The following is a 144179-nucleotide window of genomic DNA, read 5'->3' as shown; positions in this document are numbered from 1 at the left end:
CTAAATTCTAAAGAATATTTCAAGTCTGCATGACTCCACAGCAGCCGGCGTGGGTAGTTAAGTCATGTATTGTTGTGTGATTTATGCTGTTTGCCTCGAGTCAACAGGCTGGGAAAACAACAAACTCCGAAGGTAAACAACGTTGATGCACCGGGGCATACTCATCTTGATTAATGAAAGGAAGTCAGATCTCATGCAGATTAGTGCAGTGGAGGACAGCATCCTCCGTGAATATTAATTTCCCTTGAAGAGGTGTTCTCGCCCTCTCCTCAAATACAGCTCAATATATCGTAGGAGGTCACCAAAGAAGGTCACAGACAAAGTTGTCTGGCAGCTAAATTAAAGTGCTTCATTAATGGACTAAAAAGGTAGTGAATCCAATCAGTGTTTAGCTGGTTTTTCTTTCCTTCATCGCCCGTCTCTGTGTCTTAATGGATTCCATTATGCCTGAAGAGACCACACTTTTGGGATTCAAAAGTATTTCGTCTGTCATAAATGACTTCCTTTTCCACAGCCTCTCTTTTTTTAACTAATTCATTTTCATCTTTTTCCTTCAGATATTTTCCAAACACTTAACACTTTCATTTTCATGAAAAGTCGAATAAAAAATATGATTTTTTTTATTTTTTTTTTAAACATTCCAGACCAACATCTCTCTCTGTTTATTTAGAGAATCTGGGGCCTTGATGAGACCTGGCTCTTTGTGAAGAAAACAATGCTGTTATTTTCCATGCTGAACAATGCCAAAAGTGACCTTGACAGAGTCAGATACAGTAACACGCCCTCATGGTGAAGGATCTGAAAAGATAGGGAGACTAATCCAGTCCTTTCACCTGTCAGCGTTCAGGATGGAAAGGAAAGGAAAGGGAAAGGAGGCGGCGGCTGCTGCAGGGTGTCGGTGACAGAGTGAGTGTGTCTGAGAAGATCGGTGAGGGAGATTAACAGCTCAGTCCATCCCTGTCACCGAGTGCCTCTGAACCTTGACACGGCTTAGAGGTATTACGAGGTCAGTGAAGTAAATGACATGGCAGCGGGATGGAGGAGGAGGAGTCTGGGTGTATGCAGATACCTGAAGGTATCGATCGGTGGCGAGAATTATGCAATAATGCCCCAAGATATCACGTCCTTCCCACAACCAAGGACTACTGAGCAAGTGGTTTTACAGGACTGCTGCAGTTTTCAAAATATACTGTAGTCTCGATCGGGTGTTGCAGGTGTGCTGTAATGAAAGGAGCCCTCTTGAAAATCAATATCTCATTCAGGGGCCGCATAAAAACACAAAACATGATTCAAGGCTGGTTGGGGGTTGCTCAAAAATACAGGGTGAGAGTGGAAAGAGGTATCAGTGCCCTTAGCAGCACCTTCTATCTTTGCTGTGTTGCTGCATTCACAGCGCTGGAGTGTATTTGGAGTTAAACTTTGACTGCAGTGGAAGTCGTATTATGTGGGTTTTTGCAGTGCCAGTGTTGCTCAGCTGTCTGGTTAATACTATCATCAAACACTTTTTCTTCCAAAGATGGAACACACACCGTGTCTGGTGCGATTCTCTTTGTCTGTTTTGACAGAATGTCGGAGAAGTAAAAGCTAACAAAACTAACAAGCAGGTTTCTCAACAAACAGCACCATGTGTGCGTACGCGTCGGAATGTGCGTGTTTGCCGTGCATGTGCACATGCTTCAAAGCAGCGACACACACCTGTGCTTGTGAACATGATTCATCCTCCCATAGGGAAAGTGGTGTGTTAGAGGTTTTTCTATGTACCAAAAAAAAAGAGAAGTCAAAGGCGGGGGAAGATGCTGCTCTTTCTGTATCGATAGCAGCTTCAATATTGGCTGCTATTAAGTTAGATTTCCCACAGTTCCTGCTAGCACAATTTTGGATAGATTAAAAAGGTACTCAGAAGGTTCCCAATAAATCAAGTGCAATGCAATGACTCAGGCTTCTGTGTGCCAGCATCTGAATGCAGGATATGAAAAAAATCCTAATGTGGCTGACAGAACTCGGTGCAACTTTCCAACTCCGAAGGTAACTCCCAGTAAAGTTGTTTTTTGTGACACACAGCTGGTATTATCAGTGATGGCTAACAAACAGCTTGCGCACCAGCAACCACGCTCAACAGCAAAATCTTCACCTTCCCCGACAAAGAAACACAATTTCCAACATATCATGGGCTTCACACTCTTCCTAATTGTGTTGGTTCACAGTTCCTTGTTGGATCTGAACCACGTCTCCTCCAACAACAGCATGGGAACAGTGCTGTAATAATGTTATTAAGTTCTGTTATTTGGACGACACGTCCCCGCTCTCTTCCCTTCCAATTTTTCCTCCAAACATACAAAGAAATTGGAGGAGAAAGTAAATAACCTCCACATATGCTAACGGCCACCATTGCTGTTCATCGTATGTACTGCCTGTTGGCCATCATCAGTCAAAAGTCAGGAGGCTGTGAGCTGAATGAAGTGATCAGTAAGTCACAACATTTGACATGCAGATTCTACAACAATCTCACTGTTTTGAAAGAATCAAAAAGAAATCATCCTGTTCAAACACATCCTGTGTTTTTTTCAATGTAAAATGTGCTGAAGCGAGACAGCCCCCACCCGTCCAGCATTTTTCTCACTTTGTGGAGCCTCATTTTCATAGTTTGTCCCCCTACCCACCCCTGCAGAACCAACTAAGGCAGACAGGCACGCGGAAAAATTAAAAAGTGTTTTAGCGACTAGTCAGACATTGCAGGGGTGGAAGGTGTAATGTGATTAAATAACCTGTTTATTAAGCAGAAGAGACGTTGGTCAGGGTGTCCACGGATAACAGGAAAAATGTGTATGCATGCATGTGTGTGTGTGTGTGTGTGTGTGTGAAACAATTATTAATTGTCTCTTTTATTCTATGGAGGATCCAGCTTTTTATTTATGAAAATCTCCTGATATCAGGGAAATCAGGGAGTTATACGCCAGTGCTTAGTGAGGAACTGGTGAACTAATCTGGCAATCCAGAATATGTGTGGGTGTGTGGTTTTGTATGCAAGTGTGTGAGGGACAACAGTTATGCGTGCATGTGAGAGAGAGCGAGAGAGAGGGAATGTGTGCGCGCTTGCTGCTCTCAGGCACACAGCAGGTGACGATAAGGAACCATGACAAATACACACACTCACAACCATTTACAATCTGAATAGTAGTCATATACTGTACATTTCAGCTGCTAGCTGAGCACTTACACTGGCATCCATCACTGACATAACAGGTGGCCTGGAGCTGACCAGGACAGAGTTGTGAATATCAAACCCAAATGTGTCACAAATGAGCATTGGATTATACACTCCTCTCTGTCCAAACTCAGCATTGGAGCGCAGTATTTTTGTGCTGCAAGGCCCAAAACTACAATTCAGTTTGATTGCAATGTGAAAAGACGCCTGGAACGACTCTGGGATGCCTGCAAAATTCAGCGCGCAGCTGCAGAAACACTCTGTCCCACCTCCGCCACCGCCATCTGCAGTGGGCTGGAAGATAACTGATGTTCCCCCCGAGGAGAAAACTTATTTCCTCCTAAAATAGTTGCAATAAATATCGACTTGATTTACTCAAAACGTACACCTGTGGCATTCTAAAGGGCATTTAGTAAGATAGACTAACAGCCCAATGAAGTGTCTATGAATCTCCTCTTTTCCCCCGTGGACAGAGGTGGGTGGAAATTCATGTTAAACTTTATATGGACGTGGCCGCCAAGAGCGGCCATATATCAGAGCTGCCATATGACATTACACTTTCCCATATGTTTGGTGCGGTTTCTACACTCACATCCCGCTGTGTGGTGTACTTTTGACCTCCTCTGCTGTAAAGGGCAGTGTTCACGAGGAGAGCGGAGGCTGTCACATGTACAGTGGATCCATCTGGAGGTGGGCTTTGTGCGTGTGGGCCAATGGTTGTTGAATAGGTCATTATAAATGCCGTAACTTTCAGAGAAGAAAAAAAAAAAAAAAAAGATTTTAAATGTAAAAAGCAACAGAAATTGTGATAATCATCATAATCAACCTATATGATTATTATTTCAAACTTCAGGTGCGTCAAATTAAAGTACACATTAAAGGAAATGGCTGGTAAACTAGACAAACAAAACATGACACATCTATTATCTATATGCTCATCTGCGCAGGGAGGCTGGCGCCAACCCCAACTGAAAACTCTTTGGGGGGGTCACCAGTCAATCACAGGGCCGACATATAGAGACAAACAGCCATTCACACTCGCAGTCACGCCTACGGCAATTTAGATTCACCAATTAACTTAATGTAGTTGTCTTTGGACAAGCCAGACAAAGAGAGGCCTCAGAACCAGGTTTTAAATCCACAGCATTCAATGCAGCTTTTTCTCAAAAAAAAAAAAAAAAAAAATCTCAAGGAAAATCAATCAATCCACAACGGTGCACTTATTTTTTTGGCCCATGACAGTTTTAATTAATTCAGGCTTGTGTTTGTGAGGGACGTGTATTATATAATAAACAATGAGAACATCACGATAACGGCGGAAAATACAACAATAATACGTTTTTACCCACACAGAGAGTTTGGAGCAAACATGGTATTTTCCCAAAAATCTGTCGCTTCTGTAATTGCTCCAATAGTGCACAAAGCAGCTGTCTTAAAAAGGTGTCTAACATGAATCTGAGTTTTTCTACTGTGTAATGCTGTGTGTCTGAGGATGTGGATCTCTCTGTCTATTTGTCTGCTGAATGTTTTGCTCTCTTCTCAGGAGACCCAGCAGACATTTGGTCGGCATATTTTCCATTAAAAAACAGGACCACGGGGGACAATAGCTAAAGATAGGTACCAGGAAACAGCCACAGCAATCCAAAGCATATGTGGTTTGATATTCCATTTGATAAGGTCCTACATCCTGAGCTAAATTATTTCATATGCTAAGAAAAGAGAATTTCATGTTTGTGGTACGTGCAGCAGCAGTAAGCGGCACCACATGATTTCTTTATTACATCCAGTGTACTGTGGGCCAGGTTTAACGTGATGATCATGTTGGAACAAAGATGTAATATCCATTGACATTATGAATACAATTTTATTTCGTATTCAAGTTTCAGGCAGTAAGATACATCATCATGCATAAAAGGAAGAAGAATCTGTTTAGGATTTGATACACATTCAATTAGGTCTACAGGAATTTGTCAGCAATGTTATATTTGACTGATGCACCAACTCAGGTTATATTACAGCTATGTATGGATTATTATTTGAGTTCAGATGACTAATTCATGAAGGTTAGGAGACCGTCGTCATTATGAAGAAGAAGAAAGGGAAAAAAATAAAACATACTCAAGGGTGGGAAATAACTGTTGTCATGGTTACAAAAATCCAGCCTCCAGTGTTGAAAACATTTTGTTATGCAACAGTCACCTTTGTTACGACTGTGATATGAATCTCTCTGCACTTTGCTCAGTGCATTTTTCTCTTCTCTGACTGCATGTCAGCAGCAGAACTCCAACTGTCTGTGATATTATCAGTGCATGGAGATATTTTTTTTTTTTTTATGATTTTGCATTGTTAAAAATTAGGACATCTGCTAGTCTTTCGACAGCTGTGTCCAAATTCAGGAGCCACATCTGCCTCATTACGGTTCAGCCTTCGCGGTCTACGAAGGAGCGCACTGTTGGGAGAGCGTATTTCGAGTGTGGAATCGAATGTGCGGAACAATTAATTAGTGTCATTTGAAGAAACACACTGAAAGTTGTGGACCAAGAGATTGTTGTTTAATCCCAATGAAGCATTGGGAGATTTAACTAATTGACAAAAGTTTTGTATGATGTCTGAGCCATGCATAGTTCCTCCTCGAATAGGAAACTGCAGAGCAAAAAGCATGACTTCATACATATTACAAGCGGCCACGGATTATGTCTTTTGTAGAATGGCACATTACTCAATTTAGACTGTCTGTTCCCAGAATAAAAACTGCATTTTAATTTGCGCAAACGAGGCAAAACTCAGCACTGAAGTTGTTTAGTTTTTTGTTGTTATTTTAAAAGTGGCCCAATGAAAATTACTTTTTGCACTTTGTCTCAATGTCCTTCCAAAGTGCAAAGTGTTGCAGCAAAACTTCCTGATCCGCATAGCAAACTCCAGGTGTAAACAGTGAAATGCCTAATAAGCCATTAAGACTGCGCCCAAGCTTTCTCCGGCTTTGTGTCAGCACAAAATTAGCGGCTTTCAAATAACAGGTTAACGACCTTCGCTTCAATCTGTTAGGAGCTGAATCGCTACTCAACCTTTTTATGCTGAAAATGGCACTGGTGAGCCACAATCGCATTCTTTTCCTGATTCCTGATTATTCGCTTTGTGATTCAACTGTGGGTAATTGAAGTGTGTTCTTTATTCTCTTTATTGTGTTGTTTTTGTGTTTCCTTCCTCTGTTGGCCAGAACTCAATGCACGTATTGAATCCTGTGCACCAGCACATTGTTTGCTGATCAAAAAAGAGCCACAGGTACAATCTGGAGTATTGCTACTTCAGTCCCACACAAGCCATTTTACTTGTGTCTTTCACAAATCGTCCGTCCTGCCATGTGTTGCTCAAAGTGCTGCTTTTCCTGTCTGCACCTCAGCAATTAGAAAGCATGCATCTTTTTGCTTCTGCCTACGTAACCATTTAAAATAATGTCTGATGTTTCAACAATTACAGAGCACGTCTTTGGACATAATGTATAGTTGCCACTGTATAAAATTCTGCGGATTGTCTCGATAGTGTTGTGATTCACAGACATCCCTGCCAAGACCAGGCTAGTCTGTCGAGCTCTATGGCAATTGCCAAGTGTGTAGCAGAGACGTGTGGCTGAGGTTTCACCACCCTGGCTGTCTGAGAAAACACTTCCAGAGACATTGTGAGTGTCTCAGTGTCTATACCTGCCCTATCCTGCTGCCATTCCACAGTAAAATGCTATTTATCATGGCAGGAATGGATTTGACAGCCTCTACCTCCCTCTCAAACAGCATTCACAGGCGCTGCACAGGGTAAATTACGGCCTCAGTTCAGATGGAATCAACCTTATAAGGGAACAACCTTTGGGTGGCAGATTGGTCGATGGGTAGCAAGGCTGTCTAACAACTCAAGGGCTGTTGGCTCAATCTCAGGCACTGACAGCCAACTTTATTCCAGAAGTGGGCTGACAACTGGTGGGCGGATGCTGTTAGACTACACATCCATGGGAATCACCAGGACTGCTGAGAAGCATTTAAGATTTGTGGGCAATCATAAGCCGAGGCGCAGACTGTCAAGAGGCATGACGTCCACACTTAGCAATGACCGAAAATCTACGCATGACTGACCATTAAAAAACATTATTCATATGCTTTTGCAGATCACTTCTTATTTATAAGGACTGTGGCAGCATTGTCATCCAAAATAATAATTAAAAAAAAGGACAATAAAAAAAGACTGGATCATTTATTTCTTTGATTATGGACTGATTTTCATATCCTTGAATCACGCAGAATGTACCACTTTAAATAAAACATGCCAATGAATTGTTTGTCAAAGACACAGAATATGAAAAGGAGCAGCAGGAGTGGCAGTTACTGCGTGAGTCAAACTTTCCTTTTTATTCCTTCAAGAATTAGTCAGATTGGACCTGAAGGTTTCCCAGACCCGCAGTTCAATCAAAGCTGCAGCTAAACTTTCAAAGATGTGTCGAATGGCAAACCCAGAGAGGCTCGGCATACAGCCACAGTGCTTTCAGCCATGGCTTTATTTGTCCTGGAGTACTGCTCTCCTTTTATTCTTTTCCTCATTTCTCATTCCTCCTGCCCTACTGGCACTGGGCTCATCCACCAGACTTATTAGAATGGCTTTGACCTCATTATTCTGCATAGACCTAGCTGCCTTCTCCTTTTTAATATCGGCAAAAGCAACAAAGAATGGTGTGTGTGTGTGTGTGTGTGTGTGTGTGTGTGTGTGTGTGTAGGAGGTGGGTATTGGTCATCAAGATAGGTCCGTTTCCCACAAGCTGTGAGTCAGATAGAAATGGGAAAAAAAGGGAAGACGAGGAGGCGTGCTGGCCGTCAGGGAGGTGTGGGCAGGCCTGGGGAGACAGGAAGATGCAGGTGTTTGGCTGGTTTCTGTGTAGCAGGTGTGTGTGTGTGTGTGTGTGTGTGTGTGTGTACTCTGGTGTCGCCAACAAAATATTGAAATAAGCACTGACACTCCTCAGATTGAGATGAATAATTTTGACAAGGGACTCCAAATGATTCCTGCATTAGAGGCCCCCTCTTCAAAAACACAACACACGCACAAAAAAAAAAAAAAAAAACCCACACCTGCACACCTCCGGCTGTGCGAGCTACATTACACACACAGGAGATAAATAGGTATCGCCATGCTGTCTCTCTCGTTTTTCTCTCATCATGCACACAAAAAGACATTTTTACTGAAACACGCACAAACACTTGCATTTCAGTGCAGGTGTCCTAGAAGATGTAGAAGAAGAAGAAGAAAAAATGAGTTTCTAATGCATCAAAAAGGATCCTCTTGCTAACATTTGGCCACTCCATTGTACTTTTTGTTGCCCTTTTCTGAATGGAGAAGTTAGTATGAATGAATGTAGAAGGGCCCATTTGTCCTGATGGTGAGCTGACAAATGCATCTAGAATGTAAATGAACAAACTTATTAAAGCATCGATGAGCCCAGAATGCACACAAGCTTTTGTAAACACAGGTGGGAAGCTGTGGAAGAATTTAGCTTTAATATTTACATTATTTGCTGGGCTGTAATTTGTTTTCTCCTCTCAGCACCACTTAATGTAATTATTTATAATAATTATGATTCTGATTATCAATATTATAGATGCTAATACCATGCTACGACCGCGGCTTAAGCTATCATAAAAGTATAAAATAAATGACAAATATTTTCATCGCATTTTTTTGAAGGGGTGCTCAATCTGTTGCCTCGAGCTTTATTCACACTATAATATTACAGGTAGATAATGAAAGGCAACAAATTTGCAGCTTTTATCGCTCAATGACAGAAAAAAATGTGCCATTAAATACAGTTAGCAGCCCGAAGGAAATACAATTTAATACTCCTCAATAAAGATAGGAGCTGCTCAGGTCTGTCCCTCTGCAAAGCTAAACGGGAAACACCCTCCGCTGCCAGCAGAGAGCTGCTGACAACATTACAAACAGCCCTCAGACTTCAAACAGGATCGAGTGTCAATAACTCTTGAGGTCAAAATTGAAATCAAAAATTCACCGCCACAATTTGAGAGATTTTGAAATGGGGTGTGAGGGGGGGGGGGATAATACTGGATGAATAATTTATCGGTTTCAAATGAGAGCACACCAACTCAAGGATGAACACGCAGTCCTGCCAGCATTGGCCCTATAAATAGGTACTCTCCCTTTGCTGCAGCAGCTGAGCCTGTTCAAAAATCATAAATTTACGGCCATCCCAGGAGAGCCAGAGACGTGTCGTTGGAACGCAACAGTCGAAATAGACAGCGGTTACCATGTAGGCTCTGCTGTCGTACCCAGCAGTAAACATCTGTGCCATTACGGGTGTGAGCTCCAGAGGACGAGGCCTGGAAAGAATCCGAACAGGCAATTAGACTTCCTCAGGCCAGCTGCTCTCCATCCCTGCAGCGGCAGCAGCGGGGCCTTCTTCTCTTGGAGCTAATTACATAACAAAGACGGTCTTTAATCAGGTCTTGCCTGTCCTCTCCCTCACACCAACCTCCCTCCCCCCACCCAGCAACAGCTTCCTTCTTCTTCCCTCTCCTTGTTTCCTCCTCGCATAGATCTAAGTTTCATACAATCTGTGAGAGAAAAGAACAGGGTGATTAAAAAACAGTGCTGTCTGACTGGTCAGCTGGTGACAGTCGGTCCTTGCTGACTTCATATTCTTCATTATTCATATCCTGACCATGAATTTTAAGAAAAGGAAACATAAAATCAATTGTGTCAGCTGGTTCAGGCTGCTCAGAAATCAGAACATTTCTTTGTTCCTTCCAGTCAAAGGATAGAGCTATTTTCTTGTTTACGCCTTTTCAATTAGTGGACACTTTGACAGAAATATTTTTTCTCCCTTTGTCTCTTTAATGTTGTGATGCAGGTTTTGGTCAAGACAGTTTTTTTAAAATGAGAAAATATATTTATTGTTTTATCACCTGAAGGGCTCCGGGTTTTATAAGAGCTGTTTATCCAGTCTGATTTTTGAAAAGATGATACTTGTCAGACTCGTGTTAAAATTTGAGGTCTCATGAACCTGAGCTGTAAAACAGGATTAAAACGATCCTTTCTCACATGCTGCAGGTTTTAAATGAGATCGGTAATCCTGATAGTGCACAGCAGTACTGTGCCATCATTGTAGTTTTTATAGGTCATGGAATCAAACACGAGAGCAAACAAAAAAAGATATTTGTTTAATTTTAATTATTAGGACAGCCACAGTGGGAGAAAGACGAGGGCTGGTATCAGTTAAGTTTGATTTCTTCCTACAGATTCGGTTTTTGTAAGGTCAGTGGAAAAGAACAATAATAACCATAACAAAATAAAGTTAACCCAAACAATTGTTAGGACTTGAGGAAAAATAAGAACCAATGTGAGCAAAACACAATGGTTGCAAATATATATATGTTTAAAGAGGGAGTTAGCTTTTAAGATACTCAAAGCTTCTCCTTTCTGAATTTTTAGTTTACGCTCACAATAAGAAAAAAAATGTAATAAAATTCAAGTGGGTTTAATAAAGATGTCTGCTATCCACAGTCCATTTCTCATTCTTCCCACTTACTGCCAATGGCTCTTTGTTTGTCCACTCCCACAGACAGATGGGAGAAAATACTGATGCAGAATACATTTGAAGTTGAAGATATTTTTTCTCTTTTCTTCTTTTGTTGACAGAATTTAACAAAGAAACTTGACATGCCAATAAAATGAGCCTTTCATCCATCCACTCATTCAATCACCCACTCTGGAGACGTTTCTTTAGTTCAGGGCTTTGGTGAACTCAAATTTATTACACAGTTCTCATAAAAACTAGAAAGAAGTTTTTCTGAGACTTTATAAAAACTAATTTACATCCTCCCAGGACTCCAGCATCCTTTTGTTTTTTTTTTTTTAAATTACACAACATGTCAATATCAAGCTACCTCTCCACTCATCAGCAATACGTTTACTCAGATACAACACTTCTCTACTTCTTTCATTCACGATTACATATTTCATTTGTTGCTAGTTCCCAGTTACTTTGAGTCACTTTGAATAAAGCGTCTGTCAAATTAAATGTAAATGTAAACGTTTTCACACTTATATTGAAGTTAATACCAGAGACACCTCAGCCAGCTACATCATAATCATCCTCATAAGGCCTCAAAAAAATTATAATAATCTGATAATACTTATTATATAACTATGGAACAGGATTGCAAAGTTAAATTACAGGATAAATATAATCCAACTCATCCAATCTTGTGCTTTAAAACAACCAAAAAAAAAAAAAAAAACTTAAAAAAAATACTTATAATAAAGTTATAGTCAGATTTAAGTAATGAGTCTGAATTTTATTGGTTACAGGAATATAAATATATATATATATATGAGCAGGAACATGAGTGAGATATGTGATGTTTGGTCCAATTAGCCTCACTAACTTCACTCAGTATTGTGTTCTCATTTACTATTAACTTGTCATTATAGGTTTTGATACTGCCACAGGGCATCAACAGACTGAATTAATGGAACAGATTTTATTACTTAATTAAATAATTAGCCACTTTACCTTTCATGTGCAGAGTAACAAGTAATTTGTAAACTTTACATGATTGAAAACTAATCTTCCAGTGAAACACAACACAGTGAATACCCGCTTTGACATGAGAGGAGTCTTTGTTGTGAATATTTCTCTATTTCTTAATATAATTTTTCGCACATGCCAAAGACATTTGCTTTTATAGCACTAACTTGAAGCCTCTTCTGCACCGCATGGTACACATTATTGCTGCAATACACTAACAGCATATACACAACGGTGAGTCCTACAGGAGGCCAACACAACCCAAAGCTCATTCATATTGTGTACATATATTGTTTACAGCGGTGAGCTCCACTAAATGGCATCAGTGAGCTGTCTGAGTCTGAGATTATTGAACAGACTTCACTCTCCTTCGTCACACCAGCAGCTTTTATCCTCCTGTGCCATCGAAGCGCAGCCATTCCAAGTTGGGGATCAAACATCCATCACAGTTAATGTTCTTTAGGAAACTCTGGGCTATCCTAATTATCGCAGACTCAGACTAGCACAATTTACTTGTTTAATCAACTCATGTGCTTTTGTTTAATTAGCTGGATATGTGCAGGGAGAGAGAGAGGGGGAGAGAGAAAGTTTTTGGAGGAGAGAGAGACTGAGAGAGCCAGAGAGAGGATGAGTGAGAGAGGTGGCCATGCACGTACGAACACTCTTTGCCTGAGGACAGAGGGAATTAGAAAGAAAATTACCAAGCCATTGTAGAATTTGCACTCAAAGCACAAAAATTAGAGACATTTCACGAAAACTCCTGCAAAGACCAATTCAAGGTGCAACAAAATCTGCTCAGCAACCAGGAAACTGCACAAGCTCAAAATGGGTGACTTCATGACCTAATTACTGCGTTGCATTGTTATTTCAAAGTGAGTTCTCTTGTTTGTCGGATCCATATAATTTCAACGGTTATTTATAGAACCAATTCAGCTCGCTGGTGATCTTTCCCTTTGACGCTGTCTGCTGGGCTGCCATCTGACTGGGACCCGTCCTTTAACAAACTTGCTGTTTATAATTTCCATAAAATGCGGTTAATGTTGCATTCAGAGGTTAATTGCATCTCAACTTTTTCATACATAATCCACCTTGACTTTCCACTTTTATTTGCTTTGTATGACAAATTAAGATCAGGATGAGGAGAGGTCAGGCTCTGTTTGGGAGTCAGAGACAATTTTCTGTGAAAGATCCAAAATCACATTAAATCCACCCTCATAATTACTCTGTCCTTTCAAAATCCAATATTTCATTCTGTAACCTTTTCTAATAAAACCAGTCTTCATTTAGAACCTTTAAAACAAATGACACTTCCAAAGCTATTGCACAACAACACAGACCTTCCTTGTATATATAATGGGATAAAATATGTTTTTTGATATATTAATTAGTATTCCTAAACAAGCCAATAAGTTTGGGATAACCAAAACAAAACTTATTTATTTATGTGAGTGAAAAATTTGCAAGTCTTAAAAAAAAAAAAAAAAAAGCCCAAAACATTATAATGCAGCCAGACTGTTAAATCCTGTAGCCATAAACTAACTCTAATCCAATTTTCATAAACTTGACAAAACAGCTGAGGTTACAACACAAAAGGCATCATTTTGGTGAAGTGACATTTTTGCGAGAGAAAAATGAAAGAAACTGTGGATCAAAGCCTCAAGTCCAAAAACCTAAAGTCCATCTTTAACTCAAGTGGAAGATTGTGTTTTTCCCTCCCAGACACAAGTGCACACATGATCCAGTCCTCATCCTGCGGTGCAGTTTCCTCAGTCCAGCTGCCTGTATCTAACCTGCTACAGTGTCAAATGAGACCAATTACGTCTCCCAGCAATCAATCGTTCCCAGCAACTGAAGCAACATCAAACCCATTGATTGAGAACAAGGCTCCGGTCGACGTAAGGTGATCAACCTCACACCACTCCTTCTCAGCTACATTGATTTTTTTTTTTTTGGCACTGTACTCCAGGCAGATAAATAGATATTGTTAGATAAAATACAGTAGATAACACCTTTTCTTCAGAGTAACTTCAGATGTTTTTCACTCAAGTTTTATAAAGTTACTGTGGAGAGAGTCAGCTCGGACTCTTGAGCTCTTTCGAGACGTTTAAAAGGAAAAGGATAAATCTTCTATGAAGCTGCTACATGTTGCTCCAGACCCAAATATCTCTCAATTTTCAACACTGTTGCTAACATTAGGATGAGTTGAAAAGAAAGCAGGAAGTAAATGTGGCTAACTTAAACCTGAGATGAGTCAAGTGGAAAAGGGGGGTGAAGAAGGGGGCGTATAAAAAAAAAGCTTCATAAGTTTTAGAAATACATGAGCGGTATTGTTTTATCATTTTCATCAAGCTCGTTCCACCATGTGTTTTTGTTTTGCTCTTGAAATTAATCCACTCTCTGATTGATAAATAGATTATAGATACCCTGAGCATCCCCTCGCTTCAGATTGAGCGAGTCATCAGCTACCATAACAGGTGTTGTAATAGTGAAAGGGTTAAAAATTGAATTACTATGTGCACACAAACACAATAATAAGACGGCAATGCACAGACTATTAAATATTATGCATGTGTTAAAATTTCATATAACCCATAACATTTCATTGCGTTGTGTAGCGGTAGTATGAATAATTTTTCATGCTTCCTGGATGGCAGATGATTGTATTGAATGTGTATTGTTCCCATCACACTTTCCAGCCTCTACTTTAGCAAAGACCTCACTCCATCGCTCCTTCAATTCTTTCACAGGTAATATAATAATGCACTTGGAGCATTGTCAGCCTTGTCATTCACGACAATCGCAGCAACTTTGTGTTACTGGGGTTTTTTGTTTGCTTGGGTTTTTTTTTCCTCCTGCTTTGTTTCTGTACAGACTTAGAAAACAAATCTCTTGTCCTTGTTAGGGCTCAAGGACACACAATGCACTGTGACCAGTATTATCAGACTGTTACTTAGACAAACCTTGAGAGTTCTGGCGACAACTGCCTGGGAAAGTGTTTTGAATATTTTATGAAGTGTTCCTGATGCTGAGAGCCAGACTCTGATTGTGTCACAATCACAGACTGCTGCAGCATTATTCCTTTTTAGTATTGTAAGTATTGTGCATTTGTATTGATATAATTGTTTTACTTGAGATGTCATATTGGAAAAGAACAAGGCAGTTTTATTTTCTATGGAAAATGATGTCACAATTATTCCACAATCAATATGTTTTTATACAAATTATGTCTCATTCAGTGCAAATATTGGAAATAGCCATGGAAACCAATAATTAAATTCAGGGTTAAGTTTGTAAAAAAAGATAAATCAAGTATTACATTTTTGGATTAATGAAAGTATAGAATTTTGTCCTGATTTCTATTAAAATGTAAAAAGTGATGAGCCGTTTGTTGACTGAGTCCTGTGTGAAGGAACAACTTTTAAAGGCCTATATTTAATACTCCATGAGTTGTTTCCTGAAGCTAATTGCCTGATTTTTGGGATGAAACAGCATCGTGGGGCATAACATAAATATCTGAGGGGAATGTGTATCATAGGAACTCTGATACTTTCATTGCCAAGTCTGGCACAACGGGGTGGAAGTACTAATGAAAGACAACTAAATTTTTGAAGGAATTGAAGAATTGCATGTGTGCTGTTGCACAGAAAGTTTATTTCATGATGTTTTTGTCGCATGTATTTTCAGAAAGTTGATACCCTGTAATTCCCCCACCTCTTGCATTTTTATTATCTGTTCCAGCTTTTGAAAAGTAGAGGAGACACATGGGATCAAACTGCTGCAAGCTGATGCCGGTTTACTCCAACAGCACATGTTCCTTCTGAGGCGGTAGACTGAAACACTTGAACATCTCTTTTAGTACACAAGATGCCTGATATCACATTGTACAGATGTGAATAATAAAGTGAGACATCTGTAAGACATATTCTTCCAACCTACATTTGCATGCTGCAAACAGACACTGCTCTGTTAGACCAAAACAAACCTGCAAAACTTCCTGTCCTTTTTTTTTTTTTTTGCTGCGGACCATTATCTGTTTTAAATGCACTTACAATTTAGCCTGGAAGGTCTATAACCGGGCGTCTGGCTAAGTGAATATTCTGAGACTGATCATAGAAACAGCTGTCAAGATTTCCTTTAAAACCTGTTCCTGCTGCCTTCACCAAGGTGGCCTGATATATGCAGGTAATCAGATAAAAAGGTTTGTCTGAAGCTGTTTGATGACCACATTACCACAGATACACCAGGTGATGCAATCAGGAAAAATTCTCTACAATATCAGGAAGGGAAATATTAGACCAACAGTTACAAGATTAGTTGCAAGATTAATGTGTGGCATTAATCCTCTGTCTATTAAACAAAATTAAATTCTGTGTTTGAAATAAGTATAATCCCTCCGATATAGTACAAAGCTCAATTTGCTGACAGATTACACCTTCTTATTTTACAGAGCCACAATGGCAAGAGGGAATAGTGTTGGTATCAAAATTATTGTTTAAAGGATATTTTATGTTGATTATCAGTTATAGTGGAAAGATTTTGTGGATTTGAGCTTCAACTACAAGGCCCTGTCTGACGATCTAAGAATTTATGGGTTTTCAATTGAATTCCAGGTCCTATTGTATTTTTCCTGCTTTGTAATGTTAAAGAACCAAACATTGATTTTGTCACACAGACAATGACTCTCTGCTCACCTTTGACGCAGTAATCAGATGTCTCAGAGAATGCACAATAACAGCATATGTTAACATTCAAGAAGTAAAGCTCTCTGCTGGTTGTATTACAACTTTTGTGTTCTTATGGGAGCAGAAGAAGCAGTGTGATTTTCTAGAGCCACAATTTCCACACAAGTAAGACTTCATGGTGACTGGATGGGCCAAGAAAAAGTCGTGATTTGACACAGAGAGCCACTACTCACTCCAAATTACTTTAATATATCCAGTACAATAGGATATGAATAAAAGGGTGATGGTTTGTAGGTTTTTGAAACTAGCTCCAATTTGTCTCGGTTTAATCAACCTGGATTTAAGTGGCAGATCAGGTTATATGATGTGTGGGTTGAAACTTAATAACTTTCTTAGCAGCAGTATATTCAAATCAAATTTGGTTTATCTATACTTAAAAATGTCGACATTGTTTCTTCTTCTTGAGTACAAATTCATTATTAATATATTTTCTAATAACTAACTAACTAGAATGAGCAATGTTTTTGTTTGCCTGGCATCACTATCCAGAACAGTTAATGAATTGGCTGGCAAGAGGCACTGCATGTTGGAAAATGAGAACCGAATACATCTCCAGCTCTGTGGCTGATCAAATACTGCACAACAGCTAGAGATCTCCAAGACTCAGAGGGGGGTGGGAGGGGGGGGGCACTGTGCCATGCAGTCACTTTTAGCCAGACAGTTAAATGAATTAAATTGAATGAATTTGAATAAGTGTCTCAGGGATAACAGTCACAATATTGAACTCTGAGTGGTCGACAAAACCAACTTCTGTAATTTGAGTGTGGTAAACCTGATTAGAAGCTTTTCAGAGGGGTTGCATCAGTTCAAACACTGCAAACAGACCAATTTGGAAAGAATTCGGTAATTATTCACTGAGGCGAGCCACTACAGGCCAAATGTAGCGGTCAGGGACCATTTTGTTGTTTCTGCTGAATTTTGTCGCCATCACATGTTTAAGTACCAGTTAGGGTAGACTAAAGATTTCCATGATACTCTCTCATCCTTTCTCTGATGGCTCTCTGATGATGAAATTGCTCAAATATAGTCTTGACACATGCAAAACAAGCTTACCCTCTTCTGCAGCCAGAAAATGATGAAAAATTGAGGGCACATTCTTGGCTATGTTGGTGGGTATCATCAATGTGAAAGTGGCTGCTCAGAACAGCGTAATGCTACTTTTTTTTTTGTAGATAAGGAATTAAATATATCAGGGGCCAAAAAGATAAATGCATTTGGGTGATGGGGACAATTCATCTTCACTGCTTCACTGCACTTATTTACCAAATCTTTGCTTTTAGAAAGGGGCTCAAATGTTAGCTTTAACCAGGAAGGACATGTCGGTGTGGCTTCTGTGGCAGCTGTGGTCATCATTCATCTCAGCTGAGTTAAATACTCCAGAGAGACCAATACATCTGAAACAATTCAGGGCTGAGGCTTATGGTGCCTCCCAACACATGCTATTCCTATACAGGGATGGGAGTGAACTCACTCCTTGTGTGTTTCCATTCGCACAACATTTAAAAATTTGTGAGAAGAATGTTGGAGAAAAAAAAAAAGTATATACAAATAGCAGTGAGCAATGTACTTTTGACCAAGCAAAAGATTAACTTGTCACTGTGAAAGAATTTGATACATAGCAAAACTGGTCCTTTAACTCTTTCCATGAACAGGTGTCTAATTTGTCCTGACGTTATGGGAGTTGGATAATTTTACTCAATTAATCTCATGATCAGAAACAGGCGGTGGAAATGGGAACTACTCTATAGAAAAACTTCAAGATGCAAGAGAAAAGGAAAAACCAACCAATGCAGGTTGATTCAGTACATAATTACTGTTCACTCTGTGTTTATACTTTCTTTTACAGTTACTGAAAGAAAGTCCTTGGCCAACTCACAGCGTCAGTCACAATGACAGATGTGTAGAATAAGAACAATCATAAAGAGTAAACAAAAGCCATAATATTATATCTCTAGCTTTCTCTTGAATTTTTGGCATAATAACTGTTTTCAGCTTTAAATGACATCACGAAATTGTTATTGTCTGTTACTGTCTTCAAATTTAAAAGTATTTCTTCATAACCTATAATATTCATGGCTGCACACGCACATAACTGTCTTTTTGAATGGTCTAATCTGCTTCTTCGGAACTGCAGGCTATAGGTGTGGTTTGATCAGGTGTGACTGACTGTGAACTTTCAATACAAGCAAACAAACCCCACCGGAGCTGCCATGTCTTAGCTTAAATATTGGAAAAATCCTGATTAGCCCACATAAAATACATGACTTCACCTTTTCCAGATGAAGTCCTTCGTGCCAAACAACCAGTGAGGAGGATAGAGAGAAAAACACAAACACAGAATCCCTCAGGTGAAATAACTAGACCTGTTCTGACTCCAAGTCCAACAGAAGCAGTATGTTCATCGGGTATTCATTAGGTTTGCCGCCATTGGGGGGAAAAAAAAAAACTATCATTTGTTAATTTTTTTGGAAAAAGAAAGAAGGAAGAAAGTAAGAACCTGACTGATGAGTACATATTCACTGCCTTTGTTGTTTTAGTGTCCTTAAAGGCCTCAGTTGTCATCACAATGAGCGGCTCTGATGAGTAACCTTGATGACGAGTGTGTGTCCAATGACTTGAGAGAGCGACCACATGTGGGGCTGTGTTACCCTTATCAAACATCTATTGATCACTTTGTCTGAACATTTCTCAGCCACAAATGGCAGCTTGCCAGCGCCTCTCCTGCTGACAACACAACTTGAGGCGAGCCACCTCGACATAAATGGATGAAAATCAGTCTTCTTTTCTCCTTTTACAGTTGACCAGACTTCCTGCATTTGTGACGATAAATCCTGCCTGGCTTTTCTGCACCCATTTGTCCAGAGGCCTCCCCGGAGCAACACTGGCAGGCGTCCCGGTCCTGGGGATTTCGATCAACCCCCTGCATCAGACAGATGGCCCTCTTGCTGTAATGGCAAAGTTCTTAGCGAGGCCTTAAGCTTTCATCAACAAGGCCTTGACTGATGAAGACACTCATCATTCCAGGTTAGGAGCCATTAGTCTGAGATCATGCCGTTTATCTTATCCTGTAAAAGCCTGCATATTTTAATATGCTGTCCTGTGTTGGGGTACGCAGATGACGCCTATGCTTCTAGCAATTGAAAATAATCTTGCGAGATCATACGGCCTGAGAGAAATCACCAAATCCAAATCACATAGCTTATTAATACTGTAAACATAAAGCAGAAAATTTTCCCTCCAAAAAAGGGCTCGACTTTAAGAGGCTCTGATCCAGTTTCCAGGCGCAATGACCATCAAAACTTGCCGCTTTAATGGTTAAAAGAAAAGAATGGTTTATTTTATACACACACACTCCTTGGATGTGTATTTTTTTCATCCTTTATCACAACACAGTCTGTTTTAGCTCTATATGGGCTGCACACAGTCCATCCATGCCAAGTATTTAAAATTAATTCCCACTTACAGCAACCACAGGCTTCACACTTCATTACTTCCTGTAAAAAAATAAAAAAAAACTAAAGGGAAAAAAAAAAAAAAAAAAAAATCACATATTGGTCAACATTTGTCATCCAGATCACTTTAAGATGCTGAAACTCGCATTTGTGTTTTTCCTCGCTCAATTGAGTCCACTCTTGTCTAGACAAAACAGATTAAAGTCAAGCTCAACATTAATCTTGTCAAATGTCTGCAGCAGGAGTGAGGCTAACAACGTCATGTCCCAAGCCCACATTACTTGTTGCCTTCCAAGGGACCAGTGGCGGACCATCTAATTTTAATCAAAGCGCAGATTATGGACATCCCAAGCTACAAGCGGCTCGTCTAACCTGCACACAAATGAGAACTGCAGCACAGCTCAGCTCTTTGTTTTAGACATCAAGGTGGATTTGTGGCCAAGAATTACAGCACAGCATAAACCGCTTGCATATAAAATGGACTCAAAGACTCAAATCACAGCACTAACAATGCCATAACATGAACTCTTTCAGGAAACAGAGAATCTGGAAAATCAGTGAGACTTTGGAGTTGTCACTCCTCAACCACAACAAGTTTAAGTGAGGATTACAAAGCAAGTCAAGAGTTGATCATCAGGGGGCTACGGGCTAATTTCAGTCATCGGCTGATGAATATCTCTCAAGATAAAGAAAGAAAACAACATGCCTCTCTTGATCATTTTGAAAGTTTTGGCAGAAGTTGAAAGTCTCACTGAAAACTGCAGACTCCGCTTAATCACTGTGTGGTTTGCTTAGGGTTGCCAATGTTTACAAAGAGGAGTCTGATGAAAAACCTTTGATTGCACGATGAGCATCCACATACTCGCTCTCGATGTTTTGGCGCTTCATATGCTATAATTCTAACTTCATATCATCAAACCAATGTCCAAAAATAAACTCCAAAAATCATGAGAGAGTCCTCTCTAACTAAACTGATTAGCGGTTGACAAACCCAAAAGCTGAAAGCACACTGCACCTTTTGTGATATGAAAATCATACAAAGCTTCAAATGTAACTTGTTTATCTTCCATTTCCTTTTTGGCCCTTTTACGAAAGAAATGCTAGCAAATCAAGTCTCTGTTCAAGAAAAAGGAAGAAAGAAAGAAAAGAGGTTAAATGTTTATATTTATTCTTAGGAGTAAACTCAACCACAGGAATACACCATTTTATTTCCAGGTTCAACATCTAAACATCCATTCCTGTTCAAAGTTAAAAGGGAGGAACAGTAATAGCTAAATCCAGACAAAAGGAAAAACCTTGAATGTGCAGCTGAGCTTCTGTAAAAGCTGCTGCAGCTCTGGGAGTGTACGAAGAAGAGCGTGCAGCACAACAGAGCCGCTGAATCAAGAAAAAATAAACAACTTTGTCTTTATTGGGGATGACCTGTACACAGCATGACACATCCAGTGCCAGGCGATAAAGACAGAGGAAATAGCGCGATTAGTTTAATTGGCCGGACCCCCACCATTTCCTTCAATTGGTTTCTTTTATGTTATTTTAATTGTGTAATTTTCATTTCGGTTTAATTTTAGTGTTTTATTTGTTTTACCTTTCTGTTTTGCTTTGTAAATCTGTTCTTTAAATTAAACTCTAATGGATTTCGTCAGTCCAGCTCACTTGTAGTGCATTTATTTTTTATGTCTTGTTCTCTTTCATCTGTACCCTAAATGGTACATACTCTATGTGCAACAAAAATAATTGGATGCTCAGCTAAAAATCACCACGAACAAAAGCTCTGGGTTAAAACCACCTTATAATGATAATAACTTGCTGGCCAGCTACTGATCAAGTGAGATGCTCGCTGCACAGAAAATGAAAGGAAATTAAGTGTTCCCGTGTAAAGGTTTGGTTTTTTGTTTTTGTTTTTTGCCTTTATTTAAAGTACAGTGGAGAGTGACAGGAAATGGTACAGAGAGTAGGAACAATCCCGTACAATAAACAGTCGAACCTGGGACTCAATCACTGAGAAATTAGACTGAATTAGACTGAATTTTATGGCTCTACCGTCCTGAAACATTTAAAGTTGCTAATGTAACTCAGTACCTCAGCACAAGCAGACGTGGATTTGTGTTTTTGCTCTTTCCTCTCTCTTTTTTTTTCCCCAAATCATTAGTGGAGAAAGAATAAAAGGCAAAAAATGGGAAAGGAAGTTAATAAGAGGAAAAATACCATATCAGCAGGTGGAGCTAGGGCAAGTGTCAGCAATGGCCTATCCAGGCCGAGGACAGCAGCTTCTTTGAAAAAAGATAAACTGAAGCAGAAACTCTCTAAAAGCTGGAGTGTCCCAATGTGAAATCATAAAGGACTATAGATAGATATGATTCAGATGATATCTCTTTATTCTACCTGTGTGTAGCAACGGATACTATTTCAGTAGAATTTAAAGGAGATTTACGTTGGAGGTATAGTACACTATACGAAGAGCTAAACAAATCATGTTTACGACAGTGGGAAAAAAGGTCAAAAGTTAGATTTTGTGACTTTGGCTGCACCTCCAGTACAACTAAAATTGCACTGTGATGCATCAGCTGGATTTAAAAAAAAAAAAGGAACTTAAACTGATAATCACTTCTGCTCAAGTGGGTTTGTACAGAGCCGTCACAATCACGCTAGTCTGTGTATATTTGTGCGTACCTCAGTCCGAGACAGACGTGACATAAACGTTTATCTTTCTATAGTTTACATTTATAAATAATTCATGTGACAAAATAAAGAAAATGTCTTAAATTGGGTGAAATAGCTTGTGAAATTATTTTTAATTTTCAATTTAGACAGTTGCAATTCTCAGTGGAGACACTTAAATAGCAAGTGTGGCAAGATACTCTTTAATGCATGAGTGGTCCTTTTCTCCAAATGGAATATAAAGTGGTCAAATGCCTGAACACACCATTTGCTGTTAGCCAAAGCAGACACTCCTACCAATAGCTGGACATTTACGGGTCACCTCCTGATTAGCTCCCATTGTCACTAATGATCCCTTCGCCTGAAATATCAATGTGAAACTTTGACAGTGTGTGCAACAATTTCCAACATGTTATTGGCGGGGGGATTGTTGAAACGAAAACGGATGACTTTCACGGTTCTCCCTAAATGGTATTGCAAGTCACGTTAGACTTGCGAGGCCCAAACGGTTAGGCGAGTGACTGAAGGAAGGACTGAAGGAGAGAGTTATTTTTAAGCCGTTGGATCGAAGCCGAGATATTTTGAATTGGTGTCTCAGAGGAGATTAGGAATGAACCTGTCAAGGTCCTGTCATTTCACAGAAGTTTTTGTAAGGCTTTTCACTGTATGGTGAGTGATAGGCAACTTTAACATAACTAGAGTCAGACCAGGCTCTATTAGCATGACAAGTACCTTCTGCATGCAAATGCTGTCTGAACAGATTGAGTACGCTCTCACTTCTGGCTCTTTGATGCAGCACATTTAGTGATTTGACAGCTGCAAATTCCTTTCGGCCTATCTTGGGCTATAAGTGTGATGTTCCATCATTAACAGAATTTAGAGCTTTGGAAAAAGTTTTTTCTTTTTGTTTTAAACTCACTGTGTTCAGGCGCATACATCCCGCCATATGTTGGGAGGCCATTTGCTGGGATCGCCTCAGGCCTCGCAGAGAAATGCCGCTCCAGCCAGAATTTTCCTTTGCTGTCAGGAAAAGACGGGTCAGATCTCTTAATGACTGGCCCACTTTGCTGGACAAGGTGTGGAACTGCCCCCACCACTGCGCTCGCCTGTCTTTCAGTGTGCTGTCCATCTGGCTGAACCACTCACAAGACTTTCCATCAGGAATGTGCCCTTTACCTCTGGGAGAAACACAGTGAAACATTGTTCAGTCCTCCTGCTTCACAAACCTCAAATGGAAATAATTTCTCCTCCATACGTGATACAGATATCTTAAGGTATCATTCTGTTAATGTATATCACACTATGACACAAAGAAATGTGGTCTGTGTGGATGAATAACAATGCTTTCTCCAATTTCAAAAACTGCATTAATAATTCAAAAGGAGAATACCACAAGATTTACTCATATTTTAAACTTAAACACAGTCTTGAGATGTCTGGCCTTTACTTGAATATTTCCATTTCATCCTTTTAAAGCTTTTTACTCCACTGTGTACATTTTTCATTGACATGGCATGACCTAGACTTTAAATAGAAAATGTTTTTTGCAATTCTGTTTCTACATTTTCACCAACTACATCATTACAATGCTGTTTATAACTCAATACATATAGCGGAGTAATTCAACGTTGGCTACAGTGGAGCAGTGGTTAGCACTGCCACCTCATAACAACAAGGTTCTTGTTGAACCGCAGGCTTGCTGCCGTTCAGCATTTTAATGGTTGTTTGTTCTTTTTGTCACCATTTGTGCGCCTTGCTGTCATGTATCCCAGTCACCTGGTGTAAACGGTATTGTAATGAATGAATTTGATTACTTCCTCCACTGCTGCTAAAAAATTCATTGGACAAATTAGACTAACAGTAAAATTCAAAACAATAAAAGTCTCTCAAATCTTTGATCCATGGAAAGTAGAAAGTCCAGACACATTGATGCTGCACAAACAGTCATCCCTTTGACAAGGAAAACACAGCTCTGAATTTGAAGTGAATTTTAATCCCCATCATACCTTGTTCCTATTTTCAAGATAGATAGACCAATATTCACACACATGAATGACTCCCAACGTTGAACAAATGAGACAAAAAAACATGATGATTGTGTTGTCCCCCCACCGGACCACCACCACCTCTCTCCCATCAAACTTAATTACATCTTCCATGCCTCCACTTCGGCTCCCAAATGTCTCCGTTCTAAAGTTTCTGGCCGTCAAAATCATAGATCCATTGCTCTTCTCATGTATGATGGACAATGTTTACCATGGCCATGATAAACTATTTCCTCATAAATGATTTTGTCATGGCCTTCTGCTGGCTGTCATGTGGGATTCCGCCTGCAGACTAAAACAACCATAATTCACTGGGTGTATTTACCTCCTCAGAGGACAGAAGCTTGACAGTTGATAAATGGCCACTGCTGACAATCATCAACACATACCGCTCTGTGTTTGCCTTGAGTATAAGTGGCGCCAGGACATTGAAATAAGACTTTGACATATCACACATGTGCAGAGAAGAAGAGAGAACAAAGAACAAGAATGAGACAAAAAGCTGATTAGTCATGCCTCCATTAGCGACTGGTTGAGATCTCTGATATGTATATATCTGATGTATAGTGAGCATGTTTGTTTGTCTGTTTCTACGCGTGTTGACTGTGTAATATTTTCCTGCTGTGCATGGATTGATGCTGTACATGCAAACCCAGCAGGGACGACACACAGCTGTAAAATGGAGTTTTGTCTCTGTTTCCTCTGTGCCATATAGCAGCATATAAGCGCATGACTCTGAAGATAACACCCTTAGCGTGATGAATGCCCATCTCATTCCAGCATATTTTTGTATAATGACCTCTCCATACAGCTTAATGACTTGTAAATAAGTCACCTGCTGCACAGCCTGGGAAAGCTTTTATGTCTCGTGCATGCTTGTTGATAATGCGGATGCAATGGCTCTGTGGGTTAAGTGTAACTGAAAGCTTTTGTCCATCAACACCCATAAAAGACTGAGCACATGCAAAGAAATCCACACTACAGCCTGATTCTGAGCAGAGCGTGAGTATACAGCATGTTCGCAATAGAAAAATTATCAAGTATATTAAAATCCACAACGGCTAAATACACTGCAACTAATAACAATGAAAGCGTTAATAATGGGGAATCTGTTTAATAAGTTGAGTATTGAAGGTAAAGGCACTGAACACTTCTGTATTAAATGGTATGTGCAACATATATTATTTCCATGCAAGTGTGCCCTATAATGGAGTAACTTATTGTCATTATTTGTTTTTAGTATTTAGTCCACATTGAATTGTCTCCACCAGTTTTACATCTACAACTCAGACGCTGGCCAGCTGACACTCACTGAATCAAATCTGGTTGCATGTTACTGATTAAGCAGCGCGAACTGATGAACGGAAACATGTTACTTAGTTCAGTTTATTAGCTGCTGCTTTTTATAGTTATATGTAGTTTTGTTACTAAGTGAGCCATTGAGGTATCCCCTCATCACTTTTTCTGTGTGTGCTGGAAACATCTTTGCTGTGTTGTATTTCTTTTTTGTTTTTGGGGGTGCAGGTTTAGGTTTCAGTGCATTCAGCTCTCAAGTTTTCTGTTCATCCGTGTTTATTGATATACTTCTGTTTGGTACAAAGCGGTTGACCGACTGAGTGTCAATTCACTGTGGCCTAGAGCTTGTAATTTGGCTGTCACCATATTGGTTTTTTGAAACCAATATAAACTATATTTGGTGAAAGTGGAGCTGAGGAAGAGTGAGGACAATCTGACCTGCTCTGTACTCCATCCTGAGTGTGTGGCACAGTCTATCAATCACACAGTAGCCACGCCTCCTAATGCATAGCCTGCTTTATGGTCTATTTTCCTCTAAATTGGACAATAATTTTAAAAGATGGCCGTCCTGTTACATTGAAGAAGCGATGAAACCAACGATTGAGACCATGAACTCATTAGGAAAATGTTTACTGGAATAATAAATCAAGTGAGAAGTAGAGCCATTTCCCCATACACCACAATAGAGTTCTTTCTTAGTACAGCAGAGTTGCCCCCTGATGGTTATCAGATACAATGCAGGTTTAAAATACTTGGGCAGTCTTCACTTTTCAGCCACACTGGAATCAACCTGTGAACCAACAAACTCGCACCGCAATCCCTTGATGACTTTCAACTAAATTGTGAACAACCAATTCTCATTCATACATATCTCATGACACAGCTAGTTCGAGTGCAGTTCTACTTTTAGTTTCTGCTCCAGTAAACATGTTTTGAATGTACCTCCATCCCTCCACCACATGAAACAAGGATAATTCCTTATCATCACGCCTTTCATCCAGGTAAAGTACACCCCCAGAACACAGTATTAATAAGCACCAGGACTTTGATCTTCCTCTAACAAGGAAGTGTGCCGTCTTGAGAGTCTTGAATAAGAAGCAGAAAAACAACACTTTTCATGGATTAAGGTCTACTTCTGTCAAATTTAGCCAGCTCATCACAGCTGCTGCTTCCCTTATTGACGCATGCAAAGCTGCATCTGAAGGCACACTGGTGTGGCCTTTGATGACATTTAACCTTTTGCCACAGAAAAAAAAGGACAATTATAAATCTCATCTATAACACTAAAGATACTGGAGTGCCTTTATGTTCCATCCTCCGTCTTCTTCTATGTGCCACACATTATCTATTTGTCAGAGAAAGAGGAGATTAGTTATGTCAGGCCTTGCTCCTTTGTGGGCTATCTGTGAATTAGACACTGTGAAGGACGTATTTGCCAGCCAGCAGTGAAAGGATCTTTTCGTGCATATATTTCCCACACACATACTTTGCCCGCTAGTTGGGCACATGGGAAGACTACAGCTGTTCCCTACCCTCAACCCTGCCAACAATCATTACCATGGATCTAAAACTGAACACTTGGTTGCATTAGGCTTACGCAAGAAAATGTAGTCCTTGTTTTATTTAAGTTTAACAAATACAGGGACGTCAACGTGGAATCACTTTAACTTCCAAACTAAAGAAGGAAACACAAGTCACCCACAAAATTGAACTTTTCCACCATATGAAACTCGAGCCCTTTAGACTGTTTCTACAGGGTCAAAGTGAACACCATGACATGTGGAGGCACTTCTGCAGAAAGTTAGTGATGCATCTTATATCCAAATAGTTTGAAAAGGGCTCTGAGGATTTAGATCAGCGTGTAGATACAGTGGATTTGATCTGTTCAATTCCACCACTATGAAAATCCCGGCCATTTTCAGAATGTCAATGTTGTGCGTCATAGTGCATAATACTCACATATCCTGCTTCAGGACACTAAGGTCTCTTCAGAATCCTGTGCACACGGTGAAATGGATGATTCCCAGAGATATCCTGGGGATATTGGATTTCCCCGGCAGATGAAACTATTTGTGACCAATATGTCAATTTTTTCCAGTCTGTTTTGCAAAGGGGCGAGGAAGGCAGGTTCTGACATCTCTCAGCCTAAGCAGACACATGTTCTGCTGACCAGCAAAAGCTTCACATCCTGATATGGAGAGATTGCTCTGTGGCAGTTTATTAACATCCTGTCCAGGTGACAGGGTCAGCTAAAATCCTGGCTGACATTTCGAGCAAATTCAGGCATGGCACTGCTGCCTTCCGTCAGATTCACACCTAAACGGCACTACAGTATTTCAGATAATATGCTAATTGTGATTATTATGAATGAGATATAATATAAAAAGACTTACTAATGAACTCAAATGCACTCTACTATCTCAGGTCAGTGTTATATTTGCCAAAATACAATTCAGTTGGGCAAGATATGAGAGATTTCATTAAGGTATTAGCATAGTAATTTAAAAAATACAGACAAAAATAGCCGCCTCCAGATAAATCACCCAAACGATAACGTTTCCAGATCGATCAGTGCTGGCAGCAGTGCTGCGCTCAGCGAGCATATCTACTTTTCACAAGGCGTTTCTGTTCAGACTGATGTATATAGGAGCAGGCAGGCAGATGCAGTCATTCTTGGCTCCTTCATGGCACTCTCTGTTCCTCCTGTCTGACTTGAGAAAAAACAAGGCTTATTGGCTCTGCAAATGAAATCAGTTGCTTGTGACACAAGCATGCCTCCTAGAATTTGTTTATTGTGCCAAGATTCATTAAATTCACTTGAAAATAAAAGGGATACCCGCAGTGTTCCCTGTTTTATCTCATCACTTCAAATGGTTAAATGCTAAAAGGTGACACCTGCTTCTGCAGCCATGACATGTTTGTGTTGAACCATTGTTGGAGTCCAGCTCTATGTCAATGTTCATTTTACACAACTCTTATTTACCCTGAATCTAGACAGATCATCATCACTTAAAATGAGTTCCTGAGCGTGCCACTATTTAGCATAACATAAACATGTTTTATTCAAATGAAGAGCGATAAGAAGACGGGGGGGGGGGCTATATTCCCCTTAGTGCCAGCAGGCAGGCATGTAGACAGATCTAGTCTTGCTGACTAAATTGTGCTTTTTTCCTGAAAATTGGCAAGCTCTGGCTCACTAGAGGCACACTATGGTGTTGTCAATAACAATGACTGCCTGTAGCTTATTTATTTTCTTATCAGCCTTAATGAGTCTGTGTTGACAGTGACATCTGTGCTTAGCAATATCCAAATGCTACCAGTTAAAATCCATGTCCATATTTGTTGCTTTGTGTCATATGGCAGCAGTGTATAATTGGACATTCCTGTTTAAAGACCCATTTGACCATCTAATGAGTCTTTAAAGAAATGTTCTTTTAGAGGTTGGCTGAATTTGAGTGATACCGCCTCAAAATATGCAAATATTTTTACAGGGCGATCAAATCCTTTTGGTTTACGTCTTCTTTGGTCTACTGTCTCACTGTGACATCACAGACTAGTTCGTAACTGCCATTTTGAACCCTAGATTTTGTGATTTTAACATCGGACATTAATTTTTTGAATCCAGCAGAAAGCATATTTGGAGAAGGGACTGTAGTGGTGACCTGTTCTGTACTCACATAGTACTAAAACCCTAATGCGTACGCTGCTTTTTAGTCTATTGTGCTATAAAAGGAACCATCATTAAAAAAAAAAAAAAAATGAAAATGTGTCATCTCACTTGATTTACTTTCAAGTCAATAGAAAGACTGCACATTTAAGGCCAGAACCTCCTGTTCCAAACAAAACCAGTGTTGGTCATTGGGTACTTGTGAGAAATAATCGGGATCTCAATAACTCTGACATCGTCCCAGGAGGCCAAAGACATGTATAATTGGCAACACAATTGCCTTTTGTATGTGAGTGAATAGTCATTTGTCTCTATATGTCAGCCCTGTGATAGACTGGTGACCTGCCCTGGATGTAGTCCATCCTCGCTTCATCATCAGTTGGGATCACTCCAGCCCCCCCGTGACCCTTTAAAGCTAAGCGGTTTGGATAATCGATGGATGCATAGTTGCCATCGGCCGTTCCAAATTAAAACAGTTAGGGTTATTTTTGTAGAGTTATTTCCTGTAAAACTCTGAATGATAAAAGATGATTCACTTCAGTTTTGATCGGTGAGTGAGTGTTGAATAAAAAGACTCTGGCCTTTTGCCCTCTCCCCTCTCACTGAACAGATAGATGCTGCTTTTGGACAGCTGCATGACTGACTGCATCTCCGCTGAGGAGCACATTTTTCCACTTTTCTACTCGGCTCAACTGCCGGGTATGCCAAGAGGCGTTTGCCTGTCTGGAGAAGTGACGCTGGACTTGCGGGCAAATGTGTTTGTGAGTACGTGCGTGTGTGTGTGCATGTGTGTAGTGTATGTGTATCACCCATGTCTACCTCGCTCACTTGCTGAAACATATCCGTCCAGATTTGACAGCACGGGGGCAGACAGCCATGTTGCTGAATTCTGATCATTTAAATGCTCACAGGCGTGTTTGAATAGCAGAGGTGTTAAAAAAGAGAGAAAAACACGTGGTGAAAAAGATAGAGCGCAGCCCTTCACATGCCTCCACATCACATGAGGGACTGCCTGCCACTTTCCTGTAAAAAATAATGCTCACTTGTCAATCTTCCAAGAGCTAGTCGGATAGCAGCCAGCCCCATGGAGACCTATTGAGGTATATGCTTTGTTTCATCTGGGGCACGCCTCAGAGGAGATCAGGACTGTACTTGTTTCTATGAATTGCCTCCAAAATTAAGTGTTGGGAAAAAGAAGAGCACATCTGATAGAAAACTTGAGCCGATGTGCTTCATTCAGTGTGGAAGGAAACATGTTCACTTATTGGCCTTAACAATAAGGAGTCTTGCAGAAACAAGCTGAATATATGATGAATATGATATTAATTTGAAATAAAGATGGGAGCAATGCCAATTCAGTTCCATTGACGGCAGAACCATATTGGAGATTTGATTAAGTAAATCTCAAAGGCTAAAGATAATTAGTATTGACACCCAGTAGCTACTGCTGCACTCTGCACAAAACCCCTGTTTGAACTTCTACTTAATACACAATTGTCCCCGACCCTTTTTAAAAAATATTTGATTTATCACTGCCCTAATTACTTAAGTTTCTGTTTGATGATAAATCGACCAGCACTCGGTTATGTACACACAGGTACTGCATTCCTCCAGAAAAAGCAATTCTCTGTAGTCCTTAGCACAAACTATAAAGGTGTCAAGTGATTTATCTATGCGGCAATGCAAATAAAGAAAACAAACCCAGCAGCTTGAGGACAAGGTCTGCATATCTGTCCACACAAACATTTCCCAGTCATTTTGAAATACTCCTCCAATTACAGCCTCATGATACATGGCACCGGTGCCAGCAGAGAACCTCACTTGTATAACTGTGGGAGACATAACTTTAACACCAGAAAGATTTTTTTTTCCCCTAAACAAAACCAACAGCTAATGACAATGCTCTAGCAGGTCCAGAGCAGTCGACTGTGTCTTCAGCACACAGCAATCACACTGAAAGTGATTCTGTCCTGAACATCCCACGGGTCGTCTTAAATGAGGAGGTTTATTCCAGGGTCTATCTCAAACAGAGAGCGAGAGATTGAATGCTTGGCAAATTATTCACAGAGATTATAAATCATGGCGGTGTCAGTATTTTCAGTGATGAGAAAGAAGATGCTTCCTCGTTGCTTAATATAAATGACATGGAAAACAACAGCTGCAGCAATAAAATCCCTTTGCCATAAAAAAGGAGGATAAATAAATGCACAAAAAGGAAAAGCTAGATCTCGTCATTAAATACGGCTGTGCATACCTCAATGTCATCTCAAAGACTTGACGCCAGTTATGTTGTTGTCATAGCTGCTTGTTTCAGTCTTGCATAGCCAATTGTCTGATTCACTTATCTCAATCATGTCTTCTTTATGTTTATCTTTTTGAACTGCAACTGTTATTGCTTTTTTGTGATATAAAGCTGATGCACTACAGAAAAAGGCTAGACACTTTCAGCATTTTGATATTGGTCAGTCAACAAAATGCACTGCAGCATGTGACAGTTTCATATTTCGCAAACATGCTGGTGTCATAAAGTGATGTGCTGCAATAATGATGGTATTATAATAAAAAGCATATTCCCAGATTTACATCTGCTTGATAGTTTACTAAAACCTGTAGGTGGATTAAAGATATAAAGACTGCCATATTTTTTATAATCTAATTCAAATGGGAATATTTAATCTGTTGAAATTAATTTGTAGGCTAATAAAAGTGCATGAGTCAATTAATCTGAGGTGACTCAACAATTTCACCTGAATGAATGAGCTGTCCAGGAAAAAAACCGAGAGGAAGAAGAGGAAGAATTCTAACAGCTCGACCACTTTGCCACATTCAAACACCAGATTGGAATTTCAAATAAAAATGTAGTGACGCTATTACTCACCTTCTTCTCTGTGTTCAGAGGAGACATAAAATTACAAAACAAGACAAACTTAGAACAACCGCAGTGACATAGGCATTATAAAAGAGGAAGAAAAGGCGGTCAGATAACATAAGGGAACAAAACCACAACCATTTTTCCATTTTTCCATTTTTTTCTACCTGCTTAGGTCTGTTCGGGGGTTTCTCAAACACACATCCATCACGATCCACATTGAGCCAGGATAATACCTTGGACCAGGTGTCAGTTCACAGCGGAGTTAATACCCAAGACCGATAAACACATACAAAGTCACATGTACAGGCAATTTACTACTTTCACCTTTTTTGGGGGGTGGGGATCTCACTTTGAACATGTAGAAATGTGCAAACTCTCACCTAGACTCACACAGAAAGCCTTCAGCCCCTACAATTTTCCAGACCACACTCCTGTATCCCAACAAATATTAATTTCATGTCTTAGTCTGCTGCTACATTATTTCAATAAGTATTTCAACAAGTGCACCAAACCTTGTGAACCAAAGGTCCTGCCATATTCTTTTCGCGAGATTTAAAGATAAAAAAGAGAAAAGCCTAATGTATGACCGATGAGGGATGATACTCTCTAACAGTCACTCCATCCCAAGGCGAGTGTTGTCCTGTTTCTCCCCATTTAGTGCACTTTGTCATTATGCAAGGCAGCAGCTGAGGTGGTTAACTAGACTGAGTCTGGGTGAGAATGTGTGGTGACTCAGGCTAATGAAGGTGAAACACAATGACACTCCATTTTCACATTAGCCTCCCCCTTTTCCCTTCTTGACTCTTCTCTGTGGGTTCTCAGTGACCTGATCCTCCCTGATCATCTGTGCTCTGTAACGGATCCAAACACAGCACCACATACACATGCTTGCACTTTAATTTATATACTAATGAGGCCTGGCTATATTGTTTCTTAACGGTTGTGCAGTCATTTGTTCGTAGTTTCTCTTTGAAAACAGCCTGATAATTTGTGATTAGTTTGTCCAACTGCAAATGTTTGCATACATGTTATCTTTAATTGTGTATACTTCACCTCTACTCGAAGCCCAACCTTAATTTAATGCAAATTTCAGTCTTAAATGGACAGTTTTAATGTTTTTTTTATACTTACCACAGTAATATTCTTATCTGGGTGTTTATATTTTGAAGGTGTGCTCAATGGTGTGATTAGCCCGGATGGCATACTAATTATAAGCTCCACATGGAGCAACAGCAACCTAAAATAGCTGCTCTAAACAGAATGCATGGAATGATAGTACACAGAAAATTTTGCCATCATTCTGGCGTGCATGTCATTTTGATTCTGTACCTTGTGAGGAGAGTTTACACAATGTATCTAGTGAAAAAATACTTGCTCCGAGCCACACTATCAAGGTAGCAACATAGCCATAGGTGTTTGATAAGACAGACAGTGATTCAAAGATATCGTAAAGGATCTGGAGATTTTGGACACAGAGAGATATGGGGTGAATGACCCTGACTGTATTTCTGGGTTTGTTGAGACAGCCAGGTCTAAGGGAGAGTGTGGAGGTTGTCAAGTGATGCTGACAGGAATCACTGCTTTTTTTGTCACTATCAGTATTTAGGGTTGAAGCTAAGCAGGCCTGCAATAAAATTCACAATTTAAACAAAAAAGTAAAAGAAATTGCAAACCCTTCGTAGGAAGTTGTCAGTATATAGAGAGACATTCAAGGAGGGAAGAGAGTGCTGAAGCTGTTGTTTTTCGGGTTTTTTTGTTTTGAGCTAAAATAAAAAAAGTTTCAGCAAATTTCACATTCTCATAAACAAAAAGCCTCAAACCATATGAGTAACCTATATACGAGTGAATCACATCAATGATCAACAGAAACACTGAACCAGAATCCATAGGAAAGTCACTTAGAAGCAAGAAAAGCCTGCAGCCTCTTGGTTCTGGAAAAATATATATATTAGTAGATTCAAGTAAAGCTTCAAAAGTTGAAAGTGTAAATCTTGGATACTCTGCAAACTGTGCATATAGTCTTACACTGTTCGTTGGTCCTCTCAAAGACAGGCCATTTACACACAAAAACAGCCAAATTCAATATTTTTGCTTGGACCACAACATCTGGAATATGACTGATGAGTGTCGGAGTCCCTAACCTCAGCATGTGATTCATCTGTTTACATCAAAAATATCAACCAGACTAAAACAGGCCTTCTCCTGACAGTGGAAGCAGCGTGTCTCTCTCTTACATTCAGGGCGCGTCCTGTCTGTCTTTCCTGAGCTCAAGGTCTCCCTCCTGCTGCTCTCAGTCTGCATGTCCTCTCCCTGTAGGCCAAGGAGGTTGAAGAATATTTATTCATTCATCCATTCATCTTCTACCTCTTATCCGTTTCCGGGTCACAGGAGGTGATGGTGCCGTCAGGTTTAAGAATAGTTTTTCAGAAATGAAATGGGAGAAACACACCTAAAACTCACTTCTTAAAAAAATATTTAAACTTGTTGTGACTCAGGGTATCAAAGTTTTAAGATGCTGTTGGTTCGGGAGAAAGGAGACAGGAAATGTGGAGTTTCTTAAAAACGCGCGGAAGTGCTATTGAGCTAACCGCTAGCTAACTAGCTAACGCGTTCGCTCTCTCTCTCTCTCTCTCTCCCGCCCGTTACACACGCACATCCTTCATCCTGAAATGCCCTTAAAGGAAGCTACGCTTCTTCACAAACTATATTTTGTCAAAAACGTACGGCAGATAGTTCCCTTTAGTTAGCATAGTTAGCCTTGAGCAGGTACAAATGTATTATTGTAGATGACAGACGCGCGAGCTGTCGTCTGCAGTGCGCCTGCGCAAATCGGGCTAAATCTGATCACAAACGTCCGGAAATGAGACATCTACAACAATAAAAGCCCGGTCCATAAGCAGCACCGAGACACCCGAGACATCCTTTTAATTTGAAACACTTACAGGAAATGTTTATTTTGGGTTACATTTTAATAAGAAGGCTAATGTTGTAACATTAACATGGAAAGTAGGACAAAAAATAAGGCTATTGCTAAAATAGTGCTACAAATAATTTAAAAATGAATATCTGCTTCAAATAAAAGTCTGCAGTGTTCTGGAGTTACATTTCCATTTACGTTGATCCCAGACAGAGGCATTTTGTGTCAGAGACAATACAGGAAAGGAATTCACTTGTTTCTAACTTTCCCCATAAGAGAAGAGTAAAATATTTTTGTCTTCAATTTGTGTGTTTTATGATTTTTTGTCAGGATCATATCAGAATTTGACCACAGCCAAACTGCCAAACAGCAACATTTCAAGTCAAGTCAAGGTATCTTTATTGTCCCCAAAGGGTAATTTGTTGTACAGACAGCAGAGCAACACATAATCACAGAACACCATCCACACAATACCAAGCAATTGCACAACCTCATGACAATAAAAATATCATCACAACAGTAATCCAGTCATAGTACAAGGTAGACTAATTTAAAAAGCCAATAATACCAGGCAGAAATTAGGGTTTTAGTCTATTTGTCCTGCATCTTGGCAGAATGTATTTGCAGCCTGATTTGAGGTAGGTAGTTATTACTCAGACTGTACATTTGTTTTCTCCAGTTGGGATGTTATATATTTGTGCCACTGGCCAGAACATTTTTCCAAAAGTATGAAAGTGAAACACAAAATTTAAACACTTCCCCAGAAGGAGAGTGTGAGTGGGCGTATATGTGTTTAGTCCAGGGATAGCCAGATTCACAAGTATGAAAACTTTTGCCTGTTGTCTGAATTAAATGTTAATCATACATTTGTAATTTTGGAAGCAAAAGACAGGACGACAAGCAAATAAAGAAGAGGTTACGCAGCACGCACACTGAAACAGTGAAATAAGCCTGTATTTTCTATTAATCTGCTCTGCAGTTTAATTTTTCTAGAAATGAGTTGTAGAAACCCTCCATCACCTGTTTGCACTGTACAAGATTAATTTCTTAATCCCTGCTAATGCTTTCACTTCCAAACATTTTCAGACGGACAAATGGCCAGCATGCACGCTGTTCTAATATTAATTGACTGCTGTCAACTTTTTCTAAATGATGTAATGGATTCTCCAGATTGACTCCGAGCAGACTCATGAAATTAAGCATGGAGTATATGACCCCAATTAATCGCTATCGACATTACTTCGAGCACTGCAATCCCATGAGGCGGATTTAAAATGATCATTGTCAGTCTGTATGAGACATCAAAGAACTTTGAGAATGACACCGTCTCAGTCCGTGGACTTTATCTTGAGAGATTTGGCTTACTTGTCAGAAAAAGTCATTTTTGTATGCAGGGGAATGTGGTGTTGCTATGAAAGGATAAGTCAGCAGTTTTTTCCCCCACTGGGTTGTGCCTTGATAACACTGAGTTGCTGCTGAGGGTGTTGATTAGATGCAAAGGTGAAAATCTAAGATGCTGGAAAAAACTTACAAACCAATATATATTCATGAGGTTAATTACAGAATGTGCTAAAATTATACCTTTTCATTATCCTGCTCATTGTCAAATAGCAACTAGCACTGAGAGGTGTCAGATTACAAATCAGTGCCGATTACATAGATATTATGAGTCGTTGCTTTTTCGTAGGTCGGTAGGTGTGTGATGTTGTGTTTACAAGAGCAGTAAATAGTTCTGAGGTATGTTATTTTGTTTTTGTTTCTCTGCTTGCTATCTTCACTGAATTGACTTACATTTGGCATTGAAATATCAAATGAGGTGTGATGACAGCTGTTTGGTAATGATCTAAATTAGGAAGAGCATCATTTGATTAATGTCAGGCATTAAATCAATGAAACAAAAACTACTTTGCTAAATAGGATATTTCAAAAATGTGGGATACTGCCACAATGCTCTGTCCAAAACATATATAATACCATATATAATGAATTGGAATTCAAATATCATTTGCATCTAATCTACCAAGACATTTATTTGTAAAGGAAGCAAATGGCAAAGCAATTTGGACACATTTGTTGATTACGTTAAAATTCAGTATACAGTGAATCAAATACGAACAAATCTGTTTTTTGTTGTTTTTTTTTTTCCTTTTTCTTTTAGCTGTTTGATTTCCCTCAGAATCTAAACTAAATTATTAATCATGTTTTCACAGAAAGTGCAAAATCTCAAGTAAATAAAACACACTGACTTACTGATTTCGTATTGTGTTTCACAATTGGTGTTGTTGTGTCACTTTCAACCAACAAGTGGCTTGTAAACCAGCTGAGAAACGTTCCCATGCCATACAATCAGCTCGCTTATTATTCAGAGTAGTCAATCCACTGTTGATTAATGCCTCAGAGCAAATATGTACAGAGGGTCTGCTTAATCTGCGACGCTGCTTCAATCAAGTGGACCTTTGTTTTGTCCAGACACCTCACTCGGTCGCCTGCCTTGCACTTTCACATGGTCATTACTTTGTGAACAAAGCGCAGGGACAGATTCTGCAGAGCAGAAATTTAGTTAGACTTGACTGTTTGTTCCTCCGCCCACTCTCCTCTGCAACATCACCTCTTACCGTCTCCCTCATTCATCTGCCTCTGCCTCCTTTCTTCCTCCAGGAGAATTCAGGGTCTGGGTCAGGGTTTTAACTCGGAGCATTTTATCATACCGCAGCGACAGTGGGCGCCCCTGTCAGCTGCCCCGACCCCAGCGGACCTCTGCCACTATCGACCAAGTGACCCAGTGTACTGTTAAGGAGAAACAACGTTTCCAGCAGCCACAGCGAGGTCCCTGAGGACTGAGAGAGAAGCTGGAAAAGTGACTGACACTGGGTGACAAACACTTTGAACTCAGACAACAGGAAATTAATGCAGCGAACGCTGCTCAAGGCGCCACACATTGCATGTGGCACACTTAAATTGACACGTCTATCCAGATGACACATGTTGATACCTTGGCTGTAGCCCCACTTCCACTTATTATTCCCTGCATCTAGTTGTGTTCCAATGCTACTGGCACACTGGCCACATAAAGACGGACCCTGCAGATACACCAGCCGCCCCCTGAATACAAATGAAAGTGGTTTACTGTGTCCTCCCCAGAACAAATCTCAACATGGCACCAGCAACTCCCAACAAACTTCATGCGTAAGAATGGTCGGCGGTAGTTCTGTGAAATGAACTCGTTTAAAGCGCGATTTGCTCTTTTATGCTATGCCAGTGCTCAGGGAGGCCGGTGACAGCATCTGGATTTTGGCTTCAGCTGCCTCTGGAATTAAGGCGTACGACCTAGTGTGGCCACCCAATAAGGCCACCCTGTGATCCCTCCAAATATCCACAGATGATCTCATTTCACTGATCTGCCAGCCGCAGCTGTAAGCCATAACATCAAAGTAAGTCGTAATGTGGTTCCTACTCAATATCACCTTCAAGCTGAAAAGTCCCCAATGTACTGAAGACAATAACAACCGTTCAACATCTGTCGAGATCCCCCTGGCACTGCTCTAATGCATGTGGGCAGTTCATGTATGGGGAGGAAAAATTGTAGGTCCACACAAGACCTACAGCACGAGGAGCATTTCCACTGCACTGCACTGCACTGTAGGCTTATGCATTGAATTGGGAAGTCGAGCCACAGTCATTAAAAAGCAATCCCAGTTAGGACATCCGCAGTGGCCAGACATGGGCTGTACATAAAGGGTGAAACCAATCAATCAGGCGGCAGTGCGGCCGTAATCCATTAAACTGAATGTTATTGAAATACATTCAAATTAAAAGTCTATTTCCAGGGCGTCTGCTGGAACATATAATAGGCACCATTCATTGCTGTGAGTGTCAATACTACGATCATCACAAATAAGCTCAGAGCAATTTACCCCTCTGTATCAGTGAAATGGCCTGCAAAGACAGAAACATGGCTGACATTAAGCGACCTGATCATTTAAATCTATTTTGATTGTCGGAGATATGAAACCCCGGCTCAGATATCATTAATTGCACATCCTCCCTTTTTCGGTCAACATAATGCTTCTCTGCCTTCCTCTCTGCAACGTGATCCATTGAATTTGAGATGTAATTTGCATGATTGGCAAGGCATCTTATTGTCATTGGGAAGCCAGCAGACATAAAACGTTAAAAGAGGAAGCTTTAAAGGTCAGGCCAGTAATTTCATCAGCAGAGAAATTTATTGTGAGTAGATATCGAGGCTAGGAATGAAACAATGGGGCCGTGCAGCACCATCTTAGCTCTTCAAAAATATTTTGTCACATCCTTTTAGTGCACAATACAGAAATCACACACACATTGATTTCATGTTCAATTCAAAGCTCAGGATCGACTTGGATTGATGCGCCGTCTTTTATGTGTAACATTCATACCTTAAAGGTAGCTTTATTTTTGTTTTTCCACCTTGGTTACCTTTATTCTGAGGTGTACAAAGCAGTGGTGTGTGCTGCTGGCCGTGGGTGAAATAAAACTGTTGCTATGAATCTGAAAAGCACAATTGATTCCTGCGAATGCATTCTCATTTTAATATAATGAAACCCGATTAGATCTCACAACACTTCATTCAGGCTATATTGAAACCGGCCTGCTTCAGTAGACATTGAATTATACAGCGTACTGTATATTCTTCAGTCTTTTCCTCTTTCTCTGACATGTTTATGTTTCATTGCTGCAGATCTGGACTTTAATAAGACAGGCGACCTGAACTCAAACCGCTTCATGAACGAGAAAATGTGTTTGTCAGTTTTAACTCTTGTGCAGTCAGAACCGATGTTTTAACTGAGAATAAGAGAAAACTGTGCCTTTTTGGTTTGACTAAGACAAACTGCGACGCAAATAGGACAATGACAACACATAGGCGGTGGAAGTAAGATGACAAAGATCACAGATAAGAAATGTTCTCGCAGATGTATGCTAGCTCACAGTTGCAGGGACCCTGTGGGACCACTTGGCCAGGATTAGCATGACAAGGTTCCCCTGCAAAGGCCTCTCTGAATCTTAATGAGACACTACAGTCCAACTGAGACATTCATAATATATTTTATATCTTGTTTTCATAGTCTCCTTGCAACTTTGCCACCAGCAAGGAAACGCACAGTCAATATTCAGTTGCAATGCACACCTATAGTCAAGGTTACAACTGTTTTCCCTCAACTTATCAATTTATAAACACAGAACTGGGGCTGCTTTATGGATCACATTTATTTCCCTCTGAGAAGGGCTGCAGTTCCCAGGCAAGATGTTTTGATGAGACGCTGGCAAAGTACAATCAATAGATATTGATGCCTTAATCATTGGAAAAGTAAAATCATGTGCATATTTCTACATACAAATTAGATCAACAATCAGGATTCACAAACAGAAACATGCAAGTTGGAACTTTCCTTCACAATTACATGATATTCTTTGTTACGTGTCTGTTTCTTCCCGGAACTAAAATTAAATCATTGATGGTTTTCTCCTAAAGCATCTGATGCTTTACTTTGTCAGACGTTTTATCTTTGAGGTGGTAAAATCACAGATGACATGTAGAGAATAGATCTGGGGGGCTGATGTGTTTCTCTGCAGCTGTAAATTCAGAAAGCGAACTTCGACGCTGGCTTTATGGACAGTACAGTAGACAGAACATAAAGGCGGTCAGAGACTCTTCTCTGTAAAGCTAAACTAATGCTGAGGTATCCAAAAATGCTGTTCGTTTGCATTGAAGTCTAGGGGAAAATGCCCCAACTTCTCTTTAGTCTTTGTAATGAGTTTATGACTCAGTCTGTAGTTTCAAGTGTTGCTCAGTGAACTACAGCGTTTGTGGTTAAAATGATGGTAGTACTCCTCCTCAGCTCCACCATTTTCCCCACAAATAACCACAAAGTTAACGATCAAAGGTGCTGGAAGTCCGCTGAGAGCACGTGGGGGGTTTCAACAGACCCGGCTTTTTTTAGATCAACTTATACGGAGGGAAATAAACTAAACCCGTCGTTCCAATCTATTCACCGGAACAGCTGGAGCCGTGGCTGTACCTGCACTACTTTAGTCTGTTCACTAAATCATTTGCATTTTGTGTATTTGTGACATGTGACCTTGTGTAAAATGTGCTGCTACTCGAATTACAATTCCCCTCTGGGATCAACAAAGTATTTATCTATCAATCCATCATGTTGTTCCATGTTCCTTCTCACTGAATGAGGCTGTACCTGCGGCCTGATTACAGACGTAGAAATTATTATATTGCATCTCGAGTCTCGACAGATTGTTAGTGAAGTGTGAGTGGGAATTATCTGTGTTGGTCTGTGTAGAGGGAGATCCTGTAGTTATTGCTCGAGGCTTCCCTCCAGTGAGTTTATCAGAGGAATGTTAGATTTACTGATGAGCTGGAGTCTCTCTGTGGCGAAGAGAAGAAAGCAGCGCTGCTGTTTACAATTCAAACCTACCTTCTCTGACAGCCTACTTCAGCGGTCATTAACCTGGAAATCCAAAGTTAAATGACTCATTTTTTTGGTTTGTGATTGGTGCAGGACTGAATTCATACCCTTTCACCCCTGTTGGACAGAAGAGTCACTTGCAGCTCAACTGTCCATCTTAAAGGATGATTTACAAAGTTTAATTTTTGTTTTGTAGGAAATCAAACCCTAAATTAATGTCAGAGAAATGAATGCCATCTGTTTTATGTGAAACAATGACTCAGGATTTCAACATTAAGAAGGCCTTAGTCTTAGAGCAATGCTTGTTCTTACTTTTAAATTTATGAGCAAATATATATTTTTGATGAAATATAGGAACTACATGCCGTACATGGCCATATTATGAGGCACTGCTGCTCCCTGTTTGGCTGTAAGTCCTGTTTCAAGGCTTTGAAGAGTTCAGACAGCAGCTTAAATGTGTAAATGTTTCTCTTTTCAAATTTCATCTTGACCTCTCAAATAAAAGATTTAAATTGTCTTTTCAAAAATCCTCCGGAGGTAGAAAACTAACAGAGATTTATTCATTCTGTATTTATTCTGTCATTTCAGAAGTCTGAATACGTAACATGAACAAGTCCACCAATTTATCTCAATGGCCTTTTCAAGATCCCACCATCCACATATTTGTGTTCGGATATTTCTTATTCTGATTACGAGGCTTTTTTCAGGTCTCACCTTCAAACCCAGTCCAAAGAATTAGCTGGTCCCCCTTGAGGTAAATTGGAACCCAGCATGCCGACAGGGAACGGTTTATTTCATCTTTTTTTCTGAGCCAGTCGCTCTCATCCTTTTTTCATTTGAAATCCTGCATCTGGTAATTTCATAATTATGGGAGGGGATTATAACGAAGGCAGCTGGAGCTGCAGGTTAATTGGATTTTTCACCTCGACGGGACTGGATCTAAGTCGCCCATGGGCCACAAATCTGCATATTTGAAGTTGGGGGACAGGACAAAAGAGGCTGGGGGGAGAAAAGAGTGAGCAGTTAAAGGCTCCCCTTTGAGTTCAAGAGTTTGGGGAAGTTACTTTTGCGCAGCCAGTTACTGTTTGTGGCTTGAGAGGTTTCCTTTTGCTCGTGCAAAAACACTTTCATCCGTGTTGATGGCATCTATAATTGGCACCGTATTTTCCATTCACAGGACTTAGTGCCACAGAAGCGCTACAGCCACGATGGATAACCTCAGAGAAACGTGCCAGGGTTTGAAAAGGAACTTCTTGAACTTAACTTTCAAAGAAGCACGTGAATGTAGACGTGTAAGAACTCTTTTTGAGTTGAGTGGAAAGCTCACAAAACATCGTTTAAAAACGAGGGAATGCTGATTTAAAAGTTTTTGGACATTCTGGTGATCTTTAAAAAAAAGAAGCATATAATTATTGTTTAAGAGGACAGTTGAGGTTCAACAGATGATCAGATGACTCAACATTTATCTGCTCTCTGTGGGACCAAGAAACGCTTTCAAGAAGAGCCTCATTGTTTTCTGTTTCCCAGCGAGGACGAGGAAACATTTGGGAGACATTAAGGGCATTTTAGGATTTGGAGGGAAAAAAAAAAAAAAACACGTAAAATATCTCATCAACTAGAAAAAATCTGTTACAGGCTGTTGCATCACATTCTACAGAAATTCCTCGGACCCTGGAACTTACTCCTGAATTAACAATAACAAATATCCATGTTTGGGCTCACATTTGTCTCACGCTCTGGTTCGTCACTAACTCATCTGTCTTTGGCCGTTTCGCCTCGATTCTGCTGACAGTATTGTCTAGTTCGCTCCTCTCTGGCGTCCGAGCTCTCGGCCCCTCGGCTCCTGGCCTACTTCTGAATCAGTGTTTGACAAAAGGGCGAGTCTCTCCCTGAGCAGAAAGAAGGGGAATTAGAGAGAGGCCACACGCAAAGCTGGAGGCAGCCGAGTCCACATTCCCCGTCACAGATAAATAGCCAATCCGAGATCATATTTCCCTCCCCTCAATAATGAAAATAAACCTGCTTACCTGCCAGGTTTATCTGTGTCTAAGGTCACAGAGTTGGGATAAACAAACAGCAGTTAGAGGGAGAAGCCCGAGGAAAGGGACGGCAATTATTTGTTTGTCAGCTGAGCAGAGTAACTACTGACTCCTGCCACAGAATTGTAAAAACATGCATCAAGCTGATGTATTTTCTATCTCAGCGAAAGTGAAAAAGCCTGTTGGCTCCAAGTGATTTTAGCGTCTCCACAGCAACTTGTTCAAAAAGATTTGTGTTGCTCCTGTGCGTGTGTGTCAGTCAATGTGTTACACATTGTGTAACAATGTGCTAACATTGACTGGCTCATGTTATAGCTTAGAGTCAAGTTTCTTACTATGTATTTAAACTATTTCTCCTATATCATGTTTTTTTCCCCACAAATAAATAATTTAATAAAAGTTCTTCTGCACATTGTTGCCTGAAACTTTTTAGACACTGCAGCATGTTAGAAAATCCAATAAAGAAATTAATAAAAAAAAGTGTTATTCTGCCATTTGAAATGTTAACAATCACCTCAATAATTTGATTCCTAGAAGACATTCAAGGAGTCTGCGCATAAGATAACCCCCCCACCCCCCCCCCCAAAAAAAAGAAAAATGTTTCTTCAGGAACAATTTGCAGCTTCACAGAATTGCTCGAAATGCCATATAATTGTTGAAAGTCAAAACAACAGGCAGCCCACACAGCGTTATGTGTATGTACTCTGACATAAAACGCGTTTCTGGACTGAATCATTTCCTCCAATGATAAACAGTGCAATTTCCAGCTCCCCTGCTGAGAGCTGTCAGTCCGCCTCAACTGGAGTTTAAAATTAAAAAGCTTCATAAATTAGCGTTACCTGAGGCATAAACCGCACAGGAACTGACTGTGGGCTCCAGCAGCAGCAGACATTAATTAGGACAAATATGTGTCATACTTGGACATATTATATGTAATATATTTCTACTGCAACCAAGTGTAACAATGACCCCTCATTAGACCCACAGACATGTTTCCACTCCCACACCGCATTAAAGCCGACGTCTTACAGCATTTCTGCCGTGCCGCTTTTCTTAATGGTGCCAGGACTAGTGCTCATTCAATAATATACTAAGTGGACAATGCTGTGAACCAGTGTCATTTTGATCCTTTATTAGTGTTACAACCACACAGAGGAACATTTACAATGCAGTTTTCCTACCTGAGTTTCTCATCTTTGAATCACATGGAAAGATTTGGCTTCTCTAACACATATGGTGAAATGAGGCTCTCTCTCTAATCTGCAGCGACTGAAGAAAAGCAGAACAAAAAAATAAAAAAAGCAAACAAATCCCCTGGAAAACCAATTCACCAATTTACCTCTCAAGGTGCTCGGGACTTTCTGATAACCTGAGTCAAAAATGTAGTTTGTCAATAGCAAAAAAATCAAACCTGTTTTCTCAAATAGTACCAAAAACAGAAAACATTAAAAAGCAACTGGCATTTGACAAAAAATCTCACATTTATTTTATTTGTTAAACAAGTGTTGAACTTTACATCAGTCTTAAGTGATGAGCCCCTTGGTAACATGTTTACATAAAAAACATGAGCTACAGTACAGCATGTTTACCAGTGCTGGAAAATATTCACACATTTCCCACCTATCTTTTGGAAAGATTTCAATAAATAAAATGTCCAAACCCACGCAGAAGAACTACATTTATGATAGAAACTTTATTGTGAAAAGTTAGTTTTCGATTCAGTTGCGTTTTCCTCGTCACTTAAAAAGATCTATTTCTTTTACAAGTACACAAAAAAACTGTGCAATGCAAACATCACTTTAACTGGGCCTCTGTGTTCCCGCTCTACTAAGGTAATGCCGAATGGAAATATTGCGACAGGCGCCGTCGATGGAACTCATTTAAGCAAAAAACACTGTTCACAAGTGGAAAAGGTGATAATGCATCTTTGTAGTTTGCTCGATTCCTCCTTTCTTTTCTTAAGCTGTTACGTTCAAACATACTACCATGAATGAAGTGTTGGAGCCATAAACACACTGTATAACATATGTGCAACTTCTACACAATATTCTCTCAAACATAAAATTTTGCAATTAAAAGGTTTCTTCATATTTACGGTTTCCCATGAATTTTTATTTTACACTAGCAATACAACAAAATATATATTTGAGCCATTTTTCTTGACAACAGTTCAATGTACAGTTGAGAAAATATAAGGCCAGGGGCTTGATTGCTAGTGGTCATACAATCCAAACTTCAAGGTGATGGAGAAACAACTGCGAGCGACCGGAACCTTAAATTCCTTCTCTGTCAGTCTGATCAGGAACGTTTCACAAACATTGTCCATTTCCTGGTCCAGGGCGGTTGTTTTGTTTATAGGAACTGAAAAAAAAACGTAAACAAACAAACAAACAAACAAACAAAAAAAAAAAAAACAGGCTTCAACGAGGATGTCTGGGAGTGTATGTACAACCTTTAGATGGGAAATTGCTGATTTGATGTAGCCGGTGATTATTTCTTTTATTTTCTTTTAAATTTTTTTGGTCTTTTTTCATTATTATTATTTTTATTTTTGTACCTTAAATTTTTCTCATCCAACAGCAGCAGCACATTTAAATACATAGTTGGCTTGTCTCTTTAAATTGAAATCTGGCTCTGCATTTTATGTACAGTCTCATGGAAACTTCGCACTGCCATCACTGTGCACCGAGTCTGTTGGTCTGCCGGGGAGGACGGGAGAGGTGGCGTGTCTGTTGGGGGGGTGATGGGGGAGGGGGCTCGTGTGTGTATGACGGGGCTTCCAGGCTTGCTTCAAATAAAATGTACTTTTCATTTCCCTTTCCCTGGTGCGTCCTCCAGGAGGTCAAAGGTCAGGAGGAGGTTCGGGGGGACTTAAATACATTTAAAGGCTCGTCACTAACTGCATCTGTCCTTCCCGTACGTCGCCTTCGGGGATGCAGCCCTCTTTAGTAATGGGTATAATGTAACCGTCGCTGGTCCCTCGGCCTATCTGGTAATAGGCCTGGAGCTGCTGCCCCCCCCCCAAGTTAGGCATGCTCTTGTAGTAAACGTCCTCACTGTCGCTCCTCTTGGACGGGGACAGGTCCTCCACCACGTCGGGGCTGCTCTCAGGCTGTGGTGAGTCCCTTATATTAGGCATACTAGTGTACAAGGAGTCTCTGTTTGGGGACTGCAGACTGTCGTCGGGGTCGGTGGGTGTCAGCTGGCTGACAAAGGTATCGACTCCCCCATCCGTTCTCACCTTCTTCTGGGGGGCGTACAGAAGCGAGTGAGTCCGCTGGGGGATGAGCGGCGCCTCCAGCTCCTGCTGATGGTGCAGCTCGAGGCCCACAGTGTCGCCCATGTGCACCAAAGACGAGGCGTCGGCCACGATGGCGTCGTCTTCGCTGCTGCTGCCGCCTAACACCGTCACCTTGGGCGGAGCCCGCTCCACGTGGTGGTGATGGTGGTACTGCGGGGGCTGCTGGTGGTGGGGTGGGTGATGTAAACTGTGGTGCTGCTGCTGTTGCTGTTGGTGGCTTTTGTTACAGGCACGCAGGTTGTTGTGAACTAGCTCGGAGATGATCATTTTCTCGAAGGCAGCATCGTCCAGACTGAGGCCGCAGTCTACGACCTGCACGCTGTCGCCAAAGTCCCCATTGCAGAGCGAGTAGCTGTTATTAAAGTTACCATTTAGCGGTAGAGTATCCATTGCACTCGTATCCCTCACCGCATTGTTCAGTGAGTGCCCTGGAAAGAGAGGAAGACGTGAGGGGATTTTATATTAGTTAACACCAACAACCGTGAAAGAAACAAAACGTTTAATGCTGTTTAGGATGCAGTTTCACGTAGAAACTCCAGTCAGATTAAGCCATGCCAGAAGTCTATTAGTAAGGCACAATCCTTAACATACAGAGTACAGGCATGCACTATTTGCAGTGAGAAACCTTTTTACTTTGTAGCATATACAATTTTACTTTCCCTTTTAACAAATTGCTTCAAGGTAAGCAGGACAATATGCTTTTTTTTGTCTGCCACGAAGGCGACAAAGCAATGAAAAAGATCCCAAACAACATTAAGAAAACAAACTGAGACAGTAATCACCATCACAACACACCGGGCAAAAGTCGATGTCCACAAGTATGAAGCCACGGACGGGCAAGCTACAACACTTACAGGTTTTCTAGCAACTAATAGGCTGAATGTGCCGAGGGGGAAAGAAAAAGGACAGAGATGGGAAAAGATTACATAGACAGAAAAGGGAAAGTAGTCATGTATCAACATGGGACAGCCATCTTTGTTCTCACTACAAGGGGAGCCCACAAGCAGCACTCCACCATCACCACACACAGCAGGTGAAAAGACTCACTTTGGACAACTCACATCATGTCTGTCTGCTCAGGCTATCTGGTCTAAGAGCAGCTGATGTACAAAAGAAAGTAAAATGATTTATTGGAACATGAAGAGGAATCACTCAAAAGAACAACAAAACATAAAAGAAAAAAGTCTAAACTGCAACTTAGCGAGAGCAAGGGTTCAGCAAATGAAGCAGACGAGCATTAAACCGCTTTTCCTTCTCAAATTAAGGCTCAATATTTTCTCTTTTTTCCCCGTGTTTTTGTGTTTGCCGGTACACGTTCTGTCCGTTCGTTGGCAGCTCGTGTACCCAAAGCTGGCAAAAGGTCAGAGCTCGCCCGCAGCCCAGCACTTGGCATCCGTCACAGTGACAGTTCCCAGTGAGACCCCGGTCACTAGCAGAACAGCTCAAGAATAACACAGCCGCTGCAGAGGTCGGACACGGTCATGTTAGGAATTTCTCAAAGCATGGAGGTCACGGAAAACAGAGGCGAAAAGAATAAATATTAGCTATCGCTTGATTGAGAGAGCAGATAAAGGAAAAATGTGCCCCGCTCTGGAAACATATGTAAAGATGAAGATGAAGACTAATGGGATGTTTTACGGGAACATTTGTCCTTGTCAAAAAAAAAAAAAAAAAAAAAGAAGAGGAAGAAAGGGAGTGATTGTGATTATAGCCAAGATCTTCCAGAGCTTATTGGGAATTAGACGACAAAGTTATTAAATAAAGAGAATAAAAGAAAATTAAACAGCTGCTGCCACGAGGAGGCAATTTGGTTTCCAGACAGGTGCTGGCGGGGGGGTGGGGGGGGTCCGACTGGACACTGAGACTGCCGAACGCCACAGAAGGACAGAGAATTTGGGAGAGAATCAAAGAAAAGGAGAAATAAAGAAAAAAGAAATGATAATGAAAACTTTCTGATTAAAAAAAAAAAAAAAGCAAAACAAGGCAGAAAAAAGCCATTTTTGGTTTGTAAAAATCACAAATTAAGAAATGAAGCAGAAGAAAGAGAGAGAGAAGCAGAGAAATGGGCATTTGTGATAAAGCTGTCGAATTTCTTTTCCGATTAGACACAGGGAAAAATTTGGGGACATGTTGGATGGATTTGTGAACCACTTGCTCACTGAGTGTGTGTTAATGGCCTAAAAAAGTAAACCAGTGATTGTGCCGGGGGTGTTTTTGGTTGTTTTTTTAAATAAGCATGCTGAAAAAAATTTACATTTGATAGGCAAAGTTAAGTTTTACTCCCATACTTGTCTCTCTGTAGGTCACTAGAGGGAAGCACAGGGGAGAAGCACAAAACATGACAAGAGATGCCATTTCAGTTTCAAGATAAACAGCATACATCATCACAGCACAGTCGACATACACTGAAATGACACGCACAAAAACATCAGATGGACGGCCTGACGCAGGAGCTGCGTTAAAAAGAAAAACTCCTGCTGACAGTAACAAATCAGCTGATAAATTTAGGGTCATAAATCTTCATCATGCAGTTTATACTTGGGCTTCAGGTCCACACCACTGTTTACATTATCTCACGGCAGAATGTGCAGTATCTCTTTCCCGTCTTAATCATTATGTCTCTGAAATGTGAGAAGGCAGAAGGCTGGATAGAAACGGACCACAAAAATCTGAGTCCTGCGTGAAAACGTTTGTGCGTTTTCACACACAGATAAAACTGAGTGTCTATGCAGAGTGTGTGCGCAAACACACACACACAATAAGTACTGTATTTGGGAGACAATGATTCAGAGGGAAAGGCGATATTGCAGAACATCCTGCTTTTCATTTGGGCTGCCATATGCTCAACTTCAGAGACAAAGAGAGGGAGAGAGATAGGAGAAGACAGAGAGAGAGAGCCTGAATGTACGATGAAAGTATTATGAAAGCACACCTGGCGAGTTAAACACTGGAGCCGTGGGGGTGTTACATACGACTGTCTCAGCCAGTAAGGTGTTATAAGGGTTGTTAGTGCCTTGTGGTCGAAGAAGAGGATTTGTTAGTAGATAATTCCCAGTCATTCCTGGAGTGGCAAGACAGAAGAGCAGATAAGTTTGGAGTTCTATGAGTCGGCCAACAGAGACAGAAAGTTTCATGAAGAAAAGAAATGAAAGACATTTGTTATTGTTATTTGTCTTTTGGGCAAAAATCTGAAACAAAGGGAGTTTATTTTAGTCCACATCTGCAAATGGAAGAAATATTCGGAGGACTTTCTTCCATCTAATGACTTCACTCGGGCCACGATGGCCTTTATGCTATCTTGTTATCTTTTCTTTTCTGGAGAAATATTTACTTTTACCATTTTCACCAAATATCATTTTGAAAAAATAGCCTCCTGTGACTGCTTGAACTTGGTCCAATTATAAAATCTCCCCTATGACACGAGCCCAATCCTTCCAAGTTTCGACATCAGAGACTTTATTTAGACTCATATTTGGCTTCTTTCTTCCAAAACCTTATCTTCCTCTCAGCTCCTCTTTCCCAGTTCGTGGTGTGTTTTAAGGATTTCAGCTGCCATTTATCACCTGTGTTAAATGCCATCTGTCACATTGGGAAGTCTCCAGGGATGATTTTAATGACAGGGAAGAGCTTCCAGGAGATAGAGCCCTCCTTTAGTGCACATACTCTCCAGGGTAACGAGGCTATTACACCCCGGAGTGATCAATATCCAACCTTTACATTAACATCTGCAGGAAATGGCACTGTGGAGGGAACAAAAGTCATACTTCTGTATTGTTACTGATGAAAAAGTCAAAATGTATTTAAAAGCCCTGGGTGTTTTCTCTCTCTCTCTCTCTTTTTTTTACATCATGGAAAGCGACAGCGAAAAAGAGAGAGAAGAAGAGGAAGAAGAAGCGGCAGCGACAGGAGCCAGACGAAGGGAGCAGGGGGAGTGGACTTAAACTGCCTCGGTGTAAACTCTCTTCTCCCTTGCATGCTTGCAAAGCCATTTGAGAGGCAGCAGAAAGCCTAACAACACACCAAGCACTCCAGGTCAGCCAGAGTTGAACATCATCTTCTCATCATCATATTTGTGCTCAAACTAAATAATGAATGACAGCGCCCCCCCCCCCCCCCCCCCCCCTTCAGAAACCCTCTGGTAAAGTACCAGAGGTCACCTCGTATTCCAGGCAACAAATGGCCTCTCTGTGTGCTAAGATTTCCCCGAAATAAGACTTTATTTCTGCCTGTTTTTTATTTTTGTCGGTCTTTCCCCTGAGCCTGAGCATGAACTCTGGACAGCCGGCACTTAAATAAGAAAACCTTCTTCAAGCCTTGCCCCACTTTGAGACTGACGTTGCTGGTCAGAATGACAGCGCACAGGGTGTTTGAGGATGGATTTTTGTAATCCTTTGCTGGCAGGAGCAGGGAGAGCACACTGAAGGACTAAAGAAGCTTTTTTTTTTTTTTTTTTTTACTGCACTGCTGTCTTTTCAATCTGAAGGCATTTATTCTGATTATCTGCGAGGGATCCTGTGTGTTTGTGTAAGATCTTGAACTTGAAGGAGATATTTTTAGCTGGATGATGAAATGTGTGCATAGATGTGCATGTGGAGAGAAATGAGGTGTGAACTGACCTTGGTTAAGGGTGGAGGTGCTGTTGATGTCACCTGAGATAAAGGAGGACTCAGATTGCTTTCTTACGGTGTCATTCCACATTCTCCTGATACGACTCTGTCAGGTCAACAAGGGACAGTCATTAGGACTTTAAACAAGCCCGCTCACCTTTAGATCAACTTCCATTTATTTCCCGTGTTCATTCCACAACTATGCCGCTCCTCTCGGGCCTGCTCATCAGCAGCGAGGCGAGGGTTAGCTATTATTCCAACCTTCTCTATGTGTATCTGTGAAAACTCACTTTATTCAAGTCATGTTTTGACCAACTCAAGGCTGCAGGTTCCATAATGGCGGGGCGTGTCTCTATAAGCACAGTGTGCACAGAGGCACTGGCTAATAAGGCCTATTAACCTTTAACAACAAAAGGGACAAAGCAAACATGTTTCTTTGCAATTTCGGCTTTCCCTGCAGGAAAATGTGCTTGCAATGCTTTTAAAACAGTGCAGTGCTTTTTTTGTTTTTTGTTTTCCCATGCACATGACGTTAGTGAGAAAAAAAGATAAAAAGCAAGTGCTAAAGGGGCAGAGCAGAAGAAAAGTACTCATGCAGTACAGCAGACGCTGCTTGTAAAATGTGGAATAATGTTTGTGTCTCTTGATCTATAGCTCTGAAGGTAAAATGCAGGATGTGCATTTTTTTTTCTCTCAACAAGCTCATGATGAAAGTAAATTGTCATGAATGCTTGTTTGAACCGCTACAACACAAAGGAGCTGTATGATGAGTGTGTGTGCAGGGAAACACTGTGTTGTGCGACTCTGGGAAGTCTGCTCGTCTACCTGTGTACCAGAGGAGTAGCGAGCGCTGGTCCGTGTGGTGGAGGTCTTGGCAGAGCCGTGGGAGCTTTCAGTCGGCAGCCCTCCGCAGCAGTACGTGTGGCGGAAGCACTTGCTGTACTCTTTGCGGACCTGCGTGAGCAAATAGCCGAGTGTTTGCATACAATGTTGACTTTGCATATGACTTAACCGAGATCTTGAAGCAAGCTGTGTTTGTTCTTTATATCTGCATGCGGTGCTCTGTGATTTTCTGCCTGCCGGAGTGAAGGTTCAGCCTCTCCTACTCAAAGTCTAAAACGCCTTTAACCTTGAAAGAAAAATCACTTGTCTTTGAGCACTGCGGATAACCAGAGGATCTTACCTTCTTTTGAAGAAGGCAGTGGAAGATGAAGATAAACATCCCTTGAAAGGTGTTGAAGATGGTGAAGAGGTACGCCATGACGATTGAGGCTTCGTTGATGAAGAAGAGACCAAAGGACCACGTCAGACCAAGCAGGAACAGCAGGGCGAAGGCACCCATGACCCACGATCTGAGCGACGGAAATAAAAAACAACAAAAACACAAGGAGGGGACAAAACCAGCATGAGAAGGGTTCAAGGGTTCAGAAAAAATGATTGGGATTTAAAAAAAAAAAAGAAACCCCAGTTCCTGCCTTCAAACTGACAAGAAGGAAGCAAAACATCAACCTTTAAATAACTTTAAATGTGTTAAAACGTCACGATGAAAATCAGCTCAAAATCATTTAACGCTTTTACATTCTAAATATTATCCAGTGAGACAGCTGGAGAACCAGGTCACATGTGGAGATTGTCTGCATCGTGTGTGAAGGTCCTGAGGAGCCTTCGGACACCAGCAGTGGTCACAGATCAGAGGCTCAAACACACAACAGCAACAACAACAACATCACTGGATTCCAAGATGAGGGACGTGGTGAGGGTGAACAGTCACACAGACGGTGGAGGGGTGGCTGTGAAGCTGCAGTTTGGGAGAGGATGAACCCGACAAAGAGAATAAGAGAACGAAAAGGGAGGAAGAGAAAGAGAGAGTGAAGTACAAGCTGAGGAGAAGACTTCTGGGCAACGTGTCCTTACTTGATAAACTGTTTATTATCTTCATAGCTAGAGAGCATGATAAGCAGGAAGAGAGAAACACAATTAGATCAGAGTGCAGAACAGCGTGTGTTAGTTAGAGTGAGAAATCGTCAACTTTGATCCGTGGCAGTGAAATCTAGGAGCTAACAAGAAGTGAAAGTTGAATGCTTTTGCTGTAAATGAGTCAATTATAAGATTGTGTAGAAAACACAATGTCTGGGGTTAAATATGCATGTATGCCACTGTTTGCGTGGGTGGTGTGTGCGTGTTGCGTGGGTGAAGTCATCTGAGGTGTGTAGCGAAAGCTTACCCAGGCAAATCTGTATTATAGTAGCCGTCACAAACGCGATAATTACTGGGATGATGGCAGAACAGAGAGAGGAGGAGAACGGTGGGGGAAGAGAAAGGAGAGGGTGTGCGTTAACTTTGCTTCACATGCAACATGCAATGGCAACTCCGGCTAAACGGAGTCTGAGACCAAACTTTGGAATCAAAAATACAGAGACAGAGAGACCACAGAGAAAAGAGCTATTAATACGTATTTCTGCAGTCTAAACAAGCCGAGAGAGAAATCATTTCCACCAACGCGACTGCCACCATGTTCACTAAAGGCGTTCTGTTGCGGTTTCCTTGATAACGGAGTCGTCTGTCGTCAGATAAACCAAAATGTTCTAAATGAGCCCTTTTCTGACTTTTCCTCCTGATTGCAGTTTCACCACAGTGCTGTAATGTTGCACACATTGATTAAGGAAAAATGACAAAATAACAAACATTTGGGTAAAAATAGCGGCGCTGCTGAGTTATGCGAGCTGAAACGAATCGGAGTTTGAACCCCAAATGGAAGGAAGTCCCGCAGTAAACACCAACATACGCTGTTAAACGAAACAATTAGTGCTCCTGGAAAACTTTTCTTCCTGAAGCAAAACAGATCGTAAACGTTGAGCTGGAGGGGGGATGGTGGAGAAGGGCTGCTGGTGGTTGTGTTGGGAATTTTTCTTTTCTGGGACTAGAAAAAAAAAAAGGCGCTTTGACATGTTCCAGCAGCAAACACACATGGTAGCTGTTCCACTGTACCCCACCCAGCCAGAGCCAACCGTGCACAGTTCAGTTGCAGCCTCGGAGTGATGTGTGTCATGCCAGTGCAGTTCTGTGGCCGGTGGCTTGGAGCAAAACAACAAAGGACAAAAAGACGACTGTGACGAGTCATCCTGACAGCTAAGTCATGCCAAGAGTCTGAATCCAGATCTGCATTGCATTTCAAAAGTCTTGAGTCCAAATAATGAAACCCGCTGTTAAATGTTCCATTCGATCTGGATCATTTCAAAATCTGTCTCTGACCCCCACTTCCCTCTCCGAGAAGGGAAAAAGGCATACATTCTAATATTTTCATCATTCACACAGTTCAAGACTGAAACTTGGAGGAAGGGAAGGTTGCACACACACACACACACACACACACACACACACACACATATATATATATATATATATATATATATATATATATATGTAAAAAAAAATCATTACCTGAAGAGTAAAAGAGTTTGAGGTTTCCTGGGTAGTTGCAGAATATTGCTGATAAGGGAGAGAATGTGGGGGCTCAATGTGTGACGCTTTACTTACTTTATATTCTCCAGTCGACTGGAGTCTGGTTTCAGGGTGGTGGAGTGCTTCACCATTTTGTACATTGTGATGACCAGGAAGATGAGATTGAGCTGTCAAAACAGAGTAATGGCAACGTTAATCCATGAAGATGTACGAGTCAAGATATAGCAGACGGAGAGGAGGAGGAGGAGGAGGAGGAGGAGGAAGAGGAGGGGAAGGATGAAGAAGGGGATGGAGGTAGGAGGAGAAAAAAAAAACCTGTTAATTTGTCTATAAAATATATTAAAAGAAGAGAGCCTTCAAATCTCTGCATGTCCACAGACTAATCCAATAAACATCTATCGTTCCAGCCGGGCTCAGACGGACCGACTGGCGCCAAATTTAGTGTCATTCTATATCAATAAGAGCATGGAAATGCATTAAAATCCATCACAGTTAGAAAAAAGCAGCCACACAGCAGCAGTCTGGCAGAAGGGAATGAAAGTAGCAGGAGAAATAAGAGACCCTCTTGTTGTACAAAACAACTGCATATCATTTTATGCACATAGTGAAATATTATAAGGTATAGGCAGCTACAGAGGACTGGAGGGAACCAGCTATATTTTCTTCAAGTCTTGTGTGTGGACAGATGAAAAGAGAGAGAGAGAGAGAGAGGGGGGGGGGGGGGGGGGAGGGTGCTTTCTTTCTTGTTTTAATGTATTAAATCTTAAGGGAGCCAGTGGCACATATCAGGTTGAGACAAGGATACTATGTGCTGTGTTTCAGGCCACATTTACTCGGTACCTTAAAAATCAATACTGTGATTTAGAGACACAAAGGCTGGATGGACCAGCAAGGAGCTGTTCCAAATAATTTACTTCAAAAACATTTATTCTGGGGCAAACTAGTCCCTGACACAGCATGCACACGCACTCGCAGCAGACGACGCAGCCTGTGTTCGCACCGCAAGCCAGGCATGTATAAATAATGTCGGGGAATATCTGAGAAAGAAAAAGTGAAATGTGTGTCTCCAATAGTGCAAATCAAAGAATCAGGTAAATACTGAAATACATGCAAGCCACTGCATCTGTGGAACGAGACGAAGACCGAGGATTACTTACAGAGAAAACACATTTGCCATAACAAAAGCAGGTTTCTCCCCCTTTTTATCCAGGTGAGCCTCAGCAAACGGTGCATTTTGGTGCTATCATAGCGGCGAAAAGGAAAATGGAGACGCATTGCCGGTATGAAGGCTTGAAATGAATGAATGACCTTTGCGAGCTGGACTCCGGCCACGGCCATTCGCTCTTCAACAGAACTTATTCGTGTTCTGCTGCACACTGCTATCAAAAGACTGCCTGTGATCAATACATCACCCCTCCACATGCAATCAGCTCACGGAGCCACTCACAGTGACCCAGGCAGTAAAAGAGCGGGACCCCCCCCCCCCTCAAAAAAAAATCCTGCTTTTATACCGCAGACAGCACTGAAACTACGTTTGTTTTGGAGCTATCAGCCTCCTGCATGACTCAGACAGTGTGGGGGGGCGGGGGGAGACTTTTGAAAAACCCTTTCACACAGCCTGGAGTGGTGACATGGATCCAATGAGACAGAGGAGAGGGACACAGTACTTTAAAGTAACCCAGCAGCACGGCACATGTCGCCCCCCCCCCCCGACATGCTTTCGCAGCCCTTCCCGGGGGATTCCCGTCGCCGGAGCTGAGCTGCCCTGCTTCTATCCTTCACTCTGTCTCTGAATCATCACTGCAAGCCATGCAGAAGCACCTCGCCACACTGGGACGAGGAGAAAGCTTTTTTCCGAAGTGGACTGCGTGTGTACACACTGAACTCCGGATGAACTGCCGAGGATAAAATATTAAAGGTGCAGATGGAGCTGTCCTGATGATAACAACTGCTCGCGACATGTCATGATCCAAGAGGCCTTGTGTTGAAGCCATCTCAAGCATACTAATGGCTCCCCACACCACTCATTACTTCCATGTCTGCCTTTCATGGAGCTAATACCCCCTGTGCCCAGAGACGGGGCAGGGATCTAAATGCCTTCCGCCAGCTTTTGTTGTTCAGGCAGTATTTAGGACCTGTTTAGAGTAAAAAGAGAGAGAGGACGGAGAAGAAACAAAAAGGAAGAGAAAAAGCATGACCACCTCGGGTCAAAACTAGAGCTGCTTGGCACAAACAGAGCTGGAGCGCCTGGAATCCAGACGTGAGCCAAAGCTGCAGCGTTTTCTCTCCCTTTTTTCTCGCTCGCGTGCCTTTTTCTCCTTCTCTCCCTCTCTCTCATTGACAAGGACAAAGCCAATTTGTGGAGAAACCAGGGTCACGGATCGTGTAGACAAACCTTGCTCCTGCATGCTCCCCTGAGATGCTCCTTTCCACAGTACTTTGTCTTGTTTGAGTCAATTGTTGCACGGAAGCAGAGGAGCAGTGCACCAAGTCCTGAGCCGGTGCTGCAAACCCTCATTCCTGTCACACATTCGCTCTGCTACAATACATTAGCTCCTCACAGGGTCATGATTCTATCTCCGCGGTCATCGCCACCGGGATCCTGATCATCATTTCCACTGCAGATGCATTTTTCATGCAAATCGTTACGAAAGCAACACACGATCGGAAAACAATGAGGGTCTAATTTAGAGAGAGGAAACATATTCCTGTGTGCCTGACAAAGCATTTGCTGAGACAGCGAGATGTGTGTTTGTTCTGATACAATGTCGGCCTTTCCTTAATTATAAGTGTACACATTCAATGCAGTTGTGGAGAGAAAAAGAGAGAGAGAGAGAGAGAGCAAGAAGAAGAAGTGAAAACAAAACAAAAGACATTCACTCAGACATTTCAGTTGAACACAGAAACACATCAGGCGTTGTGTTCCTTCCTCCTTCATTTTTAAATGCTGCATCGAGCTGCTGTGTCCTTCTTTGAGGAAACTGAAAGGCAGTCCAGCGAGCGGATTTGTCTTTTTTATTTATTTTGTTACCACACAGACAAAGAGCCGTATTATATCTTTACTTTGAAAGCTCCTAGCAGACGGCCGATGGTGTTCGGAGACTTGCTGGAATTTGACATCCGTGGCCCCCCCCCGGCTCTCCAGTATATTTTCAGTGTCAGTTTGATGTTTAACAGAGGTCACTGCGTCTGTAGATACAGTACCAGCCTTTATGCTGGAGAGTGACCACGGCGGCGGACAAACACCGCCCGTCCTCCGTCCACAGCGGGCTCACAGAGCGTCTTCTCTGGGTCTACATGGTAGAACCAGCAGTTCCTTTCTTTCTTTTTCTTTTTTTTGTGCTAAGGCTCCCTGAGGTCTCGTTCTTCTGAGCCTCTCTGATGGAGCAGGAGATAATAATGTCATGACCAGTAAATAATTGCATCCCTCAACAGAACATATGTCAATATGATATGCTGTATGTCCTTCACCACCGGCGGTCCTTGACCAAACAGAAAGGTGCCTTTGCTTTTCTTCTCCTCCATGACACCGTCATCTGCTGTTTACTACAGGCAGACATATCTTGCAGCTGCACTCAAAAGCTGTGAAATTAATCTTTTCAGGCCTTCTGATTTTTGATATTTGCATTTTTTGTTCCTGCTTTAATATAAATAGAGTAAATTTGAAGGCCAGTTGGCAACGTCTGCAGTGTGAGACTTGATGGAAGTTGTGTAAATGCATTCAAAAAGAGTCAATGTGATCCTTGTCAGCTGGTGAGAAGCATCTGAGAGAGAACTGAAAGATGCCTCTAAATCTGTCTGTGCTGCAAAATTAACCTGTCACCACTGAGGAGACTCAAAAATCCTCCTCCTCCTCCTCCACCCAGTTCAACCATCTCACTGCTTTTATCTCCGCCATCCCTTCCACCCTCTCAGTCCGTTCTTCGCTCCGTCAGTCTCAGCATTCAAAGAAAAAAGTAAATAAGTAAAAATGCTTACCATGATGATAAAGGTGACGGGTCCTATAAAACTCCATATGAAATGATTATCCACGCTTAGCCAGCACCTGTGGCAGGAGACACACTTCAGATTGGGGCAGCACACACTTTGAAAATAATTTTAGCTGCGGCCGAAATGAACGAAAGAAATTATTATAATTATTATTTTATTTTTGTGCAACTTGGGCTCATGACATGGAGTTAATATTTAACCTGGAGCGGTTTAAAATGCTCCGTTCACGTAATGAACATTAATACAGTTCTATAAAACAGGGAAGACCCCAAGTAGCCCCCTTTGATAGCTGGTTCTTAGCTGATATATGGCCATTAATCTGTGTAAAAGGCTTTTTCTGCACAGTGCTCTTCTCTTTAAGGGCGCATTTACAAACAAGAGGTCACTGGAGGGTCTTTGAGCAGAAAGGCATTAATGTAGCAGCAGCAGCCCCCCCCCGCCCCCCCGCCCCGCTGAAACCACACTGTTCAGTCTGTCAGCCACTTTCAAATGACATAAAAAATTGAGCAGCTGCCCATCCCCGACAAAAAAGATCTCAAATGTTTTGGTGTTTGTCTCCGGGGATGAACACGAGGTGCTGGCAGGAATGATGAGTGGATTACTTTCCAAAAGCTAGCACATACAGACGCAGGAGGTAAGCTCACACAGAGCAGCATCCAGCCAGTCTGCTCTGCCCTTCCAAGCCCCCCCCCCCAAAAAAAAGGCTGTACATACGCTTTCTCTGTGCCGTAGCTCCCATAGTCGATGGCTGCTGAGACGCCGACCACGATGGCGGGGAAGAGGTAGCCGGACACGTAGTAGTACTTTTTCCGCGAGTACTCGCTCTCGAAGACTTCCACGAGCATGAGATACAGCTGGACCCCCTCCAGACACATCCAGGAGAAGGAGGCCAGGAAGAAGAAATGAAGGATCCCTGCGATGATGGCGCATCCGATCTGAGGTCAAACAGAAAACAGCAGTAAAAAATATGATCACTGTTTCAACAATTAACCAGAACATTTCCTCAGAAAGTCTGTCCCACAGTGACGTATGAACAAAGTGAGCAACACGGACTTAAAGTGTGTGTGTGTGTGTGTGAATATCTGTATTGTACACACACACAGACACACACACCTGTCACCTGTAGTCCTAAGAGTCCAGAACAAGCTGATCTTTGACTAAACGGTAACTGATCAGCGGTTTTCGGTGTTTCTAGAGACAGCTGGGAAATTCTACCGGAGCGACTTGGAGACATGTTGGTGGACACGTCCTTCAGAAGCTCTCAGTTCAAATTCTGTTTGACTCACTGTTAAAGTGGACACATCGTCTGAAACAGGACAAGAACCTCTATGCTTTGGTAAAACTGGTGAGTCTAGCTGACACTACGTGCCCCTGAGGACGATTTATAAATATTTCTTCAGATAATTTTCTGCTCAGCTCTCCCCTCACCAACTCTGAACATTTCCTGCAATACACACTCATTATAAACTGAGAATCTGTCAGACTGAGCACGATCCTCCAACGTTTGCTGCCCAAAAAGGATAAAAGATATGAAATGGCTGAAACTGTGCTGAATACAAAAAACTTTTGTCAACGTTTTAAAGTTTGAACGGAGTCTGCAGCTGAAAGTATGGGAAGTGGCACAAAAGGCTGGACTACACACAAAAACACAAAAGTAATAGACACCCATTCACTTTGGCTGCTGTTTTGCTGCCAAAAGATGCATATCAGTGGAGGAAATACAGAGCACACTGCACATTTTGATATTTAATTTGTTGGCTTTTTCTCAAAACCCTCGGACAACTTTGACGAAAGAGGAATAATAATAAAGAAAAAGAAATGTGACCAATAACATTAGTGACTCTGTGCAGAGGGCTGAATAATAAAAAACAAAACTTCAATTAACTTGAGCTACAAAATGATTATATGGGCAGAGTGTCCTTTGATGGTTATATCATATTTCTTTTATTAAAACTTCCTGAAAAGATGCTGCTGCCTCACCCATTCACTCAACCAGACACATACGAGTGGAGCTGATGAATTAAAATTCATTCACCACACACACAGATTTAACATGGCACAAATTTAAATGCCATTTGTATGTTAAGGTTTGATTTGGGTAGATTTAGTTATACAGCTCAGAGATGGAGGCTCCTGGTTGAACACAGAAATATCTTTTAGTGCTTCTAGAAGAAATGTAAAAAATGTGAATGTGGAAAACAGACATGGCCCCTTCATAATCTATCAATGGTGTTGTCTTGTCTTACACTTGTGTTGTGTCGGGGACAAGCAGTTAGAAACAAAGTCTCATCAATTTCACTCCGGAAAGATCTTCTGCTTTGTTTGTTTGGGAGGTGAATCAAAACCAGATCAATGAGGTGCAATCGTTCCAGCTTACCCTTGGTTCCGTCATATCGATACCAATTAGGAATATTAACTCGGCAATGAAGAGATTAATGCACAAGTTCTTGTGGATGGTGTTGCGGTCGCTCTGCAGGCCCCGGAAGAAGCAGAAGGTGAAGATGCTGATGCTGAGGCAGACGAGGGACACCACGATGCCGACGCGAGTGATGACAGTGAGAAGGAGCTCGTGGACTCTGCCGTTTACCTGGAAGGGGGGAGGGTGGTAAAGGGCAGTCAGCTGAACTCCAAAAGGGGGGTTACATCTATCATCACTTTCACACCAAAGCCAGTTAACAAGTTAGAAAACAGATGTGACATACAGAGATTTCACGGTGCGCCATGAGGATGGCAAAGTTGGTGAGATGGCTGCAGGAACAGGTGGTGTGTGTTTTATTGGATTCCAGGAGTCTGCAGCCTTGGGTGGACCAGTAGCCCATCATACTCCTCTCAGAGTAATTCCAGAAGGAGCAATTGGAGTTGAAGTAGTGCTCCATCTGCAGATAACAAGAGATATGGTTAAGTGTCCAAATAATTGACTGCCTGAAATTGAAGTACATGTAGAACACAGAGGCCATTTACCCCCTACTCATACAAAGTATTTTTCCACACTGATATGGATGAGGATTTTTCACTTCAAAGCTCTTATGAAGCAATTCATATGTTGTATCTCATTTGGCACATGCTTGCCAAGTCAACCGAAGCGGGGTCGGGTATATGAGGCCTTAATAACAGAGAAGCATAATTGTTTGACAGCATGTCTTTGGAATTGCACAATTTCTCTGATAAAGAATGGAGTCACGCTTGGCCCTCCGGGAACTCTAGTGACAACTTTAAAAGACGAAAGATAATTGGTGCTCCAGTAATTTCATCCTAGATTGTACAGCTAATCTAGGAGTTAATTCCCCCCACTATAAAAGAAAATGGGTATCATTTATATCCCAATGTTGATTAAAGAATTAGTTTTCATTAAGAATTCACTTAGGTTCTAAAGACTCCTTTAATTTGATGCTCAGTGACTTAAATAAACTGCAGACTGACCTAGCTAGACATTTACAATTGAAATTGCAGATCTTTGTCGACTCTGAATCTCTCCTGGATTTTTTTTTATTTTAATTTGACCACTCCATTCATTCTAACTGGGAGACTCACATCGATGTGCTCCAGGGTGAAAATCACCGGGTCATTAATGAACACGCGGCTGGACTCCTTGTTGAGCGAGGCGGCGATGATGTCAGAGTTGACGGCCACCGAAACGTTGCGTCCGTAAGCACCGTTGGCCATCTGGATGGTGGCATTGTCCGTACTGAGAAACTGGCCCAGATTTTTGTAGAGGACAAAGACCAGCTTGGCGACTCCTGTTGAATGGTACGTGTCAGAGGATGAGCGGATAAACAAAATCTACACAAAAAAGGACTGAAAACATTTGAGCTCTCCAGAAATACAAACACATCTGCATGAAAGAGCTTTTAAATATGGCCTTCCAGTTCACAGGCCTTTTGAGATAAACTACTTCCTGTGATCCTCCTTCTCGAATACAGACAGGAGTCAAACACTTCATCATCATCATCATCATCTCAGAGAGAGCAGAGTTTCTTTGAGTTTCTCTTTTATGTCTTTTGATGCATTTGGGAGCGCTTACCGTTCCGACTGTTGAGCTTGACAGTGTTGGCCGAGAGCTGGATTGAAATCCCCCCCTTGCTGGATTGTGGGAATTTGAAATCTTGAACCTGGCCATCCGTGCTGAGCACATACACATCCAGAACTGGCAGGTACAGCGGGGGGGGGGTTGTTAGAGAAAAAAGATGAAGGAAAAACAGAATGAGATCAGTCATTATATGACTCTGATTCAAGGGCGTAAAACGGTGAACAAAATGGTGGATCTGTGCAGCGGCGCCAAAGCTTTTTCTTCTTCACACGCTGAGACCAAAGGACATAAACAACTCAAACAGCGAGTCGCACAACAAACAAGTCAATCACAAAGTGATGATTTTACACCAGCGAGTCTCTTCACTAATAAGAGTAGAGAAAACAACTGAGAAAAAAAGCTTCCTTATTTGGTCTAACAGCTGAAGAAAATGAGGGAAAGAAGAGGAGACTGTGGATAAACAACATAGTTTCTTTTTCTGACTCCACAGCAGGCTAATGTTCACATTAATGTATAGAGTTACAAGGTCTAGACGCATACATTTATAAACTAAGCACACGCAATCAGAGAATCCAGTCTATTTAATTGTCTGATATTCATCACTTTGTCAGTAAGCGACTCGTTAAACCTAATATGCGTTGTTTTTCTCTTCCCTCGAGGTTTAAACGCTTATTATGAAAACAAAGTCCTTTTTTTATATGGCAGTCTTGTTTTCCTATCACACTAGAGTCACTCTCTCGATGGATTAAACCTAATCAAATTAAGTGAACTCGTATCAGACGAGTACTGCTGTCATTTGCTTGCCACAGACTTGGCTTTTCTTACTTATGTTGTCTGCAGGAACTTTGACGAAGGCGGGCTCCATCAGGTTGTCTGCGAGGACGAAGGCCCCTTCCTCCAAAGTGTCCAGTAACATGGTGGCTGCGTGCGTTTGCTCCGTGCTGTTCATGTCCTGCCACGACTTCAAGGCCTCCGGTCGCAGGAGGTTGTCCACCGTGTCCACGATGGCCTGAGTCCGGGGAAGAAACACACAAACACAAAACAAAGAAACAAAGATGCTTTAAGTGAGTTGGTAAAAAAAAAAAAAAAAAAAAAAAAAAAAAAGGTTCTCATTTGTTTTTGCAAGCATGAGCAGTGACATGCAGACACTGACATGAGAGGGACACAGCACCACATCTGTCCGGATCCAGACAAACGCAGTGGGGGAAAAACACAAGATGCTGAAAGAACATTTATATTTTCATTACGTGTGAGAAAAGAGCGATGAAAGACAGATATTTCCTGGATAAGAAAAGAAACTGAACTGACTCTCGGGTCAGGGTGCATTGAGCCTGTGAGGCTGGGCCCTAACAGGATATTAACAGATGGCCCGATGAGAGCCAAAGTACCAAAAGCTATCGGAGTTCTCTAATTGCACAGTTCAACATCCGGCGTGGGGAAATGTTCTTTTCTTTGACTTCTGACCTCCAGCCAACTTGGAGTAAAGTGCTACTACTTTACTGCACGGCAAGTCTCTGCAAAAAGCACCTACAAAATAAAAGCATGAGCTTTCACACTTTCTGCCGTGACGCCGACTTTTCTTCAGGAAATGATCAAATCAATGGATCTAATCAGTTAATCAATGGCGGTGATGGCTGGAGGATGGAGGGTGCAGGTGGAGGGAGGGGAGCGCGGCAGCTAATGCGATATTGCGTCAAGTATGGCAGATATCAGATACTGCTGACTCAGTGATCTGCGTCCCAGATCCTCTGGAGCAGCCATTACTCAAATGACTGCTGTCATTCACATGCACGGAGTCTCTGCGACTTTAAAGCTCCCGGTTGTGACGCTCTGAGCCAAAACGGTGATGGGACATTTTTTAGGGAAGGTGGTTTGACTACATGCATGTCCATTTTTTTCACCCTGCCCTTCCCCGCTTTTCTTTTTATGAGCGCAGGGCGGTTGACTGGCTAATTAGCTCGATCCATTTTAATACCCTCCCGAAGGAGAGATGTGGATTGAGGGGGGTGACTTTGGTGGCAGGTGGAGGACACAGAGCTCCCTAATGGTGGAGAGACATACGACCAAAATACCGTGATATGTGAACCTAACCTGTTAGCATTCCATGAAAGGAGATGGTGGGAGGGAAGATTTGACCCATCTAACCCTATTAACCAGGGAGAGCTAAAGATTTGCACCTTTAATTTATATAACAAACGACTACTTTGACCTAAAACCTGCAAACTGTGTTTTTTTGCATTACATGTGAGGAGAGCTCAGGTGACGACCACTGAAATTCAAGGTTTGACTACATCAGCGAGCCTCGCACTAGATTGAAATATTTAACTAGTGTTTTATATGGAAAGGATCCCTCGTAAAAGAAAAAAATACAACAAAGCAACAAATCATTCAGCAAATGAAGAATGAGAGGAATGTAAGAACAGGATGGTTGAGTTGTGATGTTAAGCATCCAGACGTGCAATCTTCAGTAAACACAAAAGGAAAAAAGAGAATGAAAAACAAAATGAACCATTTCTGTCCTAGAGAGGAAAAAAAAAACTAACAAGGGACATAAACACATCCAAGAAGCCACCTCAGTAATTGGAGATGATTTCAGTTTGACTTAAAAAGCACTTTGGGTACAATTGATCTGCGTAAAAGGCAATTACTCAAAAAAGCAGGAAGCACATGAAGGAGGGAGGACATGACAGTACAGGGGGCGACATGCTGCTGAACTTTGCTGGGGCAAATACAGAAGCACAGGAACGGAGGAGGGGCAGAAGCATCACGCCAGTACCTTCATGTATGCCCTGCATGTCCTTTCTCGCTTTTGAAGCTTTTTTCGTTAGAAAAAGAAAAAGAACAGGTAGAAAACAGAGCGATAATTTGCACAAGTTCATGAGCTGGAGTAAAGGATTTACAGAAACAAGGTCCTGGCAGAGTGACAGATACACAAACAAACTATTCAGGCTGCCCCCACCGCTTAGTGCAGCGTCTGCTGCGCCGCCGCCGCTGACCTGATTACCTCAAGGCTGCAGAATAAAAGTGCTTTGGATCACATTCATGACTGGATTTTCTTCTAAAACCCTCCTGACACCTCACAGAAGGGCTTCGCTTGGCAGGGCCAAATTATGGCTATTACAACAAATGTACAAATAACACTGTGACTACAGATGTTTACACCTCCACAGAGTCTAAAATCATGTCACTTTTTTTTTAAATGGTTCGTTTTTGTTGTCTTTGTCTTACAGCTTTCCTGACTTTGAAAAGAAATGGAGAAAGGCACAAACTCTGGCCAAACAAAACAATATTGACCACAAGCCGCTGAATAAAACTGCGTTCTACATTTAAACGTATTAACTTGTCAGTTAAGCTCCTAAGCCATGTAAACTACGGAGCGTTTCAGCCTGAGGGAACTGGTGAGAATGAGTCCGTCTTTACCATTTGACTTCTCGTTCACATGTTTGTTGTTTGTTCTCCTGAGGATGCGATTACCTTGTTGAAGCTCCGCCCCGCTGAATCCTTCTCGCTGGGTCTGAGCTCCTGCAGCTGAGCATCCAGGATGTCCACCAGCTGCTCCATCAGGCGCACCGAGGAGCTGACGTCCCCGGCGAAGATGGGGCCTTTGGTGTGCTTGGCCAGCTCGTTGGCCAAGTTAGCGGCATTTTCACCGCTGCGGATCTGCGGGGGGGGGAGGGTGAGTAATGTTCACAGGAATGCAAGAAGACAACACTTGGATGGTTCTTTAGAGCGCTGCTTCTGACATCAAATCACATGTGAATGAGTCCTTGAAATGCCAGTTATGAGAAAGTGTTTTCTTCAGGCCGGACACGTTGCCATGGTAGCAGCTTCTTTTTATTATTATTAGTTTTTTTCTGTGTGGTGGATTTTTAAAAGAGCAGGTAGAGGGCTGTTGGCTCTTCACACATGATGCACAGGATAGAGCAAATATTTACATTCTGTGGGACAAATGCACTACATCAGTTAGCGCCTCACACAGTTTAATATGTGAGCTTCCTTCATTTCCAAGTCTGTACTTTGTGCAGCATTTAACTGTGCAGCTCTTTCCACTCATGCACCTGCAGTTTTACTACTAGATGCTACCCCTTGCATTTTTTACAGACTTCTTTTATAGCTGACAAATACTGCTTTCAAGCTAATCTGACCCACATTTACGACCAACAGCGATTAAGTTACTGCAGCGCTGAAGTTCTTTACAAGGACGCCTTTCCTCAACTCTTGCCTATCCCCGTCTTTGTTTTTGAGAAGCTTTAGAAGACAAACAGTGAGGCAGGACTCATACAAACCTTCTGGGCTACTTGGTTGACCCAGTGGGAGGTACAGTTGCTGAGATCTGGGCCCTTCGGGTGCCAGGCCCCAGTGGAAAGGACACATAAATAGGAGGCTGTGCCTGACAGGGAAAACAAGAACAGAGTAGTCAGGTTTAATCAAGTCAAATCAAATTTATTTCCCCATGAAGTCCTTTACAGGGGGCAACAAAGGACGAGGGGAGGGACAAAAAGCACACAGTGCAGACAACATATTAACAAGCATGAAAATATAACATTTTACGCAAGTAGCCACCGATTCTGCTTCTGTGTGTGGAGTAATACCAGCCCTGGCAGATATTTGTTGTTGCTCTTAACAACAAAAATAAACACACTGTAAACACCAGGAGTCATCCGTTTTGCCTCTGAAAATCTTTCCAACAGCTCATTGAGTCTGTTTTTGGTACAAAGTGGGCCCATTTTTCTTTTCCCTTTTCACCCCATGTTCCTAATTAGCCCTTATTTCACACACAAATCAAATGAGGGATGCTCATCTCCACGCCGGCTCCAGGAGGAACAGCTGAGCCTGCTCCCCTCTGCAACACAGCCGTCACAGATTCACTTAATCACATTTAAACCTGGAATGACACAGTTCAAATCTGACGGTCGGCCCTGATTCCCAGCTCACCCACTGAAACCGGTGCTCGTCGCAGATAATGGGGGAAAAAAAAAGAAAAAAGATCAACGTATGAGCGATTATCAGACAGCTCGAACAAAACTCGGCTGATTTTCTCTTGGGGTGCTTGAGGTCATATTGAAAACAGAGAGCTGACTGCCTGGAGGTGAGAGGGAGCCCTGTTTACCTCTCGTTCCCTTGGGGCAAGGCCGCTCCACGAGCATTCCCCTCTGGGTCTGAGGCCACATGATGTCTCTCTTCTCGGTGGCCTCGCAGAAGCGCTCGGGTAAAGGGAAGGACTCCAGGGGCGGAGGGGAAGTCGTCTGCGGGACTGCAGGGGGCAGCTTGGGCGCTCCCCTGCTGCCCTCCTTCAGCCCTGTTGTGGTGGTTGTGTTGGCCACGCCCCTGTGCACTGTGGTTGTTGTGTCGGTGGTTGTGGTTCTCGGAGGCTGGGGGGGTGTGGTGACATCTGACAGCGGTGGCGCTGCGGGGAGAGAGAGAGGGTAGAGCGACATTAGATTTAGATTGTTATTATGTAATGGTGAGCAGCCCGATGGGAAAAAAACATTGTGCTAACTGGAGTTTGATAAATGAAGAATCTCACTGGGACGCGTAATTATCTGTTTTTATGAAACGTGATGCAGTGCTGGGGATAAAAACAGAGGGGCTAATGGCAGTTTGACCTGCGGTGGCAACATCAGGTCAGTTCATTACTGTGGCACCCCTCATCAGCGTAGAGTGGATTATATCATGTATTATGGTGGAAAAAAGAGAAGAAGCAGATAGACAAACCTTGACCCCCCCCGGCAGGGCAGATGCCCAAATGTGCCACAAAACCTTGGTGCTGTGTCCCGTAAGTAACATTCCTAATTTTTTTCCTCAACATGTTCAACACTGTAATGCTTATACATCCAAGTATCCTGTTGTGTAAATTGCTGCTAAGTGCTTTGTGCAACAAGCGAATTTGCCTTCCCGTTGACTATGGCTTATCCAAGGCACTCAGTCTGCAGCGAACAAGACAATAATTACAGTAACATCCTCCTGCCTGGCAATCATTCTTGCCTGGGAGATTTCGTGGCATGGCTGATTAAATTTCACTAAAGCAACACAGAACCTGCACGTGAAGCCATGGAGCCTGAACCTTCATTTTACAGTTGTTTCTCCTTACGACTCATACCCTGATAAAGTAGGTGTGCAGTAACTCATGCGATGCCCCGGGCAAAAACAATATGTTTCAGTCCCAAGAAAGGAGAAAATAGTGCACTCCTTACATTTAACATGAGCCACTAAGGAAAAACTATGGAGACATTTTTCATGTGATACACCAGAGAAGTATGAGTAGTACTATAATTACAGATCATAAAAGTCCAACATGAGGGAGTTTCATAGATGAAATGCTGATAAACACAATTTGATATAATTCTACAACATACTCCAACTGCAAAAGGGAGAGTATAACAAACAAATAGAAAAATGTTGGTTGAACCTAAGAGGGAAAGCTCTTTCAATCAAAGGCACTCTGATTGGGAAGCAATGTGCATGGTGAATCTAATCACATTTGAGTACTCTGATTTCCTCCATTAGTCTGCCTGTAGAGCATGCAGAGAATGTGAAGAGGTGCCGTTCCAGTGCTCGAGCGGCAGCGGCGGCGTCAGTGGCACGAGCGCTGGCGAAAACATTGAAGAGAGAGCAAGAGTCTAAGAGAGGAGGGAGGACGAGGGGAATGCAGAGCCAGAGGGGGTGGGGGTGGGGGTGGGGGGGCTAAGGAGGCACATAAAGAGAAATGATGACAGGAAAATTTAGAAACAATGGCCGAGTTGGAGAAGGAGAGGACAGCTTCTGTCTTCCAGCGGATTGGAGGAGAGGCAGCCAAAGACCAACACCTCCACACCCCCCCCCCCCAACCCTCCCACTGCGATGGGGGCTATAGAAGTACATACACAGAAAACACAAAGGTGTAACACAGCTGACTGGCTGTTTTGACACTGAGCTGAAGGTACATTTGCCCCCCCCCCATGGCTGCACAGTGGTGGAGAGACAACCTGTGCTTAGTGTCCTCCCAGCACCAGCATTTAGCTCTATTCTGCACCAATACCTGTTTTTTGTAGTTGTTGATTTTGTTTGTTTTGTTCTTTGAAGACTCACAGAGGCTAAATGCAAGTCAACTGAACAGACAAAAACAAAAAGGCCCTTGTAAATTTCTGGTTAAGTTTCTACATCTGATGCTGCGTCTCTGTCTGAAAGAAATGAATGTGAGTCGACGCACCGCGGTACGAAAATTATTATCATTGTTTCTCTTTAAACATCTGGGTCAGGCTTGTTTGGCAAACCTCCAGAAGATCCCCAAGAAACCGTGGGGGCCCTTTATGGGTTTCTCATTTCCAAAGTATGAAAGATGATAACGATAAGATCCCAGTCTCTACGGGTGGGGAGTTTAGAATCCAGACAGAAATAAAATGAAAATGAATCGCTGTTCGGCAGTGTGATTTAAGATAAAGGGCTCACAGCTACAACCAATAAATCAAAGAGGCATCTGCTGTAATCCAAGCACATTCCTTTAGCATGTCAACTAACAACTGTATCTTGTCTACGTCCCTAACTCCAGCGGACTGCTTGTCATGGCTTGCTGGGCTGTTTAGCTCCACACTCGGGTAACAAGATAAACGATTAAATCTATTTCTTCTCTTCAATTTCTTTTTTGGCAGCTACCTGCTATCAAAAACAAAACTGAGGAAGTAATTAGTGTTATACTTGTTTAATAGGAGAGGAGAACTAATGGGTTAGGCTCTCCTGAAAGTGGAGCGGGGCTGCCCTGTAGCAAACTGGACAGCTTTGAAAGGGGAGTGAGGTGGATGTGCTGAGCCTGACGTCTGTGACGGCTCTGCTAAAAGTCACTCTGCCCGGTGAAGGCGGCCTCGTCCAAATCCTGCTGTACATTAAAACAGCTTCATTAACAAGAAACATTAGGACATAAGTAGAAGGGCTATATAAATAATCCTGTTGGGGAGGGGGGGCATTTCATGTTTGTGATGCAAACTAATCCTCTTTCCTGTGTGGAAAAAAAGAGGCTATGCTTCCCAGAGAGATTCGTGCATCAACAATGCCACCTCTCTGACCGCCGCTGTTCCTGTGTACATAGCGTGTCAGACCATAATCCTGCTAGCAACACAATAATCTTATTACCTTTATGACATAGCCTGGTTTAATTTAATCCAATGAAAGCTGGGAGGAATTAAGACACAGGTATTAAAATGGACACTCCTTGCAGCCAGTGGCTTCCTCACACAGATGTGCAGGTGGATAAGTTCATAAGTACGGGGCAGTGGGGGAGGCGGGGGGGGGACTGATCTGCTGCTGCAGCCTCTTCTATACCTTTTACTATTCAGGACACGGACTGAATGCTTCAGTGTCCTACTGTGGAGATGCACCGAATACTTTCCCTGCACAATAGTCCTTTGATTATGACCAAAGAAGTAAATCCCACATTTGGGTTATATAGCGAAACCAGGACAGGCTCCTTGATTATCATGTCTCTGCTGCACTCAGCCCAAGGGGAACCTTCAATTAGCTGTCACAGAGTGTGAGCGCGTAGCGTGATATTCTCCAAAGTACCGCCAATAGTCAGGACAGACTCACTCATAACCTGTTTGCGTGATGCCGCCCACACGTTGTCGCACTTGAATGTATCTCTGTGGGTCTGTTATTACTGCAGGGTATGTAGGTTATTGGTCTGAGATTGATGACAGACGATGAGAACGGAATCCAGGAGATGAGCGCTGTGTTTCCTGTGTTGGTGGAGCATATGCGTAAACACAAGCACCCAGACAAACACACACACACACACGCTAACATGCCCAGATGAGACTTCATCGGAACTCAGCAGTCATGCCGAGGTGAAAAATGAGAAGCGACAGTGTGTGTGTCTTTTGTATTATGCTTAATGGCTTCACTTTCAGTAGGCACTGCATGGTTGTTCATCAGGTTAATGTTTCATACGCATTATCAGGAGCTGTTTATCTTGCATGGGGGGCAAACAAAAAAAAAAATAAAAATAAAGGTAAGGCAACACACATTTAGCATTTGTTTCAGCTAATTTGCCACATGAAAAGTTAAAAGAGGTATTATATCTCACTTGTACCCTCCTCTGTCATGGAATAATCTCACGGTGATGTGAAACGAGGCGATTTGGAGATTTATCTCTGAGTTCCCAATTTGGTGGGAGACTTATTTTGTTCTAAGGTTGGAAAAAAAAAAGAAAAAATCCCGTCTTTTGTTCCCTGAAATGTGGCTCCTGGGTGGTAATCACCTCCTACTGGAAAAGGAATAGAAAAAGTTAACAAGTCAATGCAAGCTCAAATAATTCAAGTAAGCCTGTTAGGATTGTGCAGTTAGAGGGTGGACAGGACGATCTGCTGGAGGAAAAAGAGTCAATCACCCATCAGCTCTTCTTCAACTCTTCCGGCACAGATCATGGCTTCATTGAAATAAAGTGTTGAACAGTGAAAAAACAACATGCAAGTTATTTCGTCTGCTAATGCCGCCGTTTCAAACACACTTTGCTCAGTCCTCGCCGACACAGCCTCGTTCTTTAGTTCACATGGAGCTGTTCTGTAGTTCGAAATAGTGTGATGATTTATAATACGTTTGTGATGCATTTTGGTATCTACCAATAATAACAATAATACACAAAGGAAATTGGATTACACGTCTTTCACTCTGGGCTGCATTCGTAGCTGCGGAGAGAAACATGGCGTATGATTGCTTGTGTATCAGCAGTAAATATGAAGAAAGCTGAGAGAAAATTTGTATAATTTCCCATGAGTCATGTCCTTCTGAGGGTGGGTACAGTGTACGTCCATGTCTTAGGGAACAAAAGCTAATAGCTGGATTATGTTATTTACTGCTGTCTCCAATATTCCTCCTTCCCACAATATAAACACATTGATTCATATGGGCACAGGCAGGCAGGCAGACTGCACTCCCACACATATACACACAAGCAAAAACACGCTTACAAACACATGTACACATTCATATACACCCTCACACACAAAATGACACCAAAGTATAGAGAACAGACATAGCAGCTGCCAGACTAAAGCCTCCTTTTTTTCTCCTCCTTGCAGCTCTCTGGGTACTGTACGTGCCTCACATTTCAAGCATTAACTCTAAGTGTGCCGAGCCGCTGATATTTAAAGCCGTGTGCTGCGAGGGAGGGCGGTGGGGCAGGAAGGGAGGGTGCTGGTGTCTATTTCACCGACGCGCAGACACGCACATCTGCGAGGGTCGCGAGAAGAGCTGCACAACACGAAAAAGTCACGCAAATCCGCACATGCATAGATTAGAGAAGCACACATAGGCACAATAATCAGGCCTGTGTGAAACAAATCTCCTCAAAGGCGGGTGTCAGGGAATGATGAGGGACCATTGTGATGTCTGGGTAATAATTCTTTTAATATGCCTTGTTTCACAGTCAGACTGTAATCAAACAAGAGACCAGATCCCCTCGGCTATGGGGCTCAGGGAAACCATAATCACAACCCCCCCCCCCTCTCTTTTGTGTCAAACAACTCTTTGTGACATTCTGAATCATAACCCCAAGTTTGCTGTTGCCCACATGCTTGTACGCTGTCAGCAGATCATTTGGCCACGCTGTGCACAGTAGCTCGACATCGGCGGGTGAGACGCTCTCGGAGCAGAGCTAACTGGCAGCTTGGGACGAAGGGAAAACATTATCCTGTGGCACGATTCTGGATGAGACGCTGCCGCGGTCTCACCCGACCGGGAACAACTGGCCCTCATGTGTCACGAAGTCCAGCTCTGGAGGTGCAGCAGAGATCATGATCGGGTTTCGGAGGAAACAGGTGACCCCCCAGCAGTGTGCTGAATAGCTGTTAGTGCCAGCAGACTAGAGATGGTTGGGTATTATCCCACAATGTAAAATCACAGATATTGTGAACAAGACTGTAAATCCCCGTCCTGGGACACCCCCACCCGCCGAAACCACCACACTCACACCTCACCCCTTTTATCGTCCCAGTTAAATTCATCCCCATATCGTAACCACGAATGAGACAAGTGGGTCATGGTGTCGACAGAATAATGTCACACTGTGTCATAAAACGGTGGTTACACAAGCTTCATGGGAGGAATAAAGAACGTTGGTTGGCATATAGGGAGATACTGCGGTCCAGCAGTAAAGAACAGGGGTCCGCCGTGGTGCCGCAGCATCTCAGGTACTCTCCCGAGTTGACACAGAACGCCGCTTAAGAGGTTACTAGTAGGTTTTGAGTGCAATAAAAAAAAAGGGAATCAAATTGCTGTTGAATTGGCCTTTTCCCGCGATGACACCAGCTCATTTCAGAGCGTTTTTCCCATCCTGAGCTGCTGGCCGGCAGACAGCCGAGTACAGTGAGGTGTTTGTTTTTTGGTCCGGTCCTGTTTACGCCGTCTGTCGACAACAGGAGTTTAGATCAACAGGGAACAACGTGAAGAACTGTAATTGAGGTGGTTTAAATCAGAGGCGACTGCTGCTTAAAGGAACCAACATGTGTTCAACTACAATCAAGACAAAATGCCACATTTTCAGTGTGTACGGTGTAAACTGCTTTAAAGCTGCTCCTGCAGTGAACAAATATAACCTCTGGCTGCCATTTGCACGTCGGCCCTTCTTTGTTGCTGTAGTTTCCCAAAGGCACAGCTAAAGCTGCGCCGCTGTCACCAGGCATGATTTGAACTGACCGACCTGAGCTCCGGACGAATCATCGGGAGTGAAGCCAAATACAAGTGGACATGTGTGGACATGCACAGAAACGCAAATATCCAGATGAGGGCCGACCGTGGAAGTCAAGGACTAAAGGTAGTTTTACTTTCTGCACCCACGAGTGTATACAAGGCTCCAAGGCCACCAGCTGCACATGTTGTACCCCCCCCCACCCCGAGCTGGCGAGAAAGGGGTATAACAACAACTATGTGTCCGCAGCTGTCTGTGTGTGCATCTGCAAGGGAGTATAATTAAGGCCTAAGAAAAACAATGACGGTCTACAGGCAGGGGTGTGCGTCTGTGGGGGGGGGGGCTGATATTGACCAATGGAAGACAGAAACAAAAAGACTGACTGCAACAGAGAGACAATAAAGGACAGACTCAATAAGATGGAAGAGCAACAACGAGAATATGACAGAAGGAGAGAAAAACATCTAGAAAAAAAGGGTGATTTTCCACACCAATGCCCGCTCCTTTCACACCAACTGTGTCCACTTGGGAAGCTGACAGGGGCTTTGGGGGGTGTGAGGGAGGGGGGCAGCTGTGGTCAAGTCAAACAAGCGAATTGGCTGTTTTTAATACATCCCCATCGCTGCGCCTGTGTCACTGCTGAGCACGAGAAGTCTCTGCCATTTTACTGGACCGCCTGAGACGGTGGTGAAAAGTTGGCTTTGAAAGTGTCCATCACTGCCTGACTGACTCACACCGTCCCCGTTTGTGTCTCTGTTTTCTCTCTTAATATTCCCATGCACAAGTTGACCCCCATGTCGGCACTGCAGAAGACAGGGATGAATCATGGTGATGCTTATTTGAGAGCCGTACATTCATCAGTCTGTAAAGGGGGGTCGGGGGGGGGGGGCTCACTGGGCTGACTGCTAATGCACATGATTCACAGGCGTCGGTAACAGCTGAGCATTTTTTGCTCTGTAAAGCACTTTCCACGCTCCACTATGGGGCATTGTTTTGACCACATGCAGAGTTTTGTAAGCTAATTGGCAAGTCGCGTCTGTGAGCTGCACCTTATAATTTCAAACAAATTGGGTCATTCACCGATCCCCACTCGCAGATGTATAATTTGAGAGCACGGCAAAGATTGAAACTATATGCAAATGTATTGACATTTGAACAATTAAAGAGGAGGGCTTGATTTGTGTGGGTGTAAAGTGCAGCCTGGGAGCTTTTATATGGAAGAGATTCAGAATGTAATTCTGTGACGAGGGATAAATGAAAGGATTTCTGAGGCTCACCTGCGTCCCATCAGGGCGGAGAATAACGTGTGTTTGTGCCTCCTTCTTGTAAAAAATTGCTTTTGATATGCTTACTTAGTGGTTTGAGGCCACATTTGAGAGCTTGGCATGAATAAACGGTCCATAGAAATGGGTGCATAATGAGTTTTCTCTGGGAATACCTCATTTAAATCAATTTATCATCTGAGTTACAACACGTGATAAAGGAATATGTTTATTAGCTCCTATAGCGGCGGCGCTGTGGTCAAATGAGTTGGATTATTGTGATGTTGATCAAAGCCAAAACAGAGACTTACTGACCCATTTAATGTCCACTTCCAGTGGAGCTGCTTGTTGGATGTGACTTCTCCCCCATAATCCTACAAGAGATGATCTCGCCTCGACATGAGCAACGTTATTGGACTTGACAAGAGCCCAACTGTCTGCCACTTGGGGGTCTCAACTTCACTCTGATGTGGTCGCACGCACACAACGCAAAAAGAGAGGGAAGCAGGAAGTGCCGCGCAGTAACGTGGATGTATACAGACTGTTTGTCAGAAGAGAAGTCTGCAGATCCTTTTTTTTCTCTTGAAGAAAAAAGTCACAATTATCACAGCTCCAGTGTCTACATTAATAACACGCTGTGCTCTCTGCTGTATTCACAATGCTTTACATGACGATCTGCAAAGCTTTCACATGATGTGCTTCGAATCATTTGAACAAAGCTGAAATATTCTTTTCTATTTCAATTGTACTTTTTCTTTTCTTTTCTTTTTTTCCCCTTTAAAGCAGAGCGCTGCTTCAAATGTGTACCTTCGACTTTTAACACCACAAAAGCGTTCTGATAGCTTGTTTCAGTGTTTAGTGAAGCAGACGTGAAGAAATCACAGAGAGGGCGTCCTGTGACAGCCAGAAAAAAGTGCCATCATTTATGTGCCAACATCAGCCATGTGGGAGGACAAGTTTATTGACATCTTGATGATCATCCTGGACCATTCTCCCCTGCACTCATCGACTGCAACTCAACATACATTAGTCAGTCGCAGGGCCAGCCTCGTGTCTCATTTGTCAAGAAAGGATACCAGAGTCCATCTTGACATTCAAATAAAAGCATGTGAATACGGCAGCCAACACAGTGTGGCAGGTAGGGAATGTTTCTAAACATACTCTCCAGGAAGGGAAATGGGTTCCTTCGGTGCCTGGGAGGTCTGACTGTGGGAATAACGCAGACTTGGCCTGGAATAATAGCTGGAATGCGGCCTTATCCCTTTAAAGCCTCTGATTTCGCCATCGGTAATCAGTGTCTGTTCACCAAACGGCTAAATCAATCAGCCTGCCTATACGAGGCTTATTCCAAGAATCAATAACGGCCAAGCTGAAAATAAAAGCTGTTGCTTGACTGCTTAATAATCAGTTAACTGCATATAAACACATAATGGCATGTAATGACATGCTCAAATTTATTATTATTATTAGATAGCAGGAAGCTTGAAATTAAGAACATTTTTAGAGGCACTGGTTAAAGTCGGCTCATTGGAAAATCTCTGGACGAGTGCGTGAAATTATTTTTTTTAGACGTGAATAAAATACAGAAATATAAGTGTCATATCTGCGACCGTTCTCAATTCGCTTTTGAAATGCAAATATGTAATTTAAAAAAAATTTTCGAACTTCAAATGCGCTGTTCACAGTGGGGGAAAATGAAAAAAGAAATTAAGAAAACATTTTTTTTTATCTCGTGATTGTCTCGCTGTTTTACTCTCAGCATGTTCATTTCAGTTTTTTTTTTTTTTTTTTCTCAAACCAAAACAGAAAAGCTTGCCGCCGTTTGGCCGCGCTGATGCCGTTTCCCCCCCGCTGAACCCAATTTGGCCGCCGTCGCTCGTGTCCTATCAATGCTAAAGTGCACCAGCAAACACATTAATAAATATTGAGCTCTTGGATAAGCTGCGGAAAAGTTGCATGACCTCCACTGCTCATCACTGACTGTGTTGAACATTACGTGGACTTAGAACTCTGGGTGTGGGGGGGATTAGCATAATTACTGTTATTATAGTCTCAGTGTAAGGACTATCGCAGGCCTAGGCTAGCATCCCCTCAGCTCTTGACAGCTAAATTAAAAACATACACTGCTGGCATGACCCTGGATGATTGATCTTTCTCCCTTGTGTCTACCATCTCTCCTTCTTTCTGAGACAGAACCTCGAATCCTCATATCCTGCCTGCAGAGTGTGAAGCGCTCTCTTCTAATGGCCGATGGAGATCTGGAGTTTCGGCATCACTGAGGGGAATGATCTAACCTTGCCCTGGGCAAGACTTTGCACCTGTCCAGGCATGCATGTTTGTAGAGGTGAGAGTGTATTTCTCTCTCACTCTCTTCCTGCCTAACACTCTCTTATAAAAAAAAAAAAAAGCTATCAGAGGTCCTTCGAGTCTTTGCACCGGGGACTCAGCGAAACACCCAGAAACCTCCCCAAATCCCAGAGATACTGATCCCTTATGATATAGTAACTGGCTTCGAGGTGTTGTTTACCACAGAGCCCTGCTCACTTCACCCCCCCCCCCCCACCCCAGAAAGCCTTTCTAGACTCCAAAGCTTCCGTAACATATCTAGCACATATTAAATTCTAAATTAAAAATCAGTGGGGTGTGACACTTGATACATAGGGGAAAATGCATTTGACAGCAACTGAAGTCACAATTTCAGCAACGCAATTTAACATTATTGTTTGCAGGAGAAATATTCTGGGGGGGGGGGGGCTGGGCTCTTACCATGTGCTGGATCAGGTGGGCCAAACTCCAGATTGTACCTTAGGATGTAAAAATTATTCCACACATAGAGCTGGTTATCTCGCGGATTGTAATCCACAGCTGCGATGTACTGGTACTGGTTGGGAAAGTGGATGTCAACGTATTCCCCACGGTTCTGTTTGGTATTGTAAATGTAATCGATCAGGCTCTTGCTGACCTCGCTCTCATTGTCTTCATAGGTGGAGCGGACCACGTACAGTACTCCACAGACCATGAAGGCATTGGAGGCTGAGCGCTTATCGTAGGCGGTGTCCCAGGTCGCCTCGAAACGCAGCGTGTAGGGGTTCAACTGGCTGATCACCATCATGCCGTTGTTCTGCTCCGTGGCGTAGATCACCCACAGCCCGTTCTCGTCTACCGCCAGGTCGATGTCCGTTTTGCCGCCCCACTTGTATGGCGACGTGTCGTGGTAGTTGGCGTTATTGATGATGGCCTCGCCGCTTTTGATTCGAGTTCGCAGGTCGAACTTCACGATGTTGCGCGTACGCTCCTTGTTGAAAAACACGGCCCCGTCGTACACCACGAACCCGGTCCCGTCCACCCGGTGGGGCAGCTTGTAGGTGATGGTTTGCCGGGCGTGCTGGAAGTCATCCAGGGAGGAATACTCAATGAGCGTGTCTGTCCTGTAAGGAGTCCACGGCATGAAGTAGATTTTGTCGCCGGCCTGCAGCGGGTCTTTGCACCAGGCGCCGGCTTGTTGCTCCGCTTCAAATACAAAGGAAGGCTCACCGACAGCTTTCAGAGTCCCAGGACAAAGAAAAACTAGTAATGGGAGAAGAGTAGAATAAAAAAACAGGCACAGGTTAACATGTGAAAAACAAAGCCACACAAAACTGTGCGTTACATCGACAAAGTCTCTAATGCCCTCATTTTGTTTTACAGGTTTTCCACGAGGAGTGGCCCAAACACAACTACCAGCTATGGCCAATATTCACAAGCAGCATAAGGATTTTGGTTTTGTGCATAGAAAGAAAGAAAAAAAGAAATAGGAAAGTTATTAAGCATAATGTTTGTATAGATAAAGTAGTCTGAAACAAAAAGAAGCTTGGCCTCAGACATTTACTGTTGGGAGTAGAACACAAATGAGGGGGAAAAGAACAGAAACAAAACTGAACAAAACAATCAGTCCTGTAAACAACAACTAAGGTCACATGGCAGCGGACGGGAGAAGTGATGACAGAGCAGGAGTCGGAGTGTTCGTACTTAAGATGTGTGTCTTGGTTACACCACCTTTTCTACGGTTATGCACCTGAGAGGCTCGTCATTACGGAGTGGTGCAAATGTCACAACCACAAAAAAAAGAAAAAGAAAAAGTAAAAAAGTAAAAAACAAACAACAAAACAAAAAACAAAGAAATAAACCAAAATAAAAAAAGTTTCATTATGGGTTCTCTTGAGGTGTGTTGGCTGTTGCTCTGAGGCATAAGGAGGCATAAGAATTAAGAGAGAGAAGAGCAGCAAGTGGTCAGGTGAGAATGTGGAGACAAGTGTTGGACGGGGGACGGAGGGGGGACGTAGGGGGGGCAGTAGAAAGCAATAGTTTAAAAAAGGGGGCCAAGAAACACCGTTACCATGGCATGCTATGGAAAAGGGTTTGGAAGCCAGGCAATATGAGATTCTGCTGAGTAGAAAAAGCACCCGGGGAGGATGAGAAGAGGAAGCCCCCTATGGACTGCAGCCAATACACCCCCCCCCCCATTTACATCTTTTGGCTGCTTGTGTGTGCTGTCTTTTCTTTTATGGCCAGTCTTACTTCTCTTCTTGTCGTTAACGTTACAGCTGGGGGGTTCTACAGATAACGTCTGCGATGGGTTTTGTGGGGGCCACCATGGGAAAATAGGTAGTTTACAACCAGATGCCACAAAACAAGGAGCTAGGGTTTGGATCGTGTCTGTTATTTACCTTTTTGCTCCACTTCTATTTTAAGCGTTGGAAGAGAGAATGAAAGGGGTGCAAGGGGAAAAAAAGAGATTAATATGAATTAACTGTCATCGCTACGGTTACATATGCAGAAACAGGTTATGAGACATGGACAAAGACAGGGACACCTGTTCAGAGAGAGCAGGGAAGTTTAGAGAAAGCCGTCACACAGCCGTCACCGTCCCGTCCTTAAAAGAAAAAGGGTCAGTTAAAACACTGAGATCGGGCTAATCACATTCGTTAGTGTGGCCCGTTTTATACTACGGCTTCGGAGCACGGTGGCAGATGGATCATTTCATATGACAGACTGCACAACTTCAGTCAGGTTCAGTGTCTGACATCCACAAAGAAAACGTTTGATACTCAGACAAGTCAAGAGACTTGATTTATTAATTTTGTAAATGGGGTTGTGGATAAATAAACCCGTTTTCTCAGACTCTGTGGATGTTACAGCAGCAAACTGTGATTTACTGCATAACGTCAGTTAAACATAATTTCACTCTACGTGACTTTGGTCTGTTTGAAATGCCAAACCAAGATTTATGATCTAAATCTACCCACCACCACGAACCGGGCCAAAATCTAGGAAAAACACAGCTGTTATTTTATAAATATATATGTATAAATAAAGTTAAAAAAAGAGTCACAGCTGATCCATCTTTGGTGCATTTTTATCCTTTAAAACAAGTAAAATGAGGAAAAATGTCATTCCTTAATGTACCAACGTCACACCTGACTACCAGTAACAAATGTTAGTATCATACTAATCTCACTCATATGCAGAAAAAAACAAACTATCCGTGGCCTTATCAAAGAAACAGCAATCAGTGTAAGTCAGTGGAGCAAAATATTCAAATATAGACTGTGAGCTCTCACTGTTCAAACATGCACTTAATATTAGGCAACACTTTGTTATTTTCCAATTCCTCATTCATATCTGTCGAAAACGACTTCATGATCATTGTCCATTCATCAGTCAGGTCAGTGTTGGCTTCATGGAAAACAAAATCACACAACACTTAAAGAGTAAACAAAGTTCAAAAAGAACCACGCACATTAGCATTGCATGAAAAGAACCATCTTATTATTAACCACCACAATAAGACTGAACATTCAAAAAGATCTCTCAGGTGAGCGTGAAGTCTTGGTCAGGCCGCTCTGCTCGCTGTTTATTTACTTCCCCGTCGGCATCGCAGGAAGATTAACGCAGTCATTCAATAACAATTGTTCTCACTGTGTGTTCATTGAGGCCCCAGAAAAGTATGATTGCAACAAATGTTGTGTATTGATTTTAAATGTTATAAAACTTCTTGGGCATAGAAAGAACATTTCTTCTCATCTGAGGTGTGTTCTTCTGACGATACAAAATCTGTACTGATGTTAATCTCACAGGTGCCGACAGTAGACGTCCTCCCAATGTGGAGGCTCTTACTTTGAAATACTAAATGTATATATTTCAGACCACTTTGCTCCATTTGGATACTTTGATCAATCATACACTCCAATCAATGGCAGCTCATATCAGAATTGACTCTGCTGACCAAGGCTTCAGGAGCAAGAGGAGATTCAGAGGGATCCGTAAATAAACGCACAGCATTCTGCAGAAGGAATTCAAATCTCTCCCAGCTAACTATGAAGTCAAACATGGACAGGAAGCAAACACGTTAGTCCAGTTCTCAGACGCTGCCTCGGCCGCATTAAATAAAGGAGCCAGGAAGAGGACAAAGAGAGAGAGGGGGGGGGGGGGGATCTGGAAAAGGAGAGGAAAACACCTGATGGTGTTTGTGGAAATTTAAAATTGGAAACAGCAAACAGTGTGGTCAGAAATCGATCAGAGGATGAAGACAGTGAGTCAGAAAGCCGAGGAAGTTTCCTGCAGATTGCACAGGGAAGAGAGTCAGTCACTTTGAATACAACAACATTAAAACCACCAAACATGACACACATCCCGACCCACACTAACCCCGGAGACTGCTCTAGACTTCCCAGGGAATTCCTGCTTCCTACAAACTACGAACTATTAACAGCCAAATAATGACTATTAATTACCATTGCTAATAATCAGGTGCTCCATCTAGATAAGGATGGATGTCAGGAGATTCAGCCGGCGTTCAATTAAAGCTTCATGTGAAACTACACTGAATCAAAATAAGGGATAAAAAAAAAAAAAAAAAAGACTGAAGGGGGCTTGAAGCTCATGCTGTTGCAGCTTAACTTCAGTTTTCATAATCTGGCCACCACTGTCACACGGAACTGAGGGTTTATTTGCATGAGCATGTGATGAAAATAATGAGCACTGAAGACTATTTATGCCCACTGGAACAACTCTACAGTTTTATAATAAAAAAAATAAAAGAAAAGCGGTAGGATAGGGATGGATTTTTTTCCCCTCACCATTTCAATATAGCTCACACAGAACAGGCCTAATGAAGAAATGTCCTGGCTTTTATGCTGCCCAATCGGAGCTATTACTGGAGCCAATTCAGCGGGTGACTCAGTGCCAGGTGAAGGCGAAATTTACTTCTTTGGCTGGTACATGAAGATAATGTCGCTAATGAGGGCAGTTCATGACAAGGACCAAATTATGAAGCCAAAAGGATGGGAATGGAGGAAATGTAGGCAACTTGTTGCAGAGACCACTTGCACAGAAAATCCAAAATTGCATGTGAGACTACGCAAAAAGGTGCAGACCAGACAATAGAATGAATAAATGAAAACACCACATCATATTCAGTTGGTGCCCCCCCCCAAAAAAAACAAAACAACCAACAACAACAACAACAACTGTGCGTCATATTACGCTGTTTGCTGTACAGGCTTTAAGGGGCAGCAGTCAGCAGTCAAAATGAGGGCGCTGTCTGCGGTCTGGTCGTTGATCAGCTTAATGGAGATTTAATACGTTTTCTTGTAAAACAACTTCTCAAGTCTTGTATCCCAGCAAATCCGGGCGAGCTGAAGCTCCTGATTCGCTGCGATGTTTTTTTTTTAATCACTAATCGTGGTGTTTGGCATATGAGCTATTCCATCAGCAAACTAGGGAAGTGTGGTCAGGCTTTGGTCTTTGAGATGGCATCTAAAAAACGGAAAAGTTTGCTCCGGTGTGGGAAAGCTCAGTAAATCTTCTGCTATGATGGCCTGTTTTTTTTCCTGCATGAGCCTCTATAAAATGATCTGGGGTGTGATAATTCTTATTTTGGGGGAAGAGGAGACAAAAGGATCGGTAGGAGGAAAGCAACAAAACACAGAACTTGCCAATAAATCACAATCTATGACAGTTTACAACAGCACTTGAGTGGGAATGTCTGGACTGGGCTTGTGTGGACTGGACTAGACCAGGAGAACACTAAGCACTTACCGGGGCAGCTGCGATAGGATACATTCTGTGTTCCTGGTCCTATTCTGGTGGGGCATGGACCTTGAGAAGCAAAAAGACGGGGCTACAGACACGTATGTTTGAAACGGCTTAGAGTGAAGTGAGGATCTGTTGGGAATATCTTTTTTTTTTTTTTTTTTGGTGAGGCAGACTCGGCCGGAGCTGGGAGTCTTTGTGCATAAGTTTATTTTTCAGCACGCTCTCTTTGATGGAGGCAGAAGACAATCACAACAGTGTGCGGACATGAGTGCACCTTGAGGCTAATCCTACTATTAAGGTTTGAGGTAACACAGCAAGACATAGGATCAATACTTCACTTAACCATAAGGCAGGTAAAAAGAAAAACAAAGGAAGAAGCAAAAGCCAAAAAAAAAAAAACAAAAACAAAAACAAAAAAACAAACAAACCAAACAACAAAAACAACCCACCAACAACAAGCAGTGAGGTGTTTAAGGGAGAAGCTGAAGAATTTGAATTTGCTCAATAAGGTGGCTGAAATACTCATTGCTTATTCCATTTTTAATTACAGGTCCTCAAAGCCTTGGATAGGTTAACCTTTAAGGTGTAATGAGTTTCACCATCTAATGATGTTCACTAACTCATTCGGATTCAGCGCTGAGGCTGCGAGCTGGGACGGGTGCGATGGCCGGTAATGAGCAACACAGAAGTGATGTGTTAAATATGAAAACGTGCTGTTGAACAAAAGCACATTGTTCATATTTCCCTCTGAATTCAAAGCGGAGAAAAATCTTACGGCAGCATCAATGTCAGCGTGCAAAAAACTTATTTGAGACTACGAGAGCTGCAGAATACTATCATCCCATCGCTCCCACTCCAATTATTTCAATTCTACCTGATTAGTGATTCTGGCAATTCATCTAAATCTTTGCCATTAATCAGTTTGTAAAGGTTACACCGGGGAATTTCCTCCACAAATTGCAAATGAACATGGCAGCTTAAAGGACAAAGGGGAATTTTAATGCAAAGGCCAATCTAAAGATTGTTTGGGAGCTCAATGGCAATGAATATTTTAGCATCCACGGAGGAGACAAAATGTTAACACTATCTCTTTCGATGAAATATTACCTTGTTGACTTACGCGTGGAGCCGTTCTGTTCTGTTACATAATGAAACATCTGTTAACATGTTTCAGCACCTGTTGGATGGGTGTGTACTAAGCCATCAAGGTGATCTGCTTTTATCGCTTGATAGACTTCTCCGTGCAAGACTTGAGTAATGAAACACCCGCTTGTCATCAACGGAGAGTCAGCACAACTGAGTCTACCCTCCCTGCACTCTGCTCGCACACAGCCGGGCTCGTGGATCCTCTGGAAAAACGGTCAGCACGTCAATAATAAAGGCGGCACAGAAAAGGACCACAGGCTGAAAACTTCACAGGTGTGTGTTACAGATGGAGGAAAATGGTGCTGGAAGGTGTTGCAGATGAGATCAGCAGACTGTCTGAACAAGGCAGAGGGAGGGAATAAGACCGGATGTGACATGTCAGGAAGAGAGAGAGTGAGGGGGCGGAGACAAAGAGAGAGGGACTGGGGATGTGAAAGTGGGGAGGGAAAGCTCAATTCATGACAGAAGGGTCATACTTACTGTAGGGCACACACTCATACTGGACCTCCAGGTATTTGTAGGTTCCTGGGCAGGGGTCGGGGAAGACGTCAGAGCCCGTGATCACGATGCACTGAGTCCGATTGTTGCACCTGTCGGGAGCGACGACAGAAACACGTTAACCTCTTGTCGTCGGACACACCGTCGCCGTTGGTTTTCGGGGATAAAGCAAATCACAGAAAGCATCAAACGTGTCAAAAACGTTGAACAGAGAGCGCAGACTCCTTTTTCGGTATCTCAAATCCACCAACGAGGAAGTTCATAGCACAATTAATGGTGCTGTTATCACACAGAAAGGCAATTTGGCTGTCGAACAATCAAGCAACTATTGATTTCAACTGTGCACTGGGTCTTCTGGGCTGTGCGTGCAGTGCAAAAGAGGCCCTTTGTGCGCTGTACAGTTCTAAATGTGTTTTGAAGGATTCAGATAATCTGTGTGAATGATGGAAAAATCCAAACAGCCCCCTTCGCTGTAATGCAATAACAATAACCGGCCGATTTGGGCTTCTGAATGAATCTTTCACTTACAGAAAGTTTTTCTTCGATTTGACTGAGCTTCAATTTGGTCCCCAATTTTTGGGATCAAATCGATTCAGCCCCCCCCCCTGCCTATCTGTGTGTGTTAGTATGTGTTAGTGTGTGTTTTTAACATAACTTCTTTCTTGCGGTTAGAGCTGAATTAATTGTAGATTACATGTGCAGGAATCAATGCAAAAAAATGAGATAAGGGTTTATCCACCCCGTTGGACAATTGCACGAGGACCTCATGTGATTTTACCCCCCCACCGCCACACACACCTCACCTGACCCCATTGGTGGCTGTTGGGGGCATTTGCATGGGATAAACAAAGCCTGTGTGTTTTATTCAAAAGTCCCGACTTATTGATCTCAGCTCCTTCTCTGAATGGGTCTACATGCTGAGTAGCTGGATGAGCCTCTCGAATTTGCACCCAAAATGCCACCAAAGGTCTCATTAATGATTACCACCTCCGACACCATGATTTTAGACCCAGAAGGGCAGAAAAATACCGAAACGCTCATCAGAGCTGAGGTTAATTATTTAGTCTGTATGTATTTATTTTGCCTTTTCACCAGGCCCCTGGCTGCTGTGTCAAAAGTTAATTCTGGTCTCTGCCTAACATCTGGAGAGCAGACATCCTAAGTGGGGGGGGGTCGCAGGTAACCAACCGTTGGTCCTGCTGCAGTCGTGATGGCATCAGAACCCACAGCAAGCCGTATTTGCTACCGAGGGAACTTAAAATTCTATTGGCAATGTGCGGAGCCGGATCAATAACGGTTCTGCTGATTTAGCGGGGACCTCAGATGATATTTGTTTCTTCTTATCGCAGACCTGTGTGCCCATTTGCAGCAGATCATTGGAAAATGTATTACTGGTTGCATTGTGTTGTGCTTTGGGTTTTTGCCTTTGCTTTGGGCTGCTGAGGTAATCACTGCTTTGAGCCCAAATGTTATTAATATAATATTAGGTGGCGCGGTGGAACAGTGGGGAGTTGGTTTCTCTTGAGGTGCATAACACTGAACAGACACAACGGACTGGAACTCGGTGCTGTGAAGATTTCAGACTGAAAACAGCCGCAATTTAGCTGCATAGCAGCTCAGCGTGCACAAAAAATACACCCGGCAACTTAATCAAACGGCTCCTGTGCTCAAATTAAAAACTCACTGATGGCAGCAAACGGAATTAGCCATTTGGTTTAACATTAACATTCAGTACAGTGAGAGACCTCTGAGAGAGCGCCAAGCAGTAAATCTGCCCAATGAGACGAAGGTCGAGGAGTTCAGGTAAAGAAGAGCGCGGCAAGTGATTTAGGCATGTTAGGGTGTTAAAGGCTCTCGGCGCAGATGAGTTTTCGAAGACGCCCCCGCTCTGAGGGTAGTTAGCAGCTCGGGGAGGCACAAACATTACGCAGTCTGGACTGAGGAGGTCTAAAGAAAACCAGACGCACCTCCACATTCTGGACCATCTGTAAGGTTCCACTGTGCATGAAACCCGTACAGATGGTCCAGAACGAAACAACAATGCTTCCATTATACCTTCCTCTGTCTGCTGCTCTGTTTTTATCAGCTTTCCCCTCCTAAACACATTCCACTGAGCAGTTTTTGTTTGGACAATATATAGATGTAGCGACATGATGTTTAAAAAAAGCTAATATATTTAAGTTTATTTAAATTCCTTTGTAATGCAACACTCAAACTGTGTATTAAATCACATGATAACTTAATAAAGCACATTTATGTCTCTGCATGTGCATCTGCGTTTAGTGAACGTCTCAAGGGGCGTTTCTCTTTATTAATGACTTTCACGTGCGGCAACAGATGAAAATATTAGCATATTGTGTTTGTTTTTATGGAAATGAATTACTATTTTGGAATTAAACCACACGTCTCAAGCGGCACCCACAATGCTCTGCTGTTCTTTTTTGTTTGTGCAATATTTCATGACGCCGCAGTACCTCCCATATATTATATGGTCACTTTGATGATTCTGTCCCGTTTGCTCATGCATAAGCATATGATGCAGGAGTAATATAAATTATAGTGCTTTATCTAACAGATTCCAATGAGACTGGGAAATGAATGTATGGTTTATATCCAGGCGCATGAAACAGAATGATATCAAAAATAAAATTCATGACACTAATGAGACACAGACCTGCCACTGTTTCTCAGGCAAATCTATTAAACAACAGGACATAAGCACAGGGGAAAAAATATCTCATATTTCTTTGGGAACAATGTTGACATAAGTGTTGATAGTTCTTCCTGATATATTGCTCTAATTTTAGAGCTGTGGAGCCGGAGCGCCCTGATCTATGAGATTGTGCGACTCTGATTCCGTCTCATCTGCGAAACCTCGGGCGTCTCCGGAGACCAATTGAAAAGGCCCTAATGACTTCTTCTATGCGTAGACCCAACTCTCGGATTGCGGGAGAGCATGTAATTGAAATTCTTCCCATAAAAAGTTCAGATTTTTGGGCCTGTCAGGGCACAGGTCTCAAAGTGCACACTAATTAAATACATGTAAAATATGATATCTCTGACTATCTTTTGATAGTCTGAGGCTATATAGTAATATAGCCATAATCATGTACATAATGAATATTAAGTCAAAGGAAGCTTTTCTCCACTTTTCTCCAGAGTGAAACATTATATTTCTATAAATACCTAGACTGCTCAACAGGATTTTACTGCAGCAAAAGTGGAAATATTATTAATTTATTTTATCTCGCAATGCAAGAGAAAGAATAATGAGCTTGTAGGAAAAGTCAAAACTGGGCTGGGATGTAATCTTATTGTCTGCTGGTGTTTCAGTCTAAGCTCGTGTCAAAGAAAATATACAATTAAATCTGTGTAGAAGATGCACAGTTCATGTCTTTAAGAATTTGGCTCCACTGTACACAAGTTATTAAATAAAATAGTCCAATCCTGAATAAGATGCACGATGATGAGCAGCACTGGAGGTGTAGATAATACTATATCATTTCGCTAATTTCACTTCTGATTTTTGTTTTATTACCTATCTGATGTTTACAACCATATTTATTGACAATCAGAATGCCAGCTATAATCTGTAATTTTACTTTTTTTTTTCTTTTTTTTTTGATAAAACAAAGGAAAACAGGCGGAGAAGCCCCTTTCTGCATTGATTGCCTTCATTTCCCCCACCGGCCTTTTAATCACACTGAAGTATTCCAAATGTAATCCCATCACATCTCTGACCTTTTTGGGAGCGGCAGACATTAGTACAATTAGAGTGTCATAGAAAATGCTGCTTGGATTTGATGTAAATCTCCTTTAAAAAGCACTCAGCTTCCCTTCGTCAGCAGTTGACACTCTGTGCTGACAAAGGGACACGATGCCAACACGGTGTAAATGATAGCCTTCCTGATACCGTGCATCCACGTACAATTTAACCTTATCCACCGCCATCATGAAGCATGCCGGCGGAATAATTGGGCATGAGGATAATGTACTAAATGAATAATAAATTGCTAATAAAATTCTCTAAAATCATCATCATTTCTCCGAAGAGATAAAATGTCATTTTAGCCGGTAGATCCCTTTAAACATGTATAACACACACAGAGACCTTTATTTGTATGTGCAACCCTCCTTTTAATATAATTCACAAATATAAATATCCAAAGTGAAGTAACTTGTTATCAATGCAGAGTTTACCTCAGGAGAACATAATTAACTGTGAAATAACATCTTGGTTCTTTAAAAACATTTTTAAAACTTGTATAGACAAATATTGGACTGTCTTTCAAATCAATATTAGTTTTACTTAAAAAAAAAAAAAAAAAAAAAATCCAGTTATCAATTGGTCAAGAAGAGAGCCAGTCTCCTGAGTGAAGGATCGCTCGAGCAAACTGCCAGTTCACGTGTAACGTACTGAATTGCTTCACTTTGATTGTATACATCAATATTCAACGGGAAAGTTGCTGATGCGATGTGACCAGTTAAACTAAGGATAAGAAGCCAAATCCCGGATCGCTTTGCCCCCACAGTCTCATTTTCTATCCTCTGCACCACAGAGTCAAGGAAGCCGAAGCAGCCGCTTTGAATTCATGATATAAAAAATAACAGCAGCAGCAGAAAAAAACAACAAACAGCTAAACCAAAATAACAATCGCTGTGTAACTGGAGGAGAAAGGCGACATGAGTGAGGAGAGCACATTACAGAAAAAGGCTCAATCTACTTCGTGGTGCTCCCAGTTTGAATTTCAATCAAATTAGCATCTCTTAAACTCAAAGTGACCCGTCTAGCTCCATTTCATCTGAAATGCTGATGAGGTTCATGGCACAATTATCAAGGCAGACATCTCTCTCAAGAGGCAGGCCTGTTGATAGCAGACAGGCCATTGAAAAATTAAATCATTTCCAGGGCCACAGAATGGCAGTAAAGGAAACAATCTGTTGCAAACAGGACACGCACATACACACACACACAAAAACACACCAGCGCACACTCCATATACATGTTAAAGGTATAATCGCTCTCAATATCAGTATATTTAGAGCATTTTCTAAGGGGGTGGCCCAATAATGTTTCAGGAAATAGGTCATTACAAATTAACCATTAGCATCCTGCTTTCAGCGTGAGTCTGACCCAATATCCGGGTGGGACATCCCAGAAACGTATAATTACTGTCACATGCTTGTGTTTATCTTATATTTACTGGAGCAGCAAGCGGTGCTAAACTGGGGGGGTCCCAGTCTCTTAGAGAGCTGCGGAGGAGCACTGTCCGTCTCACATCCGTCCATCAGCTATTGATTTTTTTTTTTTTTAAGCAGCACACACGTACCGTCCTGCCACTGAGGTCAATGGAAATGCTATTGTGACATTCGGCAGGTTGAAATGCGACCTTTATGAAAGAGGGGAAGGTAACGGGCACAGAGAAGAAGATACTCAGGACTGGCTTTAAAAACATCCACGATAATGTCCTGGAGCTTCAGCGTCAGACTCAATTAAAGGTGAATACCGTGACAGGTCAATGTACGAGATTCTTACGCACATTATCGAGAAGATTAATACTGCCGAACGGAGGCTAAGTCATTTTCTATTTCATGGCGCTCAGACTGACTGGCTGTCAATAACGTCTACATTTGACTGATGCAGCCAATTAAATAGCTGTAAGACCAAAGTCGTTTCTCCGGTTGATGCTAAAAACACGCAAACACAAAAAAACATGTGATGCGGATCACTACAAACCACTATTGGTTTTCTATTTGCAACGTTGTCTAAAGCAAACAGAGATGTTTAAGGAAAAGCTTCCAGAGCAGAAATGATGAATTTACTGCTGAGCCTGTTATTCAAGAAACAGAACTTTTCAGTCTCTGTAACAATTTCCACATATTTTGAAAACACGAAAAGTCATTTACTTTATTTGATTTCATAAGTTTTAATGCATTGATATTGACTATCCAGCATTTTAATGGTTTGTGTGTGAAGCTGAATCTGGATCTCTATGAAATCTTAATCTGCTGTGCTTTAAATAAATACTAAGACTGTGTTTACAAAGGGGGAGAAAAAGGCAGCGTGCTGTCAGGCAGCAACAATGGAGCTCCTGTAAGAGCCCTGCAAGCAGTCCTGTCACTGATATAAATAGTGTAAAGCGGCATCATTCAGCCTCCACAACTTCCTCCCTTTTATTGACAACAACTCATGGCGTGGATTACATTCTAATATCTCTGGGTCATTTCAAAGTTGCAATTCAGCCGTCACCTCGCCAATTAACTTTAAAAAATTTGTAAAAAATAACAATTAAAAATTAAATCCATCACAAGCTGCCGAGACATAAAATTTGACCTTTTTTTTTTTTATGGCCACAGATGACTGGTGATGATCATTTTCTTGACGATTAATTAATGATTAATGATGAAAATCAGCTCAGTCCACTTCAGTGCTGTCTGTTAATCCCCCCACGGATGAATTTTATGTCCTCTGTTAGAGAGCCGTCTGCATTGATCACTCCTGTTAATGATACACTCTTTGGATCACCCATGAGCCACAAGCATGGTGGGACCCGTCCATGATATGTTACAGCAATCAATGACTTTGCCATTGAATACTTACAATGGAGCTTGTTAGTCATAGAAAAATCAATGGATGGAAGCCACTTATTCATATTGCATATCTCAATATGTTCGTTTTTGTGAGGCTTATTAGTCAAGATGTGTCACTGTCATATTTACTCCTCCTCAAACTGCTCCGATAAGGACTGCTGGTCACGTCTAAATCAATAACAGCTAAGCGCTACATGATTTGTGCATGTGCAACTGGATTTATTACAAAATAACATTAACTTTTTCCAAACACATTTAAATGTGGTAGATATTTCCATGGTGCTTAGAACGAGTTGTGGCTGCAATCATTATCATTATCGTCATTTCAGGAAATGTAATTATTAAAAAGTGCAATTCCTACAAAGAAGAGCATGAAAAATCATCCGGCTGAATATTACTACCAATGAATTAATTATTTCAAACTGTGCTGCCATGCAGTTTCACATCTGCTGGGGAGGTGTCCACGTGAAAAATTCCTGAGCAGATTATCACCCACTTGAGTCGACTAATTGCTTGCAGCTGAATGTTCTAATTGAGCCACAACAGTCCTAAGGCTATTTTCATAAAATCATTGTGCTCATGAATATAATATGCCAGCCAGATATAAAAACAACTTGGAGTGCCAACAGGATCTATCAAACTCAGTGAAGCTTCAATCCAATTCTCCACACTTCAGGACCAAATCAATTTTGGATGTTTAAAAAGTGAACACAGTCTTCCACACAAGTGCTAATGACATTTTTCCCACATGCTTAAATTAGTGGGCCGGGGTAATTATAGCAACAAATATTTTTGGCACTTCAGTCCGTTATTGATGAAGACTGTACAGTAGGAAATAGTATTTTTTTTTCCATACAGCGTGTGTGTGTGTGTGTGTGTGTGTGTGTGTGGGGGTGTGTCCCACATATGGAAACTTTCAGCTGGTTCTCCTCAGCAGGAGCCGCAGACCAAAGTTTTGACTTGTTGAGAAGTGATGGACTTGGATCCTGCAGCGATGAAACAAACACTGTAATCCTAATAGTCCAAGAAAATAAAAAAAATCTAAAAAAATCACCATGTTTCTTGTTTGACAGTAATCATTTTTGGCAGCTGAGCTATTGTTTCATTACATTTGCTTCCTATTTTAGCCCATTCCTGTAAATAAATTGACGAGGGAGTGAGGGAAGAAAATGACTAATTAGTCCCATATGCAATCTTGGGTAGACGTCAAGCTGTCCTTGAATCTATTTTCATGACGGCAGACTGTTTTAAGTTTCTGCTCTGATTATGATATATGATATATTGAAATCAAACTGAACATCTTCAAGTCTGTGGTTCGTTTTCACGTCAGTAACATCACTCTGCTCTCACACATGCTGCTACGTCTCACAGGAACTTCGGCACATTCAAAAAGTTCTCATCTGAATGTATTTGCACTTCATGTAAATATCTGTCCATCATTTTTTTTTCAGGACTTGATTTTCTTTTTGTGGTATCTGGTGTAAATTTTTGTGAGATTCTTTTGGTGTGATTTTACTGAACCACAGCACCAGAGAGAGAGACTCTCACAGGACTTTTCCTTAGAGCGCTCGTATCTCGTGTCTTTGCTCTGAGCACAATAGTTCTACAGTGACATTGAAATGCTAAAAACACGTTTAAAATAACATCTGAGCTGCGGCCTCTGCTGCTGTCGGGATACGCTCATGAGTCCTCTACGGGAGCTGGCAGGGAGCGGTTTGGACGGGACTGTTTGGGATTTGTTGTCGGGCGGCTCCTGCTGGGCCGGTATTTGTGCTTCAGTGGGCTGTTTTTGTATGTGCGAGGCCGAGGGCAGCGTAACACACAGGGTCACGAGCAGCGAGCAGAGGAGCTGCAGCCTTCTGAGACACACAATGTGAGTCAGCTATCTGACTTCATCAAATAGGGCTTGACAATAAACCCCCTGAATACAAGGGCTCTACTGCTTTATTTCATTTTTTTTTTTTTTTATTTCCCAAGGCGACTTTCCAGAGTTGCTGACAGTCTCATACCGTCCAATATCTCTCTCTGTGACACTCATATGTCATTCCATCCTGTGCGCTTCGGCTCAGATGGCATACCTATGTGACAACTGGTCTGTATAAGGTCTCATGTATACGGTGCTGCCAGATGAACCCTGCCGAGGCAAGAGCACGGACATCCGCCGAGTTTGTGTTCCACACTAAATCATCCTTCTTTGCACGTGAGCGATAGCTACACGGACAGTGGTTTTAAAAATGTGGGGCACCTCTGTGGTCAGCGATCAATCAGCAGGCCTTCAGGAGGCGGTGCTGGAGCGTCTCCCTGCTACTGCAAGTGCCTGTCCTTCATCTCAGCGGCAGGATTCAACGAAGGGCAAACACAGAATGGAACGAGGCTGATGTTAAAGAAATGGCTGAAGACGTATTCAGACCATTTAACTGAATAATGAACACAATCAGCTTTACCGCTTCATAAATTTCTTACGTATTAGCAGCAAATTCTACCCTAAATATCTCAAATGAATGTGTGAACTGTGCAGAATCATCCCTGTTAGTGTTACAATTACATTATTGTATTGTTGAAGACTATTTTTAATTCTTGAACATGAACATCATTTTAGTTGGTGAAGCAGGAGTTTGAGTTATTTTCTGTTCTGTTGTTTAACTTTATCTATGGCAGTATTTATTAAAGCAAATACACGTTTGGCATGTAAAATGTAAATATGACAGAAGCAGTAATTATAGCTCTTGAATAGATGTAGTGTTTAACAAATGTACATTGCAAACAGCATTTGTCACAAAATTGCGCTGGAGTTAGAGCAGATAAGTAGAGAACAGGAAACGTGAATGACTAGACAGAAAGTTAACGACACAGCACACAAACACACACACACACACACACACACACACACACACACACACACACACATTTAATTTACTGATCTATTGGTTTTAAAGTAGATGGTCAATGATTGTTTCCAACATCATCACAATAAACACATTTATTGGAAGCAGATTGAGCGGTGAATCATCATAGTGGATTTCTAACATCTAAACTTATTAGACCAAAATTAATGAAACCTCTCCCACACATTTATTTAGTTTTGTTTTGTTCTCTCTGTTGCTTTATTACACACACACACACACACACACACACACACACACACACACACACACACACACACACACACACACACACACACACACACTCTTAATGGATTTCACTAAGAACAAGGGCCTCTGCTCCACTAATAAGGCCAAACAAAGCTAACAGTAATAGACTAACGTTAGCAGCCTTAATCTAGATTGCACATTTGCAGAGCAATGTATTTAACAGGGTAAATTACAACAGGCAGAGAATCGGCTCCTGGAAGCACAATTGGATCTGCAGTTATATAATGTCAGATGAGGAGGCTCAGGGAAAACATACCTTTGTTTTTGTGAGGATGTTGTTGGTGATATTCTGAAATGTGACTTTGGCATCCATCGTGAGTTTATTCGTGCGATCTTTGTCTCTCTGACTTTTTCTTTTTTAAACCTTCTGTTTTCTGTTTATCAGGCCTGCCACACCTCCCAAGTTATGATGGAGTTTCTAATTCTCTTTCGTTCAGGTTCGGCTGTCTCAGTATTGGTGCTAACGTTAATGTCTTGTGGGTTATTGATGCTGACAGCCTATCTTTGCCTTTTTCTTTTTTTTGTACCGCTCCACACTTACGTTTGGTTTTACTATTTTCAATACGGGAGAATCAATCTCCCAGGAGCCATGTTATTCTCCTCACAGAAGGAGTTCAGTCCAAAAGCAAAGCATGCTGGGGATTTTTTTTTTTCTGTAATCTGAGAAAATGAACCTGTGTTGAAACTGAGGCCCGTCAGTTGTTTAACTCTGGAGTGACTTTTGGTGCAGTTTTTACCTTTGTGACATGATCTTGTAGGCATCTGGAAGATAGCAGTTGATGTTCTCCATCTGGAAGGGGTCAGCATCGCAGATCTTGTCGTCTGTTCGGCCATAGTTGGCACTTTCGATCATTATGACATCACTTCCCGGACAACGCAGATCGATAGGGTAGCCCTCGCAAGACAGCTCTCTCCGTACTAAGCCGAATGGCAGGGCGGCTCGGCTGAACCCTGAAGGAGAGGAGGAGGGAGAGAGAAAATGCTCTATCATTGCAAATCGAAGAGAGATGTAATGTCTCAGAATATCAGAGTGCGATGTGCTGGATACACAGATTTTTATTTATTTATTTTTTTTTTAAACCATGATCATTCTTTCATTTCTAATTAAAATGTGACAGCTGGTAAGAATCTGAGTCAGATACATCAGGATACGGACTTCAGATCTCAAATGTGCTGGTGAGCTAATGTTGTTAGTGTGCCATCCACATTTCTGAACAGATCTCGAAAAAAAAAAAAAAAAAAAAAAAAAAAATCAATAACTGTCATTAAAGTGTAGTCTGTCGGGTAAAATGTCTGTGGCATCGTAACCCCTCATGACCGACTGCGTTCAGGAGGATCACGGTGCAACACTAATAACCAAATGTGACAGCAGTGAAAAAAAAAAAAAAAAAACAGAAGTCCCCCATGAATTGATTTTGTCATGCTTTTTCATTTTTAAACATTAGACCCCCTGCATTTTTTTTCTTATCCATTCTGCTGTCCTGTCTTTCATTTCAATATGGGAGCACACTGCCATCCCAGAGTCTATCACACCAGAGACGTGTTTTTTTTTTTTTTTTTTTTTTTTCAATGCTCACTTTTCTTTCCAAAAAGAAAAGAGTACAACAAGCATCTGTACAATATGAGTGCAATTTAATCCACTTTGCAGTGCTGACAATCGAACTGAGGCTATTGGGAGGCTGAAAAAAGAGAAAAGCTGGTGTGTGTCTGTCAGTGACAGTGAGGGGGGAGGAAAAATAGCAAGAAATCAATATTGTGGCTTTGTGCTGTGCAAACACAAACCACTCCAAAAACCGTACTTAAAATACAGCTGATTTACGTATATAAAATATACTAATCCAGATGTGAGATATTTTTGGTTGCAGCTGTTGTGCAGCTTTGGAGGAGGAGCTTAAAAACAGTGCCAGCTTTGACCAAACTCCTGGCAGCACTGAATAATAACTCCAGTCTCCCTGCAGCCCTCGGTGACCCCGTCACCTCATTGAGCCATTAAATAAGTGTTGTTTTTGTTATTGTGTTGTTAGTGTTTCCAAGGTTCTATTTTCCTAATGAGCTACACTTTACAGCCAGAAGAGAGAGAGAGAGAGAGAACGTGTGGCGGTGGGGGGGGGCATTATAACTTCTCACTTTGGCGACTCGAGCACGTCGGACCGATCCATGTGTGCAGTTGTTGAACTTCCTGTTACTTAAAGTCGCCGACTCCAGCTCTGCTAATTCGGTCCTGGAGCAGCTGAGTTAATTTTTACACTATTTGATGCTTCATCAGGGAACCAGCGATATAATTATCTTCGTCTGATTGAAGGCTGTGCTACAGTTGCAGGAGATTAGCATTATGGCTGTTGAAATGGTGCTGTGGTGCTTCACAGAGGAAGGCGAACATCAGTTTGTGTTACCTGATCGTCTGTTTCTGCTCCAATCAGGTGAAACCTCTATAAGGCGCTCAGTAAACAGCTGGAGGTAAAAGGAGTACGAGCTGCCCGGCCTACCTGCTCTCTACAAGATTTATTTGTTTAGGACCATATGTTCATAGGGGAAGCATCCTTTCTCCTCTACTGACTTTCTCATGTGACCAATAGTCATGAAAAAGAAAAGCCTTTCAAATATGATATGTTTCAGCCATATTTCATTTTTTGCAGCTCTTTTGTCTCTGGAGTGGAAGAGAAACGTTTAAGGTGATAAACAATTTATCGGAGATGTTGGCTTGAGAGAAAAAGTCCAAGTGGAAAAAAAACAAAACAAAAATAAATAAAAAATTAAAGCACGGCATGTTAGGAACAGGACTTGACAGCCAATCTTAAATTCCTGTTAGTGCGCTCCAGCATAGGTCCATCAAAAAGGGGGATAGCCGTGTGTAGTAACTCTAAGACCCTATGTAAAACATCACTCAATGCCACATTATAATTTCTATCCACAAACCGTGACTTGGAAAATGGCAGCTGTACAATGGAGACACTTCTGCTCTCACCAGTTGTCTCATCAGATGGAAAAGAGCCTTTTACATCAACCACATGTGGTGCAAATTAGACATTGAGAGCTTTTTAAAAATATATGAATTGAAGAATTGAGGCGGTGGAGTTTCTAAAAGTACATAAGGAAAACAAGATGACCAATCAGTGGCTGCTCTGTCGTCTAACTTTAACACATTGGATTCCTGAAAATGGACTAAGACCAGTTTTTTCTGACGACAGCACTCATGCAGACTTGGTCAGCAGTTACATGTGGCTGGGTGGGATACATCAGCTCACACTGCCCTACTTTGTGGCTGGAAGCGATCTGGTTCTTTGGCCAAGAGCAGGAGTCCTGAGTTTGATCTTCGAATCCGCAGCCAAACCCGCCGATGCTCTGCGTCCCAGGAACGCTGTTAAAACACTTAAATCGTCCTGCAGAGCCTTTACAATCTCAGCTTCTGGTTTTGTGATTTAGAACTGATGCAGACTCTCTGCTTAAGTAGGAAAACAGAGGCCCGAGCAATGAGGAGATAAATGTGTGTTGGAGAATCCCGCTCAACTCCAACCGAAACACACCAGCAACTTTTCAACTGCGCTGGCGACAGGCCCTGCAATAATGGTCCATTTTTGTGTTCAAATGTCTGGAAATCAAACAAAATTGCTCCCCTCTAAACACATTTTATTTGCCAGCTAAGGTTGTGCATCGTGAACCAAAAGCATGGTTGTAAACAACCTTCGAAAGGCCCTCTATTGATTAGGCCCGAGGCTGAACTACTTTCTCGCCCTGGCGTGGGATGGTATTTTTGGTACACTGGCAGATGAGTGACACAGATAAATCAATATGGGGACACCCAGTAGTCTGGCCAACAAACTCAATGAGATGTGCAGTCCTCATTTGAAATGATTATTATTCTGGAGATTGAGTGAATGTGATTGTGATTCACCCCCGAAACAACAAACTTCTCATTATGATCTCCAACTGCAAAACTGTTGTACAGAAAATCCCCTCGGATACGACAAAAAAAAAAAACCCAACACATCTACATGGACTTGTCAAGCTCTTTAAAGTACTTTTATATTGTCTAATGGAGGCTTTACTTCAAACAAAAGCTCTTTCTCCACTTCCATTCAGATAATAGGAAGACACCAAAACACCATCGATCACACTCTGTCACAACAATGCACCGCAATTACAAGACTATAATATCATCACAACGAATACAACATAAACAAAATGCAATGCTTACTGTCTCACACAACTAAATTATTTCATTATTCAAATGAGCCAGAAAGGTAATCATTATTTTGCTCATGGGGTCATTAGCATAATCATTCATGGGATGCATGAAATGAGAATTATTTACTCTCCATATGGTCACAATAACAATGGTTAAGAAAGCCAATATGGAGTGGATGTTAAAACTGTGACTTCCCTTCTCTGCAAATTAACACAATAGTTTTTATACAGCTGATAATTTCACACGCTCCCGTGTCGTGTTTCACCGGCCTTTGTGCCGCTGAGCTTTCCGTGGTCGGGAAGAGGCTGCTGCGCTAACAAAATGGCGCCACACGTGAAGCGTGCCGCCGGTGCATAGGTGCAAAAAAACAGGAGCCGCATGGCTGCTTTTTAAAAAGTTGTGTTTGTTTCCAGGTTGTCACACAGACACTGCTCACACTCAGGCGGGGAAACTCTGCAACATCCTCTTCAACAAGCGATGGAGGCTTCCTCAGAGTATGACATCATGTACACACTGTCATCGTGCATCCAAGACTCTGCAAACAGATTCCTGTTGCTCAGACATATCAGAGGACGTTTTCATTCTCCGCACTTATTAAGACACAGCTGAACAGCGTTACCAGCTGGCCACATAGTGACTGTACACATCCTCATCTGTGTTTACAGGGTTGGACAATAAATCCAATTCTGATTGAACACAAAGTTGTAGCCAAGGCTTTAAAATATGCATGCTGCTGCACAGAAGCTAAAAATCCTAAATCATGAATTCTTCAGAAGCATCTTCAGCTCAGCAGCAGAGAAGATCCGTATGAAGGTGCACTCCACAGAGTGTTTCAGATATCCTCCTCCATTTTAGCTTGAAAACAATGATGTAGTCGCTCCGATCGGGTCTCATCGGCCACGATCAAAAGCGAGGAAAGCTGCTGTTTGGTGAAGTTCTGCATGTTAACGCCACAGTTACCTCTACGCTCCCTACAACAAGCTTCCAGTCTGTGTGAGACGTGTGGCACGGACGCAGATCTCTGATAAAACCCTCATCTTTGTTTTTGGATTTAAGTTCAAACACAGAAACCTGGATGGAGAGACATGATGTCGCCCTGAAGCTGACCTTTGACCTTTTGGATAAAAAAATGTCTTCATCATCACCTTATCCTTTTTTTAATGAATCTTTGAACTACTGAGACACCAAAACATGGCGCCTCTGGCCACAGCTGTCTGTGTGTGGAAAGCTCAATCCTGTGACCATGGCAACATGTTGCAGCAGGGAAATTACAGGCCAGATCCTTATCGTGGCCTTGTTGACACTCGATCTGATCATCCATTCTGGTCATCCACTCCCACCTCCACTACAAAAAAATAAATAAATAAATAAATTAATTCCTCTTCATTAGCTATGTGGCAAGCACTGGACTGAGCAGTGATCAGTGCCATTCTACGGAGGCAAAGCATTCCTCTGAGGCTCCACTCTTTCTTTCCACTGAATTAAATCAGACGGCAAGCCTCCACAACGTTTTACAGCCGACCAGCGTGAATTACAATTTGAGTTTTGTGTTTTACCTACTCGATAAAGTATATGATCACTCAACCTTTTGACTCGTGCTTATAGTACACACTGTTATCACATGTTAGTAATTGAATCTGATTGGTGCACAGGACCTCTATTTTCAAGGGTTATAGCGCTTTATTACACCAATGAGGGAGCTCTATTTAAAGCTTCCCAGGCTGGCATTTACTAGCATGTGTAACCTTTGTGATAACATCAGGCTCATCGTGAATCCGCAGCTGAAGAACTGTTAGAAACTCACCTATGTAAAGGAGAACTATTAGGTGCAGTCTCTCTGGTGCTGTAATGATTTAATTCAGTTTTTTTTCTCTTGCAGATGAGCCAAATCAATTGGAAAGTGACCATCTGCTGGGACGTGACTGTCACTGAAGCAGAGGTAATAAACAAGATGTCTTCCTATTCCACAGAAATGAGGAGTCATTTGGTTCTTTAGCCATGTAGGGACAGTCCACTGTGTATATGATCAGCCAAGGGGGGAGAGCTAGAGGATGGAGGGAACATGTACAATATATGAGCTAACATGTTTAATGAGGGAAACAAACCAGAGTCTCCATCAGCAAAGTAAAATCATTTCATCAGCGCCTCCAGCTAATTGTGCAGCATAACGAACAGAGGAACTATTCTGCTTTCCATCAGAGCTATCCTCATCCACTAACTGGTTTTCATATTAAAATGGCCCTCGAGTTCCACATGCTTCCAGAGTTAGTCCAGGGGAGCAGCAGAGGCTGATCAAAAGGCCCATTCAGCCCCTCGCTCTGCCATCATTGTGGCCGGAGCACAAAAGAGGTCTCCAGATTATTTTGATGTGAAACCAGATAATTTTTCTGTCGAGGGCCCACGAGAAGTGTGACGGAGACGCTCCCGACGCTTGTCATCTACCGTTAGCGCGGCGCTTTGATTTTCTTTCACTGTTAAGACGGAGGGGGGGTGGGGGGGGCAAACAGCTGCTTGTAAATTAGCTAGCATCTCTGCCATTATTCTGCACTCCTGAGCCGACAGGTCGCTTGGTGGGGTGAAAGGAGAGTGTGGCCTCTAGCATTAGCTCAGAGACACAGGAAACACAGCTTGAGTCCTCCAGGTTTTGCTGCCCCACCCTTTCCTTGACACCCCCTGTGCCCCCCCCCTCCACTTTCCTCCCCCCTGTGGTACAAGCAAAAGGAAGTCTGTGAAGGAAAAGAAACCTTTAAGTCAAGACTCTTCCCACAGTGCTGATTCTATAATCCAGAGATATCCTTTACAACAGCATGTATTCTTAAGAAGTCAGGTCCTCACAGGGGAGAAGAAAGAAAATATTGCATATATCCTGCAAACAGCAGGGCATGAGGTAGACTGCTGACTCTGTGTGGCCATTGTAAAAAAGAATTACACCACCGCTTTGACAGATTTTAATGCTCCTCTGAATTTCTTAACATTAACTCTAGACTGTGTTTCCTTTTTTTCCCCCCCTCCCTCCGCTTCATGTGTTGAAAGCTGATGTCATTTTTGGGCATGGCTAACAGCAAACGACAGTCACTTGTGGAAAGGGTTTTTTTCTACTCTGTAATTCAGACCATAACATCTGTAGATTATTAAACTCTTTGACAGCTGATGTCAAAACTATGACTTCTGTGGCCCACAATTCGTAGATGCAACATCTTAGCTCATATTTATATCACAGATCATCAATGAGTCATTCTGTAGGAGGAAAACATAAAAAAGAAAAAGCATTGATTTCTCTGTTCTTATTTCATCCATCCATCAGCGTGATGCAGAGTGCCACCGAGGGGAAAAGGGGGATTTGGATGTTTCCATAGTGGTCTTGCTTGCTTTAAAACTAAAACACATTTGATTCCATTATAAAGAAATTATATCCCGTATCATTTTATGCAGCAGCAGAATACGCGGGTTAATGTTAAAAGTCTTTGAAATGTACTAGCAAGGGAGGGAGACGGAGACAGGAACAGAGAGAGGAGGAAGAAGAAGAAGAAGAAGAAGAAGAAGAAGAAGAAGAAGAAGAAGAAGTGCAGCAGGGGAACGAGCATTCCAGCCTCATTTGTATTCTCCACCATCCAATTCACTCCAGTTCATTTACATCTCTGCTACTTCCATAGCAACAGCAGGGGGGCTATCAGGAGGATCTTTGATATAGGTACATGACTCTGAAAAAGATCTTGTCATTTCTCTCTGAATAGATGCCACGTAAAAAAAAAAAAAAAAAAAAAAAGACTGCTATTTTTCACTCCTTTTCCTTTTGGTGCTAAAGTGGGCTTCTTTAAACAGAAATTCAGCCTGTCACAGACCTTTTTCTTTTTTTTTAACAATTATTCTTCTCATCTCAAACCATCACTTGTAGACACATAAGCCTGCACAGGAAATGCAGAAAAGCGCTCTGATCCCGTGGCTTAGCACTTGATGATTTTACTGTGTTCAGACAAAACACGGACCTTTGGAGCGACTGGCACCCTTGTACGGTTTATGTTTTGGTTTTTTGTTGTCCCCAACCCTTCTGCTAATCCAGAGGAATTTGAATGGATACGAGGTATCCCAGTGTTGACGACAGATGAAATGAAAAAGCAGCGCAGGAAAACACAGTCTTCTCAGATTCCATGTACTCTTGTATGTAAATCAACCTTTAGGCCTAATTAAGCTCTATGGGGCTCATCAAGGTCATAAATCCCCCTTTTTTTCATAATGCATTATTGACTTCACATCATCTGCACATGTCGGCTGACTGCACCAGCACAAGCACACAATGTCATCTCGCTGTCTAATATCGGATAGCCCTGGGGCCAGCCGGTGTGTCTGTGTGTGTCTGTGTGCGTCGTTTGTGTGTCTGAGTCTGATAGAGAGAGTGGGGAGAGTACTTTTTAGGTCACATAGAAAGCAAGGACATCTTCTGGTAATGAAACGGCTGCAATGACCATCAAAGAGTGAATTTTGTCTCGTCGCCTTTAACAGATGGTCACCGGTAGATTTGAGTCTCATTATATATTTAAGATGGCCCAAGACTTTTTTTTTTTGATCATTTCAAAATGTTAATAATCAGGAAGAGTCTGTGCACTTTTTGCAAAATAAAAGAAGTAAAATGTTCCTCTGACCTCCAAGAAAATCCAGAGCGCTATGATTTAAGGAATGGTCATTTTTTTTTTTTTTTTTTAAATGGAGCAAATGTGAAGTGAGCTTTCTTTGATTAGGAGCTGCCGATGCCGGGCAGAGTCACGGTGCCTTTCAGCGACAGCAGGCTCTTGTTACTCGGCCTTATCGGCGACAATATTCCAGATCATATGAACTGATTCGGAGTAAATGTGATAAGGATGCGGGTCATATTTTTTTATTTCATTTATTCATTCTTTTTTATGTACCACTTTTTAGACTGAATTGGCTGCATGTTTGTCATCTCTTCCTCAGATCTGTATCATTTCCACAGTTTCCATTACAAATGATGTAAAAAAAAAAAGAGAAATAGGACTCAGATACGTCATGTAGACCGGACTTGCTTCTCTGCTCCAATGAAGCGTTTGATGCACGGCAATTCAATAAGGAAGCGTTTCCCAACGGGTCACCAGTGGCAGAACACACAAATGAGAAGGGTCCATCTGCTCGGTTTGCATTCCCATAGTGCACTTCTTCTAGCAGACCACAGTGGCCGTTCCTCTTCCCGAGATGCGCCTCTCATGTGCATGCATTTGTGCCACATTATTCAGCCGGCGCTTCAACTGACCCCCACCTGGCATTTAAATTCCCCGACCAGCCGGGCAGTCATGCCCTGATGACACGACTGCTGCTCCAGCTGAATTCTTTATGCGGCTCTTATTCAGACTTTAGCCCAGACCTGCCACCCTCTGGGTTAGGCGGATTGTTATGTGACACAATGCTATTTTACTGTCACGCACCGGTCTCCTTGGCTTCTGTCTCCCATCCGGATTCCCTAAGGTTATGCAAACGTTCTGCGTACTGTCCGAGAACTTGGTGCAAGGGAAACAAAGGTTTTAAATACATTTATTTACTTTGTCACACGGAGGGGCCGGCATCTGTAGATTTTCCGTGTTTGACGGATTCCATATCACTTGGAGAGAAGGCTGGCTGGACTAAAATTGAATTTCACTCATTTCAATTTATCAAGGATTTATTGGCTGCTATTCATTATAATCCAGAGGCTGAATATTATCGAGATGACCTTCCATCTCATATGTATTTTCCCCTCCAGTGAACTGATTGTTATATCATTTAAAAGTGTTTGAATCAAGTCTACAGACAAAGCTTGCTTTCTAACATGCTCCGTCCTCCATCTGCTTGGAGCTGTCACTCTGCCACAGCAGGGGCACTTTGAAGTTCCCATTTAAGGATTTATCAGATGTCTCTCATGCTTATCTGCCTTAATTATTGCTTGTTGACTATTTAAAAATAATTTGGGGACGTGTGTGACGGAAATTATGGTACAAGAGCAACTATTAAGTGCGAGGCAATGGTCCAGCTGAGCTGAGTCAGTGTTTTGAAAAGACACACACTTATACCAGGAGGGGCTGATTAAAAAGGACTTGCTTCATTTGATATTGATTTGTAACGTTTCCTCGGGGGAAATCTGTCTTTGATGACTATTCAACCCATCATTTACTCAGGAGTGGGGCTTAAAAGCAGGAGTCCCAAACCCTTGACATATGGACGAGCGCCAAGGTCAAAAGTTGGGGCACATCAGGTCAAGGTGGAGTGTCCTAGCAGAGCACAAACGGCCTGACAAGTGAACCACTAATTGATGACCTATGAAAACGGGCCAAAGGGCTAAAACAACTTTGTCTTTGGCTGGCCGCATATTTCAGCTGCCTGTCTTTGGCCGAAGGGTTTCAAAGAGAAAAACTTTAAACAAAAGAGGGGAAACACTGGATGTACCAGCTAAACTCTGCAAGTTAACAAGCTTCATAAACACGCACTCAGGCTTCCTTCAAAAGGCCCTGGTTCTAACTCCTCTATATTTATGGGCGTAGTTTCACCAGCCCTCGTTTACAGGAGCCTCTTCAGGATTTATAGCTGCTCTAAATCAGGACTGAAAGCAAGAGGACAAAGAGGCTTCTGCTCAGGGTAAGCAGGAATATCTTACATCTGCGTCTCGAGTGTGCACTGTGACATCGGAGAAATCATAAGCCTTTTGGATACGCCATGTTCTCATAACAAAATCTGTCCTTACACGTTCTGCAGCCAGCCTTCGTTGCATGGCATCCAAACCATAAAGAGGCTTTTCCTGTGCTTCAGTGAGCAGGCCTTTCAACAGCGTACGTACACCTCCAACACCTGGAGCTTGTTGTTGTTTACATTACTGATTTCGGCTGACATGGAACGGCGGGAGCCAATGCTATCAGAAATGGCTGTTGTCATGAGACCACTTCAGTGTTGCTAGCGTGCTCTTGTTGCTCAAATCAGCAGGTGCAGAGGGACCGGACTGCTCACACTGATAAATACATATAATTCACCGAGCATGCACTGAAACATTACCTCTGCAAACACAGAAGATGCATATTGCAGCGCTGCACTTCATGTGACCCACATGCTGCCTGCTAATCACCTTAAAATTCCACTGTATTACAGAAGCAAACAGGAAACAGAGCTACATTTGCCCTTTGACCAGCTGAGCTGGTTCATTTGTTTGGTAAGAGGTGTACATGTGGGTTTCTGTTTGAAATGCCATCCACAGTGGATAATCAAAAACATTCTCCTCATCTGCCCTTCCAGACAGCACTTCATCAGCAGTCCTTGCGTGAGGTCTGGCTGCAGCCCTTGATGTCCACTGCACAGGCACTGGCAACATGAAAATGTTAAAGTGCTAAAGAGCGTGTGCTATCTGTTATCACACGGGCAGCTTTAGGTATTCTCTGAATACGCACACGGACACCTTTTTCAGAATCATATATATTTATACATCAGAACCTTTGAAATCAAATCCTGCAGCCAACCTGAGGTGAGGCTGCTTTTTCACTCTCCTGCCACAACTGAGGAATATGAAACAAAGAAGCAAACAACAAAAACACAACTCTCAAAATGGAGGCATATCCCTGACAAATTGAAGCCTGCTTATACAAAGATACCCGCATACTGCTAGTCACATTTGCCACAGACAGATCAGAGACAGCCAACAAAAGCACAAAACAATAAATGCTCCATGAATAATAGGTCTTTGGTTATAGGCCACTGCTCTGGAGATTGATAACTCGCATTTGTTTTCCCATACTTGGGATTCAGAGAGGAGACTGAATGGGTTATCAGAACATGTTTTGGAGATTGTTTGGGATATACTTGTTAGAGACCCACATGATTCAACCTGGCCAAGAACAAAGTGAGACAAAGCATGACGGTAAAATACGAGTCAGATAGGGACATGGAGGTGGATGACTAATCTCAGGTGCCTGAGATCCCACCGGAGCCGCATCGGACCCGTGTGAATGGCCATTATCCGCAAAGATCAGCGCAGAGAATGATGGGAGAAGGTAGCTTTCGCACAAAGTCTGAGGCTCTGTCACACTGAACCCTTCTCCTAGACGAGCCTGAAACCCAATTAAGGGCCGTGTGAGAGGTTGAGCCACACGTCAAGAAACCCAGCCCTGTTGTTTCTGTGTGAACGTTCCACGAGACTTATGACTTCATTTGACAAACAGCTGCATTGCCACAAAAAAAAAAAAAAAAAAAACACCGAACAACTTTGCTGCGGGGTTGTACAAGAAAAAGATATAGCTTCGTAACCCTTAAAATAAGTGAGATGTTAAGGGATAAATAGCCTCATAAATTACAGCTCACTCCCCGCCACAAATGACACACGAACGAGAGCAACTAGAGTTGAAACAAGCCATCGTGTCACCCGTCTGAACTGCCGCAACAGTGTCACGGCCACGATCTCTGCATGAGTTATGAACGGCGACAGCAAACAACAAAACTAATGATGCTTCCCAAGGTTATCTTAGCATAAATAACCATTAAGAAGAATGCTGATGCAGCAGGCCAAACCCACAGACACCGAGTCTGCCGCTGAAATGGTGTTAAAAAGCTTTCGCAAGGGCAGGCAGTTAATAAGCACGAGTTTCTTATATTTTGTGGGTTAGTGGAACATCTTTTAGCTGCCTCAGTAGCCAGGTGAACGAAGGGCCTGGGTTTGGGTGGGGGCGGGAGTGACAAGATGTCAGCGCTCCGCCATGCTCCTGCATGACAAACACCAACCTGGAGCCGCTGTGACAAAGCCCTAATCCAGAAAATCCCTCCTTCCTTTGCTGAAAATCCTAATGAGGATCTGAAGTGCTCAGCAGGGAGGAGACCCGGGGGCTGTGGTTACACCTTGCCACTGCTTGCTCTCCCAGTCATTGTCTCCTTATCTCCTTATTGGCCAAGCCTGGCTGGCGATGAAAGAGACATGACAGCATGGTGGGCCTTGGTACACAGGCCCCACGTCTGCCTGGCTCCACAGGAAGCCAGACTCTGCAGGCTGCTGCAAACAACCATGATGACATCAAGCAGGAGGGAGAAAGAAAAAAAAAACAAAACAAAACAACAACAGTTGTTTACTGAAGACTGAGACAAAGAAAAAATTCACCTCTTTTAGCCGTAACTGGTTCAGTACAGCTTTCCACTATGAAGCTAATTGGAAGCAGTAAAATACTAATTTGGAAATGAGCATTTCTTGAAATAATTACCAAAGAAATTACTTTTATTTATAGAAAAAACAAACATAAAAAAAATTTGCTATGGGGCGGCCTTTTAAAAGTACATTAAATACCAAATTAAGTGGTTAGGGAACAGGAGTGTGGTGACACAGCGGGATACTATTTTTTTCTCCATGGACACAAGTCTGGCACAAATTAGGACTTCAAACGAATAGCCCCACTGCCCATGGTTCCACAAATGCTTACTTGACAGACAGTATTTTGAGTTTTTCTTTTTCAAGATAAAACGCACAAGCGAGACCAGAGAGAAAGAGGCCCCTGGTGGAGGGAATGAAAAGCAGATTATCAGTACAAACAGACACGCCGTCTCAGACTTATGGTATCTGGATTTGTTTAACCTGATTGAATTTACCTGTTCTGCTCTCCATGGCAACTATCAGCCGGCCATAATGTGGCTCGGGTCGGGTCAGGAGGACGTAAAAAAAAAAAACTGATCGGCCATCTCTGTGGAGTTATATCTGTGTGCGTTCGTGGTTTTCAAGAAGGCCATCCAGAGCAAATAGGCGGCAGCGCAGCGCGGGGAGTTGCTCGATCCTGTTCTTGCAAGTTCTGGCTCACATTAAGCTCTGAGCTTTCACTTGCAGTAATTACATTTCTGAACACCTTGATTGTCTATTTCATTTCATTCACTTTGAGATGAAGGCCTTAAGTCTCCTCTTCTTTTTTTTTTCTTCTTTTCACATGGTACAAAGAGAGGACTTTTTAAGGTGCCCTTCCCCGTTGCCCTTGTGAAATCTCAAGTGCTTGAAGCATTTAAAGCTTTGAGGAGAAACAATGGTGTGGTTTTAGGGTGCACAGAGGGAACTGAAACTCTGCACCAGGCATGTTCACACAAGCTCTGAGACACAGCTTTCATATCATGGCTGACACTTTATGTTCCCTTCACCTCGCAGAAATAACCGGCACAGGTTTCAGTATTTACTAATGAAATCACGTCATATAATCTGGCGAGGACAGCTGTAGAGGAATCGTTGTCACTTATAACTCCTTGAACTACTTTGCTCTGCTTTGTTTCTAATACACTTTTACAGAAAATGATCTCTTACAACCAATACAACATGATTAAGAAGAACCCACTGAATCGATACGGGGATTTAATTTATCTGCTGGTCGTGTTGTTTCCAAACAAGCTGATCACAACATGGAGGGGAGCTTGTGGGGCCGGGGGGAGAATGAGTATCTGATAAACGACGGTCTCTGCCTTTTCTACCCCTTGACACAAAATCCTTGCTTGGCTCTTTAATGTCAGCCTCGCCATAATTCTAACAATCGTGGTGAAAGCGTTTGAAGACAGGGGCGTAGTGGAGCTAGGTGAGAAATGTTTTTCTGTCGCTGATGCAGACAAATCCTTTCAACCCCACCAGACTCGACTAAATTATTTTGGAAGACATATGAGCCAATTTAATTGTGTGTTGGAAAGACGAAATCATCGCTGTTTATACATTTCGCACAAAAAACAAAAACAAAACAAAACCTTATTGCTTTATAAAATTACACCTTCACCTGTTTCCTGCCGAGTTGCTATGGTGACATCCGCAGAGGACACCAGTATGACAAAAAGGAATAAACCTGCTGCTTCAAAGAAGATCACTCCAAATGCCAGAGGGCAAACTTTCGTTGTAAAACCATATCAAAGTGGATCAAAGTAAAGGAACCTGATTAAAGCGATAGGCGGAGATGTTAGTTACTTGATGACCTTTCCTCACTATATTTAGGTCATCTGAATGAAAAACTCAATAGCCACATGTTGCTCTCAGAGCAGCCAGTTCGCTGCTTTGACGCTGATGAAGCTTTTTACAAAGCAGGTTTACTGAATGAAAATTAATTGGTTTGAAATTAACTGCATTAATAGCCAACCTTTGGTGCTTTCATTTAAACCTTAATCAAGAAGCATAAAGGCCTAAAGAAGTACTCCACCAATCTGTCAATCTGGGGTCCTTGGGAGAGAGAGATTTTCTGGAAGAATGATTGAAATCCAAGCAGCAGCCAACTTTTATCCCTTGGTACGGATCGAGCTCCAAAAAAGCACTGAATTCTGCCCTCCCCGCACCCAAATGCAACACGATAAAGTCTTTCATTAGACCCCCACCCCCCTTCACATCCGCTCTATGCCCTCAGTTTGCAATCCAGGCTTTCCATTAAATACAAGTAGTCTATACCAGAGTCCAGATAACCCTGACATGACATCATCAGGATTTATTTTTACAGACTTTGGAAACCTCTCCACTTCAGTAAGTACTTCTGGCAACAAGTAAACTAAATTTGATCCATAAAATTCATGAAGTGTCTCTCAGACGAAACTGAGGCCAAGTTGTAGCATTAGCACATTATGACCCTTTCTGCCCATACGAGTGTTCATATTGATTATAGCACCTAATAAAGTAATAATGAGGCCCTCCTGGGCTTTTATACATATTGGATGAGAGTGCTTTAAATGATGCATGATATTCACATAATCATTGTGTAAAAAAGTATAAATCTACATTAGATCTAAACTATTATAGTTGTAGAAGTTGTGCTGTGACTTTATATAACAATATTGCACTTAAAAGCAAATAGCTATTCTCAAGTAGAACAGGGAAAAAAAATCTTCATAGTACTAGATTCTCTTTTTATTTTCTCTACTGACCATAATAAAATAAAAGAGAGGCTAATTCAATATCACTAGCCCGAAACGCTCAAACCCCCGGGGCTCCTTTGATATATATAAAATTATTATGCCTTATATATACAGCATAATTAAAATAATAAGGCAAATCAGTTTCAGAGAGGAAGTCACCAACCGGGCTGCTGCGGTTGCGGATGCACACAAGCAATTTCTCAAGGTTAAGATGTGGAGAAAATAAGGAAAATGGGAGATGAAAGGCTGGAAAATGGCAGCGAGTTGGCTGAGCAAAGGCAGTCTTAGACATGAGTCGTACTGATGGAGTCAAATGTGTAGGATGGATTAATATATAGAAGGAGGTCAGAGACGAACACAATCCCCCGGAGCTACTGTGTCATTCTTGGCTGCGTGTCTGTGTGTATACCTCTTCCTTCATCCACAACAACAACAACAACAACAACAACAAAAATGGAAGGGGAAAAAAAACTAACTTTAAACTATTTACAGCATTCCACTAACCCATTTAATTCAATTATAAAAATGCATTAAAAAGATATTAGGGGTAGACGCAGTTTAATGAAGCATGTTTACTGGGGGATATTGTTTGTAATGAACTGTTTCTGGGCTGATCTCTGCGGCTGAGATGGGAAATGTGCGGCAGGGTGGGGGGGGGCACGAAGAAAAAAACGGTGAATGACAAATGTGATCAATACACGGCCTTACACCTTGGCTGTGTTGACTCATTTGGACTGGATTCGTCTACCGCACTCACTGCTTCCTCTCTGTTTGCCATTTGTCTCCTTTGTGTCTGCAGCGAGCACCGAAGTCCACTCTGTCCCATCACACCCAAAGCCTGATAGCTGCACCTTGACCGGCCATTAGGACTAATTAGTGCAGCGTTCAGCATCGCTCATTGGCTTCCTCGCTTCGCAAACACGGCCAACTGAGAAAAACAGAGTCAAAACAACATGGCACAGAAACTCTTATCTGTCCTTCCTGCCCTCTGACGGGGTTTACTCATGTACAATAAACTCTTATCTGCACATGTGGTTCCTTCAACAATGTATGACTGCTGACTGCTGAACATAAAAATATGCTTTTAAGAGTTTTTTGCAACTCCATGTGTTTCCTAAATCCGCTGAAGCCTATGGAGAACACGCACTCCTCAAATTTCTTATATAAAGGATGAAATCCAAGCCAGATGACACACGGGAGACACGAACGATATCGCATATCTTGCCAGAGCGACTTGCTACAGTGTAAATTAAGCATCTTGAGGAATCATTACCTTCCAAACTTGAATCAATAAGCCTACGTTATTGAGTTTTTAAAAAATCAATAAAGCAGGTATAGTGAACAGTTGGCTTCGAGCTTAAACTGTTGGCAGCGGCCGACCAAATCTGTAACGGCTCTTCTGATATATTGCAATGAAAAGACGCCAACTTTGTGTTATTCAAAATCCAATCATCAAACAGCCAAAGTACTGTACCACTATTTCTCTGATTAAACATTAATGTGTACAGGATACAGCTTATAAAATATGGTTTGGATGCAAAAATCTAGCAATTATGCGACTGCTGAAACTGATTTAATGCGAGCTAAATACACTATGATTAAAACACGTTGGAGCTTTTTACTTTTCGAGGTGTGAAATCTGTGTGAGCTTGCCACGAGACGGAGCATTTTAGCGAAGAATTTACAAATGGATCCAGCTCTGATGCCACTGGGAACAACTGACGCTTTCAAGCAGAAAATCTCAGGCAAATCACAATTTACCAACTAATGAAACCACTCAAGATTATCCCCCATCTGCCTGTGCCCACTGTCCTCAGAGCTGCATTACTTACACAAGCACTGCCTGCACCCAGAAGAGCAGCTCTGGCTTGACTCACAATTTCCCCGCTCATGCTATACTCTTAAGTAATTCAAGAGTAACATAATACAATTCCTGGCACCAGCTGCCATTGAGTCTCGTTCAGAAAACGCGAAATGTGGTGTTTTTTCGTACAAACAGAGATGACAGTGTCATGTGTACTTACCCTCTGTGGAGTGCACTTGGGCCAGCGTGATGAGAAACCAGCAGAAGGTGTGTAGTTTCCACAGGGAGCATGCCATGGCACCTGGTGTTGGTGGTTTCTCGGTGGGGTTTGTGTTGTGACTTGGAGGTTCTGATTAAAGAAGTCCGGTCTCAGGGATGCTCATCATTGATCCTCTCACCTGTGGAGCAGACAGAGAGAAGCGCTCAATCCAGGGCAGGTGAACTTGTGTTCCATGTGTGAGCTCCATCCCTGAGTGATTTCACATACGAAGCCAATCCGCCACTTTTTTTTTTTTTAAATCCCAAAGCACTTGATGCTGCTGCGTTTACATTCCACTGCAGAAATGTGACAAACCTTAAGCTGTGAAATGCTACAAAGCCATGCAAGCCTCTAAAATAAGCCCAGAAGGTCAATAATCCTGAGAGGGGAAATCCCTTAATGGCAGCTGAATGCTAACCATTTCACTAGCAGGGAGGAGGGGAGGGGGGCGGGGGGAGGAATCAGCAGATAAGGCCGGCCCTGTCCATCTCATTGTGATCCGCAAGCGATACTAACCTTATCAAGGCTGACTCAAATGATATTTTCCACCCCCATGAAATGTACATTCAAATGTTTTATTTTCTGTCCATAAACTTTTAACGGGACACTGATGGATTCAGTGTAATTTCACCGTGAGCCGGGACTTCCCGTTTCCAGAGTTAAAACAGACACGGAGGGCTGAATCCATCCACTCTGTAACCAGAAAAGTCACATTACATGACAGTAACATTAAATGTGAGATGATGGCGAACATCAGCCACTTTCCTCCACCCTGCTGCAGGCATTTTGGTTTGCATGAGTTCGGCTGTTGTTTGACTAATCAATGGAAAAACTATATTTCATAACAGGGTGGATATATACTTTCACTTCTTTGAACAGATGCTCATGTTCTCGTGAGTTATCTTGAGAAAGTCCAGCCACCAACATAGAATATTTCCCAGTGTGTGTGTGTGTCTGTAGGCCAGTCACATTAACATTTGAAATGACCTGCATTGTGTTATTTAAGTGGATTTTTTTCTGCTCCTGACATTTCACTTCTCCTTAAGCTAAAGTTCAAAAGGAACAGAGATCCTATCTGACTGATACTCAGAGCCTCCTTCCATCCCCGGCCAAACAAACAAACAAACAAATAAAGAAACATTACCCAGCAAATGGTCACTTCTCAGCCCTTATCTCCCCCGGCCCCTCCCCACCTTTCTCTCTCTCTCTCTCACATCCACCCCCCTCTCAGCCTCATCCATACCTGTCCCTCTCTGACTAATCTGTTTGCTTGTTTGTTTTTGCTCTCTTCTGCTACAAAAGCAAATGGCCTCCTCCCTGTCATGGATACAGTGGCAGGGCTGCGCAGGGTGAAACCTAATGCCTACCTGCACGCCCAGGCATGTGTCTCACAACTCGCGGCTCCCTTTTGTCTGTGTGTTTACACTGCTGGGCTAAGCTCAGTCCTCTCACTCCCATCGACCATTAGCACATTCGCCATGGGATACGGCATCACTCCGGCAACGAGGCACACAGGACCCCATTAGAACTCCCCCCCCCCTTCTCCTTTTTACGGCACATTCAAAAACAACATTCCTGTTTTGTTTTGTTTTTTTTTCTCATCAGGATTCAAAGACCTGAAGGTTATACATCATACCGACAGATAACAAGAGAGCTCGACTGAAAAGACAGAGGAATTCTGTTGGTCATATACAGTCAAGAGGCGGCTTCATCTGAATCCGTCAGTGGAGGTTAAAGACGGGCCGAGGAGTCTTTGATCTGTTTTGTCTGAGCTCTCAGACAGCTTGATAATTCATCCCCGAGAAAACATGTGGCACACACACATTAGCCAACAAAGTTATAATTAAGCCTGCCATAATCAGCTCATCTGGTATGACATTACACCTCACCTGAGACCTCTAATTTCAGAGCCATTTAAAAGAGGTTAACAGGAGCAGAGCAATGTAGCCGTATTCAGTTTCGATGGACTAATATGCAGCTACCAGACTCCTCCAATGAAAGTTTACCACGGAGACCTAATATTGGATTCCAACAAAACTCTCACCCCCCCCTCCCTTTTTTGTTGTGGATCAGTTCATGTGGCACCAATTAAATTTATCATCCAAGTGGCTGCGTGTTATCAGCCGACACTCGGGATCTAAACAGTCTAATGAGGCCCTAAGCCGATTGTCTCCACAATGAGGTTGTACAGTAAGCATATAGGCTTAAGGATCCTCATCCAAACACAATGTCTTAGCTCTGTTATTGTGTCCACTTAGTGAGATCGACAATACTTAGATCTCAACACGTGCAAATGCGTGTGATCTCATTCGAGTCCCGTTCAGTACATTGTCCAGCACAAAGTATTTCACTGTGAAAACTCAATTAGAAGAAAAGTTTGACTGTAACATTTACATGGATCGTTCCCTAATAACACGGAGTTAAAAAAAGTCAAGACAGATGTGTGACTGGCTGCATTCAAACAGGAAAAAGGAGCAGATTTCTTTTGTGTTAATTGTTTTTAAGTGTCAGATTCCACAGAGCCGATTCACCCACGGGGTCGAGGTGTTAGCTTTGGCATTACATCTGCTTCGCTGTCAATCAATTAAAAATGAGCTTTGTTTTCCAAACCCATCCCCAGACTTTTCATTATTTCAGATATAGTCCCACTTTCCATCTGGTTCCTTCTGTGACCTCGTGAACAGCATCAAAACACAAGACACCAAAGGACAGGTCGTACGTGCCAAATGCATTTTCAAAGACTGATGCTACATCCTGCTTGTCTTTTGACATTGACACGAATGAGATAACCGGGTTACGGCCTTCGCACCGGAGCTGAAATAACCGGTACGCTCCCTTACATTGGTGGAGCGTTATATTAATCATTATTATAATCCTCAGCCTGAGATAACAGTGTTGAATCAACATGATTACTCCTTCTTCCCTGTCATCTGTGCTCGTGTAAAATGGAAGCAGCAGACTTCCTGCGTCAGAATGCAAAGACAAAAAGACAAGATGCTTTTATACAGTTCTTCCTCCGAGGCAGTCGAGACCCCCTGCCAAGAGAAAAATGCAGAATGCTGATCTGAGTACATGTGTATGGGTGTTCTGTAAATCCATGATAACAGTCCTATACTTTAATATATTTTGTATCATGCTGTGAGTGTTTAACATACGGAGACACCAAAGGCTCAGACAGGAGGGAGACTGCCGGAATACCATTCCTCTCATTAAACGCGCTCAGGTCTCCCCTCTCAGCTGGGGGTTTCTTTTCTCCCTCCTGCTTTGTGCAAAAGAGGAAACCGCCGATGATCGTGTCTCGACTGGGTTCTTAAGTAGCCCTCCACTCGGCTGTTGCTCTCAGGACGTGTTTTAGCATCTGCAAGGACGCGTTATTGTGCTGGCATTTTGAGTTCTGTACGGGAAATGCGGGTTGCTGGGGGGGGCAAGATGATGAAGACCATCATAGACGAGACACAAAATCAGGGCAACGTTCTGTGATTGTTAAGCACAGATTTGCTAAAATGTCAACAGGCGTCACACTGTTTTGCCTAAATATTAAGTCATTGCAGGGCAGATGTTTAAGTACTCAGAGAAATGGAGAATCCACAGGGGCCCGAGCCCACAGGCTTTAAACATATGTGTACTTGATATATTCACAATACAGCAGAATGCTTAATAACTGACAACCCAGTGACAATATTGTGAAATGTGGCAGATCTGTTGGGCTTAAAAAAAAAAGGCTGAGTAACTGAGGAAGAATGGAGGTTATTAAAAGAGAAGGGAGGAGGGTTGATTGAAAAGGACAGTTTGAAATTTGAATGCGGCGGGGGTCGGAAAACAAGAGGCAGATGTGAAAGAATGCCGGGCTCCTCAGGACAAAGCTCCTGGTTGTCCCTCTCTAGCCGTTTGAGGGCCACGAGAGAATAGAGGAAGAGTTGGGCCATTCAATTAAACGAGGTCTGAGAGAATGGGGGGAGGTGGGGGGGGGGCGGGGGGACCCAGCATAAAGGACCTGAGAGGGGGTGGAAGGGCTGGGGAGGCTCCGGTTACAATGAAAGACTGACAGCTTGCAAGTCTTGCTTGACCCTTGAATTAGCCCCTGAGCTTTCAACAAACCCCAAGAAAGAGTTGGGATGTTAATTGTCACGGAACATCACAGGGATGCAAAGGAAGGGAAATATGGGACCGGGGATTCACTGAAATGTAAATCAGAACCAACAGACCACCACATGTTGAATGGGGAGGGAGGGGGGGTGCACATTTGGTTTCTGTTGGGTTTTCCCAACAGCATCCTCATACATGAATTCATACATACTATACGACTCCTCTTATCTCCGGTTCTTTTGCCCACTTTGAGGGAAAAACTGAACAACTTGGGGACGTGACGCTCGGTTACAGAGCACTCAGCCTCAGCCGTGGAGGAGATATATTCCCAAAAGAGATGGAGATCCGGCTTTGACGCTGCTCAAAATGTACAATTTGCAAGCGTGAATCAGAAAATCTGCACTCCAGAAAGGGAAGCGCTTGAGCCGGTGATCGGAGTCTGGAGCCGCCCAGCTGAGTCAGATATGGGGCAGCACAGGGCTGCAGGAGCTGAATGACACCCAACCAAACACTGTTTGACTGCTGGAGCTCCAAACACAAGCCCTGACCCCCCCCTGTGAAAAGACAGCTTCTTTTTAGAGAGGGAGGGAGGTTCTTCTGTAAAGCTGTTTTATAAGATTGTGTGAGAAAATTAAATGTAAGAGATCGCAATTTTCTTTTTTATTTATCCCTTGCAGTCACAGGTATTATCCAAACCATGTCATCACGGGAGAGGGCATAAAAAAGAGTTTTTTTGTTTGCTTTTTTTTTTTTTTTAATGCTGCAGATTGTAATGTTTACGTCTAATGAACCGTTAGGCGGCCCACACGTCCACGGAAAGTGCAGCAGCAGGCAAAACCCGGAGCACGTGACCTGGACGCAGCGCTTGTCGTGCTCGTTGCTCTTCTGTTTGTGCCATTCATCATTTTTATGAGCCACTCCATTAATTGATTAGAGCACTCCCCATTGGTCAGGGCGTATGGCTACCAAATAAAGCAATCATGAGCCAAACTCTGGAACACTGCTCCTCATCAAGACATTTATGGACGCATTGTCAAAAAACTAATCCATGATAGGGAAAAAATCGATTTATACGTTTGTCTGGGAATATTCCCTGATGAAAAATGTCAATATATTTGTACATATACATTTTTTTTTTAATCACATGCATCTCATACCTTTCAACTGTCCTTTGGCAGTGAGGGCTATGTTGGTGTCTGCCTGATTATATATTAAATCCTTGGCCTCATAATCACTTTAGCAATGCTACAGAAATCCCATTAACGCTGATAGATACCTACACCTGTCTGTCCACGTGGATTATAACCAGATGATTCACCACGGTGACAAAGTTTTAATGCAAGTTCCATACATTTTGATTTGTAATTTTGATGTTTTACTGGGAAGTGAAGTGGATTATCTCGAATGAAATTTCAAAATGTCATTTCCACTTGCTGATAGCACAAAACTATTCCTTTCAGGTCGGCTGAGATAAGAATGATTCAGCCAGGGCTGTTAAACGTGTCTTTGCCAAATGTTCCTCCGCTTACAAATTAATAGGCTGACATTAATACAGCAAGATAAATAGGAAGGTCAGGAACGGGAGCCCTGCCATTATATGGGTATCTCATAGTGATAGAACCTGCCAATCAAGTCCAATAAGTCCTTGACACGGCACGATTCACCTTGGAATACACAGAGCCTGTGCAATATGGAGCATCCAGCCTTCTGTCCAGAAACCTGGACCACTTAGTACGTCTCCACGAATGAGTCCGGGATTTTTCCTCAGAAACCACATTAAGACGCCATAAAAGAAACATTTGATGTGTGATCCAGGTTTTCGTGGTTAAATGGGACAAAACAAATCTGGGATAGCACATACTGAGCTCTGCAGTCGGCCCATACTTTCTCCCAAAGTCTTTAAATTCAGCACGAGCACGCCGTCAACCCGTTCATTCAAAAAAAAAAAACAAAAAAAAAAAACAAAACAGCGACACACAACTGTGAGGTGGTAAAGTAAATAAAAAACAAATAAAAAAACAAACAAACAAAAAAAAGAGTTTGAATTATGAATGTCAGCCTGCTTAGACCTGAAACAATGGCGAACAAATAAATAACCAGTGGAGGTCAGATTTGCTCACTGGGGTCACATTCTGTGAAAAAGCTGTTACTGAGTTGTGCCGCTTGTGTAACCTATTTATTTTTCTTGTGTTGCCACACGTCAAAAACAGCGTTGCTTGTTTGCAGAAAAGGGATGGAGGCCTTTTTGGGCTGATGCACCTAAGCTGGTTTTAATCTATAAAACAATGTGCTGTACTTACAATGATATGCACCAGTGAGCAGCACTGGTAACCCCCCCACCCCACCATCCCTTTGCCTCTTTAAAAATGAGCCTCTGAATGGTTAAAAACCCCACTCTATGCTTTCTATTAAGATCTTCACCATCAATAATGCACTGTGATCGTGAGGCGTTATTAAACAGGATGATTAATTTTTAAGATAGCGGGCAGCAGCAGAAAACATGAGCAAGGTAACGAGGTAACGGAGAAGATGACTCGTGTGAAGCAAAATGGAGGGGGGAGCGAGCAGGGAAAAAAAAAACAAAACAAAACAAAACCTGAAGAAGAAGCTATTTATCCACGTCTTTCCTCATCTGGGATATTTGAGAAACAAAAGAGAAACTGAGAGATTATCTCAGGGGCCAAAAGAAAAAATTACAGACTGGGTGGGGTGTTTTTACTCTATATTCAATGAAAGATGTGTCATTAAGTAAATCCTGTAGTTTCTTGGAATGTACAATCCTGATATTGAGTCACAGTCTGTTTTGCACAATCCATCTCTCAATAGTCTAAAAAGCCCCAAATCCTTCTTCTCTTTGTTTGCTTTGCTTGTTGAGCTACATCTCCTCCTTTGTGAGTGTCATATTTAACAGTGGCTAAATAATAGCTTTTACCTGGATTAACCTCCTCATTTCAGTTGAGCATCCGTCTACAATGCATTTCTTTCTCTTCGTGCACATTTGTTCGGGAAAGGCACTCCTCTTTAAATTGCCTAGATGTCCTGAAAATGCATGAGCATTTTTAGAAAGCAGTGATTGTGTTTCCAGAGTGGTGGATGTTTAGATTTTTTGAAGGGTGCTAATTCTTTCAGATAAGAGGCATCGTGCATGATGCGTCCGACCTTGGCTCGGTGTCTAATTGAGGCTTTTAACCTTTCTGTGCCTCAGAGGAAGGATGAACACAACCGCAAATAAAGAACGGCACACAATCACACTAAAATAGAAGATAGGAAAAAAAAAAAGAAAAGAAAAAGAAAATGCTCTTACCCTTACAGCAGGAGCTATTCTACAAATGATTTCAGCAGTGGAGTGGAGTTACTGTAGCACATTTCTGTCCCAGTGCTGCTGTATCTATTTTCAATCTAAAGGATGGCATGAGTGCCTTTTGTCAGGTAGGGGAAGCGGCGTATGTCAAGCTAAAACAAGGTATAGCACCATGTCTCTCGTCAGGGAGCTCAAACAAAAGGAGTGGGTGCAGTCTTTCCTAGATGCAATCACTTGTCAGCCCTAAATCTTCACTCAGTACTGGCCTGACAGGTAATGGTGCTTGTTAAACCTGATGAAGGTATATTGGCCTTTTTTTTGTCTCCAAAGGCACATGTCAAGACAGTGTCTAAAAGGCATTTAGCTGCTGCTGAGAAATAAAGCTCGGATACACAACAACATGAATAGATAAGAAGGTGGGGGGGGGAGGGAAACACAAAAGTGTCGAACGCCATATTTATACACAGCAGCACGACCAAAAATAGTAAATGAAGTTGTTTTGAATTTTCAGGCTGCATCATTAGACTCATGTGCAGTTTCAGTGTCACTAATCCTTGGCCTCTCTCCACCTTCAGCTGTGAAAGAGAGAGGACAGTTTGGGGCTGAGCCTTTTCTACGGCGTTCATTAGCATAACTTCAGCACTGTGAGGGGGATTGTGATGCAAACAAGCACAGATTGGCTCATTCCAGCCCCCCTATTTTAATAACTAAGGTGGCTATAGCATCTCCTCCCTGCCGGCTCACTGTACAATGGAGCAGCCTCCCACTTTGGTATTGAGGGGGGAGAGGAGATACTTAAATATGACAAGTTTCAGCCTCAGTTTGGATGAGAGCAAACACTTGGCTCACACTCAGTAGTTTGCACACGACTGGTGAGAGATGACAAAACAGGGACAATTATAAAAATATAATGTTCAGCATATTTTGTTAAAAAGCACTACAGTATGTCACAAAAAAAAAACAAAAAACTAACAAACAACACATTCCCTTTCAAGAATATTCCCCTGTTCCCAGCTGTCCATGATTTCGACTTGACATGATTAAAAAAAAATATGTAAATGAATTGGTGGCTTATGTTATCGTCCCCCGCCACCCACAGTGGGACAGCAGATACAGCAATCGCCGCTGCTGCACCTTGTGTATGTTTAATATGTGTTTGCTCTTCTGTGATAACATAGGGAACGGAGGGGTTGTGTGGTGGTGGGGAGGGGGCAAATAGGGCTTTCTTTTCTCTTCTTCGCCCCCCCTCCTTCTGAATAACTGGACCGGAGTCAGGAAATCTAAAGACACAAGGAGAACGAGAAGGAAGATACAGGAGACTGTCAAACAGACCACGATAGAACATTTACTGGGAAATTATCTCCCCGTTATGAGGCTCTCCTGTTTTGAATACCAAAGGGATTCAAATTCCCCAAAAAGCTCGGAAAAGGTTGACCAATTTCTTGCTCCGCCAAACGATAGCGTGGGTCACACCTTTGAACTGCGGCGCTGCAGGTAGTGCAAAGCGGAGATTTTAATCTCTGTATCTCTGGAAGGGTAATCCACTGAAGGAAATGGTAAATGGATTGCATTCATACAGCACTCAGAGCACTTTGTATGACACTTTACACCAACACACATCCAGTTGGGGCGTTTTGCAGGGTTCGGTGTTTTGCCCACACTTCCAACACGCAGGCTGGAGGAGCACAGAATCGAACGTCCACATTAGTGAACAGCCAGCTCGACCAGCCGCCCCCGAGTGTAAGTGCTGCAGCTCTAAGTTATTCAAAATATTGACTAAGACTCACGATGAATATGGAGTGTGCGTGATAAGGTTACACTTGCTTGGGAGGGAAAGTCTCCTCAGTGAGGCATTTCTTAACACGCTGCACCAATCAGAGGCGTGTAGATGAAAGATAATGTGTTAATTATCCTAAAATATCTGCTCGATAATATCATGGAGGGGAGTTTTACCTCCGCTTGAACCATTTCTGTTAACATAATCAACAACCGGTGTCACTGTGCATAATTAGTTTATGATGGCATAAAGGAGACGCGTGACAGTGACACACGCTCACTAATGTGCAGAAGGGTTTATATAATTTATAAGGGTGTTGTTCGTTTCAGTGCAAAGCACTGAGGGCTGCCGTGGAGATTTGTAACATTTGGCTTTAGTCATTCTTCTCAGTGTCAGGGAAAACACACAAGCTAATGAAGTGTGATACGAATTTATTTAACGTAAACACATTGTGATGCTTTTTAGTTAGCCGGGCTGAACAATCCACAAGTTTTCTCAGTACGAGGGAGCCAGAGATATTTAACCGGCACCCTTCTCCTGTTTCATACGTAATATCTACAGCGTCAATTAGGACTATTGTTTGGGGCTATCTCTGCATGCTCCAGTTGTATTAATCATTTTATGAAAGCTTCATTACACTTTTCTGTCTCGGCGCAAAATGTTTAACTTCTGTTTAAGTTTAAATGCCAAGTGTGCAGCCGAGAGTGTCTTCAGAATATTTTTGGTCTGTCCCTGAGTAATGTCTGCACCCCCGTCGCCTTTCCCCCTCCAAGCGTATGCACAGGAAGCCACCAGCCTTTTTTAGGCGAGAGAGTTAAAGGTTTATTTGTCTTTTTCGGCCCTCGAAATAAGTGAGTAGGTGCTGCACTGTCTCGCCATCTCTGCTTTTGTCCTGTAGCAACAAAAAGTTCCCAGAGTTCATCACAGGCAGAACTTTTAAAGCCACGTTAAATATCTAAACAAAATATCCCACCCCACCTCCACACGGCACGGAGAGATGTTATCAGGCAAAGCACAAGCAAACTTTTCCCTCCTTTAGGCAGGTCTCGGCCTCTTGGAGCCTCAGCTTCCCCCCCGCCCCCCCCCCCGGGCCTGCAGGACCTATTTCTGATGGTAATGGCTGCAGGAGCTACATCCTGTCAGCTCACTCCAGACTCACTAGTAATCAGCTCAGGCTGATGAATGACAGAAACGCCATTGGCTCCACTTTTTTTTTTTTTTTTTTTTTTTGGAAACGAGAAAAATGCACCCTTTTCTACCCCCTCCTCCCAATTTTACTGTCCTCCTTATACAGCGGCCCCCCCCCCCCATTTCCATCAACTACCAGAGAATAGCACTCATCACATTGGTTCAGCTGCTGCCGCTGAAGCTAAAGTGAAGCGTGCGTTGCTTGGCACAGATGCAGTGCTTGAGAATTTGTGCAGCCTGCTCAGACCTTTCTGCCTGGTCATTATTTGACCTCGGTTTTGATTTTAACATCGGCTGATTCACCAGCACAAAAACACCCTGCTCCTGACCTCATTTCTCGTAGATGTAAAAATAAAGGTGAGCCTTTTTATGGAAGATGAAGATTGAAAAATTGGCTTTCCCGTGTCGATGTGGCCTTTCTCATCTTTTCATTTTGACTGATCAGTGTCTGCGTCCAAAGCCGTTTCAGGCTTTATTGATTGTGTATTTGTAGCATTAGTCAGCTGCGTAAAACAATTTGTGAAACCAGAAACAGAACTTCTCTTTTTTTTCCAAATTAAAAACAAATAATAATTATATGTTGGCTCTCCACGTAAATCCAAGAATTTCATCGCCGGTGCAGCTGATGGGTCGCAGTTTAACATGGCTGATTTCACATCTACATTTATTTCAGAAGTGCTTTGACAAACGGGAAGGAAATTTGAAACGCATCTCTCTTTTTTTTGTCTAAATGTTGCGTTCTACAAGAAAAACTGTGTGCCGAAATTCAGTGATTAGAGTGTGTCAGATAGACTGTGGTGGATTAAAATGCTCCTTTATGGACTGAAAACACATCTTGTACTTCTTAAACTGAATAAACCATTTAGAAACCCATTAGCTAACGTTTATCATGAGGCGTTGATACATGGCCCAGCAATAAAATCAAAGGAGCAAAAATTATAACGATAATGCGAACAATAATCATGACTTTGTGGAGGCCGCCTTCCTGATTTCAGGGAATCTTTAACGTGGCCAGTCCGAGTCAGTTTGAGCCCAACTCGGTTCCCTCTTGGGTTCTCACATCCACTGATCACACACCAGGTGTGAAGAGGAAGCTGCAGTTGTCACACTCATCTTAATCACTAAAAGCAGAGCTGAGGACTGAATAGCTGCTTTGGACAAACAGGTCAGTCTAATGGTTAAAGCAGTCAGGGTATGTGTGATTTATGGCAGAATTCACACCAGCAGAGATGCCTCACACCTCATTTAGGCGGAGGCATGATGAATGATTAGGGCAGCCTGCGTGTCTTCTCCCTGTGCAGACACACCGAGGTGTCAATATTAAGCATTCCCAGCTCCACAATAAATATATGAATAATGAATAATACACACACACACACACACACATTCAGCGGCCAAACTTATCTGCAGTATTTAAGATGTTCATTACCTAAAACCAAGCACCCCCCCCCCGCCCGGCCGTGGAGGAGGAGTTGGTTCCAACAGGCAGCAGTGAATGCCAGGCCTGGCACAGCTGTACAAGCAAAGCTGTAAAGAGAAGTCACTGGCCACTGTCGCTCAATCTTCCCCCTGCGTTAATCCCACACTATCTGCATTCACGTCAGACCCACTCCTCAAGTCCCTCCATTGCTGTTCACACTCCTACATTCAGTTGGCAGGAAAGCAGGAAAAGTGGACATGTTGCATCACTTCTCCTGGCTGTAAATCCCCTCAGCATTGTTCCCTGCAATAATCTTTTTCTCAGACGGTGTGATGGCTCTGTTATGATGTCCAATGATCCAATAGTCATTTTCTGCAATCTACTTCCTGCTTCTTGTTTGCTCTTTCAGGTATCCAGTCAACCACATAAGTGGAAGTTTGGTTGTGTTACTTCAATGTGAGATTCTTGCTCTGTGACTTCTAACAAGTAGCGTGGCAAACACTAAGAACATTCACCATTTAAAAGCCTTTAATGCTCCTGAATCTCTTCTTAGCTGCTCCGATCATCTTCTGAATGGCCTAAATACACAAGCAGGGCCTTATGTGTGTGTGTGTCTGTGCACTGTTTATCTGCATTCATCATTAAAATATTATGGAGGCATCATAGTCCACAGTGGTAGTTAGATAATGAGCGTTGGTCAGGTTTAACTAAGCCGGCACACTTAAATCATGCTGTTTAGTAAATGCAGAATTTCCTTCCAAACCGCCTACAAAGCCAAGTCCTATTTTTTTTTACATTTATTTATTAATATCATTTTAATACCTGTTTTTTGTCCTCTTATTTTCTAATGTTTTCCCAAGAAGCTCCTCTCCAGTTGACCCAAGCCAGCGACTACTGCCTCTGGCTTGTCACGGAGAGAAGAGTGATGCGGCTCTATGGGCAGCAGAGAGGGAGGCTCTGTACTGAGACAGCAGCAGGTGCAGCTGTGACAGTTGCCGTGTTGTTGCTAGCCCCACACTGTAGTCAAGATGAGGTTCACAGATGTAGCCACTCAGTGCAATGGTTTATTGGCTGCCTGAAACAATGCATCTCTGTCAAGAACAACTCCTCCTAAGGCCATTTCAGTCTAAGAGTGTTCTGTATGAAACAAGGCGTAGAAAAAACTCATTCTGACACATAAGGTCAATTCTACTCCACGGCTGCACAATCAAAGCCAAAAAACTCCAAAACAAGACAAAACAGATTCCAACCTGAAGCAACCACCGAAATGTGCAGGTCTGAGACGTAAGGTCACGCCAGGATATTTTCCCCTCCAAAGCATAGTAACAATAATATGTAAATAATGCATACATGCTAATGTGTTGATTTTTAATACCATAAAAATCACTTAATTAGCAGAAATTATTTTAACGCAGCATTCAAGTATTTTTATTGTGGCAAAACGGATTTCAGATGAATTATAACCGAGCCCCTCTCTCTCGCTCTCTAACGCATGCTTCTCAAGTCAACCAAGCACGACCCAAGGCTGCACTTTCCCCCAGGTGGATCTGCCAAGACATGCATAACAATCACGCGCCACTTTCAATACATCTCGCCAACAGAAAATGAAAATAAATGGCACCCATTTCAAATTACCTGTGATTTCTTCTTCTTCTTCTTTCTTTCGCTCTCTTTTTTTTTTATTTATTTTTTTTTTTTTTAAAGAAGAGGTTGCAAACCTGATTCCTTTTCTTGAAATTCAGCACCCCCAAACCTCCACACACACACACTCCACAAAAAGTCCAATCCAAAAGGGTTCTGAAGTCTTTCGTTGATTCTCGAGAGTGGAGTGGAGATCTGAGATAATATGACTGTTGTTTTCCTGTAAAGCACCCAGTCTCTGCTTGTTCAATTACTGGAAGGAGCTTCAACGAAGGCGGTTAAATCATTTGCAGAGACATTATCTACGCAGAGAGAGAAAGAAAGAGAAGGAGGGGGGGATGATGGGGGAGGGAGAAATGGACAGAAAGAGAGAGAGAGAGAGAGAGAGAGAGGGAGGGAGGGAGGGAGGGAGAGAGAGAGCAGACAACGGGGCCAAACTTTAGTCTGCAGAGGAAACAGAAAGATTTCTTGTGGACCACACATGGAGGATAAAAGCAGCAGGATTCATGATTCACTGCAGAAAATTAATAGACTAATACATTTCTCTCTGTTTCAATGCCAAAAACCACATAATAAGATAAAATTGTTTTCATTACAGGTGATGATAGATATCTGTGTAAATTGTAAAAAGTGCACAGACAATTTACGAGTGAGCCAACACAGAACTTCATTCCTTTTTACATATGTCGCCTCCAAACAGAACCAGCTCACGAGCGCTCATCTGTCAGCATGAGCAATCATTAAGAGATAATTTGATTGTTTTTTCAACCTCAGCTGTGTTTGATGTCTCTGGCATGCTAGCAATTGAACAGACAATTATTTTGTTGATTAGCTTAGTTTTCAGCAACTTAGCATGCCTGTGATATTCCTCTGAAACTCCCAGACCAGACGCTCAACTCCGTCTGACTTGGCAACTAACAATCCAAGAGCAAAAGCTTCCACAGTCCCCCAACTAAATACTGTACAATAAAATTTATTCATTTATCGAAGACTTCCAAAGCAGCCAAACCAGATCACCAAAATGAGCGTATAGAATAAAACATGAGGCGACGCACATATATATAACAGCTGCTAATTCACCTGTGCGTGTTGTTTTGAAGTGGATTTACCTCAACGCCCCCCCCCCCCCCCCCCCGCTTACCGTTTGTTCTATTTGGTCATAAAAAAAATTTCAATAAATGAATAAATCACCACAAACTGCACTCCAACATAAAAACTAAAGCTAAATCTAGCAAGCAATATATTTTTACTGAATTTAAAACCGCTTCTGTTTGTTCCCCGTTTTTTTCCATTTTAATCCAACATTTTTTTAAATTGATGTAGATTTAGTGAGTTATTCTTACTTCTGGATGGTGCTCTCTCAGATTGGTTTAAAGTTAATATCAAAATTTACTTAATTGCTAAATAGCATGCAACACAATACACAATAGGCCGTTTATGCAAATCAGTTGATAGAAATAGATAGCAAAGATGAGTCCAGAGTACAACACCAAAATAAATAATAATAGTAATACAATAATAAAAATTATTTAACAAAAAAAAAATAAGGGAAAAAGCATATTTTCCATTTGAACAAAATAAAATAACATCCTGATGTTGAGTATTGCTTACCAGTTTTGCACTTCGCTGGGATGATGTCAGTCTGAATGTACTGAAGAACGCCCACAGCCCAACATGAAAATAATTAAAAAAATTATAATAATAATAGCAAAAAAAAAAAAAAAGGGAACAGGAAGTAAAACTTTTCTCACTTGCAATAAGTCACAATTGTCAAGGACAACAGCTGCCTATATGGAGGGGATATATTGCCCCGGCGTGTTTACCCACACCATTCCTAAATAACAGCCCTGTCTTGTTGGAAAAGGGGCTTTTAAGTGTGGATGTGCTTCGCTCTCCTATAATCCAGCCGAGACATTACTTCTTCCCCTGGCAGACGTCCGCAGATCCCCCCTCTCTCCCAGCCAGGCCTTGCTCTCGGCTGCTATGGCAGAGCCGCAATAACTGCTGTTTGCTCAGAGCCTTGCCTCCCAGGTTCTCCTCTGTCACACAGAAATTGAATATTTTCCCAAATAGTGTTGCAGCTGTGCACAGATAAGGACAAGTTCTGTTCACATAGCACAAAGAATGAGGCGGGGTTGGTGTGTGTGTGTGTGTGTGTGTGTGTGTGTGAATGCGAGTGTATTATTACATCTTTAAATTAAAAAACAAAGAAAAAATGTCACAAATTAAATGAGAACAAGTAAAACAAGTATCATGTTTAAAATGTAATTATGAAAACAATTAAGCACTTTTCAATCATTATAAATATGTTGTAATTTTATAATTATCCAAACTACTTCTTTCTTTTTTTGTCTGTGAAACCATAACGTGGAAAAAGGATGAAAAAAATCCTCCCCTGCTGATAAATTCTGATAGTTATTTTTTAGATTTCTTTCATTGGCAGACATTTCCTGCTCAGACTGGGAGTGACCGTAACACTCAGCACCATCAGCACAGAGCTTATCTTATCAGATACCGAGCTCATTGTTTTCAACACGATGTGAAAATACGAGAGCTGCGATCAGAAAGCAGGTCAGCGTGCAGCACACGTCGATTGGTGGCCACGGGACGGGACTGTTCGCCACCCATTTCTGCACTTTGCACTTCCCTTTTCTCCTAAACAGCTTTTCAAGGAGCGCAGAATGAGTGAGGCAATGAACAGGAGATGCCAGATAAGCTCAGGGAGGCTGCCACTTAACCACAGCACAGAGCTCTTCTGGAGCCACCAGCTAATATCCATGTTGCTCCTTGTCACCCGAGTTTGAATTGACCCCTTCTTTCTGCCGCCCATGTCCTTGCAGCGTAATGTTCTGCTGGGAAATTATTTAGGCAAGCAGAAAGTTTCACCTGCCATTTCGGGGGGTACCGAGTCCCCTGCTGCACCAGAGGCCTTTGGCAAGTGGAAACAAATGTTTCACAAAATGGCAGGGAGGGGAACACACTGGCGCGCAGCGTTTTACTGATTGCCAATCGTAAAATAAAATCAGTCATGAAAGGGGAGGTATTCCGGCCCACCAAAGGCCTGCACATTGCATCAAATTTGCCATAGCTTTCTTTTACAGCCTTGTTTATTCGCTTTAATGGCGAGCAGTTATCCGCACAGTATGGCTCCATGTAGGTGGTTAACAGCAGAAAAGATTGCATCTGAAAACACAAACCCACAATTTATGTGCCAAACAAAGCAACGGGATGTAAATCTAAATGCTTTAACTCCCTGCAATCCTCAACTTCTGACACACAACCTCCTCCATTTGCCCAATTTTGCCATAGAAGCGCTAACATCGTCATTTGGAAGAAATGCAACTTGATATTGTTCCTCATCCTTTGGAAAGTGGTAGCTATCAAAGGCTGTGATGCTAGGGAATTAAAAAAAAGAAAAATGAAAAGGAAGAGCTTGAAATTGGTGTTTACTGTGGACAAAAAACCCAACATCCCTACAGTGTAATGCAGACAGAAAGAATCCATCCAGCCACAATGCAACCCTTAAATCAGTCATATGGACGCGCCAATCGCTGCTCGCACAAAGACATGAGGCGGATATGAACGCTTGAGAGACAAAGTGAGCGAATGCTGGCACTGGTCAGCGTGTGAACTCAAATCACATTAAATCCAGAACAAATTACCTTAATAAAGCCAGAGTGGAAGTTCCGGGCTTGTTATTGCAATTTAAAAATTAGGAGAAGCAATGAAAGCTGTGTTATGATGTGTTTAACGCACCAGCCAGATATCCGTAGACAACACAAAACCTCAGCTGCTGTTCCGGGGCGGGCGGGGTTGGAGGGGGGGGGGGGGGGCGCACAAAAATAAAAAATAAAAAAATCAACTGCAATTTCTCAGCAAAAAATGAAGCAACAGCCTGTAATAGCAGAAATTTTGATGCATTCACACCCACTCACTCACTCGCTCGCTCGCTCGCTCACACTTTCTGGCTTGAGAGTCTTGTGAGCTGCAAGAGGGGTGAGATAAAGAGTTGTGAATCGAGTGATACGTCGCACGTCGTCTCCCCCAAAAAAACACACATAGTGGATTGCGCCGGGCCGTATTGATCCGCCAAGCTGCGATGAACGCACGAGGCAAAGAGAAGCAATCTGGTTCTCTAGCAGATCAAGAGCAGCTGCAGTTCTTTGAAACCAGACGCACTTCCACTGGAACAAGGCTACAGACTGAAAAAAGGTGCTCTCTCGAGCCGGCCTCAACGCTAAAATGCTCATAATGGCATGCTCGAGCTAAAGATATCAAGCAAGCAGACATTTGAGAAGACAGTTTCCTTCTGAAATCCGCCCTCCGGTAGTTTGTGTAACCTCTGCTGACTGGAGGTACACCTGTTTTTCAGACGCTGACAGATGGAATAACTATTTTTGCAACTGTTATGATGAAAAACCTAAAAATTATCTCAACAATAAACCACAATGAGGAATCTAAAATGGTGTCTGGTCTTTATTACATTTTATTTTATTTTTTACCTTACAATACACGTTATTTACTCTGTGAGTCAGAGCAGAATTACCCTGTTGTGTAAAAGCTGCCACTCTCCTACACAACCACATAAACAAATTCAAGAGAGATTATGTTTTACACACAGACCTACTTACAAGTACGGGGGAGGAAGAGTCTTTCAGTTTTACCAGCTCACACACGTTCTCCAGCCTTTCGGTCTCAGCCGAGGGAGACAAAAACAAAAACAACAACAAAAAAAAAGCTGTGGCAGAAAATACGACTGTTCCATTGTGGCAGGGCTCGGACCACTTTGATATGCTAATATGTTCACTCCAAACAGCTGGAATTTGCACTTCTATTAATTCAAACATTTTTTCTTTCTCTCTGTACGCCAACATGTGAAAATGGGATTCTCCCATAAAGAGCCTTGAAGGGGCAGCGTTGTCCCTGAAGCTGATAAAAGTCTGGCTTCTTTCACACACACACACACACACACACACACACACACACACACACTCTCCCAAAAACTCAAGACTTATTCACCACTGGCTTGCCTTTGTATTGGCCTGAATGTCGCCCTGTTGAGGCTGATGAAGCCACTTCATCACCTTCAGGATGAAGTCTTAGAAAAGGGGGGCTGTGCAGCATCACCCCTTCATTTGATCATTTAAATATAGATTCAATAAAAACAAACAAACAACGACAACAAATGTCACATTTGAGAGTGTTTCGTCTCCACGACACATGAATGTGCCCTACAGAGAGCTTTAGAGACACATTCATGGACACTAATCCAAGCAGGAATTCTCAGCTCTGTTTCTAAAGATCACACACACCACAACAAAAAAGCAACAATAACAACAAAAAACAATAAGCAGCAAAAAAAAAAAAAAAAAAAGGGGAGGGGGGGGGGGGATTTATGCCCGTAGCACCAAAGGACTCCTGAGCTCCGCTGCTCTGCTTCACCGGCTTCTGATGCTTCTGAGGCCGGGAGAGAGAGACAGAGAGGCGCACACCGCAGCGCAGCGCACCGCATGTGCGCCTCAGCTGCCTGACTCTTTAACACATGGTTGACAAGATCGGAATCATCAGGTCTAAATAATAAATGCGCAGTAAGAAGATCTAATTTTACTGCCCCTCTGCACCGACTGCGTTTGAGTGAAGCTGCAAAATTCCGCCTCCTGTTTCTGCGTGTTTTCGTTTTTATTCCCCTGCTTGGCTTTTTTGATCCATCCGACTGTGGCCCATTGCATCATGAGCTATCTCCGGCCAGAACTAATCATTGCTTCTGTAGGCGAAGCTTCACTGATTTTTTTTTAACCCCCTCCTTTTCTTCCTTTGGACAAATAGCCTGGTCCCCAATTATAATGGATTAGCCCGTGAATGCTCTAAAGAATTAGACATCGGTCCTCAGGTCACAGCTTCCAGCATAAATCCCCATTCAGACCAACAAGACCCTCCGTGGATTAAACAGAACTCCACCTCAACTTTACAGGCTGAAATTCCACTTAAATGCAGACCTACATGTTCTGATTCATGCAAACGCGCTGCCCCCCTCCTCCAATACACCCCCAACACACACACACACACACACACTTTTTAAATAGTTTCCATTCAACCAAATTCTGCAGCCGAACAGATCAATCCACATCTGCTTATGTTTTCATTAAGCAGTTTTTTAATAACCCTTCTGACTATTTAAATGGATAAAAATGGAGACATTCATTATTCAAACCGCCCCCCATCCCCGCCTCTTAGTAAAATCTGACCTTTATTACTTCTGATAATCAGCCTAAAGGAAGAATGACACTTTGGTAATGTGCTGTCCTAAAAACAAAAGGCAGCGCAGAGAAAGAAAAGTTACACCAGCAGGCAGCAACTAGTCCTGCTGAAGGTCTGCGTTTGTTTTCTGGAGCAGGAGGACAGAACTTGTCTTACCTTTTTCTGGGAAAGCAGTGACGCCAAAAACGAGGCAGAAATGTAGTGAGACAGTAAAAATGAAAGAAGTCAGTGTGATGGGAGCTCCTCTGCAGCGGACACAGTCAGCCTGCAGGTCTGATGCATGCTCCCCCGGTCCGGGACAGAGGCCGAGCTACGAGGCGGCAGGTCCGGCTCTCAGCCCGTACATTCCCCCGCAGCGGACACACGCTCCCATGGCCGCTCCGGCTCTTCTGGGTCCTCCTGAGCGCGTCTCGGCTCCAACAGATAACAACAAAAAAAGTAAAATTTAAAAAAAGGTAAGGGGACAAACAGACTGTGGAGGTGGGGGGGCTTTCTGTTTCAGTGTCCGCTGACGGGGACCTGAGCTCCGCTCCTCGGTCACTTCCAGCCGCCGCTCCTCTCGGCTGACGCTGCCGGATGAAGCCGTGCAGACTGGATAAGTTTCAGCGGCCTCTCCTCTGGAAAAGATCCCGCTCAGTGTTCACACACTTGGTTCTCCACTTGGTTCTCCACTTGGTTCTCCAGTAAACAGCGCCAGTGCGGCGGAGGAGCGTCCGTCTGCAGGAGCCGTCTGAGCGGAGGACTCCGACAAAACACGGCATGGACTGCCAGAGCAGAGCGGACTGATCACGGCAACTCAGCGCAGATTTTTCACATCACACTAAAAATGAAGGCGGTTTTCGACTCAGCCCCCCCCCCCCGCCTCAACCTTCATCTTTACTGTTTAGAGATGCAACACTGGCTTCCTCTTGGGCAGGACACCCCCCCCCACCCCCCAAAAGACTATCCAACCAATGACAGAGGACTCATTTTACCGTAATACTACCAAGCATCAAAAGAAACATGGAAATACAGTCAGACCCCCCCAGACTGGATAACAGGCCTGAGCAGCAGTGGTCAACCTTTCTGCTGGTGTGTGTTTCTCTCGCAGTTTCTTTCTTTCACCCTTCGACTTCTCTCATCCAGGATTCATGAAGCAGCCGAGGGAACGTTACTGTAAGCTGCAATTAGCATCCATTGTAAAAATTCAGGTGATTCATGTGAATTCAGATTCCTGATTTGGAGGCCCCAGCCTTTCATTAAAACATCAGGAACAATTCAACACTTTTCACTATTTTTGCTGCAGGTTTTCCATAAAGCCTCCGTCTTTGGGAAAAAAGTCTATAAACAAACAACAAACATCTGTTATGTTGATTTGTGCATCTGCTGGAGACTCGGGATGTGTTATGATCCGCTTGAGGAATTCTGCCCAGAAACATTATCAGACAGGACGTGGGTCCACACCTGGCTTCAATAAAAACTGTCTTTCACTCAGTACGGGAATGGTGAGTTGAGTCATGTTTGCCAGGTGAAGGTGAATGCAGGAGAGAGACAGACTTATGTTTTCATAAGCATAATTTTACATAATAATAAAGACTTTTTTTTGTTGCAAGGGACAAAAAAAGAGAAAACAGATGTATGAAAAGGTCACCCGGTGGCAGGTATCCATATCTGGAGGAATGTTTATTTATAAGCTGAGACTAAAAACACATGTGGTGTCTCTATGACTCCGGTGATGAACTGCTTAAACGGCCATTCTGGATGAATTTATTTAAATCTGCTTCCTCATATTGTCAACAGAGGGCATTAGACTTGTATTACTTTTCTTCTGCATGAACACAATTCACTCAAAAACCAAATTCACGGCCCTGTGATAGACCGTCGGCCTGTCCAGGGTGACCCCCCCCCCCCCCCCCACCACAACCTGGAAAACGGATAAGAGGGAGAAGATGAATGAATGAACAAACAAACCAAATTCACGACCAGCTAAAATAAAACTGTACAGTAATCTTTACCAAGACCACCTGGCACTGCTGACATAAACGGTTTATGATGAACTCTAATAGTCATATCTTACAATGACGGCGCCAAATGGTGCGTGATAAATGGCGGCGGCCTCAACACATTCAAAGTGTGAAAAACAAACAGCAAAAACGGCCATTTCATTTTAAATATCAGGTATAATTATATTTCCGGACGGACCTCAGCCAAACATCTCCTCGTTTCCCATGTGGCTCCCAGCCTGCCTCTTAACCTTCAATTGTTCACCTAACAATGCTTTTTGGTTCCTTCCCAAAATATTTGCACATGATTGACATCTCAGGCACACATGACCAGTCACAGGACCGCTGCTGCTGACCCCCTCACTGGTGGACGACGACGTGGCCGGGCCGTACGCTCCACAGCACAATTAACAAAGCCGCTCCGTCCATCGTTTTTGACCTTCGTCCTCTCTGAGTTTGACCCAGACGAGCTCAGCCTGAGTTCGGTTGTGTCCTGTAGTTCTCTCAAAGCTCAAAGTGAAGCTCGTTGTGTTTCCTTCTTCCTTTTCCTCGCCTGCATGCATCCAGCTTGTTCAGCATCAAACTAACTGAAACTCTTCCACATCACAATTGCACCAACTTTTTTCTTTTCTTTTTTTTCCTCCAGTATTCTCTCATCAATTTGCGTCAAGCTAGCTTTAGTGGCCTACTTGAATATCCAACTCTCAGAGCAGACTCCTAATCAAAGAAGGCCCCTCTCCACAGCGGAGGCTCGGTTAATATTTATGTAGTCATGGGTAACCATGCAGCATGTAGTTTCCTCCTGACTTCTGCTGCACTTCCAGGAGCTGCCCTGTTTCTCGCCCGGGATGAACTGGGCACAGATCTGATTTAAGGAGGCAACAGGGCTTGTATTAGCTCATTTCTTTTATTTCTACTGGGTATAATGTTAATTGTGTGAGTCTGAACACTTTACAAACCTTTCCAGTCAGTTGTTCAACTTCAATTTGGGGCCAATTTGGTCATAAATAATGTAAATTATTTAAAGCCCTCCTGTAAAAAGCGGTTTGTGGGATTTCAACATGGGATGACAGCTACAGTGAGGATGTTTTATTTCAGATTTTTCTCTTCCAAACATTTTGGAGACAAGCAGAATCCTCAGTAAAGGTTGATGCAGACATTATTTTGCTTTCAATTAGCTGCTGGGGTTAATTAGAAATGAGTGGATTAACATAAATTAATGAAAAGGTGTTTTTATGTGTTTTTTCATCTGCTTGCCGACTACTGATAAATCTTCTGAGTGCTTTTCTTTAGGCTCATATTTTCCGTGAAGCATAACAGCGACAGGGTACTTACACCAAGCTGCATCTGACCCCAAATCAATAACGGATAAAAGAAGACTGACTTCAGCCTTTTGAGATCAACAGTTTCTCGGTCTCTGTCCCTTTTTTCAAAAAACAGACCAAAGAAAGATCAACTACCTCCCAGAACAGCCCCTCCTCAACACACTCACTATATCTGTCTAAATGTGAATCAACGTGTGCTGTGAGCTGGCACACCAAGTAAAATATCAAATCAAGTCACAATGAGTGATCTCATCATTCTGCTCAAATTTCAGTTATTTAATCACTCTGTCTGTTCACAAGAAATGCTGGTAGAGCCCCCCCCCCCTCCAAAAAAAAGGGCCCAGGACACATAATTGACCCAGCAGACAGGAAGCAATTAAAAAGAAGTCAAACACACGAGGGGCTTTGAGATCAAATTTGAAGAAAGCAAGGTCCAGCGTGGGCTCGTCAGGCTCTGGCTTGAACAACTGTCAAATAAGTTGGCCGTTAAAAGGCCGAACGGCGTAAACAATTCATTTCAGGCAAAACTGTGCCGTGCAGTAAGCATTAAAGAGAATATTAGCCGTCTGTCTCCTTCTCCTGCGAGCGAAACTCACTGTCTGGTGCGAAAACAACCTTTTGCCCTTCCTCAGTTTTGATGTATGTTGATGTATGAGAAACCTGTTGGTTTAAACAAACGCAGGCGAGCAACAGGAATAGGTAGAGAATCTCCATTCAAATGTTTCGTATGGAAACTTGGCCAAGTGGAAACAGATGTGCTTCACTTGTGACCTATAAAAAAAATGATATATGGTCAACAGTAATATGATTCAGCAGAGGCAAACAGTTCCAATTTGCTTCACTTTGCCATATTGTAGTCTGTGTTGTGTAAATGTGGACATATTTTTCACCCAAAAGTTCTGGCATTATGGCGAGTAAACCCGACGAATGCTCAGCGCACGTTTCAAAACGACTGGGTCGAGAGAAACATCCATTTATTCACAGTTGCAACGTGCCTGAAACCAAAGTTTTTCTGTCAAGCACAATGTTATCGCAATTATAATTCATCAAGTTGATATATTATAATTTGAAGACACGGCTGCTCGGCAACAGAGAACATCTGTGATATTTTTTTTTTCCACTTTGAAACTTTTCAAGGAAGTCTGAAATAAAATGTGATCACTTGTTTTAAAAGTTATATCAGTAAATATCCCCTATGCACTGAGAAAAGTGTTGGACTGCAAATGTTATGCAAATTGCCTTAATGTATCGAGAAAAAAAAAAAAAAAAAAAGAAAAGCGGCCAGATTCTTTAGTTTATCACAAAAAGGGTTATTTTCTACCGAGTCCTGCGTTAACTCCCATTAAAACGAGACAGTATTGAAATGTAACGGAACAAATTCACAGCTCACAGCAGTCTGGAGTCAAAGTCGAGGTTATTTTCTGACAGAATAAAACAATTACAGAGTGGCATATTGACATAAAACAAACAGACCTTTGCGTGTCTGTTGAAAGGGCAGGAAAGTGTAAAGCGCCGCAGCGGGTCAGTGTGAGGAAAACAACGCTGGAAAATCCGCCTTTACCTGGTCAGGCAATAATAAAAATCAACTTTATTAGTGAAGTGTGCAGAGGATAATCTGTCTGCGTTAATACCCTCAAGTATGAGAAAAGAAAACGCCTTCAATTGTTCTCTCTAATGAAGATGAATACAATACTGCAAAGAAAGAGGGAAATATGTGACCTCATCAGTCCCTTTAGAGGTCAATAATCTTTTACAATAATTGCCTGAAATTTTAATTGAAGCAAAATCTTACTTAAGGATTCATCACTCTGGACAGACAATTTTGCATTCCGATTAATTCTACTAATTTAAAAGTAACTGCTTTGTGCCAGTATAAAGGAACACAATTATAAGTTTTAAATACATATAGCTTATTTCCATAAAACACCCCTCTTCTAAATACTGAGGCTGCTCACCAAGGCATAGAAATAAAAAATTATGTGGGCTGTAGATGCTTAAACTTATTACACAGTCAACAACAACCTTTGAAGGTTTTTCAATTTGTCAAAATTCACACACAGAACTAAACAAATTGTTCCTCAGGGCTGATTACCCCCCCCCCCACACCTCTCCTTTATAGAGGTGCGCTTCCAGCCCAGTGACACGTTTCAGGAAACACAAGCTGTGTGCAAATGTGCAAGGTCGTATGTAAATAGTGGCAATAACCAAAAGCGCCCTCTTTAATGCACATCCTTTAATAGGTCTGGAATTGCACTCAGCTACAATCATTTGACACAACTGTTTATTAAGCCAAATTAGTCTGAATGAAATCTTTCCAGGCCAATCAAATAGTTTGCTTGATTAGTGGTGTGTTCTTCCTGGCAGGCTGAAGAGCAGATGAATCCATTGGAGGGAGAAAGACGAGCGGAGGAAGGGCAACTCTAATTTCTGAGGACAATGAACTAAATTGTTCTGTCCCAATTTCTCAAGAGATACTTTGTAATCACAGCTAATTATTGTTGCGTGGTAAAGTGGGAAAGGAACAATCGTCCTTGTTGCAGACTTGCCACAAGTTTTCAAAATAAAGAGTTCTTTTTTTTTTTGTTGTTGTTGTTTTCCCCCCTATGTTTGAGAAAAAGTACAAAATAACCGAGACAGCAGAGGATAAAATAAAAACAAGTTCCTGCTGGTTTGTTCATTTGTCTCTGCTGTATCTGTTTTAAACAACACGCTGCTCACAGCTTGACCTCAGCAGTTTAACACACACAATGACTGGAATATACTAAATATAACAGTGTGAGCCGGGGGAGGAAGAATTTAGGGACTTCACGTCAGGGAAGTAGAAATAGTTATAGAATTTGACAGCAGATTGAGATATTGGTCCAAAGAGACCATTTTTTGTGTGTTCACGACATTAGATACTATTTTACAGTTGTTACAGTGATTCGTTGTATGTTTGGTAAAATCCCACTGTGACTGACTGACCCTTTTATTGTCAGTTAGCTGCTCTCTGTTCTCTGGCCTTCAGAAGTGCAAAAATAAAACTGCAGAATGAATAAATCCATTTCAGCAGCAGCATCACCTGGTGTATCAGCTGCTACTGCGGCTCAATCCGAACCTAACCGGGCCACGATTGGTCCGACTTCCTGTCACTTCCTGTCACTTCCTGTCACTCAGTTCCCAAAAAAGGTTTCTGTGTCGGTATGTAAAAAAATGAACAAAACAGTCCAGGTATCTGCAGAGTAGTTAAGTGCCTGCACATGAGCCCATCAGCTCTGCGGTCCATCAGATACGGCCTGACCCCTTCTTCAGTTGATTCTGTAAAGATAATGTCTCCGTGTCTCAGGTTCTCACCTGTTATACTTTGACCTCCTTCATGCACAGAATTGATCTTAAGCAAGTGTATTTTGTTTTCACTATAGAAGCAAAACCAAGGTTGGCTACCTCAACTTTGTCCGGATTGGGCTTCCCCAGAGAGAGGAAATTAGTCAAAGATGTCAGAAGTAACATAAATACCTTTATGAAAGAAGCAGAATAAATAGGGGTCAATATAATAAATGCAATAAATGTTCCACAGGCAAAGGGAAATGGAAAAATGGAAATGTGCAACGGATCCCATCCATATTTCAGATGATGGGATAGGCTTGCCATGTTTAACCTAACGCTGGGATGTTTGATTAACTGTGTTAATCATTTCCCATCTGCACTGGGCCCCTGTCTCTGCCTTTTGATTAAATTCTGACTAGTCTTGCATTGTTCATTATGTGTACTTGTCAAATAATTGACTGCTTGCAGGCAAAAAAAAAAAGAAAAAAGAAAAAGAAAAGAATGTATGCCTTTCAATCTTGATGAGGAAGTGCTTTAATATCATGTCATTCACTTCGCTCAGCATGTCCAGGAGACGAGTGGCAGACACGGGCTGAAGCACCTCTCCAGCTCAGCCTCGCCGGGAGGGAGGAGGGGGCAGAAAGGTTACCGGCAGTTTGGCCCATTAGGTTTTCAACAAGCCCCCCCCCCCCCCCCCCCAGGTTCATGTCCGGGGTCAGACACGCTGACTTCTGCCACCAGATAACGTGACATACACGGACGACACAAGACTGGAATTCAATTCACAATACGATGTGCAGAAGAGGCGGCGTAATAGGAAACAGTTCGGATAAATTAAACGTCTTTAAAAAGGTAATTATCTTTTGAGCTGGGTGTTGGGTGGGCGTATAAGAGCCGATTCAAGACGTTCTGTTCGTGTAATTGATTTTCATTATTACCCAAATATGTCCTGACAGCCAGTTTGACTGTATATGATTAGAAACAGCGCTCAGCTATAATACCTGCTACAGAACTTAAGGATAATACGGTTTCAGGTGTCTTCTTCGGATGCTAACCTCCTTTTTAATTACATCACAGCACAAATGAATCAAATCATAAAGCTGTCGCTGAGACCTGCAGTGATAATGACACCTGACTGGAATGACAGCTCCATGCTGTTTCATTCCTGGGGTTAAGGGAGTGTAACTGCAGGCTCTTCAGCAGCTTCTCTGCTCCCGGCTCTTAATACAGTATTGTTTGTATAGTCCTTAATAAAGAAGCACATCACTTTGTATGCATATGCCGCACGCTGACAGGAACCCCCCCCCCCTCACCCCCCATCCCCTCATCTCAAGGCTAAACAGGTACACCCAACACAATTAGCCTTGTAACATAAGTATAATTCCAGCGATGTGAATTTGGAATAAAAAGCAAAATGAGTTTTCTGTTTTTCAACTCCGATATGAGCTGAGATCACTACATATGTGTGAATAATTCATTCCTTAAAAAAAAAAAAAAAAAGATTTATTTCCAGCAGTTCCAGTCTGAACGCCTCAGTGTGAATGTAAAATGAATTTACTCGCATGGTTCCACAAGAGCTGTCTAATGATGGGACTTTTAATATTATGGCTGCCTATTGTCACCACCGCGCTCACTGTCAAATCTACAAAAGAGACTGGATTTAATTAAACAACTATTTGTGCATTTCATCTCAATTGCCATGGCAACATCCTAACTTCTCCTGCCAGGCTGAAGGTTTGCTCTACATCACATTTCTCCTTTTTTCAGCCGTGCACAAACTGCAGCCACCAAGATCACAGAGGACGCAGTCTCGCTCTGAAACCCCCGTCTGTTTTCAAGTAACGATATCATGATGTTGGCAGAAAGACAACCTAAGAATCCAATCCTTGTTATTTTGTCCACGCTGAACAAGGATGTTGAAATTTTCATTTCAGTCGCAGTTAGCCCTGAAATGAAGGTAAAACACAAAAACAAAAAACGGTTGCAAAGCAGCGTTTGTGTCAGATGTTCTTTTTGTAAATGTCCTTGTTAGACAGAAAAACACAGAGATTAAATGGAGCTGCAAAGACAGAGAGAGCTGGTGTGTGTGTGTGTGTGTGTGTGTGTGTGTTACCAGAGTGAACCCACAGGTCACTGGTTTGTCATGGTAAACATAAGCCGTTGGAATTGAGTTCAGGAGCTTTCCCACCAGCGCTCAGAGGTGGCAAAGGCTCAGCCATCGCTGCATTCTTCCGTATCTTACCATTAAGACCTGCTGAATGCCTCAGCCACAATGGTCATTTGGTCAATGAGGAGGCAGCGGTGGAAGCAGCTCAGACATGGGCAAAGGCTGAGCACTTTGGAATGGACTCATTAAGTCACAGCTGTTGTGTCGGGAACAATGAGGCCAGGACTCTCCTCAAACCTCTCCGGCACCCGAACGTTAAGATCTCAGTGGAAGATGTGCAGGGGAGGCTGAGGAGGGGGGGTTACTACAATGGCTGGAGGTCTGAGGGAAAGCAATTGTATCTTAACTTTGTCTCTGAGGGCTTGGTAAATATTTATAGGTTCCTGTGTCCATTCTGTATTTGGAAACAAGCTCGAGGACAGGGATGTCTCGTGTGAATAGGCGTCCACTTGTCCTTCAGATTGATGCGCAGCTGTACCTCCGTTATCATGGCCGACAGTCGGAAAAACACCTACGATACTATTTATTTCTTATCTGGATAGCTCAAGTAATTCAAAGTCGACCTTCGCCTTTGTGTTCCCCACCACGCTCAAACCTGCACCTCATGTCAGCACAGCGAGAGGAAGCTGGAGAGGCAAAGCCGGTGACCTCCCCGAGCTCTGGGGGTCTCAAAATTGTAACAGCCGTCCTCTGCTCACAAAGCAGACCCCTGCTGCTGCAGCCTTGGTACTGCAACGCCAGCACCATGGCGCTAGATTGGATTAGGAGGACATCTAACTGAGATGGAGCCCGGGCTCGCCAACAGTCCCATTTCTCATGTAAATGCCACAAGAGTTCATGGTGTCCGACACAATGGAGTGGATACAACACAATAAAAGGTTCCTTTTGTCTGCGAAATTACAAACGGTGGCATCAGTTGGTGAGGAGCTCTCTTTTTTTTTTTTTTTTGTGTCGACTTTTGTAAACCCCTCAGAGTTCCTTGGAAATAACCAGAGCAGCGAGTGGCTGACTCATGTCACAGGGTATTACCCTGCCAGGGGTTTTCTTGGAACGCTGAACTCTGGATTTGTTCTCTGTTTCCTTTTTCCTTTCCGACCTGGAGTTGGCGGTGTTTGCTTTGGAGCTGACAGTTAACGTTCTCAGATCCCGGAAGCCAGCCCACCGGCAGGCATGAAATTTTAACCTGTAACAACAAAGTCGCCGCGATCCGGAGAACAATGACAGCCTCACACATTAATGCTAAAAACACGGTGTCACGTTGACGTGTGAACTTGTATTTAATCCTCATCGGCTAAAATGAAATCTTTCTCTGATGCGTGGTAGTAAAAATGTGAGAAAAAAAAGTTACATAAACAGTGAGCAGGAAGATCCAAAGAGGCTGAAGAGCGGGTCATCAAATCTGAGACTTCACACCTCGTCACCTCAAAAGCTGCGAGTCAAGAAAATCTCGTATCCAGATGACTGAGGAGACATTTTCCATTTAAATATTTATTTGTGCTGAGGTGTCGGCAGATTCCTCCGGTTTCCCTCCAGGCGAGGTTTGTGTGACATTACTCTGCTGCATCTTCACATGACCCCCCCCCCCCCCAAACGTCATCCTAGACCTCCCTCGTTTTGTCATAATAAGGTCCACCTGGATCCTATCACCACAAGTCACCAGAGCGGTTTGTTCTGGCCAAAATGTAATTAAGGTTAGTGGTTTCACATGTAATTATCACAACAGAGTCTGGGGGACTGAATACTTCACTGAAAAAAGAAACCAATGTTTGTGTTTATCTTTTCAAATTAGCTGGAACCTGCTTTAAAATTAACTGGAACTTGGAGGGTGTTTTTTTTTTTTTTTTTTTAAATAATCGCAAATCCTTTCTAGCACATGCATTCATGCTTGGTCACATGCTGAACGTGCTGCAATGT

The 144179-nt window shown here is 42.4% G+C and overlaps 1 protein-coding gene across 12 annotated transcripts; it reads right to left on the bottom strand.

Moving 5' to 3' along the window:
* Positions 1-45048: 45048 nt before the first annotated feature.
* On the bottom strand, positions 45049-134281 carry adgrl2a (adhesion G protein-coupled receptor L2a). Of its 12 annotated transcripts, none has more exons than XM_029500588.1 (23): positions 133642-134281; positions 113776-113953; positions 96441-96654; positions 85943-86052; positions 80947-80961; positions 79007-79807; positions 68433-68729; positions 67609-67712; positions 66797-66982; positions 66099-66137; positions 64148-64331; positions 63317-63439; positions 62815-63032; positions 61998-62171; positions 61673-61882; positions 60010-60230; positions 59284-59350; positions 55381-55472; positions 53758-53784; positions 53027-53195; positions 52669-52797; positions 51853-51949; positions 45049-47664 (listed from the first exon to the last, which is right to left on the bottom strand). In XM_029500588.1, exons 2-23 carry the CDS (start codon positions 113849-113851, stop codon positions 46817-46819), a joined length of 4401 nt encoding a protein of 1466 aa, XP_029356448.1. In that variant the 5' UTR covers positions 113852-113953; positions 133642-134281; the 3' UTR covers positions 45049-46816. The 12 variants fall into 12 exon arrangements, with proteins under 12 accessions (XP_029356448.1, XP_029356437.1, XP_029356438.1 ...); XM_029500580.1 differs by lacking the exons at positions 53758-53784; positions 80947-80961 and adding exons at positions 48284-48336; positions 49525-49542 and having other exon boundaries at positions 47527-47664; positions 62827-63032; XM_029500581.1 differs by lacking the exons at positions 53758-53784; positions 80947-80961 and adding exons at positions 48298-48336; positions 49525-49542 and having other exon boundaries at positions 47527-47664; positions 62827-63032.
* Between the last annotated feature and the right edge of the window lie 9898 nt (positions 134282-144179).

Source organism: Echeneis naucrates, chromosome 4 (genome assembly GCF_900963305.1).
Source record: "Echeneis naucrates chromosome 4, fEcheNa1.1, whole genome shotgun sequence".
NCBI lineage: Eukaryota > Metazoa > Chordata > Actinopteri > Carangiformes > Echeneidae > Echeneis > Echeneis naucrates.
The sequence above is the reverse complement of the archived record's forward strand: the minus strand, read 5'-3'. Positions and strand labels throughout refer to the sequence as shown.

Coding starts and splice junctions, on each gene's coding strand:
- adgrl2a (XM_029500588.1), bottom strand. CDS start 113,851: ATGGCATGCTCCCTGTGGAAACTACACACCTTCTGCTGGTTTCTCATC. Junction 60,231..61,672: donor TCGATATGACGGAACCAAGG/GTAAGCTGGAAC, acceptor GTTTGACCTCAG/ATCGGATGCGCCATCATCGC. Junction 47,665..51,852: donor CACCTCCACCCTTAACCAAG/GTCAGTTCACAC, acceptor CTCTCTTTCCAG/GGCACTCACTGAACAATGCG.